The sequence below is a fragment of the Streptopelia decaocto genome, assembly GCF_964273445.1.
Source record: "Streptopelia decaocto genome assembly, chromosome: 2".
Lineage (NCBI taxonomy): Eukaryota > Metazoa > Chordata > Aves > Columbiformes > Columbidae > Streptopelia > Streptopelia decaocto.
This window is the reverse complement of record NC_138655.1, coordinates 136,263,470-136,407,648: the sequence shown is the minus strand read 5'-3', so window position 1 is coordinate 136,407,648 and position 144,179 is coordinate 136,263,470. Positions and strand designations below refer to the sequence as shown.

Here is a 144,179-nt window from a genome sequence, read left to right as displayed (position 1 = left end):
CTGTTGTTTTCCTCACCAGTGCAGATCTGTTTGTTTTTGGCTCAGCAGCCTGACTTGGATTGTTCTGTGAATATGCTCATGATGGAGACTGCTTATGATTCTGATAGATGTTTTTCTCTTCTTGAGACACCTGCCCTTTCCCTACCTCCTTTCAACCTTTTCCAGTTTAGGTTTCTTGAACTGACTATCCTACTAAGCTGTTTTGTTGTGGGCATTTTAGTGATTTGCCAGAGGTTCTTTTTATAAAGGAGGTTTCTGTGAAAACAGGAATCGGCTTTGAGCCTCTACAGGTCAGAGCAACTACCATTGCAGACATTGACATCACTGCTACATGAATAAAAGCAGCATGCTCTGTTTCTTCTTCCGTCATCATCTTTTCGTTCCCTTCCTTCTAGGGCGCTGTAAATGTTTGTTCTGCAGCAAACCGCTGTGTGTTTAGAACTGAAACTTTAAGAATTTGATGATATTTAAGCAAATTTGGGGCTTTGTAGTTCTTAAGAAAGCATCAATGCCTGTACTCGTATTTGATTCCTACTGATACTGAATGGATGGGAAGTCATGAATGCTATGTACTAATTTCAAGGTACTAAAAAAAGGGGAAAAAACTTCTGATATTGTAGGATAAACCTGCAATGTGTGGGTCTTCTGTTGTTTTTTCTTAAGCATGTTTATTGCTTACTAGTAGATACGTTTTCATAGCCTCTTATTCATGTTTTGGAGAGTTGTCAATGCAAAAAGTGTCTGGCTGAATGTAACAACACATGGTTTTCTTAGAGGGAATATATCTGATACATCTCTGGTTGCGTAAGTGTAACGCCAACAGAATGTGAAGCTGCCAGGTTTATGACAAAGAACATTTCAATAATAATGAAAAAAATCCCTTGAACTGGTCAAGCAAAACACATTGCTTGCTTGTGAGCACTTATGTTTTACAGAAAAAAAGCAGGTTGTTTTCTTTCTTACCTGGATAAAATCAGTAGTTTCTGTTATTATGTAAAGTAGCTTGTATAAATATAAGAGTGGGTTTCCTGTTAGTTTGTTTCTTCACTTGGTATTTGATGTTTTGTATGCAAGGAGGGCGTAAATGAGTTCTGTATGATTCAGGCCCACTATTTCTTTCATCACATGCTTTGTTTACTGTTAACTCTGGTGGTACTGTAATATTATGCTTCATATTTTTCTAACTTTCACTTAACATTGTTGATAATATGAACCTTTTTCCATATCAAATTTTGGAGGCAAAGGTTAGTTTTAAAGACATCTGACAAATATTATAATCAATTTGGCTGTAAAGGGTTCCCAATATCTTTTGCTTCCCAAAATAACTCCTGAAGCAGTGCCAACATTAGTAGGAGAAAGGAATTTAAAAATACGCAAAACAACTGCGTAGCCTGAATCTGAGTAATAAGTGTGTATATCTGTTACACGAGTGGAGTGAGGAGTGGAGTAAGACAGACAATATTGCTGATCTCTAGACTTGTAAGGGATATCAGCATTTTAAAAAAAATCAGACTTCAAAAGGCAGGACTATTTTAATATCCTGGATTCAAGCCATCCAGTATTTTGGCATCATAAGCGTTTATACTAGAGATCAAGAAGATCTTTCATTTATTTCTAACAAATGTAGGTAAGGAAGTAATTTTTGTGACGCTTCCTATTTCCTGATGCCTGAATAATAGCAGTATTCCCATAATTGTATGGCAAAACCAGTTTTGCTCCAGCTTTGTCCCTCTCTCTTCCCAAAATAGCTTTCATTGAAATATAAGATGGTGAAATAAAAGACACTGGCTAAATCTGAACCAGTTGTTTTGAACTCAAAGGCTTTTTAGTAAAATATTGTAACATAACTTATATGAGAATAGTGTATTATATGTCCTTAATAAATGTGTTTCATAAGACAAACTAATTGAGATTCTTTCAGGTGTGAAAACAATGCAGGAGAGAAAAACAGAATGGTGTTTTCTCTATTGAACTTGAATGATATCATAGCAAGGCATTAGCTATTAAAGAAGCACTTCCCTGTCCCATAGAGAAATAACTTGTATATGTATGTATATATATACATACACATGCACACATATATATAAAATCACTGCCTGACCTTTAGTTCCTATTCTTTGGATATAAGCAAGTATTAGCATGTTACATTTGGCCAAACTGAAGTTACTTGCCAATATTAATGCATAGCAAAACAGTGGCTAATAATAGTGAAATTTGCTTTCTGAAATTCATCGTTCCTGTGTTTTGTCCTTCTCTTTCGCATGATGATGGGGTGAATGGAGGTTCTTGAAATCTGTCTTAAAATGCGGGCAGGGTAGATCAAATGAATGTATTGCAGAATCTTACGAAAAAGTCAATGTTTGCCAAGTATAGGCTGGCACATAATGAGTTGTTGAGCTTGGCCATATTGCTAAAATTCACAGTGGTAAGTTAGTTATTTTTAAAATGGAGTTTATGCTACTACTATAGATACTATCATAAAAAATAGCTGATGCATTAATTCTGAAGTTTCAATTCAAACTGGACTTGAAAACTGCAGTTGTAACAATGCAAAACTTCTTGGAAATAAAGTATATGGTCCTCAGTGTTTCAGTTCAAGTGAATATTTGAAGTACTTTTTTAGTGAGACTTCATCAGTTGAGTAATCATCTGAATAAGGTAATAGTTGAGGTTTGTTGTTTCCATAGTGAAAAGTGAAAGTTCCTGTATAAATAGGTTGGCAATATCTTCAGTAGAGAAAAGCATTGCCAACATGTGACACAATAGTTAGTTCTTCATGGTTTTAGCATACGTTCAGGCAAAGTTGTTAATATTAACGAGCTTAAACATTGACTTGCATTTTTTGATAAGTATCTTGTATTGAGAAAAAAAAAGAGACCTTGTAGTAAAGATACTTAACTGGAAAATTTTGCTCAGGTCTTGAGGTAGTTAACTGTGTTAATGACTATAATCTTGTTTTAATGTTAATATTTAAATGCATTGAGTTCTCTCAGTGCCACTTCCTTTGTAAACTGTAATGCCTAAACAATGGCTTAGGGCATTTTCAGCCAAGTAAAATAATATTTACATCCCATCATTAGAATGGATGCATCCTCAGGAGCTTTTCAGCCTCAGATTATCCCCTTTTCCTTCATGTCACCATTTTTAAGGTGTGGGCAATTACAAAATGAAGAGAATCAGAGAATAGATTGAAGGAAAATAGGTGGTTGTACTTAATAATTTAATTCTTACATTTTGAGTGTGTATTTACTTCTCCCAAATTAGATTGTTCTTCAGTTATCCTTTAATTTTTTCCCTCCTGATTTGACCCTGAAGTTCACCACCATTAATTTGTATTATTACTATTTTTGAATCAGAAATTAGATCCTAAAGCAAAGCTTGAAAATAGCTGATGGGTACTGAAAGGGAGACTTGTGTAGTATGGCTACCGCACAAAGCATCGTGATAGAGTGTGTAATCAGTCCTTTTGAATGGCCAGTCAGTCTCTCCAACTCCTGTTTTTCTGAAGCTGGGATCTCGCCCATGGTTGAAACTGAAATACACGTTCTCTAGGGAACCCTTTTCTGCTTTCCCAGCTGTGTGAATATGAACTTTGGACCAGAGCTGTTCCCTGATGTGGTCCACTTGGACCATCTAGTGATGACTCTGTTCAGACTATGTCTTTGTTGCTAGTAGGACAGAAGAGGGCATGTAGCTCCTGAGAGCTTATGTTGGAGCAGGCAGCCCAGCTGAGCCAAGTGGTGCCCGCTGGCCTTGTCACACTGCCTCTGGCCTTGTCACACTGCCTCTGCCCAGGTCCTGTTGTGTCTCCTCTGCACCTTCCCTGCTCTTTGGTATCTGCACAACTTCTTATTAGCTGCTGCTGCTGTATCCTACCGAACTATTGACTATCACCCTGTTAAAAACAGATTGGATTTGTCTAATGGGGGGGGGAAACCCAGAAGGTGTGGGTGTCTTCACTCAAGCAATACGTTTTCTGCACAAACAATTTGTAAAGAGGGATTAACCTAACCAGTTGGTGTTGAGTCAGTGGAAGATGGTTTTGCTGGAAAGTTTTCATTTTTTGTAGTGGTAGCTCTCGTAATTAGTTTTCTACAATACATACTTCAAAACCTGCCTGGGCGCTTCAAAACCCGCCTGGACGCCTTCCTGTGTAACCTCATCTAGGTGCTCCTGCTCTAGCGGGGGGACTGGACTAGATGATCTTTTGAGGTCCCTTCCAATCCCTAACATTCTGTGATTCCGTCATATTGATGCTTTGGAAACAGTATATACTTCCCACTAGGTTATAAAATGTTATGAGCTTGAGTTTTGAAACCTTAATGCAAGATACTGTATTGGTTAGACCTTTTTATTTAGTGTTGTATGAGCCCTAACAATAAATCATGACAGACACTGGTGTTTATAAGGATTTAACTTTCACTGTTGCTAATGTCAAATTTGCAATGGTTGTTATTCTCTGAATCAAATACAAATGAGTGATTAACAACACTGGTTCTTATATGCAGTTGTTTTGCACAACCTGAAACTAGTTTTACCCAAACTACACTGTTTGTTTCCTCTTTAGGAAGAATGTGTCTTGTGTTTTGCTTGTAGGAGTGGTGACTAAGAAGGGTATGATAGTAGTTCTGTCATGGTTTTTGAATAATTTAAAATCTACTATAGCATATTTTCTTCTCACTGTGTCTCGAAATATAGTCTAAACTGGAATAATAATTCAAGTGTCCTGTTTCTTGAACAGTGCAAGTCGCCTGTTTGAACAAGGTTAGCTTCATCTGTCTTTCTCATATTCTCACCACCAGTCATTAAGCAATGACACTTCTGAATTTCGGGAATTAACACTAATATCCAGTTGGCTTGACTGATCATTCCAAGATCACTGGTGTTCATACTGCAAACTTGAAACTCATTTTTGTAGCTAAATGAATTCTAATATTGTTTTAGTAAGTATAAATCTGTCTTTTAGAAATATTTTCTGTAACAGTAACTATTTGATTGTGAACCAATTAAATGTATGGCAAAATGGGTATTGCTATATCCTGTAATTTCTAATCTGTGATGTTTCAGTGTACAGTGCCTACTGGAGTTCTGATAGAAATGCTTTGTGAAGGTTGGCTAGCTGGGTTACCTGTATATCTACATCTTTTTTAAAGGCATCATGGTTAGAAAAAAAACACTAAACAGTATAGGTGCTTAGGCTGCAGTACTAAAAAAATTAAAAATGTTAATAATTTGTTGACATCTGTCAGCATTTGGAAGCCAAACCGTGACTTGGAAATAATGTGTTCTTACCAGAAAACAACAAATTCTGGTTATTCAGTGCTCCATTACTATCTAATTCTATTAATCCTAGTTTGCAGAGATTACACCATAAATACAAAGCCCACTTCTTCAAAGTATGGCATGCAGTTGACCATTGACTATTTGGGAGCGTGTCACCTAAGTACAGATATAAATGCCTGGGTTTGTGAACGTACAGTTTCCAAGGCTAACAGTACAGGTGCTTTCATTAGATGGAGCACTCTATGCGTGCCAGATCAGAAATGTTAGTGGATAAACCTTGGAAAATTTTGCACTGTGTTACCAGAACTTGGGCCACTGAGACACAGCATGGAGGGACCAGTGAGTGGCTCTACAAGACCTATGGGTCTCTGTAAGAAATTACTATGGTCTCAGTACCACTCCTTCTGCACATCACGGCAGAGCTCATTGGCCTGGTAGGACTAGAAGAGGCTGATGATATAGCAGGTATAACTGTGGTGCCATTGTGCTCTGGAAGGGTTTGGTGGGTACAGGTCTCGCACATGGAGTCAGCTTAAATTCAGCGCCACGTGTCAGTTTATCAGTCTTACGGGAGTCTGGAACCCTGGAAAGTACATTGCAAAACCCAAGTGGCTTTGCAGTGTTGACTCTCTGCAGCTAGGTGTTGCACCTCCATATCCAGTATGCCTTATGTTATGTAAAGTCTTCCTGTTATATGTGATACCTTTATTTTCTGTTTTCAAAGTAATGGAGAGTTGGCTTGCACACTAAAAATTAAACCCAGATTTATGCCAAGGGTCCCAGAACAGACTTTGAACAGTGTGACTCTAAAAATATCAGTTAAATGCTGAAGAATGCAGAGTAAGACTTAGGTTTACACATTAGTTGGGACATTTCCAGGTTACAGGAGAAGCTGTATTCACAGAAGTAGGTTTCAGTTCAAGGTCTTAAAATTTTAATTCTTAACTGATCACTGTGTTTGCTTAATTGTGGCAATTGATAGTGGAATACCCTTACACATACTTTCTCTCACACTCTGATTTCTCTGGTATTTTACCTTCAGTGGCTCCTTTGTTGTATCTGATACCCTGCCCTGAGTAATGACCTTTGTAGTGTTTTCTTCCCCCACAAAGAAACCATAAAATACATTTCAAATACTTCATGTTCTTTTCAAGGGGAACAAGAGAGAATTCTAATCTGGAAGAGAAAAATATCTCATGGGCAAAAATGTAATTAAGTCATGCATGTTCTAAAAGTAATGCGTATTTGAGAAGTGTTCATTCAAAGAAGTGTCAGTAGTCTTCATACGTGATATGACACAAGATGCATATCCAACAAGTTGTCTGCACAGAAGATCCAGATGACCTTTGGGCATTACTGTAGGAACAGAGCTAGTCATACATTCAAACAGAGTTTTGTATTGAAGTGTGCAGTCTGTATATTGTTTAAAATACCAATTTTGTGAAATTGTTGTATGCATTTGCCTTATTTTTTTCCAAAGAAGGATCTAGCCTGTTAAGGTGATTGGAGTCTCTCAATTTTATTTAGTGGTGCATGTAGCCTTTAATATGAAGTTGGAGTATGTGGGGCAATCTTTTGATTGTGAAAATTGTAGTAGAATCTCATTTTGACCACATTGAAGATAGGGGGTCTGACAAGATCTGGGAGAAGCAGGGTGTGCTGGCACTGTATATACAGTGAATGTTTGGAGATGTTTTCTACAGCAAGGCCTTTTTACATGCAAATGCAGCAAAACAAACAAAAAAAATCTTACACAGAAGTAAATTCTAAATAATTTGTTCAGTCTGGAGTAAATTTTCAGATAGGAAATAGTTGAAAATCTGAAGAGAATCTGTTTTGATAAAAAATGTTAAAAGTATTGGAATCTTTAAAACATTGGAAAAACTCAAGCATCTGATTGCATGGTCACTTATCTCCTAAAGGCTGCTAGGAAAAAGTGGAGATCCTGCAAGAAACAGCAGGAAGAACTGAGAAAACAATGTCATGTTATTAATCAAGAAGTGTATCTTAGCTGAGAATTGTTAAAAATCAGTCTTGGTCTTTGCACACTTTAAGACCAACAGTATAAACACACAAATAGAAAAATAAGGAAAAAGGAGTTGCAGCCATTCTGTACCAAGAAAAAAGAGATTAGGATGACCTGAGATTGATTTGGTGGAATATCTGGCTTCAAAATCAGCTCCAAGGAACAGTAGTGAAAATCTCAAAGGAAATAGCACAGGTATTTATTCAATGATTTGTCCTTACCAGAGCAAAGTGTAAGTAATCAGTTTTCAATAGGGACAGTGATTTTTAACTCAGGAAGGTACAAAGAAAATAAAAACCCAAGGGAGAGAGTAATCTGGAATCAGAAATTTCCATGACTTTGATAAATACGTATCCTAGATTTGAATAAAGTCAATTAAGTGATCTCCATTTCAGGGTCCTAGAAAAGCTCACTCAGAAGTTCACACTTGCCTTCAACTTTCTAAGGCAATCTCCTGAATAGGAAGTGACACCGTTTGAGAATTGATACTCAAGTATAGCAGATACCATACTGATGTTTTTAAAACGTGAAAAATTTTGAGTCCAGTTCTAAAGTATAGAAATCCTTGGTCTCTCTTCAGCCATAGGTGAAACTTCAGAATAAATTCTAGAGGATGGTGGAAAGCAGGGAGAAATATTAAAGTGCAAGATGAACTTTCCAAATTGTGTCATGCTAACATGGTGGTTTTGATAAGAGAACTGATTTTCTAGACAGGAAGTAGATCTTATCTGCTTAGGCAAATTTTAAAATTAGGATGATGAAACCGTTGATTAATTTTGGGAGGTTTAATTAGAATGCTGGAAGATTATGCACTGAGATTTGAAGGACCTTGGGAATTGAAACAATAATTTTTGAAAGTGGGATTTAAAAACAAAAAACGGAGGTTCATGTGTATGAGGTTGTACTTGAGCAGCACACCTTTTCCTCTAGGTGGGTACATGCAATTTGAAAAATGCTGGAGAGTGGAGTTGTGTGGTGGTGGGATGTCTAAACTGCCAGCATGAAGAGAGTGAAGTAGTACTGGGCACAGGTCAGGTCTTCCAGAAATGAGCAACCTGCTGCTCAGGGGCCTGCTGAGGCATCATCTGCGATCCTGCCCACAGCTTTGGTGCTCCCCAGTTTAAGAAAGGTAAAATTAAACCACAGCAGACTCAGAGAAGGACTCTAGGTTCTGAGTTTCAACCACGGGATGATAAAAAAAAATAATCTGATTAAAAAAAATAATCTGATTAAAAAAATACAATTGCTTTTTCTTGAGTCCATGTGAGCAGTGAAGGGGACAGAGGTGAGAAGGAAGAACAGCAAGTCAGTGATAGGACATGAATGGGTGGATTGGTTTGACAATGTCCGTGTTTATGTGGAAAGCTATAAGCAGGCCCAAAACCATCCGAAAAATAATCTTGCTGCAGCTTTTTCCCAGTAGGAATTGTGGGGGCAAAATACCCAGGTGCTGTAAGGCTGAGTTGGTAATCTGGTTTTAAGTTTGTGTGTTTTGTCAGTGATAGTTGAGAACTGGGCTCCTTATTTGTGTCTAGTCACTTGTTTCTATGACTTAACTGGTAATGAAAAGATGATTATTTAATTAGCGAAGTTGGGCAGCCTTATTTAAGCAATCAGTTTTAACCTGGGTTTATATTTCTGTTTTTCAGTATTTTTTTCAGAAAAAAAAAGTATTAATCTTGTTTAGTATATTTAGCTCTGGCTGGGGGAATGCTTCCTATCTCTGATCACTGGTGATCATTACAATGGCATTGTATAACCTACCATGCATTGATTAAAGTTCTTTGTGGATTTTTTTTTTTAATTCAGATTATGTCTAGCTGCATTTTGATGGAAAGTAGAATTAAAGGTATACAAACCCCTCACTTTTCTACCATATTTTGTTAAATTGTATTATCATTATAATGAAAAAAAAAAAACCCTTCAGAGTCAAAAAGTCTGTTCAACAAAGGTGGTATTATCTTTAGTTAGTGAATTAATTGCATGCGATTGTAATTTCATTCAATATTTTAATTATTAATACACTGGAAGAAAAGAAACAACATTAGTGCCCTTTTTGGTTCCCAGTTCATTTTTCAATATTGGATAAATTTATCATTCGACAGATCTACATTAATGAACTAAAATGAAGAAACTTCTCTGTAGCTGCAGAAGTGCACAACAGTTTATGGCTGGTTGTGTGTTTCAATGTGCTCTTTTTCCCAAGTACTTTGCTGCTGAGCTCTAAATCAATTTTGTTTTAACTTTTAAAAGTAGGAACATTTTTGAGGTACTTTATTAAATGATACTAAACTTTAGGCATTTGCATAGCATGTAAGTTTGAGGTGATAGCCTTACACAGAAAAATATATTGTAAAAATGTGGAAAATTTAAAAACCTGATGGGTTTGAAATGAGTGTTTTACCTACCCGATGCCCTATTGGAGTGTGAATGTGTAGGTTACATCTGTTGAACAAAGCAGGCTTTTGTGATACTTAAGTGATTAGTCTTCCGTATACAGGTTCTATATATGCCAGCAGTAATCTTTGTTACAAGAATAACTTAGCTTTAGAGGGCCAAAACTTTCTTCCTTATAGTTTATTTACTTTTCTTACTGAGATTAGAGCATTCTTTCTATGCTTGATCTCCAAGGATAACGGAGAGCTTTGCTGTGACCAAAATCTTACTTCTGAAAGATACGTGTAGTCACACTTTACTTGACCTGTAGTTGGGTGGAATAGGGACATGAGGCAGAGACCATGTTTCAACGTAAATGCATAGACAACCACGATTTTGAGTCAGCTGTAGGTCAAATGAAATTCATATGCCTACAGATTGATCCATCTGTTCCTCTTCCTCAAGGTATCTGTATTTTGGCTCTGAGCATTGTTCAGTGAGGGGAGTAGAGCTCTGTGTCTTGAAGAATTGTGCATGAAAACCTCCTTGGTGGAAGAAAATGCCTTGATCTACCTGTTGGATTCAGTGACTAATCAGAAGACCTCTTCCCTTTGTAGGTGGCTTAGTCATGGCTATAAAAGATAACTCAATATGTTTGATTTCCAAAACCCTTGTGTGGGTCTTTGTCTACAACTTTCCTATGAAAGAGCAAGCTGGGGTTTTGTTTGTTTTGTTTTGTTTTTGTCACCCCCCGTAGTATAAGCTACCTCTTGTATTGATAGACTTGCTGTTTGAATTCTTGTAAGACTCATCAAGTACAAAACTGAATTTGCCCTAAGTACCAAACTGTAAAATGGCCTATGTTTCCCCCCCTTCCCCCCCCCCCTTTTTTTTTTGTTTTGTTTTGTGGGGTTTTTTTTGGTTGGTTGGTTTTGTTTGTTTGTTTTGTGGGTTTTGTGTGTGTGTGGTTTTTTGTTTATTTGTTTTTTTCCCCTCCTCTGTAGAAAAGCACGTAATTCATGTACCTGGATCTCTGAAAAGATCTCACATCTCATAAAGTGGACTTTCTGCTTGTTCAGTTTGGTTGTTGTAACCTTGGTTAGATTATGGTGCTGTTCCGTGCCTTTTTTTTATTATTATTGGTTTGATGTTATGGATAATGAGAAGAAATTAGCATGGAGTATATCAGTGTGTTTAGTTACTTCAGAATGTCATCCCCCTTCATTTTTAGTCATCCTCTGTCTCAGTTTCTGAAAATAAAAACTTGGGAATAATTTCTGAAGTTGTTACAGCTGAATCAAAACCAATGTGGTGTGCACAATGAAGGTAAACTTTTTTGGAGCTGAATGTATGGTATTTTTAGAGATATATCAAAAGATAACTTAAAATGCTGCTCTCATTGTATCTTCTAAATATCCATTTGGTAGCAAAACAGTGTACTGCATTTTAAATGTTTGAAGCTAGTGTTTTGCTTTGTTTTAAGCTATTAAAGAGATTAAACTCTTTAATTTGAAATTATAGAAGGAAGACTGCAATGATTTATTATTTTTTCTGTTCAATTACATATTAGGGTGTTGTATTTTCTTAAGTTGCTGTTTAAAATCCTAATTTTTGTTATTTTGCATGAACAGTACATGGCAAACAGTATCCTCTTTGTTCTGTTCCACTCTGAACTGTTAATGCAGTCGTTCAGCCAGTTCGCGGATTGGGTCAGAAACAAGTCTGTCAGTCACTGGCAACTTGGAAATGTCTTTTTAGCTAATACATCTGTCCTGTGGAGTAAAACTTCTAGGGACCCCAAATCCCTTGTTAATCCTTTTCTTGAGAGATTCTGGCTCCAGTTACAAGAGAAAAGCCTTCTTGAGAATGAAGATTGAAATGCCTTTTTTTTTTTTTTTTTGAGTGGTCTCTAAATCCCCATTATTCAATCTTTTTCCTCGCAATATCATAGAGAGAAATCCTGCAAATGTGCACCAGTTTGTCCTTCTACCTACATAATTGTAACAGGAGAAGCCAATCAAATAGACATTCAGGAATGAGTACAGTATCACTATATACTTGCTTAAAACATAAAAAGGCAAAAAGACCCCTTGACTAGACTCTTCAGACTGTTCCTCCTCTTGTAGCTGTAAGTCTACTGTTGTAGTACTCAAGAATCATTGTCCAAAGCAAGCAAGAGCAGCATTATCCCTTTTCATGCTTGTAGAAGGTGTAACAGGAGAGAGGACTTTTGACTAGACACGTGGCGCAGTCATCGGCAGCCGCTGCTGTGGTCACCGTGACTGAAGCTTTGGGTCATCACTCTTCGTAGCCTCTGTGAGTCACAATTCCTTAACATTCACGTTTCTGTTTCTACTTTGATTTCCCATGCTGTGTTCCCATGTACTTCATTATTTAAGAGGCATTCACACAGACATTTCTGAATTACTGGTTCTGTAGATTGTTGTAAAATTATCAGATACTCCTTTGTAATGCGAGGTCTAGTTTCTGTATCTCCTTCAGACTAGACTACTTGAACCCTGACTTTGGGGCTCTTGAAGGGAGTCCTAGGCAGAGTAGGATATTAATCAATGTGAGTCCTTTCAAGAGTCTTTAGTATATCTGGACAAAATTGTTTTGATGTTAGTGTTAATTTCCTAGGAAAAATCTGAAGTTCTTCAGGATCAGATAAGACCTAAGCTTGGGACTCGTTTTACTAGTAGCTCTGAAGGTGAATCAGAGGGTCTTGTTGTTTCTCCTCAGTTCAGTTGCTAATACTCCACATCTCATGAAACTGTTGTGGAATTCAGTACCGACATTTCACGATGTCATGACTTTGCTGTCTTAGGTAAGCAGTTTAAGTTATAGATGAACTTTCAAGAAAAGATAAGAGATACTACTGCAAGAATGTTATCTAACCTTTAGGCATGAGTGTGTCGGAGTTAGCTGACATTGGTAATGAGATGACAATAGTAATAGTCCTAGTTTTAGGGAAGAATGAATCTTATTTTCATTTCATGTTTTTTACTTGAGAGGAATCTGTGTCATCTGAGAAGTTCTTAGGATAATTCTAGTCTTTTTAAGCTGGATATATCCATGCGAGGATATGAGTGGAAAAGTTTTGGCCAAATTTGAACTGCATCTGCCAACTGCTGAGAGATGGGGAGAAAAGATGCTGACAGATGAACTCTGCTGGATTTAGCTGAAGCAGATTTTATAATGGTACCAATACTAGCTGTCAATCTTGCTCTTCTGCTGCAGGTGATTTTCCTCATTGCACGCATGGCAGAAGGCATTATTTAAGCTAAAATGGACTGTGAATATGGCTTTGAGATTACATGCAGGTTAGCTGCCTCTATGTTGGATGGGAAGGAAATCTCTTCATTTTAGAGCTGTAGCAGATGGTTTTATTTGAGCCCTATGTCCTTTTCAGAAGAGCTGTCATGTGTTAGTCTCTTACTAAATTGCATTTTGCTGGCAGAGAAATGGAAACTTCTTTTCAGTCAGTCTAGGTGGTATAACTAGAATTCTTTTGGCTTTCAATGCAGCACGCAGAACCATCATTCCGTGATTTCATGCGGGTTTTTTTAGTTGATTCCTGCTCGGAGGTAGGATCCCACTGAATTTCACAAGCTATAGTATTCAGGTGGCCCCTTGTGTCATTTTGTGTAACATAATTTAGAAATAGAAATGTGTAGTAAAAGCCCCATAATACATACCATTAAAATTCATGGCGTATTTTAAGTAACACATGAGGTATTTTGCCTTCCTATGAGCATACATCCCACTTCTGTAATGTCTAGCTAACTTTTCAAGGTAACATGATGCTTCTTAAGTGCTGTGTTCCTTAGGTTCACTTGTTCTGGAAGTAGAGCTGAGTTCCTTGTGAGGTGTCACTCACATCACTGAGGAAGACAATTGTTCTGACTTTCTGCAGTAAAATTTGTTCATATACTTGGATGTTGTCAGATGAGGTATAGTCTGAAACTTGGGTAAAATCAGTCTGTAATTTTAGACATATCTGAATATTGATGAAGCCTTTCTGAATACTGAAGTCTGTTGGGTGACTTCAGGAGCTGTGAAGTGCTTCAGATAGTGGATGGTACTTGCTGCTGCCTTTTTTTTTTTGTTATTTCGACTGGAGAAGGCTATTTGTAATAGTAGCATCAAAATCCCATTGGTAATCAAAGTCTGGGGAGAATTGAAAGTTCTCTAGTAGCTCCCTAGAGTAGTGAGAACCTAGACTTACAGTGAGGTGAGAAAAAAGCAAAAACAAGAAATAAATCCTGAGAGCAGTTTTAATATTTAGAAAACAATTTAAGCTGATCTGAGCCACCACTATTGTAGCTCTGTTCAACTTTGCTCTCCGTGGCATCCAGTCATGTTTAGGTACATTAATGTACAAGACAGTTTGTCAACTGCTAATTTATAGAAGTTCCTTCAAATTTCATGCTTAATGATCTAAGGATTTATGTCATAAAAGGATCAGAGCCAACACTGTTGTTGAGTAGACCAGTGCTGCTGCAGACCCATTGTTCCTCCTGGCTCTCCTGTGGTTGTTTCTGCCTATTATGTTATGCCAACTCTGCCTGTAATGGGGGAGACCAGTTTTTATTACTTTTTTGGGGTGTGTTTCAGTTTTCTGTATGTTTAACTCGGTGAATCACTTCACTGGATGGGTTAACACATCTGTGCATGCCATCTCAAAGTAGATGGAAGGAGTGCGGACAGCAGTGGAATAGAGCTGGTAATAAATCAGTGTTAACTTGGATTGGTTTATGCAGTTGAGCAGTAGTGTTCTCAGTTTCCTGTAATTCAAAGAAATACTGAGGAGTAGCGGGGACTTAGAAGACTGCATCTTGAACTTTCCTCTTCCTGGCTTTACGTTTGGTGGTGTCCTGCAGTTGACTTCCCAGATTATAATGGAAAAATATACATGTAGTAACTTTTGGTGGTGTTTCCATTCAGTTATAGTGGAATTATGTGAGTTTTTAATGTTGGGATTGCTGTTGCATTTCCCCTGAGTGTAGAACAACACAAAGGCTTTAGTTCATTCTCTGGTTGTATATGTATTATTTGTGTGTTTTAGGCTTGTGTTTTCTTGTTTATTTTGCAGCAAGACTTTTCAAATGTAAAGTTTACAAAAAACACAGCTCTTATTCCCCACCTTCAGACATTGTCTTGCCAGTTTATGTGAACACACTTAACTATTTACATATTTAACTAATTCCTGGTAGTTTTTTGCATGTAACAAGTATCTAACGAGGAGAAATTTTCAAAACTCAGGCTACCTGAGAGAGTAGCATAGTGCCCTAGCATGACAGTGAAGGCTGGGCGAATGCTTTGTTAGGTATGCACCTTTGAGGTGCACACGTGCATACTGGTTTCACGTTTAGAATTTGTCACCCTTTTTTTGGATTTCAGGCCTCTTCTAATAGTTCAAAAACATTTCTTAAAATGCTAATTTGTCACAATTGTAATCATATGAGGACTGTTTGTAGGGATTTGATTTACAGATAAGGCAGTCAAAGCAATTACATAATATAGAGGCAGCATAATACACTGTCCTGCTTCCAATTCACAACGTTATTTAGAACTCTTCACCAAAAATGAGTTGCTCATGAAGTGTTTCAGGAATTCTACGTTTCTCTAGAATGGTCTGTTTTAACATTACCATGTACATACATTGTACTATAAGCATGCTGTACTAGCGCAAGCTGTACCCTAATCATTGTGCTTAATACTATATAAAGCATCAGTGGTGGAGTCTGCATTTTGAGATCCAGCAATTCTAGATGATACGCAAAGAGAAAATGTGTGTGGAGGCTGATGGCCACATTTGGGCTCAGAAATGTGGTAGAAGGTCCACTCTCATGTTTTGAGTGGCGAGCGAGAATTTTGGTGGGCTGCATCAGTGCATAACATGCACTTGCATTGAAATTAATCTTGCTCGGAAACTTCTAATGGTTGAGATGAGCAAGGTAGAGAGCAGCTGTAATATGGGGTGCTGGTTGGCTTATGTAGAGTCTAGAAAACGAGTATATGAAGTAATTTTGCCTAAAGGACAAAGCAAGATGATCCAACACACTGTAAAGCTCTACAGTCTTGTGAATCACCGTAGTCTCTGCTTTCCAAATGAAATGCAAGTGTATGGGGAGAGAAGCGCAGGGGGGAGTCAGAGCTGGCAGGCCTTGTGATGGGTGACGGCAACCACGGCAGCTTTCAGCTTGCCTAAGGCCTGTATTGGGGTCTTGCAAATAATATGGAATGGCATACATGAGAGCAAGAAGTCAGATGTGCATCTTACCAAGAATCATAATTTTTGTCATGGTTTGTGTTTTAGAATTTAGAAAGCTAAGCAAGCTGAGTTAAAGGGGGGAGGTCGGGCAGGTGAAAAACCAAAACAACAACAACAACAAAACAAACAACAAACTATACTGATACTACATTATATTTTCTGTTTCTGTATGTCTGACTTTCCTGAGTTGCATCATCACTGGATTTAAATTTGCTTGATGTTTTTGGTTGATGAAAACATATCACATAAGTAGCCTGGTTCTTTGTAGATCTGAACACTTGTGTTCAGTGCTGTTTTTTGTAACTGTTAAGTTTTCCCTTTTGTATTTTTTCTCCCTTGTCTAATGTTACTTGCTTTCATGTGATAGCACTCTTTTCAGCTTGGCATTTAGACAAAGGTTTCTGACATGTTCTTGCCATTGTGTGTCATAGCTAGCTTTTAACACTTCACATCAAATTTAGCCTGACTTTTTTGTTGATTTTGTTCTGATTTTCTACAGTGGACAGGCCAAAATCCCAGCAAATCAGAACTTCTGGTACCATAAGGCGAACTTCTTCTTTGGACACAATTACAGGACCTTACCTCACAGGACAGTGGCCACGTGATCCCCACGTACACTACCCTTCATGTATGAAAGATAAATCTACTCAGGTAAAAGCTGTAAAACAAGACAACAGAGATATTTCGTATAATTGATGTCTTCCTGATAAATACTGTTATCACCTGTGCTGGAATCTTAGCTCAACTTAATTCCAAAGAAATGTGGATTCACTTAATTTTTTAATAAATATAAAGCCCTAAAAATAGGGTACAGTAGTGCTTTTTAATCAGTGTCAATTCAGTAACATATGTGACAGAGAATATTTTTACGCTTTTAGAAAACAGTCGGTAAAAATAATTTTCTGTATGTGGGCAGTTCTGTTGAGGCTAAATATGTAGATTTCAATCTCAGGCTTGTATCTGGTATATTTTGAAGCTGCTATATGCAAAATTATCCTGTTATTTAAAAAACCCAGAGATTCCATAATAGTAGTGGCTGACAAACTAAAGATTTTACTAAATTGTAGTAATAAATCTGTATGTCTTTAAAAGTGTGTTTGTGGGGGAGGAGAAGGAGAGAGGCTGCTGTTAAGAAGAATTGATCTGTTTGTCACTAGAAGGGAAATCCAGAAGCAGCAGCCGGGAGTAAGTAATGTGGGCTTGAGATGTTCCCTCTGCTGCTTGGTAGCAAGAAAGACAAACAAAACTGCTCTGTGGAAGAGATGCCTCTTGAAGCCAGGCATCAGAATGAGAGCCTCACCACCAGCTACAAAGGGAAGGCTCCTGAGGTTATTACCCCTGGCTCCTCCACAGGGCTCTGTCCTGAGCAGGAACCCCTGGCAGGGGGGGCTACTGTGGCGTTCATAGGGCTCTTGTGCTCTTTGGCTACAAAGCTGAATGGTTTTTCTTGCCTGATTCCTCCTCATGCTGGAGCTTGTTGCCTACAAGGTTGATCCCTACCCAACAGGTATAAAATACATAATTCTAAAAAAACCCAAATTATTAGCAAGGGAGTGCGTTCTGGATTTTTCAGTAGTGTTATTTGGATATAGAGTAAGTCATCTGAGCTTGTGTTCTAAACTAAATTGGAAATGTGAAGAAACTGTCTGTCTTTGGTTGTATTTTCAATCTACAGGGCAGGTAGGGATGGCTTTTAAATTGGTTTTCCATGTCTGGTACCATGATTCTATCCGTTGCTGTCATGGGTGTCCTGTGAAGAAAAATGGTACTTCTGTCATCCTACCTTTTGCTTATAACTCTCTTTTGCCATTAAGAACCATTCTAATGGAAGTTTATGTTGTTACAATGTATATGATACCATTAAAATATCAAGGATTTTCTGTCATAGCTCCACTTGTAGGTGTAAGTTTTGTTTGTTTTCCACTGACTTGCAATATACTTGTCTCCCATTCTGCCATCATTGGACAGAGCAAATGCAGCAGCTCTTTACATTGATTCTAGGTTTTAGTCTTCTATGTAATACTGAATTTCTCAGGACAAGTTAGAATGTATAAATAATTTTCCACATCTCTAAAATATACTGTAATGCCACACAGGAGGTCCTGTGATGGGGAAAGAATAAGCATAGAATGCTTAGAAAAGAAAGAAGATCTGTCTGTATGTTCTAGAAATCCCGTTTAATGAATTTGGGAATGCGATGATTTAAATTGTTCTTGGAGACATTTAAAAATTGTGGTGGGAACCTTTAAGAAAATGCTGTCTTCATATCCTACTCATTCATTTTGAAACCAGCCAGCCAGTTTTAGCAAAAAGTAAGAGCAAGCAGTTGTCTTTACTCTCATGAAAGTTCTACCTAAAAAGATCTTAATCCCGGATTTACTTCCAAGGTAACTTCCTTTTCATAGTTTTATGCCTTGAAGGTCATCTGTTTTGAAGCTATAATTTCAAGAGATGTTCAGTAGCATGCTTTGTAGTTACTGTATTTCTTAACCCCTCTCTCTTAAAACATACATCCGTATCAAACTTTGCAAATACCCTTATGAATAGAAAATTTAGAATATTTAAACATTCACAAACAAGCCTTTTCACCAGTTACAGAAAAGAGAAACAAACTTGTTCTATAAATATTTGAGCTCCAAGCATTTGGCAGTAAAATTGCTTTCCTAGTGAGCTCAAGTAAGTGTTTAGGTTATTTGACCTGTTGGCTGCCGTCCTTCGCCTCATTCAGAAACAAAGCTCAGGGAGGAAAGAAAAAGTCGTACCTTTTCAGCATAATCCAGTTTAATGGGGGGGAAAGGAAGTACTGTTGTCAGTACAAGATGAAGTATTTTTTTCGAAGGGGAAGGGCAGGCAAGTTTCATGGTGTGGATTTGTGGGGATATCTTAGCTGTCTTTTAATTTATGCAAAAATCAAGCATTTAGCAATGCTTAGTTTGAGTTGAAAAAATGTCTTGACTACTTGGAACTATATGAATATGTAAAATGCGATCGGCACAGTGAATTCCATTTTTTTGACATAAAATATTCACTAGGGACGCTTGTAGGTTAACTTGATCATAAAATATTGACTTATGCTTTGGTTGTGTGGGTTTTTGTTGTTTGAGTTGTATGTAGTTTGAAGTATAGCTGATTCCAAGAACTAAAGATGAGATCCAGGTTGTTGATAGGATGCATGACTGGCAAGTTATTAAATTAAAACTTTCCTCTTTACCTGAGTACCAGCACAAATACTTCCACTACTTCATGTTTGGCTATGTAACAGTTTAGTTCATGGGAGTTCATATAGATTATAGTAGCTAAAAATAATACCACTTGGTAGTTTAGCAGAGTGGGAGATGGTAACAAAGAAAATAAATAAAACCAAGATAATGAAAATCAATAAAGTGTTTTTTTTTGTATGAGCATGTTGCATTGGAGAATTAATTGTTTTACTTCTAAAGTCAAGAACAATACTGTCAGTATAACTTAGGTTGTAGGTGGAATAGTTATTTCTCTTTCAAGGGTACTTGTTGTCCCTAATTAAACATTAATTTAAAATCCTCATTTTTTGCAGTTTCATGTAGGTGGTGATTATGGCTGTTCCAAGTTTCTTAGAATTCTTGGATTTAAAAAAAAACAACCAAAAGTCAGATTCTGATCTTTGCTGTGATCAGATGAACCTTTAATGAGTTTTATTACAACTTCTTGTTTCTCAGTTAAGTTCTTTGAACCTGTGTAGTGCTTATGAACAAAATATTTCTTCCTTGTCTAAAATTAAACCAGGATTAAAAAAAAAGAAGGGTATTATAATTTAAATAGAGGAAACAATTTTTTGTGTGTGTGTTTTAGTTCCTGTTGCATCTTGGAGGGTAATAACTGTAGTTCATATATGTGTGTCTCAAGTGTTTTGACTGAAAACACTGAAGAGGAGTGAGGTTGTTATGTTTGCTTTTGGAAAAATGTGCTATGGCACTGTGCATTGTGATATTTCTACAATTCCAGATCTCAGAATTCTGCATGCATTTATACATGTGTGTGTATGTGTGCATATGCATGCAACTAGTTGACCTTTGAGAACCAGCAAGTTTCGAATAATCAAAGGTATGCCATTTTATTTAGTAGTGTTTTAAGTATTTTGGAAATGTAGGGAAACTTACTATTCTAGGAAGTTATATATGTTGATATACTTTGTGATCCCCTTCCCAATTTCCTCCACTGTCCTACTTCCCTCTCCTTTTCAGTAAAATCTGAACTCTCCTTAAGGCCATTTAAAACTCAGTATAGCTTCCTTCCCCATTTTTTCCCTCTCTGTTGGAAGCACTGAGCAATTTTGTATACTTCTCCTTCATGCTATACATGTAAGAATTTATGCCTTTCTAGCTTGAGGAATAATACAATGTTGAAATGGATATGCCTGACCTCAGGATCTTCAGAAACATTTGGATAATCACTATAATTTATTTATATAATTATTTGGCAGTAGCTAAATAACTTTAAAGATTTTTATAAAATTAAAAATGAGAGATTAGGGCTAAACATATGGTATTGGTGTCATAACAAAGATATTGCGAGTTAAAGAATCTGTGGAATCTTTCTCAATCTGAACAATACAAAGAAAAGAACAAATGACCAAAAATAACCAAGTGGAATATGATTCAGTGATTTCCCGCTCCCCCCGCCCTGAATTCTTAAGCTGGACTCCAATATGACTGGATATGCCTTTTTCATTGTATATGGCACAAATAGATTGCACAAATAGACATGAAGAAAGTGTGCAAAATGCCTGTCAGAATTTTTGCTTCTCTAATCTTAAAAATAATGTGGAGTTATTAAACTGGAATGCTTGGGTAAAATACGTTTTTGTTCTGTGTGTAGGTCAAGGCTTTAGTGTAGCCATCTCTCATTAGTTGTCTGAATAATGTTTTGTTTCCTTTTGGGTAGAGATTTTGTTGCTTAAAAATTAACATAATAAACCAGGAGGCTCAATTACCTGAAGCTTTTTTACTGGTGTATTAGTTGGCCATTGTTGTCATGGGATATTTTAATGGCGTATGTTAGGGGAAAGGACAAGGAGGGAGAGATGTCATGTAACTATGAATTTGTCATTCTGACTTCTCTTAACCTGTCTGATGTTTAAGAGGAGTTGTCACCTGTAGTCAAATTAACTTTCTAGATCTTTAGGCTGTTTTTATAAAATTTCTAGAGGGCCTTTGAATGCTTTAGAAAACATCTGAAGACTCATCAGGCTTTGTCTGCTAGTGGTGGTGTTGCATTTCTTTTGAATGTGAAAGTTTTTCAAAAACATTATTGCTTCCCCTGTAAAAGTAAGACTTATGTTCTTAATCTTTGCACCCATCCCCCAATGTAGTTAATGTGGAATGCAGGCTAGGTATAGCAATTAGAGTGAAGGGCTGGCAATAAAATGTGAGATATTTAGAGTAATTCAGTCTTATTTTAGGTTTAGGTGGGTTGGTACTCCATGCAGTCATTTTGATCTAAATGAAGTGGAAAGAATGTAGGTGTATATCCCTGACATAGCTGGAAAAGCAAGGCAGAATTGCTAAACACGTTGGAAGAAATGCTAATCTCTACAAGGCTGGGTGAGTTAGAACAATGGTGGTTGTGATTTACATGAAGACTGAGGAGAACAGCCCGATGTGGTGTTCTCAGCATGTCCTATCCCGTGTGCATGCTTTAAGCATTGTGTCAACTGGGTCTGGGACCATGAACCTTCATGTTTTGGAATATCAGTGATTCTCCTTCTGAAGCCACATTATGTGTTATTTAGTGTTTTCAAGGTTCTCCTCTTAAAATGTTTTAAATCTTAGTTGCTGAATGTAGACTTGCAGGAATAGTCTTTCCATTTCATGGAGTTCGGTTCATACTTAAGTGATGCTGTAAATTTGTTTCAGCTCTGAAATATTACCAGCTTCACAGATAGTGCCTGTGACCTCTCCTACTGTGTTTCTGACTTGAGGTACATCAACTTTGGTTTTGTTTGTTATGACTGAGAAATTTTTCTTCAAATACATTTTGAGTTACTTTTTTACTTTCATTATTTTTTTAGTATGTTTAACACATGGGAGATACACTCACAGCTTGAGATGGAGGCTTCCATGGATAATCTTGTTTTGTGAAAGTTGTAAATAAAGATGGGAAAACTATTTTCATGAAATGTGGTGTATCAAGGGTGCTGTACACCCCCATCTTATTTGTGATGTAAGTTACAACATTCAAGTGAGATAACCATGTGCCCATACATGAGCTAAACTTAAAAAAAGCAGAATTTCTATTTGAATGTAACAAGTGTGGGGTTTGTTTGAGTTTTTTTTTTGTGTGTTTTTTTTTTGGTTTCTCCTCCCCGCCCCCGCTTTCTTTAAGCTTTTGCTTGAATGTGAGAATTTGGGGTTACAAATCCAAAACTTGTCTTCATATAATGTGGGTTACAATGTATTATAAGCAGCAATTTCTAGGGTTTGAAGAAGGCTGGCTTGCTATAATATTATAGTAACTTAACCTTTCTCTTTTTTTTTCCATCTGAGTAAAAATAGCACATTAATATAACATTGCCTGACTTGAGTACTGTGCTAGGAACATCATATAGTATTTGTAGTCTAATAACTGCAAATAAAATTGAGGGACACAGTCTGGCCCCTGTATACTGATACTTGTATGTATATTTTTAAAGTTTGTGACCTGACTCAATTTACCAGAGTAATCTTTGTCTCAAGGGAGGTAGTATTTGAATGGAAGAGAGTGTCAAAACATATTTGAGAAAGGAAAAAATTTAGTATTAGGTGAATGGATGGTTTATATTCTTAATTTCTGATTAAGTCAACTGCAATATAGGGATTCCCACCTCTCTCTACTAATAGTCAACAGTGTTGATTAAGTTGTTTGGCTTTGTTCTTATTGTCTGGATCAATATCTGTGCTTATTAAAAAATACAAGCAAGCTCTTGCTTTCTACATTTTTTTAACAGTGTACTTCTCTTTATTGAGAAACTCACTTAGGCTTTTTAGGTGCTTGATGTCTTTTCTGTTCTGTTTATTAAGCTGTAGTTGAAAGCCTATAAGTTTGTAGTGATCCCTGGTACACTCTCCTGCACTACAGGTAAATATTTAAGTACCTGAAATGCCTGTTTCTATTATAGTTCATCCTGGAGTTGTTTCCCAAACTATGGAGCAGTGTTGTGTTCAGAATACCCTCTTTGGAAGATAAATTTTCAAATAATTCCCTTTGCATTGATTTCGTATGAGAGTATGGTTCCAGCTGTACTTAGAATATAGTAAAATAACAGAAGAACAATTTAAATTGGAAAATAAATTGAAATAGAGGATGAAAGCCTATGATTTTGAAAAAGGAACAAATTTCCCTTGTTTTCTCCAGTTCTTTAGAAATCTGTAAGCCACCTCAGCATTTAAAAAAAAAATTAAAAGCAATACAGTGTCTTTCACACGAATTTCAGGGAGGTGGTAAGTACCCATTCTACAAGAACAAGTAATTACTTAGAATGTGGCTCTGCTAAAATGCAGAGAGAGAGGATGCACACACAGGTAGCGTGTGGCAGGGGCTCCGATTTGGGTGACGAGAGTCACAGGTTGCCTGGCTGAGGGACTCCCATGTTTTCCTCATAGTTTTAAGTAGCTATGTTAACTCTTTACTCTTTTTACTGATTTTATTTCATAACCACATTATCTTCCGGCTTATTCCCCAGACCCTACACAAAGAGAGTCATATAATAAATACACAGAACTCTTAACTTTTATAAAAACTTGTTTTTTCTTTCCTGGGAACATGCAGCAAAAACCTTGTTACTGTTTTCCATTTTGCTTTCTAATTGCCCACACAGCTTGCTGGGTCTTTGGTGGAAGTGTTCCTGATGGTGTAAAAATAATGGAGAAGAAGCCCCACCAGAACCATGGGAAGTGCAGGGCTGGCAGAAGACACAAAATGACTTAGCATATTAAATATTGGCACTTAGAAGTGCCAGGCTGTGGGCCATACAATACTATAGGTATGAAGGTATAGCCTGTGGCCTGAAGCTGCATGTCAGTGCCTTATGGTTCCAGGCCTGGCCTAGTGGGCTTGGCTTGAGTGGCCTGGCCACAGAGGGGGCTTCCACCTCCCTTCACAGGGCAGCAAGGGTGAGGAGCTATAGATAGTGGTTTTGTGGTGTTCTCCAAGGTGATGCTCGGCCTCCTCCCAGAGCACAACAGTGTCTGCCATGTGTGTGCGTGTTACAGAAGTTTCTAGACCCTAGAGAGGAAGCAAGAGTTAGGAAAGCTGTGGAGAAGCAGGGTTTCCATGCATGAGAAGGAAGTTCTGCAGGGAGGTGGATCCCAGATCCTACCTGTCCTGCTGGGCTGGGGTCTTGTCTCCTTGGAGAAGTATCAGCAGTGGTCCCCTCCTTGAAAAACCTCACTGCTAAATTCTAATCGCTTTTAGTGGTATTGGTTTATTTCTTGATGCCTTATTGTGAAATACTGAGCTAATACTAGTAGGAATTGCTGAAAGAAACCCCTTTGTTTTTTTTCTTTTCATTAATTTATATAGGTGCTTGTAGCCCTGAGTCTTACATGGTTCATACCTTGAAGTCTCCTTGGATTTAGATGTTCCTATTGCTCCTCTGACAGCTGGTGACTCTTATTCAGAAATGCTGGTGGATACCCTCAATTTTCGTAATAGTTTTTTGGTGAATAAAGAATTGGGAGATCTGGCTTCCAGACCCTTCTCAGTCTTTGGCATTTAACTTCATAGCTCCTACATCCAAGGACAGTCCCTGAACTTACGGGCTTGCAGACGAGGCTAGAAAAGGCCCAGTCTCTGCTGTTATGCTCGTGTAGGTTGGTGCCAAAAGTAATAAGAGGTGTATCAAACTCTGTATCAAGTCAGAGTTACCAAGAAGGAATTGAATATATGGCCCAGGGATTAAAGAAAACAAGTGGGAGAAGTGAATCCTGGCTTTTGGTCTCTGAGTCTATTTTTTTTAATCTCATAGTTTTCTAAACTGTCAACTGGGTGAAAACTAGAAATGGATGCCAAAGCGCACATGGGAGTAGCCAGGTAAGGGTTTTTTTATGATTGTCAGGCCTCTTTCCTTGTAAATACACATTTGCAAAGCCTTGGTTTTCTAAATAGTTTTTATGTATTGAGACTATTACTGCTGCATATCAGATTCTGAAATTTATTCCTCATGTATAATGCCTGAACTCTGACACTGCAGAAAGAGTAAATCAGTTATTTGTGCCGAAAGTTTTTCTTACCTGGAGAATTCAGTACAGTATATTTTCTTTTTATTTTTTTCCCTCTAGACGCCTAGCTGTTGGGCTGAAGAAGGAGCAGAAAAGAGATCACATCAGCGCTCAGCATCATGGGGAAGTGCTGATCAACTAAAAGAGGTGAGAAGTTTTGCACAGTGGAGACTTTTAAGTTTTGAGTATGCCCAAGACATTTTTTTAATCCTTATCTGAAGTCCAGGAAACTACACCCTTTCCCTCCCCTCTGTTGCTTTTGAAACAAGTTCTACTTAAACCTAAGAGTTGTTTCAAGACTGGTTGTTATTTTATGCCTGTTGGATTTCCTTGCTTCCTACTACAGTGTTGGCTGTGACCAAGTGGCCAGAGTGTGTGCTGGGGAACCAGCTTGTTGCTTCCTAATTTTCTGCTCAGAGTTACCTTAGCTACCTTTCTGTTCTTAATCGCTGCTCTCCTGAAAGAGGCAAAGTTTAAGTTGCTATGTTAGCATATTCTTGTTTGGAAATTTCATTCAAGTTTAAGGGTGGAGATAGAGAGGACATCACTTTCAGAAATTAAAAAGGAGGGTAAATGTTGATACAGTGATGGTATGATTACTTGCAAAGCTCTTTTAATCATACATATTCTGCTGCAGACTACAGTTGCAACTAGAAGGAACCCACCACAAGTGAAGTGGATTTGCATCATGAGAAAATAGATACAGTAAAATGGTCTCCATTTCAGCCAAAATGACAATATTTCAGTTTTTGTCCCAGTAAACTCTGTTCTCTTCAGAGTTCATGTAACTCTGGCTCTGTCTGCTACCTAATAACTGCAGTCAGCCTCATGCCGCTGTCAGGAAGGATGCAACTTCTCTTCAAGACCTACACCTTTCTTTTTAATAAATGAATCTTGCAGCATATTCTCATGGGATGGGACTTTCCCCTGACGCTCTGGGCGTTTTGCATCCCCTCTTCTCATTCCCTGTTTAATAGGACATGTCCTATTAAAAAACGAGGTGAAATGTGTAGGTTGTCTGAGGAGATAATGTTACTGGCAACCTGTAGTCTTCTTCCAGACCATCATTGATAGGAGGAATAGTTGTCAAAAGCAGTAATGTAACCTGAATTTTAAAATCAGGCGTGACAAATACAGAATAATCTTGTATTCCAGTGGTGGCAGTAGCCTTATGTTTAAAGCTGAGGACCTGGGCCAAAGAGAGGTCAATCCAGAAAGGGTTGTCTATTCCCGTCTTGTTGAGTACCTCTTATGAAAGCCATCAAAGCTGATTTGTTAGTACAGAGGTCTTCAGTTGTCTGGGTGCTTTCGTCTGCAGCTGTGAGCAAGCACTTAGAATCACAGATTAAATTCCCAGAAATTAGTGCAGGAGTTTTGTCTTAAAAGTTTTGGCTTAAACATTACCTACCAGCACAAAGGAATTGTAGCAGGGGAAGGAATAGCATCTGTATTTCCAGGATAATGCTTGCTTGCTCTTACTGAGAGACCATCCTTCATCTTCTGGCAGTTCCTGATCAAGTTCTGCAACAAGCAGCTTTTCTTCACCACAGGGCTGTGACTGTCAGTGATAGTGAAACCTTCAGCATGTAAGCGAGTCTCTGCCGTTTGATAACAGTGATCCATTGTGCTAGGCTGCCATCCTCGTTATGGACTAAACCACAAGAGAAATACAAGGAATGTGTGGCCGATGGATTTCACGGTTCCTTTCTGATAGAACACAGTAATGGAAAAATGGGGTGTGTGGAAGGGAATTATTTCTATACAAATTTTACAATGGTTGTTCATCCCCAAACCTGTCCTTGTCTTCTGCAACTTATAGTTCTTCCCCTTCCTCTGTTTTTCTTTCTCCAGCTTCCCAAGCCAGTTTTCTTGCCCTTTGTAGCTCCCTGGGTTCATAGTTCCCATGTCGTTCTGCATGCTTTATCCAGCCAGTTCTCGTCTGTCTTCCTTTACTTGAGCTCTTACTCAGTTACTTTCCATCTCCTTGTCTGTTCTGTCTCTCCATTGTTTGGCTTCTATTTTATCCCTTTTTCTCTCACCTGTAAGTCCTGGTTGCAGCTTCTCTGGCTGGCTACTTAATGCCTCTGTGGTGGGTGTTGAGTTTGTTCAATACCAAGAGTATCTGCACTCAGTTTCTTTGTGCCACAGTAACTGGCAGTTTCGGGAAGGAAAAACTCTCTGGGGCAATTCTATTCAAACTGTAAAGCCCCACTAGAGACAGAATTGCTAGCAAATGCTGCTGCCAGTTCCAAACATCTTCCTTGAACACGTCCAAACTGAAATTTTTGCTAAAACTTTGCCAAATGTAAAGACTTTTCCAAGGGAATAGAGGGTCATGTTCCCACCACAAAGGATCCTCAGACACATGTTTGGCTTTTTCTTCCAAAGCTTTGAACAACAGTTTCCCAGGTAAAAAGCTACAATAATGTGTATTAGCACATAAAATGGGAAAATTATTTCCATCCCTCTTCCATTTTAATCTCATTTTTAAAACCACTCTAATACCTGTGCTGAAATCTCTGATGAGAAGGGGATAGGAGAGATGAATGTTGCATGGTGGACTTTAGAGAAAATTTGACAAAGGTATAGGCAACTGAAAGCAAGAGCTGAAGTAATGGAAATAAAAGAATCACCTCTCCTGGGCAACTGCATTTGTTATGAGTAACACAGGTAACAGTAGTTCTGCTCAGCATTTTCAATTGTTTCCCATATCATTTGACAGTAAACAAGTAGGTAGCTGTTTACAGTTTCCTTGGCTTGTCTTGGCAGTTTGGGTTCATGTTTTCTTGCTCCAACAATGGAATGATTTCTAGCATGTATTTTTTGTTATGTTGATACTGTAAACCAGCCAAATACTTGTATGCATAGTTTTAATTGGTTTTGATAGAATATTCAATGTGCTTTTAAGTTTAAAAAAATATTTTTTCCTCGCTTAGTTTGAATACTATTACAATTAAATGCATTTATTTAACACAACTGGGAACTCTTTTTAAAAGACTTGCATTTAAAAAAACCTAAAAATGAATGTATAGACTTAAGATCCCAAGCAAGCAAATGAATTTTGTATTACCACATAAAAAAACTTTGGGCAGCTGAAAATTTTGTCCTTGAACTGAAACAGTTGGGTGTCAGGACTGAATCTGTCTAGGAGTGAAATAGGCAATGCTTGCTTTCTTGTAGTGGATCTGTTAAAAAAGTTTAAAACTCCTCAGCTCTCAATATGAACTTTGTAATGATAAAGTGTACCTTTTTTACCACCTTGAAAATTTCTTTTTTTATTCTGAAGGGTTCTACTGCTTGTTTTTATGAAGTCTTGAATATAACTTGTAAGATAATGCCAGGGTGCTTTAACATTATTTTAATAGATACACGTCTAGATGGGAGATAAAGATTGCTATCAGAGTCTTTGTATTGGACACAAACCAAGTAGTGGTTTGAACCACTGGTGTTTTTTCCCCTTTCAACTGGAATAGTTACTTTGAAATTCTGTTGAAGTTGAATAGGGACAATTTAGGTTATAGCTTACCATGAACTGGAATTTATCCAGAGCTGGAAGAACCCAGAATTTAAAAGAAGTAGTTTTCAGTTCATGTGGGTTTTTAAAGACATCAGAATTTCAGACAACTGATTTTTCTCTTCCCTTAAGCACTTCTGTATGCTGCATCTGTTACACTGACGCCAGAAAACTCCTGTTGCAAGGTCCCTTTTGCTCTCACAGAGACTTGAAAAGGACTTTGGAATAAAAGAGAATCAAATATGAGAGCCTGCACTTTTTATGTGCACTTTCATATACCAATAGAAAGATTGTGTTCAAAGGTTTAGGGTGAATTTCTAATGCTTGTTTTACTCTTTGACCTACTGATTAACTTGTTTGTTAGCAAATGGTTCATGAATGAGTTAGAGCTCACTCTCATTAATAAGGAGTTTGTGACTTGTTCAGCAGTAGAAGTTACTATGTTGTGCAGCCTGAATTGTAGAAATGCAACCTGTTGGCTGGTAAATATTAATGAGCACTTGGACAGGAATGGTGAGATGTGATCTGTTTCTGGGCACATGAGGAAAATAATGTCCCAAACCCTTTCTGTTTTTTAGCAGCCCCATTAAAATTGAGTGTTTTGTTACTGCACTTTTGTTTTTTCCTGCTGCATAGCACATTATTCTTTTCCTGCCTTATATTCCAAACCGAAATACCTATATTGCTGCCCAGAATGGTCCAGTGTCAGAGAGTATTTACGCCATTGTAATGGTTGGATCTTCAAGTACATGTTTTCCTGATACCAGTCACTTGGCCCCATTTTCTTTGCAGACCAAATTCCCTAGCTGATATTACTTGCATTTGTCAAGTGCCCAAGAGACAGGATCTGCTGCTTCTTTGACGTACTTGGTAAAACAGGTGCCGTGAAGGCATATGTTTCATACTCCTTCCTCACTGCACAAGTTATGTCTGCTTTCCTGGGAGTAGTGTACCTCATACCTGTCTGCAGCTCATTTTGGTTATGTTTGGTGCTCTGATTGTGCTTCTCTGCCGCTTAGGGAGAAGGTGAAGGTAAACTTCCAGGAAGCTAGCACAGCTCCCTGTTCCTCTTAGTAGTTGTGACCTTGAGTTTGAGATGGAAAATAATTGGCAATAAAAAGATAGTCTTGTCGAACAAAAAGAAAATTATTGAGATTTCAAGATCAGCTTTAGTATATGGTAGACTCACTGGACTCCCATTGGTGGAAATATGGAGCATCATTTGGTTTTGAGGATTCTTCTGTCCATGGACTGGGTGCCACTGCCTCCTTAGTGTGGCTGCTCTGAAGCTGGGTTATCTGTGCTGTAAACTCTCTCTCTCCCATGTCTGGAGGATGAATAAGAAATGGTAGATTCCTATTTGTGTCCATCATTACTTTCTTTTTTGTGTGTGTGATGATATCTACCACATCATGGAAAGCTACGGTACTTCAAATTCAGGGCTAAAGACAAATTATGAGAAGATGTATCTATTATATTTTTTCACTGCGTTGCATGTTTAGTGATCCTGTCAGCTCCAGATACACAGTCAGATTTTTCAAAAAGTTTTAATCTTTCTTTTTCCACCCAAGAAGCCTTTTCTTTCTGTAACTGTCAAGAACCTACTGCCTGCCAAATTATACATACATACTTGTGAAGTGACAGAACCTCAGATTCTAGGGCACCATGATTCCTTTCAGGATATCAGAGCTTCAAGGTTTTGGTTGGCCTATGGAGACATACCAGCCTATCAGCACTCTCCCATTTAATGTTTTCACTGTCTAAATTTTACACTGAGAGGCTATATTCTTGAAGATTTGCAAGCTGTTTGTGACAGAAATCAGTCAGCCTGATCTCTGAGGTGGAATTGTATGTATCTTTTTTTTTAATAGCATGCTCCCAAGGAAAGGTCAGAAAGCTAGATTTCATTTAAATAAAAAAAATAGGGTATTTTAACTTTTGAACCAGGAGGAAATGCACAGCATTGACAGGCAGCAGAAATGAAAGATTTATATACAACACTCTCCCTGCTTTTTTATTATTTTTGTAGACATTGTTTTTCTCTTCTGTTCTTAAATCTTCATCTTCCCCTTTAAAAACTTATCCCTGTTCTCCCCATTCTCCCACATTCTAATGCAAGACATAGATCTTTGTATACTTACCTGCTTGCTTATTCATCTTTCTGTGTAGCTAGGTTTCCTAATTGCTACTATTGCTACAGGGAGAATGGGGAAATTCTGGACAATTTTTTTGCTTTGTTTTGTGAGTGTTTTGTTTGTTTGTTTTTTGTAGAGATGAAGTATCTCTTCAGACTCCTTCAAAGTTTCTTCCAGCATGATGCCTGAGTTACACCTTTCATCAAGAGATTAGTCTCCCAGTTCTATAAATCTAGCTTGTCTGTGTTAGAAAATCAGTTGTATTCAGGCTCTGTGTTGATGTACTATACACACAGACCCTTTCGGAAATCTGAACTGTTTGTCTGTTGTTGAAAGATCAAAGTGTTCAGCCATTTCTGAGTAGTGGTTCTCTGAATATGGGTAACAAGCTGTGGCAAGACTTGATATAAAACCTTAAAGTAGATCCTTCTTTTGTGAGTGGTACCAGAAAAATCACAAAGAAAACTCCACAGCAAAACTCCATCCAAACCTCTTCGCCAAGCACTGTCATCTCTGGCACTGTGAAGAGTGACATGAAGTGATTCTCTACCACAGAGTTGCTTTGCAAGAGCACTAGTGATATATTTAACTACTTGGAGTTAACCTCAGAGTGCATGTACTTGTAAGCTGTCACTCAGAAAGAAAGGTTACGTTCCAGCTGATGAAGTTCTTTGAAATATGAATTTCGTGTGCATTCAGTTCTCCTTACTTACCCTTCGGGTTTTTAAAAATTGTATCTCCTAGCTGAGTTAAAAATGAAATGGGGCAGTGCTGTGTGTGCTGAGCGTGCAGGAGAATGGGCCTTGAGCACAGAGGAAAAAATTAACCGATCTTAAGGCAGTATCTGTACATGTTGAGTGAATTTGCACATAGTGTAAACTTCTCAGACAATGCTTATTGAGATAAATACTCTCTTTTATGTAGAAATTATCCAGGAGGAATAAATAAGTAGAAGAATTCCCAGATGAAATTCTTTAGTTTCTGTTAAGGAGCAGGTCAAATGGATAATGGCTTTAGTTGCATTTGACCTTTAAAATATGTAACTTTTGATTAGACATCTTTGCAGCAGACCGCAGAAAAGATAATTCCATCTGCCTGAAGGAATCTCTGATAATTTAGCCTGCAGGGAAATGCTATTAAATGTATTAAATAAGTTCTCCAAGATGAGTAATGCATATTGATTGCCAGTTGTTTGTGAAGGCTCTTTGGTATTATGCAGAATTATCACTGGAAAACTTTGGTTTGGTTTAAGGTCAAATGAATTAAACTGTAGGCTTTATAGTCCCTAGTTTAAACCAGTTATAGGCCAGAAACTGCTGTATATTGTCATTATGACTACTTCTGTTCACATTAGTTATTATGGTGCTTGTTTGTAAATGGGGAAGTTTAGTACTTAAACTAAGCCTGCTGTTATATTCAGGTTGGCAATTAGGGCAGATACTTTGGAGAAAGTATCTCATAAGCAGGAAGAAGCTTTAATGCTCATGCTTCAAGGGAAGACAATCCCGTATGCTTGTAAAATCCTCCAAAGAGGACTTAGAATGTCTGTGATTCACTTTATACGGGAAGATTTGGGCAGGTATCCATTTGGTAACTCATTATCACTTCACCTGAACTTCTTTCCAGCAGATTGCCAAACTGAGGCAGCAGCTTCAGCGCAGTAAGCAGAGTAGTCGTCACAGTAAAGAGAAAGAACGTCAGTCACCTCTCCATGGCAACCACATAGCAATCAGTCAGACTCAGGTAAGTAGATAGTTGCTTGTATCAACAGCCTCCTACCTTATCAGGGTGGGGTGAATAACCTGCTGTTTATTCCTGTATTTCTTCTGTTTGTTTTCTTACGTGGTACACTGAAATGCTTAACAACCTGATACCATTGCATCTTCACTGAAATTTATCTCATAGTCGTCATATAATGAAAAAAGAATTGCAGCAGGATAGCAACTAAAATATATTAAAATGCTGTAAAAATTCTGAGCATGGCCAGATAAGATGCCATTTCCAGGAATACATAGTTGCTTCCAAGACTAATTTTTGTGGTGCACTTATCAAAAGTCCCTGCTTGCCTGGAAGGTATTTGCTTATCAGTTTCACAACCCAATTTCATCTGAGCTGGTTAAAAAAAGAAAAAAAGTACCAAGGGTGTAAACAGTCTGGATTGGCAGCCCAACAATTGATCAGTCTTTGAGCAGCAAGCAGAACACTAACTGGCTTGTTACAAACAGTCCTGTAATTCACCTTACCGTGTATTCATCAGTAAAAGACAGCAATACTGTATCACCAGAGATTTGAGGGAAACTATCATTCCCTTGTCCCATCTTAGGAACCTTCCTGATACTGCACTTATTGGTCCGTTTGCCAGAGAGGCAATTTCCACATGATGTCAAGAAAAACAATATTGTGGTGTTTACTTTCTAAGAAGAAAGTTATAATTCACCTTGAATTTAAATTCAGCTGAAATCAAAGATGTTTCTTTTCACAGTACGCCATCCTTAGTGACTAGGGGATCTGTTACACTGCAGGATAAAAGTCGTTTTCTTCATGGTTTTGTCTGGGTCATACCTGTTGGTGGTTATGGTAGTCCAGAATCATTGTCAATATAGGATCCTGTCTTGTAGCATGAGAGTTTTTGGTTGCAGTGCTGTGTTACAGTACAGTTGTGACAGCATATTTTGAGAGTTTCCATCATACTAAATGGAAAAAAATGCTATCATCACGAGCCTGTGCTTGTTCTAGACACTGTGACTTACTGTAAAACCTCAATCAGACATCATCTTTAGGATGCTGAATCCTAGATCCGTATTACGTTGATGACTGTGCTCATGTTCTGTACCAATGGGCATTGTGATGACAGGGCTTCTCTCCAGCCATCAGTCTATGGATTTGATATCCTCTGCTCTGAGAGGTTAAGCTCAGGCTCCCAGTCTGACGCCTTCTGTTTTCTGTTGTCTTGTTACGTAACCTACTTTTCAAAGTGATGTGTGAGTTTAGGCAAATTTTAATATAGCTAATCATTTTAACACTAGCCTGGCTAAGACAGTTTTTCACTTCAGGTCATTTACATGTTTTACCAGCTTAGAAAAATTTCCCTTTGCTCAGAGTATATTGATATTCCTTCTGTTATAAAAATGCTGATGTATATCAAGAATAGCTTTGGACGAATTACCTGACCAAATTACTTGGCCGTGAAACAGATTCTCGGCAGGATGCAATTGAGGATGCCTAATACAGTGTCTGTTCTAGCCACTGCAGACTACCAGTCAAATTGAAACCGAAGGATGAGTTTTAAAGCTCAGGTGAGGTTCAGTCAATGACTTTGTGAGCCTTAAGCCACTTGCAGAAAACAGTTAATCTTGTAGCATTTGACAGTGCAGACATTGGAGTCCTGATTAAATGTAGCCTACAGTGGATCCTTAACTTGGACCCCATGTTACAGGCAACTACTTGAACTCCTGAAATATTGGTTCTGTCATCCTATTTCCTGACTGCTTTTCAAAATAGCTAGTGTTTTAGAAAGAACAGGTTGACCGTGATGGCTGATCCTTTATGGTCCTTCTTCTGTTTGGTTAAAACCTAATCTTGTGATGAAGATGTATGAGAAATTGATATTCTTACTGAAACTCTTATGCCTCTATAACAAAGGATCCCACTACACCAGGTATAGAAAAGGGTTTTGCTTTCCCTCTTAAAGGAAGCTGTTGCAGGTACCTGTGCCACTCTTCATAGTCACAGTAAAACCCGTCTTTGGCACAGACTGAAATGCACCTGGGACATATGCTTTGAAGGAACGTTCTTTAGTACTTGGGGCTCACTTTGTCATGGCTCATGCAACATTTTGATTTCTTTAGAGGGTGTTCTCTGATGAGGCCGGTGAAGTCCTCAGTTCTTCTCACCATTGTGGGAAGCTGTCCTGCAGGTAGCGTGTCAGAGTCAGAGAATGCCTCAACACAAGTGACATGCACCTTTGGAGCTGCATGTTGTGCAAGGTTCATTTGTCAAGAACATTTTGTCTTAAGCATCCTGTGATTCTGTGAACAAGAGGAAAACACTGCTCATGGCTGGCATGGTAGGTGCATCTGTGCTTTGTAGCTGCTGCCAAGGTAAAGCTTCTGAGCTTGACTGTGCAAGATGTGTGTGCACTCTTGTGAATGGTTCCTGTTGGTAACAGAGCTTCACCCCAACAGTTTCTTTCTGAAAACCATACCTGTATTTATTTCCATGCTTGATTCTTAAGCTCCAAATTATTTCTTTTAAGACCTTTGATACAAAGTTCTGAAAAGCTATGTACTAATGAAAGTAAAGGTTCAGAATGGATGCCTTGTTTATTGTTCACTAAAGCCAACCAAAATAGAATAAAAGTGCATTAAGCAGATATTTCAGTTGAGTGGTTAAGCTGTAGGAATGTTGGGAAATGCCTTTTGGATCCCAGTTAAACCATCAGCATCAGCACCCTGTGTACTCCCCCTGCCCCACTGGGTGTGCTGTAGGAAAGTACATATACCTGCCTACTTACTGATAAGTGAAGTAGTAGAATGCTTTATTATAGAAAACTTTGAGTTAAGTAGAGGTGATTTTAGTGGCTTTTGATTTATGCAAGCATTTATTTTTATTTATGTTTGCCATCTAGAAGATGATCTTTATTTGGCAAAATTAATACATATCTTCTTACTTTTCAGGTTTTTTAGTACTGATCTCAGACTCCTGTCTTTATTCTGTTTTCCAACTTCAAATCATGTTGTTCTCTATTTTCTAGGCTTCTATTTCCAGATCAGTCCCTATGCCGTTGTCAAACATTTCAGTGCCAAAATCAACTGTTTCACGTGTGCCGTGTAATGTAGAAGGAATAAGCCCCGAACTGGAAAAAGTATTCATTAAGGAAAACAGTGGAAAAGAAGAAGTATCCAAGGTAAACTTATATTAACATGTTTATGGTTGTTTTTCCTTTGTAATCTGTAAACACATGGGAAACCTTCCCTGTGAAAAACCCTCCTTGTGGCTGAAATTGCAAGTAATTTTCTTCAAAGAACTGTTTATTTGAAAATTTTGCATCAGTGGTTTAGGGTGGGTGGTTTTTATTTCTTAAGGGCTTCTGGCCAAACATGTTTAGAATGCACTTTCTGTAGAGAACTTGAAATTTTTTGTGCAAAATTCAAGTGCTTGAAAATTTAGATACTTCAGGCTACAGTAGTAAGTAATTGGAGATCAGGAGAGTAGTTTATTTGCTCCATTTTGCATCCTTTTTCTTAGGCAAGACTTAAGTTTTCTGTGCTATGCTCTGCTTTTTCGTTTTAATGCTTTTCTTCCATAAACTGAATGTGAATGGTTTTACTTCCATGAAACCACTGTGATCTGTCTTGGGAGATCTCTGTATGGGAAATACTGACAAACAGCTTTCCTTATGTGGGAGAACTGGAGCAGTGGAATTGTCATTGGGGAGCACTGGAGTACTTAGATGACATTTAAAATGGGAAATCTTTGGTTTACAGCCACTAAATAGTCAATGAAAATTTTCTGTTGTGGGATAAACTACTCTGTTTTTTCTAATCTTCTCAAAGATGTAGGCTTTGTTTTGTATGGGTTTGTTTGTTGGTTTTTTTTTTTGTGAATGGTCATGTAAAAGCAATTCAATGCACAAGTCAAGCTATAAAACTTGAATCAGAGGTTTAAGATTTCAAAACCTGATATTTTTAGTTCTTCATTTGGGCAGTAAACTTCAAAAGCTTTTGAATAGTCTTGCCTTCTCCAGAGACTTAGTTGTGTGGACAAAGCAGCCTTAAGAATGAAATACTGTAGTTGTAGATGTTTTATGCTAACTTTGCTTTCCTGGGCTATCTCATCCCGTTAGAAGGGGGGTGTGTTGTAACAGGGAAATAAAGAAAATAACATGCAAACTGAAATAGACAGCCCAAGTCAATAAACCTTATTGCACCATCTCCAAAGAGATTATAAAAACGTATGTATTACAGTGCCACCACTAGTGCTGCTATGGCTGGAGTTGTAATCTCCGATGGTTAGAGGACATTTCATTTGTTTATCAGACAAATCATCTTCATAAATGTTGTCCTTGGGCTTTAACAGCTTCTTACTTGGGATGCAGAACTCGGTCTCGTAAGTTACTCAATGTACTGGCTCTGGTCCAGCCAAACAGTTAAGCACATACTTAAGTGCATTGTTGGACTGGGGCCAGAGGTGCTCAGCAGTTTACGCAACCAAGGCAATAGCGAACCCTTCCTCCAAACATGTAGCTGCGGAGAGTCTTCAGACACAAAAGAAAGTCATAAATTAGACGTTGCCCTCGAAGTCACGTCGGTCTTTGTGGGCAGAGGATTGTTTCCTGCTATGTAACTGTTTGTTGCTGTGAAGTCTGGTCTAATGGGACCTAAAGCGGGACTCCTAGCGCTCTCCTTGAGCTTGCTGGATCTCCTGGCTCACTTATGGAAGATAACAGGACTAATTTACTCCATCTTACTGCTGGTGAACTTTCTCCTAATACAACAATTTTGCATATTTTTAGCTTGGGGGAGTTGGGGCAGCTAGGGTAAAGGTTAGGAATTACTGAACGAAAAGATAAACCATAGGAAAGAAAACTTCATTAGATTCACTGCTTGCGAAACAATTTCTTTTTCTTTCAGTTTTCTGCCATTCATTCATGCTGTAACATTCTGTGTTTTTAGAAAGTATTTTAAAATAGCTATTTTAGTTGGTTGCGTTGGGTGATGTGTGAAGGCTGCATTATTCTATAGACTCGCTTGTAAGTTTGGTGTGCTTCTGGGTTTTCAGCGGGTTTCTTTTAACCTGTTGCCATGTTTACTTCACAGTTTTAACAGTGTATGTTCAAATCTTAATTTTCATATGAATAGATCTGTCCAGCTGCATGAAACACTTTGTGCCCTATTGTGAAGCTGTATTCATTTGGCAGGAAAGAATTGGGGAATAGCATACAACCTGCTAAAAACACTGAGAAGGAATATTACCTTTATTATAGGTGCTGCTCACTATTATTATTATCCCAGAATTTAGGTGCTACATTAATAGCTTTCTGATTTCTTCCATGTCAGTTTGATAACCACATTTGGACTGTTGCAAGTAAAATAAAATGCATTTTAGTTCTCTTAACTTCTAGAATTTTAGTATAGTGTTCTCGAATGTTTTTCTATTAGTCTCTCATCTCTTCAGTATAAACTTGGCTTTGTTTTTTTTATTTTTGGTTTTAACAAACTGTTTCTTAGTTCATATATTGAAATCAGACTAGGTCATCCGTACCATAAAAATATGGTTAAACAGTTTTATGGATATTACTTGAATTACTTTTTTAATTTAGCTCACAGTTAAAATTGTTACCCAATGAAACTTTGCTCCCAGTTTTATGCTTCCCTGCTTACTCTTCAGATACACAGATTGATTTATTTTTTTAGACTTGTTATTTGGTTTTGTAGTGTCTGATGTTACATACTCTGTTTTCCCTTTTGCTGATTTCAGTTTTTGTAATCCTACTTCTTGAATTGTTTGGAATATGTCTTTTGTCTTCTCTCTTCTTGGAAACATTCTGCCTTTTTTAACATAGTATTGTAATCATAATAGAAGTTGTACTTCTAAAAGTACAGTTAATTAGTAAAAATTATTGTAGACATTAGTCTTGTTATTCTTGTGTTTCACAAAGCTAGTTGATGATACAGTAATGTTGTGTCATTACCTTTTAATAATAAGACAATAAACTTTAGAGGGATTACATTGTAAGCAGTCAGAACATTCTGAATATTTCATTCCTTTCACTTTAGCCATCAATGTTTATATTTTTTTCTTGCTTAGGTGGCTGACGGTGTTTTTTCTTTCATAAAACTAAGTTAAAGTTGGCTTTTTGAGTCAATTTTTAATCACCTCTTTCTCCTCAGATTTATTAATAAACTTTAATTTATTTTCCAATGCATTTATTCAAAGATCCTGGATACATTTTCCTTCCTGTTGTATAACTTGTTGAGTAGCCTTCCAGGCAATCATGATTTTTGCCTCTGCTCCCACCATAACTTGTAAGAGGGAATCAGCTTTTTGTGAGGTTGTGATGGGCTTTTTTTCTTTCTCCCGTTGTGACTCCACAACACAAACATTGGAGAGTTTGGGACAGTAAGATGATGGACTCGTTGTAGGGAGTGGGTGGTAAGAAGTTCCCTCGTACAGAATGCATTGCAAAAATAATGAAAAGTGCCCTGTTGCAGGACACAGACACATTCATAGGCCTCCTATTAGGGAAAAAATATTACTGGAGCTATCTTTCAAGTATACAGAAGTAATTAGAAATTAAGCAATTCTGATGGACTATAACACAATATAAGAAAAATTATGAATGTGTCTCTTAATTTATTCATAATGCTTCTGGAAATAGATAGCAAGATGGTTTTATGTACCTATTGGAAAACTTAATCCTGTAATAAAAGGACTCTTATTTCTAATATGTACAGATGCAGAGGATCCTTACTTAAATCTTCATATTCTTCATCTGAAAAGTCTGGTTTCTTACAAGTGCTCCTTCCCAGGATACATTATTTTTTTTGCATTTGCATCTTATCTAATGCATTGGTGACTTAATTACGCTAGAAGGAAGCTCTTTCCTGTGCCTGCCTTTGTGTTACAGTCTAGAGAACAGTGTTCAAATCAAAAGCATCAAATGGTTTGATCTCAAGAAGTTGCTTTCCAAATAGATGTAAAGCTTATAAAGAACAGATTATGTTTAAGGCTCCCATTGGTATATTACGTCACAGTAGCATTCCTAATGCTACTGAATAGGGTGTTCTTGGCTTTATCCAGTGAAAAGATCGATACTGAAAACAATGTGGTCAGTTTTAAGTGTCTTGAGAAATGCATGCTGTTGTCAAATGGAGCATATCCATACCTTTGTAGGGAGTGAAGGGCAGTGTGTGACCGTGTCCGAAAACACACTGCCCTGTAGGGGTTGGTGGGTGTCCTGTCAGAATGCATTTGCCATAAGGTTAGTACATGACTGGACACTCTAGGAAAAAAAAAAACCAAACCAAAACCCCAAAACAACCACAGTACATAAATGACTAGAAATTACTGCACTTTTCCATACATTGAGTGTTACGAAAACTAATAGCAGCTGTACCAAATTAGTTACACTATTTCTTGTATTCTAAGTTTTTTAGAATAGTTTAGGCATGACTCATAGAAGTAACTTCTAAAGCATTTTTTATGTTAATCAAGTTTAATACATAAGGTTTTTAAAAAGTGGAATACTTTTAGTTGATATTTTCATCAAGTTTTTTGCACTTGTCAAAACTTGGCTAGAATATTCAGGGAAAGATAAATACAGAAGCACAGAATCTGAAATATTTGCAGGCATTTTCTATGCCTTAAAAGTTATTTTACTTGGAAAGAGTAATAAATATTTAGCTTTCTCTGCTTGTGTGTATATTTAGAGGCATGTCTAAAAATATGGATAACTTTTTGTACCTCAAATTTTAATTCACTGCAGGCTAAAATATGTGATTTGGGATATACTTCCTGACTACATCAGACTGTGTTGTTCCTCCAGGTGTGGAAGAACATGTGTGTTATCCTAAAGTCTTTGATTATGTGATCACTTAGTGGCTTTCCCCCCCGCTCCCTGGAATCCTTGCATTTCCTGTTATATAGAGCATAGTGTGTGCACTTAATGAGCACCAGTTTGGTTTTATTTCCTCCTCATAAGATAGGTGTTCTAATGCTCACTATTAAAACTTGCTTTGAAGTCAGAAATCTGAATTTCTTCCTTGGGTTTTTGCTTCTATGTAATAGGAGAGTGTCTAAAATTTTGTTCTCTTTTTATCACACCTCTGTGTGAGAGGAAAGATCACAGAATCACAGAATCGACTGGGTTGGAAAAGACCTCAGAGATCATCGAGTCCAACCCTTGGTCCAACTCTAGTCCGTTTATTAGATCATGGCACTAAGTGCCATGTCCAATCTCAGTTTAAAAACCTCCAGGGACGGCGAGTCCACCACCTCCCTGGGCAGGCCATTCCAATGCCTGACCACTCTCTCTGTAAAGAATTTCTTTCTAATATCCAGCCTAAATTTCCCCTGGCAGAGTTTAAGCCCATGCCCCCTTGTCCTATTGCTAACTGCCTGGGAGAAGAGACCAATCCCCACCTGGCTATAACTTCCCTTCAGGTAGTTATAGAGAGTGATGAGGTCACCTCTAAGCCTCCTCTTCTCTAGACTAAACAACCCCAGCTCCCTCAGCCTCTCCCCATAGGTCTTATGCTCAAGTCCCTTCACCAGTCTTGTTGCTCTTCTCTGGACTCGCTCCAGCACTTCAATGTCTTTCCTGAACTGAGGGGCCCAGAACTGAACACAATACTCCAGGTGTGGCCTCACCAATGCAGAGTACAGGGGAAGGATCACTTCCCTTGTCCTGCTGACCACGCTATTTTTGATACAGGACAGGATACCATTGGCCTTCTTGGCCACCTGGGCACACTGATGGCTCATGTTGAGCTTCCTGTCAATTAGTACCCCCAGGTCCCTTTCTGTCTGACTGCTCTCCAGCCACTCTGCGCCCAGCCTGTAGCGCTGCAGGGGGTTGTTGTGACCAAAGTGCAGCACCCGGCACTTGGCCTTATTGAACTTCATCCCATTGGAATCAGCCCATTTTTCCAGTCTGTCCAGATCCCTCTGCAGAGCCCTCCTGCCTTCCAGCAGGTCGACACTCCCTCCCAACTTGGTGTCATCAGCAAATTTGCTGATGATGGTCTCAATCCCTTCATCTAAATCATCAATAAAGATGTTAAATAGGACTGGACCCAACACCGACCCCTGGGGAACACCACTAGTGACTGGCCGCCAGCTAGATGCAGCCCCATTCACCAGCACTCTCTGGGCCCGGCCCTCCAGCCAGTTCTTAACCCAGCGTAGAGTACACTTGTCCAAGCCATGGGCTACCAGCTTTTGCAGGAGTATATTATGGGAGACAGTGTCAAAGGCCTTGCTGAAGTCCAGATAGACCACATCCACAGCTTTCCCCTCATCCACCAGGTGAGTTACCTGATCATAAAAGGAGATCAGGTTGGTCAGACAGGACCTGCCCCTCCTAAACCCATGCTGGCTGGGTCTGATCCCTTGTCCATCCTGAAGGTGCTGTGTGATTCCATTCAGGATGATCTGCTCCATAACCCTGCCAGGCACTGAGGTCAGGCTGACAGGCCTGTAGTTGCCAGGGTCAGCTTTGCAGCCCTTTTTGTGGACTGGGGTAACATTGGCCAATTTCCAATCATATGGGACCTCCCCAGTGAGCCAGGACTGTTGGAAGATGATGGAGAGCAGCTTGGCAAGTTCTTCTGCTAGCTCCCTCATCACCCTAGGATGGATCCCATCTGGTCCCATTGACTTGTGAGGATCCAGATGGCTCAGTAAATCACCAACTATTTCCTCCTGGAATACAAGGGGCCTATTTGGGTTCCTATCTCTGTCAACCACCTCCAGACATGAGTTGTCCTGAGGGCCACCTGTCTTACTGGTAAAAACTGAGGCAAAGTAGGTATTAAGTACCTCAGCTTTCTCCTCATCTTTGTTAACTATATTTCCCTCAGAGTCCAACAGAGAATGGAGATTTTCCTTGCCCCTCCTTTTGTTGTTAACATATTTGAAGAAGGACTTTTTATTATCCCTGACAGAATTGGCCAAATTAACTTCAAATTGCACTTTTGTTTCCCTGATTTTTTTTCTGCATGATCTAGCTATTTCCATAAATTCTTCATAAGTAGCCAGCCCTTTTTTCCACAGTCGGTAAAGTCTCTTTTTATTTCTGATTTCATTCAGAATCTCCCTGTTTAGCCAAGCCGGTTGTCTTCCCCGCCGGCTAGCCTTTCGGCACACTGGTATAGCCTGTTCCTGCGCACTCAAAACCTCCTGCTTGAAGCATGTCCAACCCTCCTGGGCCCCCTTGTTTTTAAGCATTGTTTCCCAGGGTATGCTCTGAACTAGACTTCTGAATAGGCAAAAATCTGCCCTCCGGAAGTCCAGCATAGAGGTTTTGTTAATGGTTTTCCTTGCATCTCTGAGTATTGAGAATTCTATTATTTCATGGTCACTATGCCCCAGGTGGCCTCCAACCACTACATCTCCCACCAGCCCTTCTCTGTTTGTAAACAGTAGGTCTAGCGGGGTCTTGCCTCTGGTAGGCTCATTTACCAGCTGATGAAGGAAATTGTCCTCTATACACTCTAGGAACTTCCTAGACTGCCTCTTCTGTGCAGTATTGAGCTCCCAGCAGATATCCGGCAGGTTAAAGTCCCCCACAAGAACAAGGGCCGTCGATTTTGAGACATCTGCCAGCTGCTTGTAGAATAATTCATCTCCTTCATCATCCTGGTTGGGTGGTCTATAACAGACACCCACGAGGATGTCAGCCTTGTTGGACTTCCCTCTGATTCTGGTCCACAGGCACTCAACCTTGTCACTGCTGACCTCAAGTTTAACAGAGTCAAGTGACTCTCTAACATACAAAGCCACCCCTCCACCTCTCCTACCCTGCCTATCTTTTCTGAAGAGCTTGTAGCCACACATAGCAGCACTCCAGTCATGAGAGTCATCCCACCATGTTTCTGTGATGGCAATCATGTCATAGCTTTCCTGCTGCACGATGGCTTCCAGCTCCTCTTGTTTGTTGCCCATACTCCGTGCATTAGTGTACATGCACTTCAAGTGGGCTGCTGGTTTCACTCTTAATTCGGGCTTTCCATCTTTCATCTCGTCTTTGGAGAGCCCAGTTTCGATCCCTTCCCCCTTCAAACCTAGTTTAAAGCCCTCCTGATCAGCCCTGCCAACTTATGGGCTATAGTCCTCTTGCTCTCCCTAGAAGGATGAAGCCCATCTGATTTGAGGAGAGTAGGTACCATGGAGCTTGCCCCATGGTCAAAAAACCCAAAATTTTGACGGCGACACCAATCCTTAAGCCATCTGTTGATGAGATGAGCTTTTCTACTCCTCTCTCTATTTAGTTCCTCATCCATCCCAGCTAACACAGGAACTGAGGCGAATATCACTTGTGCTCCCGTCCCATGAACTGATCGACCCAGTGCTTTAAAGTCTTTTTTAATTATCTTGGTACCTCTTCTGTTGATGTCTTTGCTGCCAACTTGGACTACTAACAGGGGATAGTAGTCTGAGGGCTGAATTAGCTCTGGAAGTCTTCTATTAACGTCCCTCACCCTGGCCCCAGGAAGGCAGCAGACCTCCCTGTGGGATGGGTCTGGGCGACATATAGGGCCCTCTGTTCCCCTCAGAAGGGAGTCACCAACTACTACCACTCTTCTTTTGTTTTTTCTTCTTACAGCTGCAGTTGTGATCCTTTTTGCAGGTGAGGTCGATCCAGGGGGCTCTCCAGGTGGATCCTCTTGTCTATCCTCTGCCTGATTTTCAGGGTCCAGGGCCTCATATCTATTTGTTTGATACTATCTATACTTCATGATGGAGAAACATAAATCCATCAGGCTTCTATTATGTAATGTGATTCTTCAGCTAACTCAGGATACTGCATGCTACGTTAGGAGTTTAAAGTGTAGCTCCCATAGTCGCTTTCTGCATCTGTGAATGTTGAAGAGTTGTGCAAATCAGTCCTGTACAGACTGGCCATCCGGAAGAGAGAGCATAAGAGAGGTTGGTTCAGATGACTTCCTGGCATCACATAGAATTTTTCTGGCAGAGACAGAAATAAAAATGCTGTTCTGCATTGTAGTTATGTTAATTATGAGACTGTTTTCTTTCTACAGCTTCAGTCTTGTTTTCTACCTCTCTTTTGCCCGTGTAACAGATGATATAATGCTTCAGGTCTGTCTTGGGCAGGGGATGAGTCATGGCCTGTTGGGGTGATGGGAATAGCAGCACGTAGTCATGTTGTAACGCATACACAGTGTGAACTGAGCTGTTGAACAGACCACACAATGATGTCCAAACATCAGCATTTGATGTAACAGCTCTACTGTTCTCTTTATAGTGTGTTTCTTTGCTCTTAATTGAAATGTGAAATCGTATTAACTGGACAGCTCATAAGAAGAAAAAGATCATCTTGCTTTGCTGTGTCTGCCTCTTTGTATAGTATGAGGTGATTTTCTGGATACACTACTGGTGAAAAGGGGAGAATGCGATATTCAGCCAATAGGTTTCATGCCCTCATTGCTAGCGAGAGAGTGTTGGGTTGCATTTTAGGCTCTGGAACAGGCTGTTATAATTTTGGAATGTATGAAGAAGAGGAAAGCAATAAAATAAGAAAAAAATGTTCACTTGAAGTCAGAAGGGAAAATACATTTGTTTTTTTGTAACTAGGACATTTAAGCTTGAATACAATCCTCACTGAAGTGAGGATAAAAATGATATGTAAGTTATGCAGGCATTTCTTGCCCTTCACTTTTAAGCAGAACTGTAATTCTCATTACATTTCTTACATTGAAAGCAGCACTGTCTTTATGATAAAACTAATTTTCCACTGGGAAAGACAAGTAGAGTGTGCCAGTGTACTACTGTGAACATGTCTGTGCAGTGTATTGTAGAATTGGTCGCAGCATCACCCAGGTCAGTGCCAACTGGGCTGATAGGAGCAGGCAGTGCATCCTAGCTTTGGTTCAAGACAAGGCTTGTAAACCTAGGATAAGCCTGTGCATCATCTGTGAAGTTGCCATTTTGTCAGAGGTCATCTATAGAAGTAAAGGATGGAATGTGGAGGTGTGCTAGAGCATTATGACTTGCTAGCAAAACTTGGATGGTTTCATTTGTAATTGTAATTCAGGTGGTGGTTGTGGCACTGGTATGCCATTGCATTTGACATTTTCTACTTTCCTTTTTATCCAAATGTGATTTCTGTCAGGATACTTGTTTTTCCCTCATAACAACAGTGACCTTTATTGAAAATGGTGTTACTAAGTATAATTAGAGATCTATTTGTTGGGGAGGTTTTTTTTAAGCTATCATAAAACATATAAAACCGTAATACTAGCATGTGTCGAATTGTGTTCTGGTGTTAACTTTGCGTTAAGAGGATGCAGTTGTCTTGGAATATCTGCATGTTGTCTCAGGCCTCAGAATAATTAAATGTATGTTGTGTCCGTTGTACATTGCATTATTTGCTTGTGTAAAAGCTGTTCTTTCAAAAACTGCTTGCTTCACTACTTCTGTTAGGAGTGCTACAGGCTACCATTGCCTAGGAGTTTGATCTTTTCTCTGTAACCTGACTTGCTTGTTTTTCTTGCAGCCTCTAGATATCCCTGATGGTCGAAGGGCCCCATTACCTGCTCACTATCGTAGCAGTAGCACACGGAGCATTGACACACAGACTCCATCTGTCCAGGAGCGCAGCAGCAGCTGCAGCAGTCATTCACCATGTGTTTCTCCCTTTTGCCCTCCTGAGTCTCAGGATGGGAGTCCTTGCTCTACAGAAGATTTGCTCTATGACCGTGATAAAGGTGAGAGTAGAATGGCCCGCATTTACCTATGGGAGGCATGTGATGTCCTGCTTTTACAACTACCTTCATTTTACTCATTGCATCAGTTTTTGTTTTTGTTTGATTGTTGTGGAGGGCTTGAGGATTTATCTTAAAATTGGTTTTTTTTGTTTACATATCTTTTTCCCTCTTGTTTGTGAAACTTCACAAACATCTTCCATAAATACGTCAGAGGAGCACAGCAAACAGTCTTCACTATTTATCAAGATTCTAATGTGAAATATTCAGACTGTATCATGTTTATGTTTAAAAAAGGTTTCAAGAAGGTTTCTGGTAGACAATGTATTCATCATGGGTGAGTTACTTGCTGGTCAGAATGGTGATGATGAAGTTTTGGCTGCTTTTAAAAGTACTCTGCTTCAGAACTCTTACATTCCACTTGAAGCTGTTTGGTGAGGAGCTCAGAGTTTGAACAATCTGATGGAAAGTAATTGCTCGTCTGTGTATATTTTATAACAACCCAAAATTTCGGAATAATTTATGTGTTTATATGTCAATATCCTGCTTTTTTTTTTTTTTTTTTTTCATTTGTAAAATGTCACTTGGTTTTGTAGAAGGAGTAATCTGGAGTTTCAGTGATTAGGAATTACTGACAGTACATGTAGTGTGAAAATATAGGCACCAGTGTGAAAAGACTTATTTTTTTGGACAGCTGTTTACTAATGAAATTATTCTTGGGCTTCTGGTCAGCTGGCTGGAAAGACAGACTTTAGTTTGGAGGGATACAGGGTTTGGGTAAAACGTGCAAGCTAAGACTAGTAAGTTTCACAGAGGAAATGAAAAAAGATTTTGTTTAGATTTACTAATGAGCTGAAGACAGCAGTATTTTGAGGTTATAAGTGAGCTTAAGCTTTTTCTGTAAATAGTCTGTTTAATAATTCGTAAAATAATTTGGGAATAAGTTTGGGGAAGGCAGCGGGAGAAGTACTAGCTTTCCTTGGTTTCTGAAAAGTATTGCTTTCCCATCTTGGATTCAAAAGGAAGTAGCGGAAAACAAATCCACCTGCCCAAATTCTGAACTAGAGGTGGATGTGGCCATGTGTGTGAGTTAACCACATCAAAGTAAAAGACTTAGCCCAATGTGATGGTTAGTCATGCTCCAAAAATAACAGATATATTAGCTCCCTCCACCCTGCATTTCTTGTATTAAAAGTGTGCGTATGAACTGTAATGTTTTGTCAATGCTCAGTCACTATAGAGACATACAGTAAAGTTCTAGCACACAGGGAAGCATCTTGATGGGTAAATTTCTTCACATGTGTCCTGGTAACAAATATCAGTTTAAAAATGAGGAAATTAAAAGAATACTTCCTTCTGCAAATAGTACTCAATTTTCAGTTGTATTTTATTTGCAGTATCGAGTGAAGACAGTTTGAAATAGTGCATCTAACCTTAATGCTTTTCAAAGATTTCATCTTGTCTTGGGTTTTGTTAAGCAGCTAATTGGAGTAAAATTTTTTGCTGAACTTCCCAACGAGTAGCTACTTATTTGTGGATTTTGGTTTTAAGACTGGCTTTAATGCTAAGTTTGTATCAAAAGTCTGCTTTAGTAGTAGTGTCTAGGTGATAGTGATTAACAGCCAGCTTTGTGAAGTTAATATAATTGCATTTTTAAATTACTTTACGTTAGATACTTAATACTGTGCTTATGAAAGAGAAGAGCTTGAACTCCTCATTACAACTTTGTTGTTTAAGGACAAGATACAAACTAGAAAAATGTATAGCAGTTTTTTGGCAGAAAGTAATTTCTTCAGAGGTTTTAAAAGTATAGTCAAAAAGGGACCTTTTATGCTCCGAGCATTAAGATCCCATAGGCCAGTTGTTCTGAATAAGAATGTTATCTTCAGATAGTTTAATTACAGATAAAAGAGGGATATAGGTAGAAATTATAAGGGAATAGCAAGTTTTGAGAGACAGTTTATTAACATCTGTTGGGGATGTTAACTACTTTATAAAACAAACTCACCAAGATTTTTGCACCTTAATTTTAAAGGTTTTTGTGATGCCGGAATAAAACCATCATGAGTTTGCGATGAGGCCTGTTAAGTTTTGAAAAATGCATTTATGTGTAACCGAAACAGAGACATTTTAAAGCCAAGCTATTTTTCTGTTACTTTCCTCAAGTTGAGGTTGTAGTTTCCCCTCTACAGGAATAACTTGATTTTACCATTACAAAAATATAATTGTCAGCTTTATGAATGCTCCTGAGTGTGTTGCTGAATAGGAAAGGAAGGTTAGTAGTTTGACTGAGAGACATGAGCAGTGAGAGGAGCCAGCGCTCTGTACAGACACAGCACTGCTTTACATTTCTAAAGCATCTTTTATTTCTTGTGCAAAGCTCTGCTTTGGCCTGAGGCCCTCACAGCTGCTCTTTGGACTCAATCAGCTGTTTGGTTTACATTTCTGCAAGAAGCTGCTAAATCTATTGAACTTTTCAAAAGAAAGTGGAAGCTAAGTTTCAGAAAAGGCCCACAATAGTGCTCTGAACGGAATGGGGATACTAAATGGCGTAGATTGGAACAGTGAGGGAAGGGTGAGGCAGAAGGTATTTTAATGGCACCTGGCTTTATGATTTTGTTTTCAAATATCAGCCTATTGCAAAGTAAGTTACTGCCTTGCTGCATTACAGCTACCAGTTTCACTACATCTGTTTTATGATACTCTGGTCCATGAAACTATAAATCAGAGTGCTGTGTAACATACTTAGCAGCAGTGACAGAAGTAAAGTTCAAAAGCATCCTAAGGTATGAACAGATTAAATTTGTTGGGTTTTTTTCTTACAAAAACAGAGAGCATAACCTGTTTTTCAGGGATTTAGATTTGGGTGCTTTTGTGTAGCTTTGTATATTCCTGCTGTTGATAGCAGGCTGTTACAAGCAACCTGTTCATGAAGATGAACTGAAGATACTTTTTAACTTCTGGGCATCTGATTAATAGGTTTTAAAATGAAAATAGTATATGAACTCTTTGGATAGTTGTAAGAAACAAAGGCATTTTTGAACCCATCAAAACAAATCCCAAGGTTCACTGGCAAAATTTCCTGTTTTCCTTTAAGTTTTGTCACGCAAAACATTTCTTTACAGATTCTTTCTTAGTTTGCCTCTTTGCTTGCTGTAATATATGCAAACTAAAACTTGTGGTATTAGGTCTTCTGGTTAAAATAGTACTTTTAGTGTTCAGTTACAGCCTTACTCCAGATAACAGAATATATCCATTTTGAATATTTATGTTTAGAAATTATGTGTAATAAGGCTCCATATTATCTGCTATGCGCTTATGGTAACAAAACTCACTTTAAAGGTTGCATCTGTTAATCTTCAGTCGTTGTCATCTTAATGAAATTGAGTGAGTTGGTCGGGACGTGCCAGCGGAGCACACCCTGCTGGTGGAAGCCTGGGAGATGCAGACGTGTCCTCCAATGGGAAGGCTCACGCATCGCAGCCTCCAAGAAAGTAAAATAAAAAACAAGTGTAAATGCTTGGCTTGAGAATACACACTTGCAGCATCATTAAGGATTAATAGTGTGACAGTTTATCACTTAAAGAGTTTACAGGATACACAAGCGGAGACTGGCTTAAGCTGTAAATTCCACCTCTCACCACTTCAGCTGGTGGCCTGTTTTCCCAGTGCCCTTCCGCTCTCTCGCCGCTGCCGTACGCGTAGGGCTGACACTGAGCTCGGATGTGGGAGCCTCCTAATAACCACATGTATTTTCAAATAGTAGTGTGGGGTGTGCTTGGTCAAAGTGAAAAGCTAGCAACTTAGTAAGCTTTAAAAGCAGAGAGGGTAAAGAGAGAAACAGAATGGTTGAATTATACAATATATATATATATATATTTATTTTTTTACTTGTTTAACAGCTGTCTCATATAGAAAGTTTCAGCCAGACAGTGCTAAATAAACTGAAAACTTGATTGAAAATTGAACTGGCTGGACAAGGCTCTCAATCTTCCAAGAACTGACTGAACTTTGAATTTGGTTCGATTCTTTCCTTGGATGTACTTCTGCAGTTTTCCACTATTTGGTGGAATGAACAGTAGCACATTTTATTTCTCTGGGTTTTTAAATAGAAACTTGGATCTTCTATTTTAAATATTAGAAGGAGGAAACAAACTGTCTGGGTTCTGTTAATGATTTCTGTGTTTGGAATGAGCTGTGTGGGCCAACAGTGGAAAGATGCCAATAGGACCATCATGCTCCCAGCTTGGCAAATATCCGTATTGTCTCTAAGCTTTTCCAGCCTTCATACAGTTAACACCTAAAATTCTGTAAATAGAAGTTCTGTGTTCACTCTACAGGAGGAGCTGAATAATCAATACACTATTGAGGTTCACTTCAACTGTTTTTTTTCTCATCTTTTTCATAGTAAATCTCTGAAGGGAAGTGTGACATTTGAGTTGATTTGTGTCTTGTTGCAAGAGGAAGCAGAGATGTTTCAAAACCTCTAATGATTAGCCTTTGTATTTGAGTCATGGTTATACAAATGTTTATGTAGTTACTGTTTGCAAGCTGTTAAAGACAACCTTATGTGCTTCAGTGCATCTAGACCACAGTGCTTGAAGCTTTGGTTGGTTTTCCACTGTTGCTGAGAAGGCAGACATGAACAACAGCAGAATAAACAAAGGTATCTGAGTTTAAAATGGTGGAGTACCCCACATCAGTGGAAAGATTTGAGGGGAGCTTAAGCAAGAGCAGTTATTTCTCTTCAAATTAGGTGTGTTTGTAAGTTGGGGAATCCTCTTTAACCTTGCCACTTTATTTATTTAATTATTTATTTTTAAATTGTAAGCCCAAGCAGAGAATAGGAAGCCACTAATACAGGCCTGAGATAGGTGTTGGTCTTTGAACAGGTAGAAACCACTGCAGAAAGCTAGTTTTCTGTAATTATTTTTGTACCTATGTTGTTTCCTTAATCCATTAAATATCATGTTGTCAAGATGAGTGCTTAAAGTCCTTTCGTAGTGTTAATTTTTCAAGCTGTTGTGCTTCTGTCATTACTGGAGTGCAGTCTCATCTCTTGCATTTTCCAAGAAGTACAAAGAAATCTGCCTTTTGTTCTTGATCTTCACACCTTCAGTTCTAAGCATGTCTGGCAGTAACTTGTAAAACACATGCAAACAGATACAGCTGTGAAGAATACTTGTAGCATATAGTCAGTCGTGAAGAGAGAATTGACTTGTGGAAATTTTATTTTGGTTGCAAAAATGACTTCACAATTGTGAAGCAAATAATGTAGCGCATTGTAATGATGAGGTGTCAGTACCTGTATTAGAAGTGTGCTTTGTTTCTTTACAACTTTTGAGCTATTCCTGAGACTAAGGTCAATATTCCAGTGAATAACTACGTTTTAAAATAAGATACATGCTGTATACACACATTTTCAGTAACTGTGTTTATACAGTGAAAAGGCGTATTATCATTACCACTCATAATTATTCTGCATGTGTTATGCATATTACCTTGTTCATTTGTGGGTTTTGAAATACATAATAAAGAATTTGTTTCCAGGATCACAGCTCTGCTTTGTTCTGATTACAGTGTTCTGGATAAAAATATCTTCCTGTTATGTTTTGTTATATGATAGATTACTGCTGCACTGAAGCTTTTATTCAGAAGAAATGTGCTATACAAGGGTGTTAGAAATAGCCTGCGATAAAGGAAGCATTGTGGTAGAAGCAAACCAGCATGGTGGCTAAATTGTGAAAAAAGGCATCTTGTTTGGAAATCGAATTTAATTAAAAAGCACTCTCAATCTCTAGTAATATAACTGCTTTAAATTTTCAGACAGTGGGAGTAGCTCACCGTTGCCCAAGTATGCCTCATCTCCCAAACCAAACAACAGCTACATGTTCAAACGAGAGCCCCCAGAGGGATGTGAGCGAGTGAAGGTCTTTGAGGAAATGTCGTAAGTAATGCCTTTTATATCAGCTGGTATCTGCAAAGCAGTAAACCTGTTTACTGAAGCCTATTCAACTGCAGATGAATAAACTATTCCAGCTGATGAGTTTTTCAGGAGCAAACTATTCTTAGAGTTTGTACAGAAGAGAAGTTGAAGTGTTCATGTTGGTTTGAAGAGGAAATGGAGTCTTTTATGCTTGAACTCTTTTTGTGCATTTATAAAAGGCAACAAAAATCCAAGCAGAAAAGATAAGGTACATTTAATTTCCTAAGCATTTGTAAAACTCTTTCCATACATTTTTTTTGTTACCTTGAAATGTTCATGGCTTAAAACAAAATCTCTCCTTGTCATAATAATTTGTCAGTTTTGAGTATAGGTTATGTTTTGATACGTATAAAACACATGGAATGGTGTGAAACCCATGTGAAGTGTTTTCAGACAGTAGTACACTTATGGCATAGACTTTGCTCAATATTTTTGCTGAGCAATAAGTTGGAAATTAAACTTTTGGACATCGTGTCTTTTTCCCAGAGACCCAGCAGCATTGGAGCACATGCTGTCAAGGTTACATGCTTAGCTCCTGTGGATGAGAGACTTAAGGAGGGCACATTTCTTGTGCTACCAGCATTTATTGCCTGCTAGATGGTGAAGGAGCAATGTTGGGTTGTGGAGGAAGCCTCCAGACAAATTACATATGGGAAAGTAGAAGTCTGTTTCATGGAGGTTCTCAAAGGGATTTAATATAACTAAATGTGGTGTTGCTGCGTTGTTTTTATTGAAGAAGAGTTTGTGCCATTCTAAATTCCCGTGGCATTTTTTCCATGTGCATTTGTACTGCAGACTTTTCTTGCTGGAAGTTGCATGTTTATCCAGTAACTATCAAGTCATTTTTCTGACGGCACTGTTTTTGATGCTGTGGATCAGTTAGCTGACTGCCAATATGGAAGATGTTTGCCCCTCCGTCCAGTTAATCCCATTCCTTGCCATTCACATTTTAGCAATGTGTAGAACCACAAAGTTCATGATGTATAAAACATCTTGGTTGCCCGGGTATATAATCTTTTTTCTTGTCTGTAGGTCTCGTCAGCCTGTCTCAGCCCCTCTCTTTTCATGTCCTGACAAAAACAAGGTTAATTTCATCCCAACCGGATCAGCTTTCTGTCCTGTAAAACTTCTGGGCCCCCTCCTTCCCGCTTCAGACCTGACGCTGAAGAGCTCTCCAAACTCTGGTCAAAGCACAGCTTTGAGCACCCTGACTGTTGAGCAGCTTTCGTCTCGGGTCTCTATCTCCTCTCTGTCAGATGACACCAGCACAATGGACTCCACGGAGGTCCTGGTACAGCAACCGTCCCAACAGCAGCAGCTGCTTCTGCAAGAAATTCAGACTGAAGACAATTCCTCTCCTCAGAGCTACGTGTTAATCTAGACCAAGGTGGAGCAGGCCTCTGCCCTGAAATAAGGATTGAGGAGGTGACAGTCCAGATACATCTGCATGAGGTGGCAGCCTTTCAGAACAACATGGAATACTTAGCAGCGTTCAGAAAAATATCTCAGCACTGTTCTTGGCAGGGACAGAATTCATATTCAGCATTTTTTGTGAGGAAGCAGTAATGCCTGCAGAATCCATATATCATTAAGCATTTTAAGTGGAGACTATGCATTTCATAGTGCGTTTGACCAGATTAGTACTGTGTCCTGTGTTCTGTTTCAAATTCTACAGTATAAATAAGCTCTCTCTCTCTATATATATATATAAAAAAAAAAAAGTTGCCTGTCTGAATAGAAGATGTCTTGCTGTGTTGTGTCCTATGGAAAATACTGTACTTCAGGATTATGTTTACAATTGATCCAGGTGTTTCTGTTTCTAACTTCTGTAATACACACAATGCAAAAAAGAAAAAAAAAAAGGCCACAACAGTTGCACAGTGCCCACCCTATGGCCTAGCTTCAGGTACTTCTCTCGAAGTGTAAACTCAGGTAACTTGGAATGTATATCATATTGGGATTATAAAATATTTTACAGCTACAAAGCTAAAGAGGGAACATCACTCTTTTGCCTTTCCTTATTTTATGCATTAATATTTCCTCATTACATTCCACTTTCTTGGAATAAGTGCATTCAGATCCAGGTGAGCGATGACCCTGGGCATGGGTGAACATGAGGAGAACCAGCAAATCTGTGATGTATATCACTTTGTCATGTGCTTACAAGTAAAACAACTGTTGCATTTACTGTCATTTCTATATATGTAAAAATGTGGCATTTAAGGGTTTCAGGTGTTGCTCAGTTGATGACTGTTAAACTGTTGCAAATAAAGTGTTCAGTACTAGGCTGTACATGAGAAACATTCCACGTTGTGTGTGAGAGGATTTTGAAAGACAAGAATGTTTTTGTTCAAGGACAGAAATTCTTTCAGGTTTCACAGGGGGGTGTTGGGGATTTCCTCTCATGTTTTTGTTGGCAGTTAAGAATGTGAAATGCTACTGTTACCGTCTAAAAGTCAAATTAATGTTTAGTTTCTCTTTTGGAAATGTTAATTCGTTTGCTGGTTGGAAATAGGTTTTCAGATTTTGTCAAGCAGTGTTAGAGGAGCAGCATTTTATTTATGTAGTAAGTAATTGTGTTTGGATTAAAGTCCAAAAGTAGCAAGTAGGTGTTCTAAAAAAAAAGGGGTAGGGAAAACAATAGTTTTAAGTTCGTGTTACTTAAAGCTTCTCCCATAACTTTCAGTTACTTAAGTTGTGTGTGTAAAAGTGTGTTTTCCCCCCTCCTTATGTGTGAATAAAAAACAATCCTTGTAAAATAATCCTGGTTTTGCAGGCTGGACACTTTCTCAAAATAGTACACGGCAAGAACGCGTCAGTGGTGCTCTTCTATTGTACTGGAACAAGAGGAGCGTTGCTTTCAGAGATAATTTCCTGTGATACAAAGAGGACCCCAAAGGCAAAATAAACTTGATGTTCTTGCTCCATTGCTTTCAGCTCAGTGGAACTACATTTTTGCTGTCTGTTCCTGAGAGAATAAGGTTCACCTTTTCCAGGAATTGAAGAGATTAGTAGCCTGCAGCTACTGAGCATTTAAACTTGCTCCATTATGTTTTTTTTTTCTCTTTGGAAGGTGAGATTGGAGGGGGGTGAGAGTCAGCCACCAGTAACTACTCACTGAGTACGTGCTTTCTTTGGAGATAAAGCATTGTTTCCTTTTGGTTACTGAGGTTTTGTTAATAATGTCTTACAAGGTGGAATTTGCAGCCTATAAATGACATTCACAGGTTTTGACTCCCCTAGCAGAAAACACAGGAGAGAGAGGTCTGTCTCTAGCCATTTGCATGTGAAAAACCTTCTTGAAACACAACAGCCATCTTTTACCCTACTAATCTCAGGCCTAGGTGAAAACACTATGTATTTTGTAGACTGAAGATAAAGGGGAGAAAATACTCATGATATAAGTATCGATTCCTTTTAATATTTTTCTTTCTAGGTTAACATTGCAGTTTGACCTTTTTATGCTCTGGTTATGTCCAGATAAGAAATCGTAGTCTCGATTATTGGTGTTAGGTTACCGGGGGATATGATGAGTGGGTTTTAGATCGGTGATGAACTCTCTGCAATATTTGCAATTCCATTATGTGTTCTCTCAATTTTTTTTTTCCATGAGAAACTAAATATTAATTAAATTGCACATATGTTCTTAGCAGATTTGAAGGTTTTGAACCAAATGTGTTGAAGCTAATGCTTTGCCATGTAAATTTCCCAGCAGTTGTTTATCTCAATTGTATTCTACATCCAGCTGTAGAAAATTGTCAAATATTGTTTAAAGTTTTGTACATAGTTGTACTGTTATTTCTAGCCGCTGTGCTGAACAGTATTCAAGTTATCACGCCATATATTGCTTTACACAAGAAAATGTGTGGCTTTTGTTTTGCATTTTTTTCAGTATAGAAGTTACTGTGTCTTATTTAAATAAAAATTATAGTTAAAAAAAAAAAAAGTGGTGAGGAAAACACACAAAAGCAGTGGTTCATTTATTTGTTTTGGAAACTGCGCATGAAGCACCATAGAATGAGATTAAAATTTCATATTGTTCCAAATTTACATCTAGAATAATGTCAACCATGTATCTTTATGACTAGTGGGCTATGTAATCTAGAATAAGATAATCTCTTGTCTATTGATTTTTGCATAACACTGGAAGGGGAAAAAAATCTAAAAATAGCTGAATGCTTAAATATGCTTAAAAATAGCATATTTTATTTCTGCATATAATGAGGTTTTTCTTTCTTCAGAGCATAGAAAAAAAATCAGTTAAGTATTGTTGGAAACTCTATCAGCTGCTGTGTTTGTGGTATGGCTAATTTCAAGTTCTCTGTTGAAAATTATGAAAGCCATTAGATGTTTCACTATGTGAAACTAAACTAAACCCCCAAAGGATGTGGTATAAATCTACTGACAGTCTTGGTTTCATGTTTTGTATGAGTCAAGTGATTGTCATTTGACTTGCAGAATAATTCTTTCCAGATGGGGGTGAGGAGGAGGGAGGAAGGAAGAAGAATAATATTTAAATACATGTAAATCCTCCAAAATCAGTGTTTACTGAAGATCACTATGGCAATAACCAGCAAGTATAGTTTAATGCTTATTATCAGTAAGTGGAAATTTAAGCTTTCAGTATCCCAAAGATGACAATATTTTGCTATGACTGTGTTCAAAATGTTAACTGAAAGTTAAGCTGGAAGTCTGGAGCCTCAGAGGGTGTAGATCCCACCCTATTATCAAGATGCCCGATGTCCTTCAGTCAGAAAGGTCTTGGTTTCAGCATTTCATCATGGGTTTGTAGGGCTTGCGAGGAGCAGCTTTGTGACCACCTTGTCCTCTGCGTGGACTTGGCTGCAGCAGCTCTGGGCTGTCCTTGCATGGGAGGGCAGCCTCCTCAAAAATTACTTCAACAAAAGCATGTAGCTTCCCCCGAGAGGACGTGATGCAACATGTACCACAGGGAACGTTTTCACTGTCCCTGTGAGCAGAGTCCCTGCCTGGTTAGTTACGGCTGTGGTAACGTGCCGCTTCCACCCAAGTCACGCTTTGAAGTTGTGTGCGCGGTGTCATTCACCACGTGTTTCTTCCTCAACACCAAAACGAGCCATCCAGAAAGTGCCAAGAGTAGAGAGCTAGTGAAATAATTTTGCCTTATGTCCTTGCTTTGTGACTAAAAGATATTGAGTCCAGCGCCACATTTTGTAGCAATTTGTGGCTCGGGAAGGTGGGCTCTTCAGAGCTGGGAAGGCTGTGTAAGGGGAGCCCTTGTCTACCTGCGCTGCGGGGAGCGGCAGCAGACAGTGACCTGCTGCTTTTAGGAAGCAGGGTGCTGTCAGGGAAATGATTTATGGCTTCCTGACAAAGCAGCTCTTGGGAAGGGCCAGATATCGGCCCAAGGGTTGAGACTCCATATCTTCACAGCATTTAAACATAAGCCTGGAGTAATACAAAATAAACACAAGAAATGGAATGGGCTAGAGATGTTGGCTGACATTGCAGTTGCAAGCAAAGACCACTGAGGCTTTGCAAACCAGCTCCTGGCCTTACTCCATGGTATGGATTGACACCTTCATCTGTTACTTGAGGTAAAATCCAAGCAGCTTGAAGATGACAGATGACTAGTAGAAATCCATTTCTGTTGTAAAACAGGCTGGCTTGCTTTGCAAGATATAACCATGCTAACACAAATTTGAAGCTACACAAATGAGAGGAAATAACCATAGTTCCTGCGGTGTGTTTCCAAAACCTAAATGCAAGGAAAAAGTGAGTGAAAGCTGGGAAAGTACATCCATTTCTGGGATGTGCACGTACAGGCATTCATAGTTTGTGCTTGGCTAAAGGAAGTTGTTTGATCGAAGACTGTCATGCAGTTAAAATATGTGTATCTTGTCTCTGTTTGCATTAGTGTAACCGGTCCTGGAAAACGATCTAGTTCAGGAGAAACTGAAAGGCTGGAGAAGGCTCAAGGCAGAGCTATAGGAGTGAGTGAGGTACTGGAAAAAACACACAGCAATGTTTTGTAGGAGCTCAACATGTTTAACTTAACAGTTGAGAGTGACTTAATTCCAGCTAGTAAATACCTACGTAGGAAATACTTTGTAATGAGCTACTTAAATTTAACAGACATGGAATACTAAACTCAAGCAATAAGAAAATGAAGCTAGATAAATTCACACTAGGAATGTGGACTTATTGTAGCCCTAAAGATAATCAGATACCGGGCCAACTTGTGAAGGTGGGCTTTTTTCAGGTATTGGTGTGTTGAAAATGAGATTAGTTTACAAAAGATGTGCTCAAATAAGATCTTTTTATAAGCCTTACTAGCTCATCATTACCTTTGGCTGTTTAGATTTCAGTTGACTTTCAAGAGATAGGGTTTTTTAAGTACCTTAACTGTTGTCGCCTCACTAAAAAAATAGCATGCTGCAATAGTTTTAACTAGGGAATTAACACTTTTTTTTAAACTGTCTGGAACAGGTCTTTGAAGTTAATTTCTGACTTCTGAAAATTTTAGGTTTGTGTTGCGCATGAATGAATTCTGCAGTGAAGCAGAGATGCTCAAATAGCTTTATAGTCATTTTGATTTCTGACACCTTCTCAGTAACACCATAATTCTGGAGAGAGGGTAAGAAAACGGAGAGTAGATGGTGACTTTTTGTAGTGCAAGAGGTCACAGAAATAATTTGTCACTCAAGTGGGGCTGATAGGAAAACATTGATTGAGGAGGTAGAGCGTTTCCTTGGTAAAGACCATGTTGAAGTGAGTGAACATGCAAATTAAATGGCTAATTCAATTGACAACAAGAATAGCAGTCAGATGAAGCTGGATAGAAAGATGAGCGCCTTTGTTAAGAAGAACGTGAAATTTTATTTCAGGTTGTAACAAGTTCTCATGTTAAATTGGCTGCCTTGAGCTGTAGCCTGGAAGTTCAGATGCAGAGGAGCTGGAAACCTGGGACAAGAGGAAGTTGTGTCATTTTTTTTTTCCCCCTTGAATTAGAGACTTAAGCTTGTTAATGAAGCACAATTAGACTAATAATTATGCCTCTAGAAAAATAATTCCTGGGGTTTTAAAATTTTTTGTGTGCGTATGTGCATAGTGAAATGACTGGTTAAACTCTGCACTGATTTGTACAGCTGTTGGTTGAGCAACAGGGTTTGCTCAGGGCAACGTATGTTCAGTAATACCCATGATAATCTATTTCTCGTACCCTTGTTTTTATTTCTCCAAATAAGCTGTAAGTAAATAGAATTATCTAAATCCAGACTGCCAGGCATAGCAGTCGTGTTAACTAATTCTGGGTGTCTTAACTGCTTCCTACAGGAGATGAGATCTGAGAGCTCTTGAGATTTTTGTGGAAGGAGATTCTTCCTCCAAGGAGGAGAAAGCTAAGAGAAACTAGACTCCCTGTTAAGCTTTGGTGCCAAAACGCTGGGTGATGTCCTTTCTGATTTTTGTTTGGATAAGAATTTCTATCTCAACGATACAGAGTTTTCTCAGGGAGTAACATCCTCCCTTTTCATAAGATTGGTGGTATCTCTGGGCTTATTACATCGGGAAGAACTCATTTTTGTAAAAAATCAAAGTAGTAAGGGTTCTGCCTTTGAAAACTAAACATTGTTCTTAGGAAATAATAATTAAAACAAAAAAGCAGCTTGATTCTGCTTTTGTGATTCCTTTGGATTCTAATTCCTTGTACCTCCTGAGAATGCTGAAAAACATTCAGTGTTTCAGTCATTGAAAAAAACAAAGAGTTTCAGGTGTAGCTGTGTGACACTGCAGAGGTGGTACCATACCGTAGCCTTTCACTGCATGGTTTCATTTTGGGTGGGGTATGTTAGGGATTGCCACCTCAGTCAGGGGCTCTTGTTCACAAAATGAAGTTGGGTGCAATGGTGGATGGTAATAGGGCTTTTACCCTCTAAGCAGGAGGAAAGCAAAGGCAGCCTAGACCTTACCGTACCTGATTTGGAAGGCAATCTTATATGTGGATATTTGTACAGAGAGGATGCTCTTTGGGTTGGGAAGACACTGGTTGCCTTAATACTCCAGAGAAGCATAAACCTAGATAAATGTCATTCGTTCTCCAAATCAGGCCATCTACAGATTGCAATCTGACCCTCTTTGGTGTCATCCTAAGTAACCGAAAGGCTGTTGAATGCAGCACCTGTAGCATGATTTGGTTTTGTATCATTGAGAAGATGTACCTACTAGACTGGACAACAAACTAGACACTCAGGAAAATAAAACTTGTTTGGGGATGCTGTGAGTACTTCAGTGTGGGGCATCCCAGCAGCCTGGGGTCTTTGGGACTTGCATAGCTGTGCTGTGGTACCCGTGGCAATGCATTGAGGGAAACTAAATGTCGGAAGATCTATGTGCCTTCGGGATTAGGGACTGTTGAATACAGTTGTAAGAATATTGTGGATGTGGAAAGTCAGTTTGTTGATATAACACTTTTGATCAAAAATGTTGTATTTGTCAGCTGGGGCAGGTTGCTCAGGCAATGTCCAGTTGGGTTTGGAGTCTCTCCAGGGTCAGAGACTACACAGCCTCCCTGGGCAACCAGTTTTACTGCTTGAGCACACTCACAGGTAAAAACAAACAAAAAGTGACTTGGTACATTTAAATGGAATTTTCTGTATTGCAGTTCCCTGAGAAAAGTCTGGCTCCATCTTTTTTGACACCAATCCCCCTCCTCTCATTTCAGGTTTTGATCAACATAGACAAGATTCCCCCCTGAGCCTTTTACAGTGCTCAGTAGAGAGGAAGAATTGAGCTTGGAGCAGGTGATCCTTAAAAATCAACCAGGATTCCTTTTCAGAGCTGTATCCCATGGAATTCTTCCAAGCAGGTCCCTGAAGGGGACAAAGTCCATGCTCCTAAAGTCCATGGTTGTGATCCTGCTATTTGATTTTCCCTCTTCCTCTCAGCATCCTAAACTTTACTGTCTTGTGGTATCTTCAGCCAAGGTTGTGTCCAGCCTTCATCTTCCTGACCAGTTCTTTGTAAGTAAGAGATCTAGCTGAGTATCTCCCCTCACCAGCTCTTTGGCTGACTGTGTCAGGAAGTTATTAGGTTCCTACAGAAACCCCCTGTAGTGCTTGTCTCCTGCTCTGTTGTCCTTCCAGCAGACCTCAGGGTTGTTCAAGGCCCCCAGGGAACAGGGCCTGTGCATGTGAGGCTTTTTCCAGTTGTCTGAAGAAGGGCTCATCTACTACCTTGTGACTGGGAGGTCTGTAGTAGACATTCACTGCAATGTTGCCCATGTTGGTCTGCCCTGTAATCCTGACCTGTGAGCTCTCAGCTAGGTCACCGTGGATCCCAGTGTCATCCCAAGGCATCCATGCCTTTCCCAGTACTCCCACAAAAAGCGACCCATCCTCACTATCCTGGCCAGCCCTATCTAAAGATCCCTTATCCAGCCATGGCAGTGCTCCAGCTGAATGAGCTGTCCCACCACAACTCTGATCCCAGTGAGATGGTAGCCCTGCAAGTGCTTGCAGGTCCCTAGTCCTCCTGCTCGCTCCCCAGGCTGTGTGCGTTCCTGTGCAGCCCCTTCAGCATGCCACCCTGATCTCCCAGAACTGCTGTGAGAGCTCCCCACAGTGCTCTTGTGTCAACACTTTGCTCATCTGGGGTGACCCCTATTTTTGCATCTCCAAGGTCAATGTGCAATCGTCCTGCATCCTTTGTTTGCCAAACCTGGATAGCCAAACGGTGGGGTTGGCAGCAAGGAGTTGTCCACTGCTGGCAGTTGCTGCTCGCTCCTGGTGCCGCTGCTTGCCCCAGGCTGGACAGGTGCAGGGGCGTCGTGGGACACATCTCCCAGCCCCCCCACCTGCTACCAGGGCACTGTCCCTGCTCTGTAGAAGCAGATCTGCAGGTGGAGCAGGAGTCATCTTCCTAGTGCCAGAAGTCACCACCTCCCAACCTTCACCATTGTGGGAGTCTCTATTTCCCAGCCTGATAAGCACAGACTCTGCCTGCCCCTCCTGGGTAGGAGTCTCCTTTCCACCAGCACTGATGACCTGGAGAGTTTTCCTCCTCCTTGTTGCAAGCAAGGAGGATGTGAACTGGTCTCCTGCAGCCATGAGGATTAAAGGCAGGCCCCTCCACAGTGTTGTTTCAAGGGACAGGAACCATCATGCACCCGTGAATCACGGTAAGGCTGGCCCCAAGCTACTTGATGCTGCTGTGGGTCAGGTGCTATTTCTTTTTTGCGTGTGTGTTGTTTGTTTGTTTGTTGTGGTTTTGTGTTTTGGTGTGGTTTTTGTTTGTTTGTTCATTTTTTTAAATCCATGTGCCCTGGTGCAGAAACTCCAGCAACATGATAGAGATTTTTGTGGATGCTGACATTGGATTAAGTCTTCCCCGCAGAGAGGCACTTGCTTCATTTTGGCAGTTCTCCCTGTGGAAAGGAGCTTGTTTTGTTGTGGTGATGCTACACTACAGGAGGACTTTTTTGAGGCCAAAAAACCATTTTCCTGTATCTTAAAACACTTTGCTTTTTTCCCTTGGATAACAACCATCAAATAAAGCAGCATTACGTACCTCAACCTCAGGCCGCTGCATTAAATACTTCATGTATTTATGGGGAACAGAGAAGGAACCCAAACCACTTACAGGCAAGCTGTGCTGTCCTTTAAAAACCACCCTAGGACAGGCAGTTCAGTCTGCTCCTGCAGATCTCAAGTAGGAAAATGATCCATTATGGCTTTTCAGTGATTGCATGCATTGTGTGCTGACAGGACGGGCTGTTGAACTGGGTGGGGGCAAGAGGAGGGGCATGAAGCAGTGTCAGTGCCGGCTTTATTCCTGAATGCCTCTGTTTGCTTTGGCAATGTTCCCACAGCTTCAACGGGGAGCTGTGCGGTGGACCTGCGCTCTCTGAGGTCTATCCAGCCTTTGAAGTGCAGCAATAATAACTGGTGTGTGTGGCAAAGGCTGGTGAAGCCAAGAGCTCTCCTACCTCTGAGGAGACCCAGATCACTTCTCTTAAAAATGAAAGCATAAGCTGCAAAGACCTTAGTGTGGGAGGGGTGGCTAAGGGTGGAGAAAAGGAAGATTTCATTTGATGAAGGCTTTTTCTATTTGTTGTTTCCCTACATGAAGAGCATCAACAGCGGTGTGTGGCTTGACTGTGGTTTGGTGACAAGTAGGGGTGACCCCAGGACTGGCCCAAGGGCTCTGGTAGCATTGCTGCCATTGCTGGTGTTTTGTGGGTTTTTTTTCTGTCAGGTTTTCAGCCAGCTCAGTGCCATCACAGGCTCTTCCTTCCGTTGGAAAGAGCCAGCTAGGACACCGTGGGGTGTTGGCCTATGTCTAGATGGATTTGGGATGCTCACAGACCCGAGCCCTAGGCAGGCTTCTGTGACTTACCAGTGTAGGCTGGGATTTTAGGGGAAAAAACCTTGGATTGTGTCATTGCCTCCTTTAGAGCGCTGGCTGCTGTCACCAAATCCAAGGAGAACCTTGCAGAAATGTCAGATCAGCCCAAGACCCAGCTGAACCGCAGATCAGAAAAATCTCTCCAGGGCTTGTCTCATTCTTCAAAATCTCTGTTGTCTTCTAAAAATCAAATCAAACTCCTGCTCTGCCGTGGTGAGGGTTGCTCTCTGTTGTCAGACTTTGGTGTTCTGAACCTCTGGTATTCAAGTTCAAGGCAGAGATAAGAGATGGTTGTGGGGGCCCACACAGGCTGCTCGAGCAGTCTGGGAAAATAAGCAGCTGTAACAGCAAAGCAGTTACTTCAGTGGCCCATTATTTTAATTTCTGTATTTTATGTGTCAAGGGTTTATTCTGAGGATTACACTTAGAATAATAGTAGGGGTTTGGGTTTTTCCCCGGGTCAGATCCTGCTCCTGTTACATTTAGCATGCTTGTTTCCTGCAGCCAGCTGTTATCCACCCACCTAGGTACAGACAGGGTGGATAATTTCATTGTGTAGCTCTTTTAAATTTTCTTTCCTTCTCTCCAGGCTCCTGCTGAAGCATATGGCTTCCAGCACCTGTCCCGGGGCCTCTTCTGCTGCCATAGTAACTATGGGAGCCCAAAATAAAAGAAACACCCTATGGAGTAGGTTTTTGGGCTAGATAAAATACTTTTGTTTAAGAGAATGCTGGCTATAACTTCTTTAACAGCTTAGGTAGGTCTGAAGTAACTTCTAAAATCCCTTATCTACTTTTTTCCTTCCCCTTTTTTAAAAAAAATGGTTGGTTTGTTTGTTTGTTTTTTGATAGCAGCCAAAACTTCACAACCTTTCACTATGGATTAATTACAAAGTAGGGCACATCAAGCTTTTGCTATGGTAGAACAGGGTTAAAAGTTGATGAGAGGTGTACACTGCTCCCTGGTAAATGGCAGCCATCTCACTTCATCAAAGACTCACAGAATGATTTGGGTCAGAAGGGACCTTAAAGATCACCTAATTCCAACCCCCCTGCCACAGACAGGGACACCTTCCAGTGGATCAGGCTGCTCAAAGCCCTGTCCAGTCTGTCCTTCAACACTTCCAGGGATGGGGCATCCACAACTTCCCTCAGCTGCCTGTTCTAGTGTCTCAGCACCCTCATCATAAAATATTTATTTTTTATATCCAGTCTAAATCCTACCCTCTTTCAGTTCAAACTGTTGCCCCTTTCCCTCAGGCCCTGGTAAAAAGTCTTTCTCTGTTCTTTCTTATACACTCTCTTTGTACACCGAAAAGCTACAATAAGGTCCCTCTGGAGCCTTCTCTTCTCCAGGGTGAACAAGCCCTGTCCTCACAGCAGAGGTGTTCCAGCCCTCTGACCATTTTCATGTCCCTCCCCTGGACCTGCTCCAGCAGGACTAACATGGTGGGCTCCCATGCAGGCAAATAACTTGTGTTACTTAAAGGGAAGATTATACTGGTTTCAGTCAGTCAATGAAGGGAAAAGTCCATTTTATGCTTAGGAGAGCACTGTTAATGAGCACCTGGGTAATGGGCTGATTGACTGCACAGCCAGGCTGCCTGGGAGCTGGAGGCCTGATGGTTGTTCAGGGCCAAACTTGCTGAACCTGTGGGGCCTGTTTGGCCACCATGCCCTTGTTGACTGTCACGGGACAGCGTTCGCGTGGCACGGGTCTCACTTGCTGTGTGGCATCGCAGCCGGGCTCGGTGCACCGAGCAGATGCCGAGGGAGGACGGCAGCCCCAGCAGTGGGAAGCAGCTCTTTTGTAGAGTGTTTGCCAATGCGGCGCTAGACTGTCCCAGCATTTCTGCTTCTCGGCTGGTGGCAAGCTGAGCTGTTGCTCTGCTTCCTGCCTGCCCATATGGTGGCTTGTTTAAAAATAAGACATTTACAAGGAGCAGAAATTGTAAAAGTAGGCTAACCAGAGGGGGATTTACAGAAAATGCTAGATGAGGTAGTGTGATGGGGTTGCAATGAGGGCTGAGCTGAGGTAACTTACACATCTATAGTGCTAAAAACCTGCACATAGTCCTTGCCATGGAGGTGAGGAAGCGTGGCCGCAGGCTGCCCAGCCCACAGCATGGTGGGGCCGCCCCCCATGCTGCCCAGCTCATCCCTGCCCCGGTGCCTACCTGACAGGGAGGAGAAAGCAGGTGGGTGCTGGACACAGGCGGTGGAAGCAGTAACTGCGTGTTGGGCAGAGCTTGAATATGTGAGGAGAGACCCAACACAGACAGCTGCACCTTTGCCATGTCAATGTTTTGCTGCTACTCTGAGTAATCGTCTTCAGGACCTGCACTGAGAGAAGATACAACCTTCCAGCTCCGTCTTCCTTTGCCCTGGGGCTATTTCACCCCACGCAGTCTCAGCAGTGAGCATGGACAGTACAACCAGCATTCACTCTTCAGTGGTGCTCTTCCAGTGTTCCCAGCACCATAATGGGACATGGTGGCAGATGATAGTAGTGGCAAAGGCTTCAGGAAAACCCAGCGCAATGCACAGCACCTGGGAACCCTTCCAGGCTCAGATCCTGGAGCTGTCAGGGCTCATAGGCCGGCTGCTAGTCCCACTTGGAGCAAAGCTGGTGCTGCTTCTCCACTCACAGTCACCTTGTTGATCAGTTCCTGCTGTTTTTTCTAGGACATGCAGCCCCTAAACTTTGAAAGGCACCCGTTTATAAAAGGGTGCTGGGGGAATGCAGGTGGCTGCTGTGGCCAAGTGGTCCTGCTTCAAAGTACATCAACGTCATGCCCATGCAATGCTGGATATGGAAACAGCAGAAGAGAATCAGGTAAGTCATATTTTACTATGTTGGAAGTAAATTCTGATGACTTAAGGCAGCCAGAAAAGTTACTTGTTAGTTTTCTCCATGAGCTGTTCAGATCCCAAGGCGCACCCTCCAACTCCCCTGAAGCAGCTGTTCTTTGATTTGTAGAAACCTCAACTCATCAAAATCAATTATGTAAACTTTTAATAAACTTCCAGATAAAGACAGTTAATTACCACCGTTTTCATCAGCCACAGGGGTTCTGCAGCTGTTTTTATTTTAAGACAATCCACTACTAAACCAGAATATGCAACCAGAATGAAGCCTGTTAAATCAATATGAACACTATGTCTATAGAAAAATCAGTTGGTAATTTCTACTACCTACCCTGTTGTCCCAACTACTGCTGAGCCTGTGTACAGACCACAGAAAATCCTCTCACAATGGCACTGGGGTGTGGAGTGACTCTGCAGCCCAGGCTGCCGAGAAGCACATGCCATACACTTCGTTAGGAGTAGGGAAATATTGTTTGCAACTCTGTAATTAAGTTTTTTACCTGAAAAAAAAAAGCCTATTTGCAGGTTAGCTTTCTTGCTCTAGTTTTCAACTTCAATAAACATTCATGATAATAATGCATTGTATATAAAGATTTCAATTGCTTTTCTTGAAGCAAAATTAATTACATTTTAAATACCTCTGGCTCCTTTTTTAATTTGAAAGAGTGAAAAAATTGCATAGGCTAAAGACTGAGAATTCAAAACTAATGTTAATTTCAAAAATTACATATTACAATAAGTCAATGCTTAATATGAACTGATTTGTAGTGCAGTTGGGTGGGGAGGGAACCCTGCAGCTGTGATTTGCCTTGTATAAAAGGGATGATCATTCAGGTGGTTTTCTACCTAAAAACATGATGAGGATTCAGGACAGCTTTAGCTGAGCTTTTACAATGCCTTTAAGTGTCCCAACCAAGACAGGAGTTGTTTGTTTTGTTTTTTTTTTTAAATATTCTGGAAGTCTAGAATCTGTGACTAAAAGACAAACATTTTTTTTTTGAGTCTTAAAGAACACTTATTTAGCTGTTTTGAATTTAATACAACCTCATCTTTGCTTTTAGCCTAATTGCTTTAGCTACTAAAAATGTTAGAGTCGATTATCCACAAGTGTTTTAGCAGCTATCAAGACAAACGTAATCCAGAGCAAGTTTAGCAACCACAGACTTGCTTAAAGTTGCAAGAATCTGCAAAATTATTTCAGTGGTAACCAAGTTGGGCTGGAAAGCAGCTTGTCCATCCCTTGAGCTCCTAAAATTTTTGGCACTGCAGGTCATTACAGTGTGAGGTGAAGAGGATTTGGGGCAAACATTCTGTGTTATCAATGCAAACTAGCACTCATAAGTTTAAGTCCACCCCTGTGCAAACCTTAGGTATTTCCCAGTTAATCCACTTTGTAGATATCTTATTTACTGCCAGAGACTGCAGCCCAAAGTCAGGAGTTCAGGCTCCCCCCCTAATGCTCAAGAAGGTTACACATCTCACAAAAGACGGATTATTGAGCAAGGAGCTGCCAGTACCAAACTGTACGAAATACTGCGGAAGGAATCAAGTTTTATCTTCAGGAGCAACTGGGCACCTACATCAGCTTCTGTGTTGTGGTTACCAGCCTCAGTGCTGGGGACCTGGGTACTGCACAAGGAGAAGACCAGACTGTCCTTTCCAGTTACACGTGAAAATATACTGCTAAACATCTGAAGAGCTTCTATGGCAAAAATTGAGGTACCTTGACGCTTGCTGAGGGTTCAGCCAGATGCACTCCATTCAGTCCAACAACCCATTCACTGGTAGCACATAGCTTTTTAGCCAGGAACTACCAAATGCTCATTAATGCTGCTCAGTGTGGCCATCAAATGATGTTCTGCTACATTCAAGGAGGAGGAGATTAATTCAGTTAACTTTATATTTATGCAGTTATTTCCAGGTTTCCAATGCAGGTATTTTGTTATCTAATAGAGCATGAAGCAATGATTAACTGAGTGTACAGTTAACTGATATTAAACAGCTTTACCAACGTAACAGGAAAATCAACTGAATTTTAAAAAGGGCAAATATAATAAATTTCAAAACAGGTCCTATCCAGTACATAAAACTTGTGATTTTACATAGCTCCTGACACATCCTTTTTCCCTTCCACTGCTGTAAAAAGAGAGCGAGGCAAAGGGACACTGAGTGAGTTTGAGTTTTATTACTGTCCTACTAGATTACTGTTCAGAAACAGTGTGAATTATTAGGTCCTGCCTAAAAACTGGTCATATGTTTTATCTTCAGATGCTTGTTACATACCAATTCAACAGCACAACAGCATTCTCCTGGGAATAAAAGGTCTTTTTTTGTCAAAATCATTTTATTAAAGAGTTAATGTCACAACAAGCTCAAAATAACACATGCTTCAGAAATAAACTGGAAGAAAAATACTCTAAACAGAAATACGAATATTTTGAAGGCATGGTAAAGCATCAGTTGCAGGAAACTTCTGCAAACAGGTGCAAATTCTGTTGGTGCAATGGAAAAAAACCTTAGAAAAGAAGCCTGCTGGGCATGACTTCTGTTTATGTAGCACAGTTAGTCTAATAAGTTAAATCAGAAAGGGCACAATTTCCATGGCTGCACAGACCCAAACGTATTTCTTCAATAATTAACCCCAGCACAGCTTTTTCACTGTGAGTACTAATAAAACAAATCTAGTTGACATCTTAACATAGCAGTAATATATATATATATATCCATGATAGATGTTTGACTCATGCAGCCTCCTCAGTTACATGATTTTTTTTTAATTTACTCAAGAAACATTATAAAAAAATAGGTTTGCAATTTGTATTTCACTCCAGTGTTAGCTTCACATCACCTCAGGCAAAGAGAGTGTTTCAGCAGATAATCTAATTTGGCAAGAAATCTGCCCCAATTCTTAACCTAATTTTTGTAAATCCACGTAGAAAATAAATGCGAACTCTTTATACAAAACAAGAGCAAATAACTGTACCTATATAAAAGGGGATTTATTCCCCTTAGTTTTATTATTATGGCACATACTTTATACTTTCACAACAGCATACTCATTTTCATTTAGTTTTTTTTTAAACCCCAAAATAGTGTTGATGAATGGAAGAATGTGAGTTACCATAGGCAGCTGACTCATGCATTAAGCAATTCATGTTCTTTATCAGTTTTCCCAACAGCATCAGGATTGGATAACGGGTCAAGGTCAGCAAAAAGACTGAACCAGGCAGTCAAGTCTTTTGGATTCTTTGTAGGTTCTTGGAAAAAAAAAAAGAAAGAAAGAAAGAAAGTACAGACTTGTCAGATATTTTAAAACAAACCTGACAATGTTTGAGTGAGGTCAAACAAACTCCATGCTATTGTTTAAATTATTACTAAAGGCACTTCTGACAAGAAAATCAGAATGAGTAATGGCGTTTTAAAACACCACCTTTAACAGAATATGGAACTTTAGTAAGAATGAATGTTTTACATCTGTCTGCCTGTGTATTTTATATGGCTCCTGCCATGATAAGTACAGGAACACTTTAATTAAAAATAGAAACAATCTCGCTCTGTTTAGCTTTGTTTCGTGAAAGGTATTTTACTTGTGTGTGTGTGTGTGTCTGCATGCCTACAAAAAGGTAAAAGGAAAGCAAAGGCAAATTTTACTTTCAACATCTCTTACAAGACTGAATTCCTTTGCCTAAATCCAGTTCATATGACTGTCCTGTCCCTCTTGTATTTCACTACACAAGGTCATTAGTCATCTGGAATGAAGTTTTAATGGGAAGTATAGGCTGGAGAGAGGGGCGGTACATTTGATAGCCAGTCCCAAGTATAGCTTCTAGTATTAGTATATATTTTTTGATGGATATAAAAAAGTGTGAACCAAGAATATGTTCCAACAGCAGCTGGACTATTACATCTATGAGTCTATATTGACATACAGATGTTGTGGAGGTCTCCTACCTTATTATTCCAAAACCGCACATGTTTAAGTTAAAGAGGAGGTGACTTTGGGTGCTATGAAGAAGGGACATCACCACTTGCGGTTGGTTTTTTTTGTGACCCTATTTTTAACGTGTATTATATTGATACTGAAATAAGATATGCTCCTCCACTCAGAGAGAAAACGTCGCATGAAAGCATTCTTTGTGAAGCAAGGAATTTATGGACAAAATAGGCTCCGCCTGGCATGACCTTCATCTTGGTGTCTGCAAGGCTGGGGTACCTACCACTTTCAGAAACACAGATTTTAAAGTACCTGAAGGCTGTTCCTTTTTCTGGTGAAGGTATTGTAGCTGTGGCATCACATTCATTTCTAAAACAGTTCCCAAAACATCTTAACACTCCTTTTCTGCTGGGCTGAAACATGTCAGCCTTTTTATCCTACAAAGCAGGGGAAGGAATGCACATCGCTCCTTTCTTCTGCACTGAACACCTTTGATGTAGCTTCTGTTTGAGTACGAATGCACAGAATAGGCTACAAACTGGCAATAAGGATTCAAGACATTTCTGGTTCACTTATCCAGAAAACCCCAGTTAAAATCAGCAGGGCTTTGCCTCAGTAGATGGTAGGACTACACACCCTTGGCTCAGTTGCAAGAAGCGAATTAAGTTTCAAGCCGATGATTCCTGATATCATGTATATTATCAACATTATTTGCAGCTAGGGCTCTTCTGCCTTACCAGTAGCCTGTATTTTAGCCACAATGTCCTTGTAGAGCTCCAAAACACTGTTTAGCTTAGAAAAAAGTGGATGCAGTTGCTATTTTGTGTGATTCAAAATTAAAGTAGTAAAAGAAAGTGTAGTTTCAAATCCCTCATTATATAGTAAATTACTCTTTTGACATAGTACTAGTACTGAAGCCTACCGAAAACACACATGCACACACGCACATCATACACATAATGCTGAAACAGAGTAATTCATTAGTGAGCACGTGATTCTTGAGATGTGACTACTACAAAAATAGGTTATATTATGATACAGAAACTACAAAGAGTCACAGCTAAAAAGGAAAAGCAAAGTAAATGAAAAAATACATGACTGTATTACCTTTCACAGGCGTCTTGTTAGTGTTCACATTTGGGCTGTTTGGTTTCTGTGCTGGTTGTGGTATAGATGGGGGGCTCACACCATTAGCTGCCCATCCTAAAATTCAATGATACAGCAGCATTAGTCTGAAGAATTACTTTGTTAACTCCAACATCCCACTGTCTGGCAGAATGATGCTCACACCAGGTGATGGAGCAGAACATTATGTTTATCGTTATAGCCATTTGTATCTTTCCTCATACACAAGAAATCCACAGTCAAATGCTGCAGACAAGCAACACCCTCAAGAAGACAATATCTGTGAGAATATCAGCTTCATCATCTCTGGATTCAGGCGACTGTACCCTTTTCAAACCTTTAACCTAGCTAAAGAAGATTTTTCTTGTTTCTTTCGTCCAATCACAGTTAATACTTGTTCATAGAAAGGCCAGTACAGTAATCAAGTCAAGCATAGCTGTAGGGAGTATCAGTTACATTTGGGCAAAAATATCATACAGACTAAACATTTTTTCCACCTTTCTTTACTTTTACTGTTCCAAAGACTCTCATTACATCAGCTGTTCTGGAAAAAATATATTTAGAGACTCTTATTTTTTAATTAATTTTGAAATGATTAATTCTGAAAAAAATAATTTATTGCAAAACACTTTGAAGAATTAAACTCAAAATGTGTTACTTTGAGTTAACTTAAAACTAGTTTTTAATGGAGTATGTTTTTGTTCTTCACTTGAAAGGATCTTCTCAGTAGGGAGAGAGTAAGGATGCAGGAAAAAGTAAAACTGGTTATTCACAATTTTTTTGTTTTTTACATGCATATTCCATAGCCACAAAACTGTAATCACAAATACAGTTAATGAGGACAGATGAGCTAGGCTGGCAAAATGAACTAGGGGTGGTGTACCACGGAAACATATTAGAAAAAATGGAGCATTTTTGTTCCTGGCTTAAGATACTTAAAAATATTCTTATGCTTTATCACATTTAGAGGGCTGGAGATCATATTTCTCATTTCAATAGTATCTCCTTTAATTGTGGCCTGAAGAATTATCCATCACCTCTGGGATCTTGTACATCTAATTCTGCAGCATCACAAACAGGATATTCATCTGTGCACAGGGTGAGCATTTCCTTATTCTTTCTCTTTTTTCTACAAGTTTGTGCTCTCACATCCCTTTCTACTCTCTTTGTACTTCTCCCCTTACTTTCTCCTCTTCTGAGACCTCTCTCAGACACTGGTACCCAGTGTCCTGACAGCTACAGCAACAGCCACGTAAGTCACACAAACCTTTCCCCTCTCTAACAGATTATTCTCATCACTCTTTGATCTTACCTTGACTAGAAAAGCTCTGAAGCCCAAGCTGTGTTATTAAAAGGAGGCAAGAAAAGTGTTTATCTATAAAGTCACATGAATTAGGAAGGAAATTTAAAGCCACAAACATCCTCTGTATCTCTAAGGAAACAAACCAAAAACTTCTTCAAAATCTGGATGCAGAGGGCTCACATATGTTTGTTATAGGTGATGGTGATAAAAGCTTATGAGCTAGCCTGTGCCCCTTGAAAATGAGATTTTAGAGTTTAATCTTTCAAAGAAGCAAATTTGAATCATAAATAATACAAAGCATGGCATCACCACTTCAGAATGACATATTTTTCCAGGTGTTTTCTCTGCTTGTGTTACAAAAGAGAAGAATGGCAGAGGACATAACACACAACTACAGAAAACTGCAATACTTTTGTCTGTTTGGAGATGTATTGCGAGAAAGTGTTTTAATATGTCAACGGACGGCAATGGATAAATTGAGCAGCTTAAGTAAACAGGGCCAAATCCTAATTTCATGGAAATGAATGGGAGTGCTGCCTGGAAACTTTCTGTGCAAGTCCCACTGACTTCAGTGAGATCAGGAGTTGGCTGCCCGAGACCTCACTGAGGTTCATTTACACTGATGTGACTGGCAGACCACAAACCGAAACACCGCAGACCAGTTAACTCCTTTGGAGCTCTCCTTCTGAGCCCTGGGCCGTGAGAGATGCTGTGGTCTGGTTTTCTGTTCCTTAAACCGCAGGTAGCTCAAATACCACTTAGAAAATCCAAAGAATCTAACAACAACAAAAACATCCAACCAAAAATGCATCACAAAATGTGTAATGCTTTCATCATGAATTTACACACCTACGAAGGTACTGGGAAAGACTGACACAGAATTTGTATGAAATACTTTCATGAATTACATTTTTAGTGTCCGCTCACAGTGAGCTACGGAGAAAAACTTTGCCTTTCAACAACAAACTGCAGTCCAGCAATTTGAAAGCAGTTGTTGGCCCTAAGCCTGTTCTGGTTCACCTGCTCACAGGATGGTTTTGTTATGTGAATCAACAAAAGATTATAGTCGAGACAGCAAGGAAAACTAAACAGCTCACTTTTCAGCTACCTTCTTCACAAATGTCACCACAATTAAATTTAGAAATGGAAACGGTAAACTGTACATTTCCTTGCCAACTAGAATAGATGCACATGAAGGTTAAGATAAAGAGAAGCCCTTACTGGTACAAATAAGTAATTAAATGAGACCAGAAACATCATTAAAGAGAAATCCAACACTCTCTGTGAAAAAGTAGAAAGGGAACCAAACTACAAAACTGTATCTGGAGGGGAATCTAAAGGATTTGTTGGGCGCATGCTTTTTTTCTAATATATATATATATATATATATATATATATATATATATATCTGTACATTTATATCTATGTTAAACCAGTACCTGGTAGTCCTATAGCAATTAAAAGTCCCATTGTGCTAGATCCTGCCCATAAATACAGCCAGGGAAAACTCCGAGCTGGGAATTCCTGACCGTAACAGTTTATAACCTGCATAGCATTGTGCCTGTTTTACAGATTAAGATCTGAGGCAGAGAGAAAACAAAGCCCCAAAGATTTATGAGTGTGCTTAACATAAAATAAGTAAGTAATCCCACTGAAGTTAATAGAAAAGTTAATGTGCTTAAAGTTAAGCATGTGAGTTTTAAGAATCTTTATGGTCTTAAGGCCAAATTCACACAGGAAGTATGCAGCATCGAGGCTCCAGTGTAGCACCTCACACTGTATAATTATTAAGCAATCCTACCAATTAGGGGAAAAAATGTGTAGGATATGTATCACAAGTCCTCAGTAAAAATATCAATAATTCATATATTCTGATGTTGTCAATTTGCATGTTTAGATTTGTTTGCACTGCAGTTAGAATTTTTTTGGAGTCTGTTTCCAAATTCAGTGACAAGGTCAAATCATGAAAGAAGGGCTGTGAAATGAAATGCAGTTTAAGATTAAATTTGAGATTTCACAAGATATGGATGGAATTTCACATTCTGTTAAAAAAAAAACAAAACCAAAAAACTTAATAGCCTATGAAAAGTAATTTAAATAATGTATTTAACTTGGGAACTAGAGTGAACTGGGAATGTGCTGATTATCAGATACTATCATTCAGCTGATTACCTCTAACTTTTCAAATCCCAGTAGATCAATTATTGTGATCTTCTGTCAAAACCCTGGACATGCATTTGAAAACAACAACATATTTTATTCTTCCAATGTATATTTATTCTTTTTCTTATTAAAAAAGATTTTGGGTTACCATGTTGACTGGAACAGATTTTACATTTCTGGTGTTCCTTGAATGCAATGTACCCAAGTTCTCATTTTTCTCACAGCCAATGCCAATGTCTTGTGCAAATGAGAGCAATAGCAGCAGCCTCAGAAAGGATACCCAGCCCTGTTTGCCATTTACACCTCAAAAATATTTTTCCTTCAAAAACATTTTTACATTTAAAAACATGTAAAAACTCTGAAAAAAAAAAATCAATCCCATAATATTTCTGTTGATATTTTCAGTAATTTGCTTAAAATCTGTTTATGCCTCTGTATCAAGGAGGTTGTTTTCCATTGTTCCTTTTTCCCCTTTCAATAGATACCATGTCCACTTCTGGTCACAAACTTTAATTTGACTATGCAATGACTAAACAGCATCATTTTTTAGCTCATATTTTATGAGGTCAAATCCTACACTCTTCCAAGTCCCTCTTGACTCTATCAATCATATTCATATATGCATGTACCTCATCATAAAAGTACATCTAGAACTGTGCATAATTGCAAATGTCCCTCCCCCAGTTTCCATCTAAGCATCAAAGTCAGCGAACCCAAATATCCTGCTTTCAGCGTGGTGCTGGTAACTGTACTCATTATAAATTTGACTTTCTTATTCTTGCCTAAATGTCACAGGTCATTTTGTATCATGCATGATTGTACCAGCTGCATGGGTTCCAAGAAGTAGTCTTTGTGAGGGAATCAGTCTGCTAGTCTTTCCTACATCACTCTTCCCCAAGTGAGATTTAAATGATGTGGGACAGAGTCCAAAAAGAAAAACTCCTCCTTCAGCTTGCAAAGCCCTAAGAGATATCTAGCCAGACTGTGGAGAGGAGGAAGGTATTTTCTGTTGGCTTCTTAGCACCAGCCTGCCTTCCTCCTTCCCTTCCTCAAGGCCAATGCAGTGGCAGGAAAGCTCTACTCCAGTTCCCCTCTTTCCCTTCCTCTCCTCCCTTGGAAAACCCAAGGAAATGAACTGCATAGAAGAAATGGGAGAGAAAGAGTTGTTATCTGCATCAGTAAATAACCAGCCTGCAAGAGCAATACACCTGTATGGTTGCTAGGATGAGACAACCCATTCTATAATGCCTTATCCAAATTCCTACACTCAACAGTATGGGAAGGAAAAAAAAAAAAAAAAAAAAGAAAAAAAGAATGAATGTGACTGATTTTCTCCAAGTTGTTTAAAAATAGTATTCCCAGACAAAACACAGTAAGTATTTTTAGTTCTTTGAACCCTTAATAGAGACAACAGTTGTGATTTAAACAGTGAAACCCACTCAGACTCTGTTACAGAAAAAAAAAAAAGTCTCAAAGGCCTACAGGACGTTTCAGGAAGCTCAATGAAAATATTCAAGACAGTAATTTTGACTACAGGTTTTAAGGTACTTAATTCACAAACACTGAATGGGCAGGGCTAGAAAAACAGATATGCTACTCACAGGTTTTTCTCCAGGCCACACTCTGCTCAGGGTTTCTGTAGCTATGGCACAACATGAGCACCACACCTCCATGTAGCAGAAAGCCATACTCTAATGCCTAAAACTAAAACACTAACAAAACAAGATGAGCTCTCACCATGTAAAGATGACTGCAAGTCATTCATGTTTTGGTCTAACAGCTGTGAGGGCAAGTAGCCTGATGGTGTCAGTGCCACAGATGATGCCGTGTTCTCCACATCTCCAGCTGAAGAGTTCGTGCTAAGATCAGCAAGTGCAACCTGGCCAAAAACAGCTGTCCACTCTTTGCTGAATTCCCCCTCGTCCAGGGAGGAGGCGTTGAGGATCTCATTCAGCAATACCATGTCATCCTTATCACCAGATTCTGACTCCAAGGACCTCACAAACTGATCCTTTGAAGCTGTCTCAGAACAAGAGAGGCAAGATAAATCATGTTTAGACAAACAAAGAAGGAACCTTTTTAAGACATCCAAACTATGTTTTGTATGTTAAGTGAGATGGAATATTTTTGTGTGAATGTTTGTTGTTTTCTCTTTTAGCCCCAATCCTCTTGGACATCTGGGCTTGTAGCTTATGCAACAAATAATTCCTTGGTTATTTTAGATAACCTCATGGCTGTTAAGACTAATTTATCATTAAAAAACAATAAGTATGCTTAAAAATATATATATATTAAACACCACACCACAATGAATACATAGTCTAAAATTTAAAATATTGGACAAGACTACTTTTATGTTGCTTTTTGAAACATTATATAAAACTGTCAAAAACAATCAGAATGGTATAAATTGAAAATAAATAAGAGTTGGGGATTATTGTAGAATGTTCATGAGAACATACTTAAGATGACCTTTATGACCACTGCTTGAATTACTGGAGTATTTCCCCATGAGAACAGGTTACTCTACACAGAGTGAAATTTCTGTACTGCCATTAATCCTGTAGTAACCCTTTTTCCTCTCTTATGCTGCTGAGAAATGACTGAGGCCACTTTATTTCTGATTCCCCTTGCTAGTTTTTCTGGCACCAGAACTGCAGCTGAAGAAGCTCTTAGATGACTCGAGCCATTACTCCTTAAAACCATTTTTTCCTATTTTTAGAAATGTAACCAGGATAGTAATCCTTTTCTCTAGCTTACAAAATATTTGGAGAGTGAAAGAACTGTAGAAAGAACCCCAAGTGTTATCTTACTTGGAAACATTTAGAGCTCCACTGTGGGAGTATGCTGAGGACAAAAATGGTGGCTAACAACATTGATAATGTTACGTTACCGAAACCCAGATCAGTTTATCTTAATTATGCTTGTTTCAGACTTGTGGTAAGGCACAGAAGCAACTTCAGTTTTCCAAAGTTCATACAGATCAGCTGAGCAGAGCTGCATAGAACTTGCAAAGATGTTTTTAACCCTTTTGTGTTGGGATAAAAGATTGATAGTAGCAAAGCGTTTGCAACAAGCCATTTTGTTTAAATGCAACAGCCTTTTCCGGGAAGTTCCTTTTTCAATAGCTGTAATAATTTATAATGAAATGGCTGAAGTTGAGTCAGAGAAGAAAAAAAAGCACAAACCTGTGTTTTAAAATAGGCCGATGACTCAACATACACACCTACGTGCTAAGAAACAAATAAACCAACACATAATTTAAGGATTTTATTCATTACTGAAGTCAGCTCTGAGATTCAGCTCCTTTCTAATTCACATTTTTATATACCTCTGTACTCTGCGACAGGACCCAAAAATTAGAAATAGAAACATCACAAACAAGTCAATTCTCCTGATGTTCCCACTAGACTACAACTAAAATACCACAGAGAACAATTTGTTCTCATGAATTTTCAGGCTTCTTTCCCATCTTCAGATAAACAGCAAAGAATGTTAAGGTTGTCCAAGCACCTAATTCCGCCAGGTCTCTACTATTCAGCAGGTGAGGCAGACAGGTAAATCCTTCTGTAAGGGACAGACACCTGCTATTTCAAAGGCACTTGAGAACTCTGATCTCTATGGGGCATCACCATCTCAAAGTTGCTTTCAGGAGGCCCCTTCATGAACTGGGAAGGCTTACAGGGCGAGATGCAGAGAGCATCAGCAGCAACAGCTCTGCTCAGGCACGCCGCCACCACTGCACCTAACCACAAGTGACATTTACTCTAATGGAACAAAGGCTTTGCAGCAGCACAGCTCAGAGCAAAGCTCTGCTTCATCTGGGTGTCCCACTGCAGTCGTCCCATTAGTACTGGGCGAGAAAGTACAATGTATAGCTTTACATCTGAAGGGCAGGTTAAGTCTTGCTGTAGTGTGTCTGACCACCACACATCAGAGGAGTGACACATTTCTAGTCTCATCAGTCTTTCTGATCTTCCTGTGGGGACAATGCATCCCAGGCAGGGGATGACAGGGTGGTGCAGCAGTAAGTTGTACTCTTGTTTGCATTAAAGTTTACCTCGAAACCAGTCTTGCTTATCAAGATGTTACTCATGTGGTATCTCTGCTAGATTACTAGAATGATATGGACTTTCTCACTTCACCCATACATCTTCTATTGCATCTTTTCCTGTTCCTCTGTTTCCACTGCCTATTTTCACAATCAAAATTATTTTTTGTCTGTACATACTGCCCCTAACCTTTCAAATGTCCATGACAAAAACCCCCAAACCAAACTCCCAATAAAACACTGAAAAAACAATGTCAGTATCCTCTTTTTTGTAGTTGTGTGAACAAGTCCCTAGCAATGCTCATATTCCTTTGCAAACATGCCTAATTTTTCTAGTATTTAAAAAAAAATGGAAACACAGGATAAAGACTTCCTTCCGGAACATACATAAAAGTGTACCTCTAACTGTACTGCTGAACTTAAAATAATATAACATTCATTAGCCTAAAGCTAGCTAGTCTATAAAATTAGGGTAAATGGCTGATACTGTAACATTAACATCACCATCTTTATCTGACGTAACCACCCCACAACTGCTTTCATATTGATTTAACTATTTGACTAAAGGAAAAAAAAAATAGGTTTCTGACATAGCTAAACCTGTATGACCAATAATTGTATGCATTCTCTGTATCTGCACTAAGAAGGTCCAACAAGGATTGAACCTGTGTAAGGGGAAAACCAAAAAAGAAATGTCCATTATCAGACATGCACTGACTGCTTTTATTAACCACAGAAAAGAAGTCATCACTACCTTATCTATCCACAGATTAGGGCTGCTTCTGCACAGGCAGCTGAGGAACTTTCCCTGTTTCTGCCTTAATGAGCGATTCCCCCACAGAGCAAGAGATGGCCTGTGGCAAATCTAAAGTCGAGGTGTTTGCAAACACTCCCTTCCTTACCCACCACGAAGGCAGTGCCTTAAATACCCCAAATTACACTCTCAGTCTGACCGAGTAAACCGCACAAAGGGATTTTTTTTCTTTGCTGCTTTGCTACTGGCTTTTTGAGTTGCCACAGTTGTTTTTGTTGTTGTTGAGGTTGTTTAACTAGTTCTCCATAAATGAGTGAAGAGCAAATGACAAACTATTACTACTGCCTATGAAAACTTAATATAAAACTTTTGGCCCAACCTTTAGTATGTTATGTGCTAAAACAGAACCCTTTAGAAAAACACAGCATGTCCCTTTGAGTTGCAACTGGTCTAACAAAAGCATAAGAGCAGAGCCTGAAATGAAAGATTGCTTTCTCATGCGTATATGAGAACAGCACAGCAGATTTAATTAATTCTCTGGCTGAAAGAAGACACCAGTTCTTCTATTTTTTTTAAGATGACTAAATCATTTGTTTCTGCTGCATACATTTTTGATATAAAACCTTGTGGCTACTAGCATATTGCTAAGGGTTGATACGACAAGTGAAGAACTAAAAGAAAAGTTTGTGAACTGTCATAGGAAGGGTAAGGTTTACAGTGGGACTTACCTCAGTGGGGCAAATGCAATATAGTCTAGTATAGCTAACCTTGAATCACCTGTTACAAAGTGTCTTATCCCCATAAAATTTACTTCATAACATGAGGAATAGTGCCTCTGCATATGGATGAAGTTGAGTTTCCTTTAACACTGTTTAAATACTGCACATGAATAATTTCATTCAGAAATAGATCAAACTTTCAGATTCTGAAAACAATTAACATCTACGATGAAAATTATACTTGGTGCTTGTAATTGAAAAGCACATGAAACAGACATGCACAAACGTTTCATACCACTTCCTGCAGGTTGCAGGTCTAATAAGTCATCTATGGCACCTAAAAGAAAAAAAAAGAAAGAAGAAAAGCAATGAAGGAAGATCTGCAGTATTGTACTTCAGTCAGCACGAACACATCTAAAGGTAGTTTTCTTAAGTTTCTTCACCTGAGTTCTGCTTGTGGTTACAATTTCCTTGTAACGTGGATACGACATCCTTGCCATCATCAGCTGTAATCAAGATTCATAAACATGTCAAATTGCGCTTGGCACAAGACCATGCTTATAAACAATGTCACTGTAAGATCAACATGCAAGGGTTGTTGGTATTCATGTTTCTAATGAACCTGGCCACAATGGAGGAAAGACCCCAGATTCAAGCATTTCTAAGAAGTGAAGCAAATTTCTGAATAATAACCTGGGGCGGAGTGGGGACCACCTGCCACACTAGCCCTTCCTCAGGCTGAGTGCACCCAACTGAGGCAACTGCAGGAATGAGGCAGGTGTCTGCCATCCTCCAGAGGCAGAGACACTTCCTTTAGGAGCTTGTGTTTACACAGGCCAGGAGAGAGCACAAAAGTGCTCTCATCACTCTTAAAAGGATCTCATCACTTCCTAAATCACCTTTCTTGACAATGTTCTTCCTCATGACACCAACTCTGTGAATGGGGAAAAGAAACTGCCTTCCCTCAAAGCAGCCCAGGTTAGGATGTAAGTAACAGCACCACCTCTCCTGCAGGGAAATACATGGGCTAGGACCAGTAGGAGGGAAAATCTATAGCTGAGCATTATAGGTAAGGTGCCCCAACTATAACTACCTGAACAAGTTTCTTAGGTTGGACAGGGAGTCAAACAATCATCTAGATTCCATCTATCAGTGAAGAGAAAGACACCTCCCTCAGGTGATTAATCACATTTAAGATACGTAGTAAAACAGGAGGGATGAGTTATCTCCTGAACATGCCTTTCGTTCCCCATTAAATCTTGAAGAAATCTAGCTCCTATACAGCTAAGTCAGTAGCTCTAGGGGTGAATGAAGGAGTTGGTCATAGTATTGCCAGAATTGGAAAGTAGATCTGCTGGAAGCCTCAAGGTTGAGGCTGCAATAGAGACAAAAGAATCTCTATAGAGGAATAAAACTTGACAGCCAAACCCTTTCAGGCAAAACTTCAAGGTGTGTTCAGAACTAAATGAAGCAGAACAGTTGCTTACTGTTTTAATCATATTATTTTAACAAGGCTTTGCCTAGCACAATGGCATGGAAATGTGCCACCAGCAATATAAACAGCTGGACATCTAAGGACCTAAGATCACTTCTGATTACACTCTACATAGATGTACACAGGAGAGGCATAGACATGCATGGACAAATATACACGAATGCTTCCTTACTAGGACAATGCACAAAGCTGGAGGGGAAAAACCCAACCCTAAACTGATTGTCAAGAGAAAAAAAATAAGAAAGAGAAGTTTATAAAAGATGGGATATGGACGGCCACAATTCCATAATGAATAAAGCACAACTGTTGCTGATAGCCTGCCTTGGTTCAGTGGTAAACATGATGGAGCTAATCTTAAAAACACCCATAGTACTTTAAAGGAAAACACAGAGCAAATGATAAAAAGCTGTAAGCTATGAAGTAGTAGTTGTTGAAGAGGAAAGCTAAGAAGAAACACAGTTCCATCACTAGTAGTGCTACATCTGTATTAACTTTAGTCTGTACAGAGTACTTAAAAAAAACCAACCTGAGCAATGGCACAGACTCCCTAGTGTATGGAAATGGAAAAATCTAGCATAGTAGGTAGAGTATTCTAAAATACTTCAGTTCCTCTTAGGGGCGATGGAGAAAGAGACAGAACAAGGTTTTTATGTTATGGACAATGGAGAAATATTTTACAGCCCATAAGTAACTGAGATTCTAGAAAACATCTGCTAAGAAAATATAAGTCATATTTTGTATCCAAGAACTGTAAAATATCTCATCAAAAAGTTGATTGATCTAATTAATTGCAAAATGGGTGAAACTTCAAAACACTGGAAAAGTCCTAACATCTTGTCATTATTACAAAAACCACCCAAACAAAACCAATAATTAACAGGATGACTCAAGTAATTGTAGTTAACTATGGGCTGGTAGCTTAACATTACTTGTAGGCAAAACATTAACTGAATCCTACTCAATATGGGATTTAGCAAAAGAAAACATGCATAATAAACACTCCTGTAATAAAAGGTGTTTTCATGGAAAGCAGACCAAGTTTAAAAAATCCAACTAATTTCGTTCTTCAATAAAACTATGAGCTTTCTTTGGTAAAGATATCTGTTTGGAAACAACCTGACTTTGCATAGCCTTCCAGCTAAAAAGTTACCACTGCATAATATCTGTAATGAACATATAGAATGTATTAGGAGCATGACAACTAACAGATGTCAAAACCCAGTTGTTAGGAGAAATAATTGCAAAGCAGAAGTGTTTCTAGTTTAGATCTAAAAGGTTTTGTGTTATATCCATTGCTATTCAATGGCTTTAGCAGTCATCTGGAAGTAAACACAAAATCACTCTAGAAAAAATGTGCAAACAACTAACAGACTATTAGAGGTGGTTGTTCAGGCCAGTCATTCAGTTTCTGTAGTCAGAGCTGGGAGAATTTAACACAACTAAGTCATATCTCTTGGAATAAGAACTATAAGCCATGCTGCAGAAAGGAAGAATGAGTCCTGGAAAGCTGTGACCAAAAGGAACTGACTCTTTATAAACAAAAAAATCAAATATGAGCTTTTAACTTGATGTTGCAGCAAAATGAGACATCCTTCTTGGATATAGAAACAGGAATGTGATTTTACCTTCTAGAAACATGACGGGTGAGACCAACATCAGAAACATCTTGTACAGTCATATATTCACATTTTAAAAGGGGTGTTGGAAAGCAGAATGGAAGCAAAAACTTAAAAACCACAGGACTAGAGAAGATGTCTTCAAGACATAAATATGGTTAGTCTATTGAAATGAAGATGTGAGAGGTATCTTGATTTTAATGCACCTTCATGGAGGATAAAAGACTAGCTATTAAAGGGATTCTCCATTGATTCAGCAGAAAAAGGTATATTTATAAGTCAAGGCATTATTTAGGCTGGAAGGACCTCTGGGGGTTATCTTGGCCAAGCCCCTTGTCAGAGGAGAGCGAGCTATAAAGTCAGATCAGGTTTCCCAGGGATGTGTCCTGTCAAGTCTTGAAGATCTCCGAGGATGAAGATTCCACAGCCCCTCTGGGCACTTTTTTTAGCACTTTGCTACCCTCACCATAAACACTTTCTTTCCTAGTATGTAATCAGAATTTCCCTTCCTGTCACTTGTGTCCATTGCTTCCCATCCTTGCACTGTGAACCTCTACTTGGAGCTTGACTTTGGCTAGCTTTTAGGCAGAAGTTCCACTAAATTCATCAGGTTTTCAACAGAGTACACATTTAACCACTGGAATGAACTAGCCAGCTGAGTGCCATACTTTCCTTGTCTCGACACCTACTAATCTGTTGATCCTTTCCTTGAGGACATGCCCAATGTCAGAACTGCGCTCTGGAAGACAAGCTATTAGACCTGAGAGTAACTGAATGAAATACAGTGGGATACAATATATAAGAGATTAGGTTTAACAGATCTTCCTGGCCTTAAATTTTATGCATTTGTAGGGATTTGCTGGGTGAAGGTGAACATATATGAAATAAACAAAAACGAAAGCCCCCATGCATTACAGCACTTATGAAGTTACGATAACATGAAATAAAATACCTGAATAGTTTGATTCCTTGGAATGACTCTCCTCATCTAATGAAATCAACCTTAATTTGAAAGAATAAGAAAAAATTGAGAAAATAATTCCAAGGCTGTAGAATAAGAATTCATTTTTATGTTTTTGGTCACATCATTACAGAATCATATCAATAACAAATAAACAGTAATTCATATGGACTCTTGTGTTTGCTATATATGCTGGTTTGTTGTTAACTTTCATAGTTTCACTGGCAGAAGTCTGTTGAACACCAAAATTAGATTGAACATCAGCTATCAAAACCCACTACTCTTCTTTTTAATCTAATGAAAAGTATAGTGTATTTCGCTTTTCCAGATTTGCTTTTTCATAACTATCCTGAAGGAGGTACACGTGTTCAAAAAAAAACCCAAACCAAACAAACAAAACCACCAAACCACTTTGCATTTCTCTTTCTAACAGCAATGAATTAAAAATCAACAGTCAGGTGAGTTTTGTCCCACATCAGCAGATTAAAACAAACAAACAAAAAAATCTCCAACAAATCAGCAGTGTTGATGAAAAAGCTGTGATTTACATGCAATTCTTATACAAAGGCAATCTCTTCAATGAAGAATATACAGTAAGTGCTATTATTTTGTGTGTAGTCATTCAAACAGTAGGGAATGAAGCAGCCAAGGCTGATGTGGTGGTGCAAAGGACTGTGTAGGCACATCCCTCCTCTCCTCTAGTGACAGGATAGGAGGAGCCACCTCCCCTGCTCTTGAGGATATCTTATGGGGAGCAGAGGAAAATTAGATGTAGGCCAAACTCAAGTATAATGAATGTTTATTGTGAATGGAAAGTTCATGAGGTTTTTAAAGGCTTTGTTTTGTGTTTTCTTCTAGAATCTTAGATGTTTGTTTATGGTTTGTTTTAGGCAGCAAAATGGTAACATATTTTTACCCCTCAGTTTTATGACATCAAGGGAAAAGATGATCCCTAAATAAAAACAAGTACAACCATGATATGGCATCTGATGCATTTGCTGGTGTGTGCCAATGCACACATCTTGCATGAATCATGCATTCATTCTAGAATTCTATATTCAACATTGAGGAAAACAATTGTTTATGAAATTCTTTATTATTGTCACATGGGAAGCAGCAGATTCAAAGAACTGCTGTGGAAAGAACAACCTGGCAAATGGCACTTGGCCGCATCTTTTCTAATCTGAACAACACCAAACCTGACCAATTTATAAACTGATCTTGGTTAGTAGTTCTGAATCTAGACAAGTAAAAGGACTGGAAAACTGAACTCTCTGAAAACCCATTATTATAAATGGCTGAGCAAAATCCACTGATTATCAGTCAAGCTGTTCTCTGCTTTTTGACAACTGATCCTTTGCTGGGTGCTTCATTTAACCAGGGGTAGCCAAAACAACAGGTGGCAGCAGGATTATATCAACATTGCATCTCCTCGCAACTGAATCCTGATGGTCCCGTTGCGGGGGGATCACATCTCATTCTCCTCTTCGTCTCTCCCCATAGCAGCCCATTCATAAGTCTCTCTCACCTCAGAGCTACAGGTAACTCAAACCTTGATAGCATCAGCTCACTTTGATGTACTTTTTGCTAAGTACCTCCTGCTTCATTGGATTACTAACCAATGCTGGATACATTACAAAAACTAATCGCTGCTCAAAGCAATCAGGAATCCATATCCTATTCCCAGGTGAAAGGAGATGCTGCTGAAGGGAGAAATACAATGCTCGTACATCTTCTCCCATGTGTAGTTGCTTACCATTTCTTTTACTAAAGAAAAAATGAACCAAAAGCTGAAAAATAAAGAGAAGGCTAGGAAAGATGAAAAACATATAAAGGTTTAATGGGTCTTATTAAAGCCCTTAATTTCACCATAAAGTTTATTAGTTTTCATGTACACATTACAGAATTTCAGGAATTCTTGTATTAAGCTTAATATTAGCTAGTGTGATCAGAATAGCTGTGTCTATATTTCCATTTATAAATGTTTGGTGACTTTAGCAACCAGAAAGCAGATTATAGCCCAAAATACTTCTTATTTTAATATATAAGCCATGTGACTTACTGACTCTCTTGATCTTGTATTGTTTTGGTGCTCTCAATCTGCATGTCCTCCTTTCCTGCTTTTTCTGTTAGCTTATTCACAGGATCTTGTAAGCTCTAGATCATAACGATAATACAAACAAAGAGAAAAGCCAAAATAGATTCAGGGAAGAAAAAATTGTGTCATTTAAAGCCAAACCAGACTATAGAACCAACATAAATCAAGCAAGAATGTTTCTGAACCGTATGAAAACTATACTTGACTCAAATGAGCACAATAAAAGATGTTAGAAGTTACTCATTCAAATTAAGTCACAAAAACACACTTTACAAGATGGTGACTCTTGGCTACTCATATTCTGTTTCCAGTATTTCTAAGTAAAACCATCTATACCATGTGCAAAGCAGGCACTAAAAGTATGTTTCTTTGCTATTTTGGGGGTTTGCTTTTTTTTTTTTTTTCCTAAAAAAAAAAAAAAAAGCTGAGAAAATTCATTCTTTACATCTGTTCCTCATATACTACTTCTTTACTTCTTCATTCTATTTTTTTTTTTTCATGAGACAAGTATTCATACAACCTTGGCAACTGCCATGTAGTGGGAAGGTACTACTTGTATCTTGAATTTGAAAATGAGGCTTACAAAACCCAACTCTCCCTTTACAATTTGAATGACCATGGTGTAAAAGAACAATGTACAGTTTCATGGTCAGCATTTTTATAACCAAAATTTGGACGTGTGAACAAGACAACACATAAAGCATTATATAATGACTCTTTGAGATTACAGAAGTGAAAAATATGCTACTGGTTGTCCCTGTTATGCATTAATTACGGTTTCTGTATGAAAAGTTAAATAACTGAAGATAGTAATTAAATAATCACAGATGTTAGCAATGTGAATATTTGGCTCTATCAAATGGCTTTGCTAGTTAGGTGAAATCATGTTCCTATTCCCAAAGTCCAACCCCGTTTCTGAAAAGTAAAACCATGTTTCATGTGAGTAGTCCTGACCACTTCTAAATAAGTTTATTTATGTCCCACTGATATTCATAGTGGTGCATCTCATCCACCTTTTCCCTCATCCCCTAGAAAGCTGATGTTAAAATGAATAAGCCACTTTTTGCACAAAACATAAGTTTTAACAAAATGGTAGTATGTTTCATCAGAAAGTAAAACAAAGAAAAAAAACATGGCAGCTAAGTCCACCTCATCTATTGAATAAAAGTTAAGAGTCCTCCCCCATCTGTTACATGAAAAGCATTCCCAGGTGTGTCACAGGCCTTGTTTGCACTGCCCTGTTATCCAGGACAGATGAGTCCCCAGAAGGGGCATTCCAGTTTGTGCTTGCCTCAGTACTTGTCTGAATGAGCAAATGCACACTTTAGTGCAGGGATGTCCAACTCATTTTCACCAGGGGCCACATCGGCCTTCAAAGGGCCAAATATAATTTTAGGACTGTATAAATGTAGCTAAAATTACCTTTGGCCCTTTGAAGGCAACCGCGAGGCTGATGTGGCCCCTGGTGAAAAGGAGTTGAACACACCTGCAATAGGGTTTTAGAAACCCAACTAACGGTTGCATTTTTTTCCCTCTCACTAAATTAATTCTTCTATTGAATTCAACAGATTAATTTGTCATAAGCACCTAGGGCATTGCAGACATTATGTGTCAAAAGATGAGGGATCACAAAAGCCTCAATAATAAACAGAGGAATTACAGAAGTTTATCCTATTCTGTGGTTGCCACTTTTTTGGAAACTGCAACAGCACTCCCTAGAACCATTTGTAAGTCTAGCTCTTGGATGCTGAGTAATGGACACTAGCCATCTCAGCTAGATCACCTCTGAATTAACGTTACTCTTTAACTGCATTTGTACCAGGCATTGATTTGATTGCACTCCTTGTATGATTAAAATTAATGGGAATTATTCTATTGACTCCAAGAAGACCGGGAGGAGAGTTCAAAAACATAAGAATATGCAATATACTTGCAGAAAAGTGCAGTGCAGAAAAAGACAGCAGAGCTTTGCCTTACAGGGACTGTTACTGCTCCGGTACTTGAACCATCTTGGTCACCTTCACAGCAGGGCACACAGCCCACCGTAATCAGGAGGCGATGGTGCCATAGTTGTGGTGTCCTGCCTACCACTAAGTAAAGCAGCAGAGAGCCTGCCCCAAGGAGGATGCAGCCATTTTGGACAATAAATAGAACTACTTTAAGTACTGCCTAATCACACAGGTTAAACAAAATTATCAGAAGTAAAATCTTCTGCATCTTCACCAAGAAAAATACAAAGAAATCAGCATCCTTCTTTAAGGAACTACATTTTATGATGCTTCCTCCATGAATTTTTCAGAAAATCTGTATTTAAAAGACTGCGATCAAACTATGAAAACAGCATATAGAAATGGAGTTCACAAGTCCCTCGGGAAGGAGAAAGCATAATAATAATGGCAGTTACTATTTCCAGTATTAGAAAAATAAGTATTGTTCGAAATACAGTTTCAGTTTCAATGGACATGTTGATAAAAATTATTAAAATTCACCAGCTACATTTTAATGCAATAATTCAATTTAGCAATTTTATTTAGACAATATCCCTCCAATTCAGATAACAAAGAATTAAAATATGTTCTTGTCTCCTGCCTCTCTCTCCTGCACATTCCAATGTGCATTATGAACTATCTGTCTAAAAAGATTTTAAAAATATCTATAGAACAGGTATGAAGTAAAACTGAAGGTTAAAAAGCCATTGTAAACTGTTTTCTAAACAAGAACCCATGGTAACGTTATCACTATTGTCAGCATGTGTAGAAATGAAACTCTGATATTCTGTTAATTGTTCCAGGTTACATCACAAGCCCGGAAGAAGTCCCATCATCTAGAAAGCGTAGTGATTAAACCAGGTTACAAAGACACAGATTGAGATCAGACAAAAGCAAGCACACTCCAGCTGGGTGTATGAAGCATCCCTGACCTTGTTCACTCAGAGCAGACAAATGTGTAACTTCACAGCACTTGTCTGGTTGATCGTGTGGACTCACAAGGACTTTGTTGCGAGCTACACCAGCATGTGACTGCAGGCAGGATCCTCTCACATTTAGAAAGCTTTCTTCCTAGCTTCATTATTTCTCTTTCAGTAAATAAATCAGGGTAAGACCATCAACACTAGTAGAGCAAGTTTGCCATCATTCACTCGCCCTATCTTGTCTGTCTCTACAACCAAAAGTCACCCTGTGATATTTTGATTGCTCCCAGTACTCAGACTAAATACCCGAGGCTGACAAGGGGTTCCTCCACCACGGAGCTAATCCTGGCTCAAGCTCAGGCACCGTTCCTAGGCTGACTGCTACTCACTCACAAAATTCCTTCACCCACACCTGGGCTGCTTTCAAGTCAAGCCAAGGTCATCTGGACTGCATACAAAACCTGTCCTCTGCAGTTAAATCACTGGAGCGTTGACAATGCGCTCTGCTCGCCCAAAGTTCCCCTCAGGTGCCTTGAACAACTTATACGCTTCCTTTCGACTAAGAACGGATAGAAGCAACAGAGCCAAGGGCAGCTCCAGCAGCCAGCGGTACATCCCAGCACATCATGACACATATGGACAAGTAAGTTTCATTTTGGGGGGAGAGCTGAAAGTGAAGAGGAAAAGCAGGTAGTCTCATTATTTGCTCATGGAGATTCATTAAAAAAAAAAAATCAAACCAACAAAGTCCCCAAAACCCCCTGTAGACAGAAATGTATACACAGTCTTGCCTATGAGTGAAGTCATACTGCAACAAACAGGAGCAAGAAAGGATAACAGACTACAACAGAGGTCAGCAGAAGGCAAAAGTGTTTGGACAGAGTTCTCAAACCACGTAAGCAGAACAGGCAGCAACATTTCACTTTGCAAAGAAATAAAGAGATGCACTGAGATTTATGCCTTTTGACTCTCCTGTGAGGGCTATTATTATTTCTAGGCTCATGTGAAGTCTTCAGGACAGCATTAAATGTAAAAAATACAACAAAATATTCATTAACTAAGGCAAATAAATGGTGACAGAAATTTGAAAGAGGTATAATTCATGAAAAGTAGTCCCTGTAATAAATTTTAATTCATTTGATATATGGTAGTTTCAAGACAATGAAATCTTAAAGGCTTTACCAAAACAGCAGCCCATCATCTTTAATATTACAGCAATGGATACAGTAACAAATACTTTTACATCATGATACATAGAGTTGTTAGCACATTAATAATCATCTTTCATCAAGCATAAAACTCACAGTTAGGAAATACAGCTGAAATAGCACAATTGTACTACTCTCAGCATATACCCTGAAGCAAAGAAAACAAATGGGCTGCTTTTCATTAAGGGAGTTTGGCAAACATCTCTAAAGACAATGTTTTCCTTCCAGAAACAATCCCGAGAGGCGTTTAAGAGTCTCTTTCCTGAGGTAAACCTGTTATATTAATATATTCATACTACAAAATACAAATAGTAATTTTCCAGTACATAGCACCTAATTTTTCAGTAAAACAATCTACATCTAAGTCCAATACTAACAGTTTTTTTTTTTAAACCTTGTTTTAAAATAAAATGCTAATCCTACACACATATATGCTTAGCTTAATTCCAAAGGATCACTTGTATGAGCAAAATTAAGCTGCTAGTATCAGAACTGGAATCATAAGAAACAAAAATTATTTGCAAGCATCAAATTCAAAATTGTCTTTGAGAAAAGATCCCTTTTAAGATACAAGACAGAAAAAAATATTCTAAAAGAGGTAATGGCGGATTAAGTGTAGAAATGAGCAACATTGAAATATGTTATGTACGTTTTAAGCAGTTATATATTCTGATGGTATATTTTTAATGCATAAAGTCAACAGCAGGCACGACATCCTCATTGGGTACATTTTACATCAGAAATTTCTCCATCAGAAACTACACTTACCCCACAGCAGGTATAACCATTTATTATACTTCATAAAAAATAATACCATGTAATTTCAATGTAGAATTAGTTTGTAGCTCCTTCTTAATATATAGTTACTCTGGCGCGAACGCATGATATGACTGGTAGGGATCAGTTCCCTAACTGTGAACATCTATTGTTATTCCACATCCCAGTCTAGCAGAGGAGACAGGGGCTCAGGGGAGTCCCACACCCTTCAGAAATGACAGAAGTGAGGTGATGTACGTGGCAGCAGACACCTCTTCTCTTAGGCAACAGAATCTCACCTGATGCAATCACCAGATTGTGCTTTAATCTCTTTAGCAATCATTTAATGTAAACAAACAGAAACTACTGATTGGGGGGAAGAGAGATCATGGAGGAGCTTGAGCTTCAGTATAGAAAATAATCCCACACTCTGTCAAGACCAAAAGTAAAAGGCAGCAATATAGTCTTATCCCCAAGCAGCTGTTTTCTGAAAGCACAGACTTCCATGAAATTCTGTAGTATAAAACTGCCTCCTGGTTAGCATCATTTCTCAGCACACATATCACTGCAGGAACAGGAAGTTGCATCTTTTCAGCACAGGAGGCCAGCAACAGAAATGGTTGAGATTCTCATAACAAAGTTAGGCTGCATCCTAAATGCACTACAATATTCACAACCACTTTTACAGTTACTTTATGCTTCAAGGGAGAGCTTTTTACACATGTGAACTCAATACAGATTGCATTTCTTCATCATAGATACCCAACCTAACTTCAAATTTAGATCATACTGAAAGGACAAAGTGGAAAAGACAAGCATCCCCAAATCTCTGTCATCCTCCAGAAGTACCTCCAAAGTTTGTTCACACTCCAGAACAGGTGCATTTTCTGTACAAATTTCTCTCCAAGGTGTCTAAATGTTACTCTGCATTTTTAAACAACATGTCTTGTTCAAATAATAACATTTTTAGATATAAAAGAGAATGAAAAATAAATACTCAACAACAACATTGCCTACCTACACAAATTAGACTGAAATTGGTTTGTATCAAAGCAGAGAGAAAAGTTATGGGAAATTATGAGGAAAACAGCTCACCAGAATGGTAGCCAGGCTCCTGAGCAGGACGCTGGCCGTGTTAACCCTGAGCTGCGAACTAGACAGTGCTGCAACAGGAGGCAATGCTGGGGAAATATAAGGGATTTTCTTTTCTGATTTGGAGTTTAATGCGTGAGTCTGTAGGCAGTTACTAGCAATGTCGAGATAACTATGCCCATTTGCCTCTTGCTGAAATCAAATCTGGCCATAAACTCTGGCTAAATCCCATCTTCCATGATGTGAGCTATGCAATAAAAAGGCTTAGAGTAATGTTAACGTCACAGCAGATGAGAACTTTGGCAAGACAGGATTCTGCAGAGACTGGGTGAGATGAAACAGTTTATGAGCTTTCTTTTTCTCCCCTGGTAAGGAGAGACTGAGCTTGAAATTTGCTTGTTTGGTCTATTGTGATGTTTCAAGCTGCAGGAGTAACAGTCTACACAAGCTCATTGTGTACTTCCAAGTTCAGAAACTCCTCTGTCCCAATCCACATTTTAAAAAACAACTTTAAATATATATAGCATAGTCATGTATGGAAAAGTTTGGTAGTCTAGGCTGAGTTAAACCTTATGCCTTCAGGTGCTGCTTTTCCAGGAGTTCTGGGGTAGCCACAGGCTATATAGCACAGCACAGCACAGCTTCCACTTCTATATGTCACAGGCACAAGTGTTTCATGGATTCAGGCTATGGCTTGTAACTGTTCTCAAACTGGGTTGTCTCCCCAAGAAAACAGTGGCTTTGCCACAAGCTGTTGGTTCCTCCCTTTCCTCCTGCTGGTAACCCTTCCACCAGACCTCCTCCAGACAAATGTCATTTTTCTCCCATGCAAACAGGATCACATAGTTATTACATTGTAGAATATAACTACAGGACAAAATATCTGTGGGCATAACTGGAAAGTTAATTATTTTTCCACTGTTTCTCATTCCTCTCCTGGACCTCAAATTGCAATGGGCAAAGCAACTTCTTATGCAGTGAAAGGCAGGACCAGGAAAATACACAATGCTGAGTGCTTATTTTTATGTACCTGGCTAAACTTCGAACTTTATCAGTTTTTTACAGTATATTATTATAACATAATATATTAATTATATAACATATTATTTATTTATTTACAATTATTTAATATTTTAATTACTAAAATAAATATAAATATTAATATTTATAATTAATAATAATTATTAATAAAATATATAATATAATAATTATTATATTGATAGTATAATATAATAATCAGTATATTACACATAATCCATATTCAAAGATGACAAAGGATAAGCAAATACCACTAGTCAAGCAAAATAGTGCTTCCCACAGCAGTTAAGGGGTCTTAAGTCTCGAGTACTTCAAAAGAGGTGTGGGAGCCCTGAGCATCCATGTACTCATATCCAGTCCTATAAGTTCTTCTTGAAGAATGTGAGTTTTTAAAAACAGATGCAACAGCAAAGTAGTATTAATTCACTTATGGGATTTTGGAGGGCAACATAAATCCCTAATTCTGCTGGGTTTCATGATTCTCCAGGAACAAACACAATCCCAGTCAGCACTTAAACACATACTTAAGCGCAGCCCTGAATAATGTCTTTGTTTGAAAAAGGTCCCTTAGCCACTGTGCTCTACATGCGGTGTTTGATCCTACAAGCCTGAAGTGCATTTAACAGAAAACCAGTATTTAAATGAAAAGACAGTACAGGGATAAAACTGTCAGACAATATACAGACAAAATACGAATGCATGCTTTCTACATCCTTGCATGGTCTTTTATTTTTTATCACTGGGCAAATGATCATATCTGTGTGTTCCTTACCTTTAACATAGTGAATTCATATGGCTGATAACCTTTGAAACTTTCATGGATGGCTGCCATCGTGTGCGAAGTTTTTTCCCAAAAATGAAGAAGTGTTGTCTGTAAGGCAGAATAAAATTTCAGTGCAATGTTAGCTTTAACACCAATCTGCTGTGTTCACATCTCCCCTCCAAACTAGTTATATATTCTGACAATTGAATACCATGATGGTAGCCTTGTGGAAAAAAAAACATACATTAACAGGAAATCTTTCTTGTGGAGGTCAACTTTTTCTTTAGATACCTGATATGTTGTTAACACATTGGAAAGGAGGTTGCATCTGCTCGCTCCCAAAAGGTCCACTTTTTGGCAGACATCAGTCTTCAGTTTGTCAAAGTTGAGTTTTGCATGTCGCACTTGAGCTTGAACCTTCAAACAAAGGGATAACGGTTCATGTAGAGATTATTTTTCCTCCATTTTTCTACCCCGGCTTCACGAAAGAGCAAACTAATACATTTTTTTAGGGAAATCTGGCAACGAAACAGATTCAATTACATTTTATACAAAACTTCATTATAGCATCAAACCCACTGAAATTAAAATACGGCAGGCTGATATATGCTAAAATATGGTTCTTACTACCTTCTATGTTACTATTTTTCTAAAATATTCAGTGAAGAAATTTTGTTTTCTAACTCTTGTTTATAAGATGGATATTAGTACTAAAGAGAAGATAATAATTGGAAAACATTCTCAGAGAATCCTAGAATGTCCTGAGTTGGAAGGGATCCACAAAGATCATCAAGTCCAACTCCTGTCCCTGCATAGGACATCCCCACCGTTCACACCATGTGTCTGAGGGCGTTGTCCAGTCTCTTCTTGAACACTGTCAGGCTTGGGGCTGTGATACCTCCCTGGGGAGCCTGTTCCAGTGCTCCACCACCCTCTGGGTGAAGACCCTTTTCCCAATATTCAACCTAAATCTCCTCTGGCACATCTTCCTGCCATTCTCTCAGGTTCTATTGTTGGTTGCCTGCCCCTCCTCCTCCCCTTGTGAGGAAGCTGTAGATCATGATGAGGTCTCCCCTCAGTCTCCTCCAGGCTGGACAAACACAATGACTTTAGCTGCTCCTCATATGGTTTCCCGTCCAAACCCTTCACCAACTTCATGGCCCTCTTCTGGACACTTTCCAGTAGCTTTATATCCTTTTTTATACAAATACCAGTCCAAAGACTGACCAAACAATTTGGAATTAAAAGTTTACTACAAAATACACAGGCGCACAGGCAAAGACATCTCCATGTACCTATAGTAGGAAACAAATTATACTAACTTTAAAGTCAATCTGCAAGTCTTTTTGACACTATAGTACTTCAATAACTTTGCTATAAAAATTTCCTCGCTAAAGTTTTCCTACTAAAATGGAGTGTTTTTCCTCTTTATTGCTGTAAGAAAAATATCAAGGGCTCCTTTTCTTAGGAGCAAATAATTTCAGTTTCAAAGGGTTGTACTTTTTCAAATTATTCTTCTATCATCTGTCAAGTATTTACAAGACACTGCCTGTTACACAGGCCGCACGTGTTTGACAACAATACTGGTGTTGTCGTAATCAGCTATCAGGGGGGAAAGTTGACGTAGGCATTTTCTACCCAGGATCTCCCACCTTTATGACAGCTTTGTACACTACCCTAATACTGTATGAAAAAACCAAATTTGTTTATAACAAAATTTGTATACAAAATTTAGATTTCTCCAAGAAAATGGGAAACAATCAAACCACAAAACATGATTATTTTCCTATAACTCTTTCACAGTTACAAATAAAATATTTACCCAAAAAAACCCTTCATAGTGGAAAAACCACACTGAATGCAAATTAAATAAACTTCCTTTCCTTTACTTGCCTAACTCAGAGAGTAAACTGATTTTGTTCAGAATACGTAGACTCAATCAAACAAGATCTGACAAACTTGTATGCTTCTGATTTTCAGAAGTGAATCCAGAACCTTGCAGCAAGTGCCTGTGCTCCTTGTGTGGTAAGGACAGATACATACCCCATAATGCAAATGAAAACGTTAGCATTACCACATTTCTATCTGATTTTCCGAAACTCAGAATATGAGACTTCCAACTAGGTAGAAAACCAGCAAAAATTCTGCATCACAAATTTACCAGATGACTTATTTGCACAAATTGTGAGACTCTTGGGTTGCTGGATGTGTGGCAACTTTTTTTTTCACTGATCAGATCGGCTCTGCATAAGTAATATAATAGGGTGCCACATATCATAGGCTTGATATGTTTATAATGAAGAAACTACCATAATTCAAAATTCCTGATAAGTGCAGTGTCTCACAGTTGAGATTTTAATTGTAGAGAAAATGATGCGTAGAAAAAAATTACTTTTTTTTCTTTTAAAATAAAGAAACAGCTTTGTGGTTAGTGTTTTCATTTAAAGGGAAACTCTTCCAGGATAACTCCACATATTACACCCAGCAATACATGAACAAATCCTGAGTTCTGGTAATAGCAGGTAGATCTCAAACTACTAACCTGATCCAGTGCTCTAACCACAAGACTACAACATCTTACTGATGACTTGCATTGTTGTTGCATACTGAAGAATCTCAGACCAAAGAGGGGTGTCCAGAGCTGGAAGAGTTCTTGGGTAGTTAGGAGTTATTTTCTTGAGGTGGAGACAAATATGAACTCTCTGAGAAAGGAGGAAATTTCTGCCGTGGCTTCCATTCCTTCGGCAAACAAGACAAACGCTAAGCCATGATATAAAAAGCAAGGATCAGCTACTGCCAAGTACGGTAATTTTTGAAAAGCCTATGCAGTCGAAAGTTCACTGGCATGAGCTGAGGCTGCCTCTTGGTTTGGGATCCTCGAGGGACTCTTACTTCTTTTAGCTTGTGCCTGGCAGAAGCCTGAGCGAAGCATCACGCCATCCATCCCAGCAGTCCCATCCCACACACAACTGTCCAGATCAAACAGCGGGTGGGTAAAGAGCCTATAGGCCTCCAAAATTTAGCATCAACAGAAGAGGATGGGAGCAGTGGCAGAAGCAGTGGGGAAGCTTTATCCCATGCTGGATAACACACCTTTGTCCTGCGTTAGCTCCTCAAATCCTTTATTTGCTTTAGCTGTGAGTGACTGAGAGCACAGATTTACAACTTCAGTCTAAAAAGAAGACTTGTGAAGAAAATCATGGGTCTGTGCAAAAAGGAACTTGTAACTGAAATCCAAACATGAGATTACCTACACTCTTCAACAGCAAGAATTGCTACAACAGAAAGGTATTTAAGCAAGAGATGTTGTAGGACTTAGGAAAACCTAGTGAGACTTGAGACTAAATTCTGATCTCAGTTACAACCACGAAAATCCAGAGAAATTCAACTGATGTCAGTAGAAATGTGTTAAATATAAAGCTATATTTTACAATGGTTCATCTGAGATCAGAATGCCTTTCCTATTCAGTATATCATAGTACTGGTGAAAGCACAAGAAAAACAGCTGTGGCTTTGTAGACTGATAGTCCAAGTGAGAAAAGAATGTTAGTTCTGGGTAATATAAATACTCTGTCAGAGATGGTCAGCCACAAGAAAAAAGTACTACCAAATGTAATTATTAATTTCTACAACTGCAAGTCTGCACAAGGACTTTATAGAACAGACTGGGATTTGGGTCTACTTCATGTCTCCAAGTCCTTGAAAGAAAAAATCCAGAAACCAAAAAATCTGTAAAGTTTGAATTGTAATCTTCCTGCATACAGTCTCTGGGGATATTCAGTAAGAAACAATGTCAGCATTTATTTTAACTGAACATGTAACTAGCATCCCTTTTAAAAGCTAAAGGATTCATGAGGAAAAAGAGGTGATCAACAACACGATGTGGAATAAAAACCCATATGTTTGACACAATCATACAGATGATTCAAAATGCTTAATGCTGTGTTACCAAATGCCGCACATTTCTCTTGCCAACCAGGGAAGATACAATACTATGAGAACTATTAAATTAAGGATGCTTTTAGGTTTTTTGATATACTGAATGTTTATTGAGCAGCTGTACTCTCCATTTTGCAGCAGCAGTGCGGGACATCTGAGAAAGAACACCGCAGACTACATCAGCATGACCTTTTGCATTTTGTGTGTGTCAATAAATACATTTTCAATTCAAATTATTGTTAGACATCTTTTAAGGTTACTTGTGGCTTCAGGAATTAGGTATAAAACCTTAGTGCTTACAAAGCATAATCTGCTTAATACTACACAAGTTATCAGAATGAACTTTGGTTTTCTACTCAAGGGAAAGCTGATGTAATACATACTAATCTTCTCCTTTCTCTGCAATTACTCTCTAAGACATGAGAAACAGGACCTCATTGTGGTCTCAGTCCTGCAAATTTTTATTCATGTATTTAACTTAATTAAAGCTGAACACATAAAATTTCTTCAAAATCCCCATCTGGAATGTGTCAGGATTTTACTGACTGTAAAAGAACTGCACCGATCCAAGCACAACTTGGACATTTTACAATGAAAGAGCTCCTAAGCATCTGAAGCAGTAGGTGCTGGCCATGAGGTTTATGCTGTACAAGAAAATCTTATGGTACTACTGACATAAAAAACCTCAACATTATTACTCTCCATCATTTTCTTTTTCTAAGCAGCAACCTGGAGCAAACTCCTTTTAATTCCTCAATGCAAATATCTAAGTACAACACATAAAGAAGAGAGTGTTTTAAAGACAGCACATAAGGAAAACAAATTTGTAAAGCAATATCTTATTAAATCAATCACTTGTTAAGGTATAAGATGCCACATAAAACTGAAATAATTTTAAAATACTAAAATAAATAAGTAAATAAATAGTTAAATTGTAAACCCTGGGGACTTGAAAGTTAGACTCTCGTATGCTTGATGGCAAGGGCAAATATTTGCTAACACAGGTTCCTAAACCTATATTCAAAAAGAGAAGTCTCACTCTTCAGGAGTGCTAACATTAAAAAAAAGTTCAGACCCAGTTAAAAAACCCCTGTTTGGTGTGTTCAGTTACTAAGGTACGGATTTGTCGTGTACTTTCAAGGAATCTTTATGTCCTCTACAGTACTACCGTGTTATTTCTTTCTTTTAGTCTATAGTAACATGCAAAATTTATTCTCAGTAGTAGCCCAGTTTCAGGGACAATTCAGCTAGTGAAGCATCATCTCCAAAATGAACCTATGTCAGATAAATGCATTAACTCATTTTACATATAGTATATTTTTGTCTCAGCATTTCCAGCATAAAAGCAGAAACAGATGCTTTCAGTCTAATTTGTCACCCAACCTCTCACTTACTCGATCTGAAAAGCATGCACAGCGTGTGTATGGGCTGGAAGGAGGGAGGTAAGTAAATCAAGAGAGAAAAAAGCCTGGAATATAGGAAACCTTCATGTTGGGGGCTCTGGGTAAGCTCTACCAGTAGATGGAATCAGCACAAATCTCTCCATTAAATAAGTGTAGCACCTTCTGGCATACCTGATTATTGTAAAGACTGCATGAAAATTAAATGCAAACTGAAATGGGCTATAGTTTGAGGACAAAGTATTTGGTGTATAGTGTATCTCACAACATTTCTGCATGTAGCACAGAAAGCATAAGGAACTAGATTCTCAGCTCCCACAAAATTACAGTAACTTCATAGCTTGAGTGGTGTTATGACAAGTAACAGCCATTACACGAGTGTATATAAGCACTTACTGTTTTTTTTCCTTTCCTTTTTTTTTATTTTTTTTTTTAAATTTCAATATTGATGCTGGGTAGTCTGAGAACAGAAAAAGTTATGTTTTATACAAAATAATGCCTGTAATGAAACTATCCCATGTGCCACATAAGGACTTCCAAAGCCTTGCACAGTACGAAACCTGATTTCAGTGCGCCTTAGTATGTTCTACATTTTGCAGACTCTGCTTTGACTCAACTGTTCCCTTGAGTTGGAATAATATTTATTGCATGCATTAATATCCACTCCATCAACTTGAAGGAATGACACATAAAAGCAAGGGTTGAAGAAGAGGTAGCATACTTCTGATCATCTGCTTCAGCCCTGGTTACTAACATCTTCATTTATGATATGATGAGAAACACTGATAAAAATTAGTTTTAGGAGATGAAATGTATAAAGTGAGAAATGCCTAGCTAAAAAGGAAAACTACTTGGACAGAATAAAAGATCCAAATAATATCTCTTAGTTCTGAAGCTGAGCAGATGCACATCAGATTCGTTCAAGAAATGAACTGTTCTTGAAAGAGATATGAATTTAGATAACCTAAAGCACATAATGAGTTCCAATTATACATTACTTAAATTTGCAATTTTGGACTCAATTATGATCATCTGGGCTTGTGCACGTATCCCCATGCACCTCATCCTATTAAGCTCAACTAAGCATATTTGCAGTCATGCTGCCATTCATATAAAGGACTTAACTGCTATTGTATGTCTACTTGTTTCGCTCTTGAAAGCAACACAAGTATCATCTGCCTTCCTGCCACAAAACAACAACCCATGTGCCAGCTTTGAAAGTGAAGTTCTTTCTGTGTAAGGGGGGAAAAAACGACAGGTTTTCCATTTCTCTAGTGGCTGAAACATTCATGTAGAGGAAGAAACTAAATATGCAACTGAAACAAAGTGATAACCAAGATAATCTAATGAAATCAATACCTATTCCAATATTTGCAAATATCTACTAGCAAATTGCCTGCCATAATTACCCAGGGATTTTAGATTTAATTGAAACATCTAATTTACCTATTCAGATTTCCTTACTGGAGGCTGCAGCACATTCATGACAGTCCTGGGACTGAGCATAAGCAATAGAGCAAGAGTGCTAGACGTACAGCAAAGGAAAAAAGAGGAAAAAAAAGAAAGAAAAAAACAATGAAAGAACCACTGCAGAAGCAATGCTATACTGTTCCATAACAGAATGTAGAGAAATGCAGCTTAATATGGATTTGTCTAGCAGTAGCGGTATTTCACTGTATTTACTGGGACCAAGAATTATCATGTTTCTTGGCTAAACAACTCCATCTGAAATGTTAATTTTCTACAAACAGAATGATCATAAAGCCATAATACATTAGTATGTTTTTATTGTTTAGTCGCAGTATTTTTTGTTTCTAGTCAGAACAATCAAATCTCCCCATATTTAAAACATGTCCTGCTCTCCTTATACTATGATGAAGCTGTCTAGAGGAAAGCACTAGTAGAAAGTCACATTATAACTGAAATGTTATTCCCCCAAATGTGGCAATTTTTATACAAACTTCATCATTTACACTGGCTACACTTTAGCTGTTTTCACAATCCTACCCTATTTGAATTTGCATGATAGAATCATTCTTATGCTTAGTTTTCCTACTCAAAAAATAAGATTATTTAGTTAAAACCAGGATTTTTCATTCACCTCTGCAATCCGAACGGGAGACAAAATAACAGCTGTAATAGTTTTAATTCATACACAACAATAATAGCCTCTGATGATAATTCATATTTTTGTTTGAATATGTGATTATTCCCTTTTATTTCAACAGTATTGCTCATTATTATTTAGCATTAGTATTACCGCAGCCCCTGAAGGTTTTCATGAGACTGGGTCTCATTGTCCTCGACACCAAAAAGTGGTGAATACATTACAGGTCTGCCCTAGAGTGATGGAATAGTTGAGCACAAGCCCAAGTGTTTGAAAGACAGGGGTCTAAATTAGGACTCCACTAGGAAAACAAGCCCCTACCGGGTAACTACAGGGGTGAGCAACTCCTGGCCCCGGGATAGTGGAGTCTATCCCACCAGAACATTGACATTAGAGCAGCCCGTTGTTTTGTTTGCAAAATAAAACAACTAAAGATCACTGTCTTGTAAACATGACCTTGAACAGCCTGCACCATCCTCTCATCTGTGTGGCACAGCTCTCCTAAACCTCCACTGCACTACACACACACATAGGTCTGCTACAACCTTCTTTACTGCAACATCTACCAGCTAAAAAGAGCTGCCACTGGCTGTCTGGAAATAACACATTGAAGCAAACTTCAGCCTTCAGCTGCGCTCCTGAACTGAGAATTTGGAGAGTTTGAAGGTTTTTTTCCTCCTTATACTGATTTATAATAAAAATATAAACTTATCCTGACTGCTAGGATGACAAAATTGAATTTTTCTACATAAAATTCCAAGTTTTGTGGGGGGCTTCTTTTGTGATTTCTCATGAGTAAGACTGTAGGATTTTAAACTGCTATCTCCCTTTTCCTTCTGTCTTCCTCAGGAAGGGCTAATAAAGATGCCATAGACAGGAGAATATTTGTGTACCAGGCAAGGGAAGGATTATATGACAGAACTACATTTCACGTGGACACTTCACACTGATATATGATAGCTTTGACACAGCACACAGCTCTAAAATAGTGTGTAGCATGCAACTGATAATACAACAGAATTTCTCAAGTCCATGAAATTAATAGTAGAATGGTTTTTATGTTCTATTCCCATCTGTGCCTGTAATGGTGTATTATGCTATAGAATAACTGGGGGCTTAATTATTTTTTCATCAGGAGACTGATCATACTCTGAGAGCTCTTAATTCTGCCTCTAACATGCCCTGCTGCCCTGAGGCACTGAATAAATTATAATTTCAAAAATAAAAATTAGCAGCTTTTTAAGAAGCTGTCTTGAAGGAACTTTGCACAGTTGCATTACTTAGAGCCAAAACTCTATGTATATACATTGAAATATATATATGTATATTTATCTTTAGAGTATCATCTCAGAGAATGGAAAAGAACAACCTGAAAATGTTTTAAGGTTAGATGATAATGTTCTGTTCTTTAAATCTATTAGTAATTACAACTTTTAAAACCTTATCCACCTAGAAAACAATGTAAACAGTTAATAGGGAAACCTTAGTATATTTGTGTTGGATTAAGTTTTCACAATTTTAAAAACATATCAGATGACATCAGATTTAGTTGAACTACTACTACTACTTTTTAAAAGTATTGAAATTTGTTATACTCTTTAAAATAAAACCATTCTGTGATTCTGTGATATTTTCTCTGATTCTGTGATTTGCCACATGTACTAATACAGCATGGCCCACTTCAGCTGTTTTTTGAGGAGACCTATTATTATTCTTATAGTCATCTTCAAAATTGTGGTCACTGTTTTGGCTCAGTTTTTGCCAGTTATTTGTCCCTGTGCACAGCAGGATTCCTGACCTCTTGGTCATTCATACCTGATCCAGCTTCAGGAAGCTCTGCAGGTTTTCTAGACAAGCGTTCCTAGACAGTTGACACGTATCTGGCTAGAGAGTTTAAGGCTAGAACAAATCAGCAGATTAACATCACAAAATATTGCCTCTGTCTTCCAGAGAGACACACTAGGTGTGCCTAGTTCAGGTGTTGACATCTACATTGTTACTCTGTGATCTGTTTTAGTGGGTGGAGATGAGGCCAACACAAAAAACTGAGACCAGAGTTTGGACCCTAAAAGAGTCCATTTCTCTCCACTGGACTATAAAGGGAACTGTTGTTGCTTAGTTTAAGTGGAGACATCTACACAGCAGATGTGTGAAGTTAGGTTTGATAATTCCTAACCTAAGTGACATCCAGGAAAAAAAACCAAAACACTTTTATTGCTAATAATAACTGCAAGTATTTAAATATGTGCCTTATTTACAATTTGAATTAATCTAGCATAAACTTCCAAGCCCTGATTCTTGATAAACTCCTGATGAGTAGATTAAGGAGCCTCACCAACTTACATACAATGGTCAAGCCAACTCTTGATCTTCTCTTTTTAAATGAGAGAGATTGACTTAGAAACAGCTCATCTTAAGTAATTTCCTCTAGTCCTCAAATTACATCTTACACTTTTTGGTACTCTGCCACTCAATTTTTTCAAGCCAGAGGTGTGGACTGTGATCTGTGCTCACCAAACTGTATTGAGAGACTCCTGCCACTGGCTGGCAGCTCAGCTACATCTTTACAGATGGTCCTCACAAAAACTGTTGCAGAAACCTTCCAAAAGTTGCAGAGCTGCAGTTAGCAATTTGCTGTCCAGGGGGGAAAAAGAATTAAATATACAAAAGAGATAAAATTGTGATTAAATATACAAATGACCTCCTTAATCTAGAACTCCAGATATACACTGTCATGTTGTTTGTTATCTCCAGTGACTGGAGATGTGGCCATTGTGCTCAGGACACAAACATATCCCAGATGAACTACTGCTTCCATACTCTGTTCTCTTCTTTGACCACAGAGCCTCATGCTTTTCTTTTCTCCTGCCTGTGTCACTTTGTCCTAATTTCCAGCCCTGTCCTTATCCTCTCAGTACTTTGAGTCAGATGCCTTTTTCATCCTAGTGTGAAATCCATGTCTGTGGTCCTGCGACAAGCAGAATGTCATGATAAAGAGTGAAGTGTGTAATGAGCATTGCTGTATTTTTTTTTCTTTAACAGCAATATAAAAACATAAGGTTAGAAAATATGTTATTAGGTATACTGAGTTAACTACTGCTATTTTTAAATCCCAATGGAGGATTGTTTTCTAAAAGATATTATACAAATATCATATTTACCAAACAGCCAGGTCATGGACATGCACCATGACTCCTTTGTGGATTTTATTATGAAATTTGTTCTTTGTATCACATTTATGCCACATTTCCCTCTTAAGTTTTCCAGTATTTGGCCTGTAAAAATTTTACTGCCTTGAGCCTGTTGGCTCACACGCCCCGTAACTCCAACCTGGCAGTAATGAGTAAGCCATGGTCAAAACTGATTACTTCATAACCACTGACAGTCAGCAGATGTGAGCAATTCACTGACCTCTGTGAGGATATAAGGTTATGGCTGGCTTGAATATTCTTCCTTTTTTTCCCCTCCAAAAAACAAAGGTTGGTTGTACAATCTTCTGATACATTCAGTGATGGCTATCACAGAAATGGAATATTCCATCTCTCCTTTATGCAAACACATACACATTTATTGTACTCCTTTCTCTCTTTCTTTTTCTCCTACTGCCTCACTTCCTCCCAGCCCTATGTTTATTCCTGCTGTTTTATAATGTACCTTTTCCAACTCTCCTGTGTCTCCTTAGGGATGGGGAAAAATGAGAACCTCCTCGCACATTATGCATGTGATTCCATAAATATTATACAGTGACATGAAGATTTTTTTTTTCCCCCGCTCTGTATTTTTCGTCTACCGAAAGCCAAGTTATATCAGTTCAGGCTTAGCAATGTTCAGATTAGCAGTTCAGATCAGTTCGGGCTTAGCAATAGGGACAAAAAAGCAGGAGAGACTTAAATGTCTGATCAAAGGTGCAAATTAGTTTATGTGAAAAGAATGATAGATTAGGACGTTCCAGAGGAGAAAAAAAAAAGAAATTACTAAGGAGTATGGTTGGAAGTCCATCATACCACACATACAAAATCTGTAAAAGACCAGACTTCGGCCAACACAGGAACTAGAGGGCATTATACCAAATTAGTTGTTCAAACTCACCACAAGGACAGCAAATCGTTGTACAACATCTGTGACAGCAGGACACCTCTCGGACCACTGCGATTTGCTGTGATGGCCAGAATTTACATTGGTTCAAAAAGCAACTGGACAATTTTATAGAAAAAACCCCAAGCAGATGTCTCCACTGGTCGCAGTACTACAAGAAAATACCACTGTCTATTCGCTCTATGCGGCTCCCCGGTTGCGAGCACTAGTCACCAACGAAGACAGATGATGGAAAGACAGTGGATTTTTGTTTGAACTAATATATCTGTCCTCAAGAATAAGGTAACCCTGAGGCAAGCTTGTAGGTCAAGGTGGGTTTGTGAGCTTGTTATGCTGGATTCAGACGGGCTCAGTGACTTCTCATGGTGGGAGAACTCTCTGTTCTGCGGTCTAAGGCAACACAGACACTTCAAATGAATTTTTCCAACAAGGTAGTAATCTCTTTAATATCTGTGTAACAGCAGATTTTCCATTAACAAAATTCAAACGCACATCAAGTTATATAATTTTATAACTCTAAGAGTGCTCAGTTTCAATGGCCAGGGTGTATTCAAACACTGCTTACACCCAAACATGTTTAAATAACAGAAAGTACGTACAAAGGCTTCAGGTATTGTAATCGTGTGACAGCATGTAAGATTTGCTTTCACACAGGCTCATTTGGAGAGGGGGCAAGGGGCAATTTTGAGATGCTCCAACATTTCCACAGTTATAACTGCAGTGCAGAGAAACACTCAGTTCTCCGTACTTTATTTTCATAAAACTTTGTACCCCCTTGTAGAGAAGTCTACATATATATTAAGACCTGGGGTTTGAATTTTGGAAATGGATTGCCAAAACCTACAGAATCTGCCTGGACAGGCCTAGTTTATCTTCCAGCATCCACTGCCCAAGCACACAGGTAACACTCCTCTCATTCAAGTCCTAAAGGGTTGTCTGCTGAGTGAAACTTACTTGTGATATTTAGGAGGGGAGTGGTTCACTGAACAGTGTTATTATCTACTTGAATCGTTTAGGAAGAAGTATATATAACTATTTTTTTCTCCTCTATTTTATTTTTAAGAGGGTAGTTTGCTAAAAATAACTATTGTTGGAGCAGCTCTACTACTGGGTTAGATAATCAGAATAAGTCCATCAATTAAAGATACTCTAAATTTATATGCCAAAAGTCTTCCTGCCATTCAATCAACAAGATATTCTAACTGAAGATGTCTCAAGAGAATGTGGGTTTTTTCCTTGTCTGTTCAACTTTTTTTTTTGCCTTGTATTTGACATATTTTCCTCCCTACTACCACTACTATGGTAATGCAAGGACCCAGATCCAAACGTGTCTTCACAGCAGCAAAAGTTTGTTACATCCAAATCAAATTTCTTTGAGACATGAAAACAATCTGTGGCAAGCAGTATTGCTCTTTGTGTTAAATAATACCTTTCTCAACAGCTGCCCTGCAGCAATAGGAGTTGACTTCCTCCTCCATTATTAAAAAATAATTTAGTTCCTTCAAAGGAGGAAAAAAAAAGGGGGGGGGGGGGTGTGAAAGGTGCAGCCCAATAGCAACAGAAGATCTCTGAAGTTTTTTTTAAGGAATTACTAGGAATTAAGGAGATATTTTCCTCCTCCTTCCTGATTTCTGCCCAGCTAGCATGGCCCAGTGCAGGCAGACACAGCACATCATTTGGTGAGAGCACAGCCTCTGTGGAATCCTTTCCACTTTCCCAGCAGCTGGACACAGCCCTGATCAAAGTTACATTTCTCAGCACAATCCAGCAAGTTCATCCAGCCAAAAAACAGACAACAAAATCTTTAGCTTTAAGCCTCACAACAGCTTTCACAAACAGAGCAGCACAGTGCAGTTCCAGAATATGAATCCAATTGTTCTAACAGCAATGAGTTCATTGCAATAAAACATAAAATGGAATATAGACAGAAAATACACCAGCTTTTAAAAACATTCTATCAAATACAGGATGCAACCAACTCTCAAATGTGTGAATTGCTTTCATAACTCCAACCACTATTTACTGTAAAATGAAGGGAAGTCTGTTAAGAAGCTAATAGCAGCAGTCTCAAAGTCATCACTGAAATTAAGATCACAGCATAACATAAATATCAGGCAAAGCAAAAAAAATTACCAAGTTGTCCCTTCTTAAAGGATTCAAGAGCCTCTGAGTCCACAGCTCTAGCAATGGAGAAGATACGTTACTTTTCTGCAGCTTAACTAAGCTGTTTTAAAAATGATTTTGAATTAAACAGATGGTGAGCATGTTTACACACGACTTATTTCAAATTAAGATTAATTTACTTGAGTTTAATCTGGGTGAAATACATTTCTAAGCTAAACTGACAGATGCTATTCTCAAAACGCAGTAAGTGTTTACACAGAGTTCTGCACCAGTTCACTTAGGCACCACTTTTCAGAAAAGCAGCCTCTCTGCATAGCTGTGCACCTTCCCCAGGTAAAGGGCTGTGTGTACTCCTGGCTCTTCCTTTCCAAAAATCTTCTTCCCCTTCTCTTCAAATAGATAGCGTCATGCTCCTTTCATGTTACCTACCAACCTCCCTACCTCCTGCCCACGCAGAAATCAAACAGACCCAAATGAATGCATCCACACTGCAGGCAGGGCAGGGCAGGGCAGGACCCAACCTTTGCAGCTATGACCCAGCTGACACCACTGCTGGCCACATGAGGCTTCTCCTCTACTTTTCTCCAGCATAAAGACAAACTACTTATGGTTAATATGTTTACCTTCAAGTGGTGTCAAAGGAGACAGTTGTCATGCAGGCAGATATGACAGCCGAGAGCGCACAGCCTCTTCTACCTCATCCACGTTGGGTCTTCACAGGAATAAACTGTGTATGAGAGCAGCTCTACTCCTCAGAGATTACACCTTCTGGCTACTCCCTTATTATCAGCCAGCACAGAACATAACATGCTCCTCAAGCTACTGAGATGGAAAGGTTTCTCACAGGAATTAAATTCATTTTTACAGCTTGGATCAATATGCAAATTATTTTTGAAAGGGAACAAATGTGAAATGAAAATCTAAGTGATGAGAAGGCAATAAATACATAGCTTCTAGCCTTGCTAGGACTGCTTTTTTCTGCTTCAAGAAGCCTAGATACACACCTCACCTTTCTGTTGGTAACAAGTTTCAGTATTAGTCAGACCCAGGATGTGTGCTTTACTAGGCCAAAAGGGAAAAAAACCCCATGTTGACACTAATACAGACCTTGGTGCAAGGACATACAAAGAAAATAACTACCAATGATTTTTCTGTTCTTGTGACCAGGAGACTCAACGTGCAACCAGGACAACATTCACCTAAGTAGCATTACTACAGAGTTTTGGGATAGACTTCTACATTACAAGCCCCAAAGGTAGTTCTAGTCACGAACATACATATGTCAGTCTGCAGTTGTAATTACCACAACACACTTGGCCCTACACTATGCTCAACTGCAAATGGGCACACATTTTTGTGCATGAACTTATACCCTCTTTAGGACAGAGTTTGGTCCTGATAACCTAATATGTCTCCCCTCCTTAAATGACTATGAGGAAGTTGATAAAAACCAACAGTTCTTTGCACAGATGCAAATAACTGTATGTAGTCTAAAAACAGAGTCGCATTTTGTTAACATGATGAAAGGCTGCAAGTTGCCAAAACTAGTTGCAAAGATTTGTTAGCAAGAAGCAGGCTGACCAAAATAAATGGCAAAAGCAAAGATATGAGCTTTCAGGTCTGAAAGATCATGTTCAGCTCTGAATCAGAAGTAACCTGGACTTAAGAGAGAAAAATGCTGAGAATTGCTCTCAGTTTATCATAATTCAATTGTGTTAATCATATTAGACAACCTGAGAGCAAAAAGATGGTTGGCACACATGGTGCAGGGAGGGATGCTGGCAAGTGGAGAGCAATTAGACAGCGAGCCCCTGCAGGAAATGGAGACAGGTAATTACTACCTTTGAACACTGAAAGACCAGAGGGGCGATGTAAAGAAACCAGTAATATAGCACAAACCTAATCTCTCTACCATGTCCATGATTTTATTCATCTAGTAATTACACAGTTCATTTTATCTCATTTACTGAAGATATTTTGCAGGTCTTCTTGAATCCCTTATGTGGAATGTCCTTGTAGTTAGAAAATGTCATTTATATTTTTCATTTCTGTCATCCATATTGAATTCTTCAGGGCCCGAGCAAGATTGTTACTTGACCCGGGGTTCCTCCTGAGTAGGCAGATTTGGGGACTCAATAAACTGGAATTAGGTAAAGGGATGTGAAAATCTCAAGTTCAGGTGCAGTAACATTTTCCCCAGTGAACGCACCATAAAACAGTAAACTGGCCTGCAAGATTCTCTGGCCATTGTGAAAGGTGGTGGGATGGGTGGATGTACCAAGTGCCAGGGAATGCCACTGACATATATGCTGCAAATCATATCTGGATGTGACACAAACACTCCAAGAAAGATACCTGTAACAAGGTCACCATGATGACCTATATTTAGTCCCCAGATGCTCTCACTGTCCTGAGTGCAAAGCCACTCTGCCTACTGTGCTAACTCACAAATCCTATAATTGAGGTTTTAGATTTTGTTTTCTATTTAACCTCTTCTGGCACAGAATATGAAGTGGCCTCCACTAATCATTGTCATTCATTTGTAACACAATGTCTTTTGTACATAATCCTGTGGGTTTTTATTGCTCCAGTTTGCCAGTGATTAACACAATTAAGTTACATGATATTACCTGAACTGAACATGCTGTTAAATAGAAAAATAAATACACGATGATTAGTAAGTTTCCTGTTTGGCATTTAATACATCAATAAGTATGTCTTATTTCCCTCAAAACAATTTTATTATATTTTGTCCAGATACAAACTCAGAAAGATTGTACTTATGAAAAAAAACCCACATCTTTCTGTAGTGCTCTTCAGACTTCATGGTTTGCTATCACAGAAGAAATAATATTTTAAATCTAAGCACAGTTCAGGTAGAATATCCCAGAGATGAAATGGGGCATATTAGCCATTTTTCTGGTTAGAACAGTACCTTTTTTTTTTTTTTTTTAAATCCTATCCTCAATTTGCTTTCAGTAAGTGAAGGAGAAAAATCAAACATAGCATCTTTGTAATCATTCAGAGCCTATGTAGTACTGAACAGCAAAGGCCTTATGAAGTAAAAGCAGATGGACTACATTATGTACATGCCCAGGCATTTTAGGAAAGTATAAGAAGAATTCCTGGGCAATGGCGACCATAGAAAAACTTGGTTTTCTTGTGTAAACAATGTTTTCCCCAACAGCTGTATTCCCCTTCCTGTTTATTCTTCTCTCCTGCAGAATTCTCTCAGTTTGGTCACATCTGTATTTCATTTATTTTTAAAAAATATTTCTTTAGCTATCCTCCTAGCCTTTTCAGATTATTAAGGCTGTGGGAATTTTCCAAATCTCAAATCTCTTTTCACAACCTATTCTGTTTACATTTTTACACTTCATTTAGGTTCTGAATACACATAATGATCCACATGGGTTAGGGGCTTTGCCCACACAGACCAGTTTGCAGTGTTAGAGTCTTCATACGAGCAACAGAAATTGTCTAGGCAATCATCTTTATCATATTTTCTTTCTGATTTTAAGACCAAAACACAGCAGAATTATTAAGTGAAAACAGTGGTCAGTTGTTCCTTTTTTTTTTTTTTTTTTTACATTTCAATACTACATTTAATGCTTACACATTTTTATAATTATTAGACATGAGAAAAATTCTTGGAGTTTAATATTTGTCACGTGAAATTTGAGAGTCCCTTTTTAATATTGGGGTAATAACAATTATTACATTAAACTCGGACTTAACATTACTACTGATTTAAATCACTGATTTTTAAAAATAAATTTGTTTATTCTATTGAAACATTACAATTTCTGCTAATTATGTGAACACAATTTTTTTGGATGTGTCTGCCTGCCTTTTCTTGAAATAAATAGAAGTCTGAAACTACATGGCAATTAAACTAATTCTACCTTATTTTGATTTCAGCTAGGTTACACAAAACAAATTTATTAAAAAATATATTGTATTTGTAGTCTAGGACTTCATTTTACTCTATTTTTCAGCCACTTTGCCGAATCTCACCTCAGACCCTTCTTTCTTAAAAATAACTGAACAGACGATGAACCATATCTCAAGGGCAAGCATCAGTCTCTGGGAGCAACTATATCCTACATGCAATACCTCTCAAGATGATGTAATCTGTTCCAAGAAGCCTGCTTCTATTTTTAAATGGCACAGGCTTATTATGCTTTTAAAAGGACATCTCTATCACAAATTGTTACTTTGCTTTTAACCCAGTAACAATCATCAGTGACAATATACATGAAATGGCTTCAGAAAATCATTAATTTTATCTAATTGTCTACCCTGATTCTTACAAATGGTACTTGAAATGGTAATTTAAACTTTTAAGACTATAAAATGTTTACACTGTGAAAAACATCTCTGCTCACGGTCACGTTTTCAGAAAAGGTGCATCTTTCACAACTGCCTTAAAATGCTTGAGTATTTTGTATGTAAAGTATCTTGGAATGTTTCGGATTCTCCACTCAATGTCACTGAATTTGACATTGGAGAACCTCGAAAAAACATTACGGCAGAAACTGCACAGAGAAAACAGGCTCAGCACTGAAACTCCATGTGCTTTTACAAGGAGAGACAGTAATGACAAAGGAAAACCTACAATTTTGTATAATGAGCACTTTTTTGTGCGTTTTGTTTTTCAGTACCATAATTTCCAGGTAAACAATTAAATTTAACATTTCCAAGACCATATGCTTTCATATTAAAACAGAAACGCATAAACATTTTCTTACTGCTATTCCCTACCAGAATGAAACCAAACATACTCTTGGCACAGGCATGTCACAAAGATGATATGTGTAGGTGTTGCTTATCACCACATTGTAGGAGCATGCTGTTATCTCTTTGTCTCTGCCATCACGCTGCTACACTAAGATGCGGATCTCAGAGCACAGTGTAACACTGTCTTTCTAATTTTAGAGTACACAGCTTTCTGGCAGTGAGTATTATTGGATCTCCTGGAATCTCACCTCTTCATCTAATGAGCAGCAGCAATCCAAATCAGCAAACAGATTTGGGGGAGCTTTTTTTATTGAAGGAAGATTTTGAATGAAGAGTGATAAAGACGGACTATCAAATTGATAAATTTTTACCACCTCACATTCCTTACAGGTATTGTGAAAGCCAGCATTATTTTTGGCATTGTAGTGCCACACACCTCATATCTAATGTGTAGTCTACTAAAGCTACACAGATCTTTCTGACATTTCCAGAGCACAACAATCATCTGCTCTCTCACAAGCAAAGACCTGTGTTACGTCACCTAAAGGCAAATGCACTTTAAGTTTTCCAGACAAAGTTTACCTTGGAATTTAATGTGGAAGTATCACTTAAAGAGACAACTGCTGTCTACAACTTTTTGTTTTCCTTTTTATTTTATTTTTTTTTAAACAAAGTTGGTAAACAGTGCCTGCCATGGCTGGCTCTGAACATCAATCACTTAATCCACTATTTGTAACTGTGGCAGCTGAGAGTCTATTGATTGCACCGCTGTGACTGCAAGCGCCAAAGACATTTTATTTTGAGATGTTGGTATACTTTGCTGCTTGGAAGACCAAAAGACTTTCCAGCTCAATATCATCTGCAGATGTAATTACCATTAGAACATTTCCTTTTGGTTGACTTTTTAATAACTGAACTAGAACATCACCAATAACCACAAGACTTCTAACAGTGTCACCCTCAACTGAATTATATTTATTGGATGTAAAAAAACCACTTGGAAAACATATTACAAAAGTGCAATTGTGTCCTGGCAGGAAAGAGAGTTTAGTTGATCTTTAAGGTATTTTTCATCTTTATATTTTATGATCCTTTGAAACTTTGTTTACTGTCCCTCAGCCAATGTTCTCAGCTCTCAGTTTCTGAGAGTTCTTATTTTTCTAGCAAAGTTAAGTTCATTTTTTCCAGTAGTCACTCATAAGGAACTGGCACAATCTAGATCTGCAAGTTTTTTGTGCTAATCTAATAACTTGATTATAAATGTAAAATAACAAAAAGAAAATCTGTAATATTATTTATAAACCTGGGTCGTTTACTTACTCTTCAGTCTGTTATAGCCTCTTAAATGCCTATACATTTCCTTTTTTTTTTTTTTTTAAACCAGGAACTGAAATTAAGTTTACAAGGATGACAACTGGCAAGTCTGCTCTTCAAAGACCACAGCTCAGCATGATACTTGTTTTTTTTCTCTTTTCCCAGGTTTTTGCATTTTCTCAGCTCTCCAAGATTTTTCAAATAAAACAGAAGATTAAAAAAGATAAAAAATCCTCAGCACATTGTTATAGCGCCTCCAGGTTTGCAGGGCTGTTTTCAGATGATGTTAATGGATGTGGGTACAAGGAGAGTAGCAGATGACATGGTAACACCCTACAGCCCCTTCACCATCACACAAGCCAAAATGCAGTCACACCAGGTAGTGCCTGTAGGCAAGGGGACAGCAGGGGAACAGAGATGTAGGTCCCAAGCCTTCCCCATAAGTCTGCAGCAGGTGTATCTTATCCACACTTGCAGAGTACTATCTTTACAATAAATACATCTACCTCAGTGTTTCCCTTCTGACCTTTTAATCAATGCATTTATTTAGACCTTAATTACTCCCCAGCTGTCCACACAAGCTTTACCTTTAATTTCTTAGAAGATATTTAACAGGCCACTTCCATAGATCAGCCACTCCCCACATTAATACATTTATAAAAATAACAGTTTATTGTTATATCATTACGAGTTCTTGTTGAACCTTCCTTTTTCTCACTGCCTTTCCTCTTGCCAGATTTATCTTTAAAATGCCATTTAAGGGCATTAATTTTGTTTCAGGCATACAGAGTGTGCTACAGCCAGGAAGAACTCGAGATAAACTGCCCAAACAACTCAGCTACAAGCTGGCAAGTTTCTCACCAGCTGCATGCAAAGTAACAGCTAAAGGTCAAGGGGCCTACAATCATTTAGGATCTTTTGGGGAATATTCCAACAATTCTCTCCTGTAGTAGGATCTATTCCACTCCCTTAGCACCACTGAAGTAGTTCAGCACTCTGTACTTTGGGTAGGGCCTTTCTAACCTTCCAGAAGAAGGAGGACCAACACAAACCATGCTACTCTTCCTCCTCCCAGATCCCATGCAAATACATTGATCAAAACCCAACTCTTTTTCCAGACAGTACCCCATCTAATACATACTGTTTTACAAACTCAGATATTTATTGCTGTAATAGCCATGTTTCATAGGGACAGATACGGGACTTGCACTGTTTTCCAAGCAGATGAATCTCATAGCATTTACAAAGTTCTGCTGCAATCAGCCCATACATCACTTCTCACCCTTACACAGCTTCAACCTCCTCTTTCTCCCATCTGAGCCTTGTTTGGTTCATACAGAAGCAGAGACCCTAGGAAAGCAGCTTTGGCAAAGCAGAGCGAGCCAGACATCAGGGAATAACAGAGCCCAGCCCTCCATGGACCCAGTTCTCAGTACAGAGCTGCAACGCAGCTTGTCTTAGGGATCCCAACACAGCCCCTGGGTATTCACAAAGATGATCCGGCTTTGGTTCAAGCCCCAGAATAAAGGGGAAGCAGAGGACTGGAAGAATGATAGAAGGGAGAAACAAACATAGAAGGGATTCATTTCCTCTGTCAATGAAGCATGATATACGTTCTGCCATGTCACAGATGTAACTTTGCTTATAGTTTGCTTAAAGTTCAGCATGATAATTTTTCTGGCTATCACTTTTTACCTATTATGGGTGGCACTGTAATGTCTAGGCTTGATGAGAAAGTCTACATTGCACTGTACAAGCATCTGAGACAGCTTAGCTAAGTAAAATGGAACAGCAGAGCCTCTTGAGTGTTCTTCAGGCTGCACACAGAGGCTGCTGCCTGGTGGCACAGCCTGTCTGCACATCAGCATTTCCTTCTCAGGAAATACATGGAAAAGTGCAACTTTTTCAGAGTTGGAAGAAGGACACCGGGAGACTATCAGCACTCAAGCAATTTCTTCTATATTTTTACAACATCACGGCAGAGCTCATGCTACAGGGTACAGTCACCAGACAGACAAAACTGTCTGGATTTAAGAACCTTAAAAACTTGATCGGTGCTGGAGAATTTGGTAAAGGGCTATTAACTCATTCAAATTATTTTAAATATCACAGCATTGCCAAGATGCTGTTCAGATTCTCTCAAGCAACACTTCAAACTTGGAACTTCGGATGGAAGACCTCTATAGGTGGAGCAGCACTGGAGCGTTCATAAAAACTGGTCATTAAAAAAAAAAAAAAAAAAAGAACAAATGAAGGTATATAGCATTTATAGAAATCTGCAGGGAAAAGCAAATACTTCACCTGTTTCCTTGTTTTTACTCCAGTAGCTACAATCACATTGATATTGTCAAACAACGACGTCAAAAGCTTGTTCTGCAGTATTCTGGGACACTTTGAAAGTGGTAGTATTGCTGGGTCTTGCATATTTAGACTGATGCCTTGAGAACAGCATTAGAAAATTATTTCAAGTACCTCATTGTTTTGAAAGAGAGCTACAAAAATGCCAATGTTTTAACTCAGATTTTATCAGCTCTGAAAATACTCAACTATTGATCTTTTAGCCTGAGCTATTCTGACGGAATGAAAAACCCATCTGGATTGATTTAGCTTTGGTCTCCAAAACCAAGTACCACATCTGTATACATAATGATACACTTAGGATTACATTATAAAAGGCTACACACTTGAAAAACAGTCCTACAACCAAGTGATATAAATACTGCTAATGCACTAGGTGCATTAGAGATCACTAAACCAGCACTGTTTACTTGAAATAAAAAAGATGTTTACTGAAGTAATACTTAGGATTTTTATAACCACAATTCTGAAGAAAACTTTCTTTCAAGTGCTCTGATGCGATCAGCTTCATTAACTACTTGTTGATGTATCACTAGATACGCAGCTCCAGATCAAATACTTCCTCTGGCGATGGTATGTTTTAGAACCAAAAACCTTACATCAGTAATTATGATAGCTTTCGCAACACAAAACTAGCATGACTTCTTAAACTGCTGTTACGGATCCAAAAGTAAGTCCTAAAAGCCCAGCATTACACTGCCACACTATGGCAAAATTAAGATCTGCAAGCAAGAATGGAACAAAAAGACAACTCCTCTACTTTAATTACTTTAATTGTTTACGACTACGATATCCACCATTACTTTTGTTTGCCTACTACATTTGTAGAGCACTAAGAACAAGCTGTTGGTCTTGTTCAGCAACAGCTATTTAAGCTTGAAGATTTTATTTTTGTAATGCTTTGTTTTTCCAAAATAAAAAAGAAAAAGTTTACTTCCTACAAGTGTTAAAATCTTCAAAAGACCAGTTTGATATGGCTGTTGCACAGATCACATATGTAGGGAAGCGGATACCAAGGGTATTTCTTTACTTTGTTGGCTACAAAATATAGAGCTTTTTGTTCTTTGCATTACAATGTGATCTGAAAGGTTTTTAGCAGACAGTCAGAGGAAAGAAAGGTTCAAAAGACCTTCTCCAAGCTTTTTTTTTTTTAACTATTTGAGGTAACACTTCAGGACTTTAGAATCTACACTCATTATTTCTTTACGTCAGAATATAACTCCTTTCAGACCTAGAAATATTTCACAATACTTAGTATTTCCACATTTTTACTAAGTTTTGTGAGAGTTGTTTTTTTTTTTTTTTAATCTTATTTTTGCTGACCTTGAAGCACAGCAACCCAAAATGGCTGAAATTTCACAGCAGCTCACTGTACAACGCATACATTTTAATTACTTTCCATTTATATAATTTATACCTTCTATACAATTTGTTTTGCAAGAAAGCTATAAATCAATTTTGTATCACCATTACCAGTACTGGTTTATTCATTTTGACATTCAATTTTTTAAGTGTTTTTTCTAATAAATCAAACGCTTTATATAAGCAATTGGCTGAGGCCAAGATTTTACCAATTATTTTACCTGCAAGAACTTGCCATTATAAACATTTCCCACAAGGCATAATAAAATACACGTCTGGTGCCACAAGACTTACAGGAATATCCTGTACTGACACATTAAATAAAGATTAGATGACTAGCTGGGGTTTCATTTATTCTGCCCCTTGCTTAATTGCTATTGTCACCACTTCAGTTTACAAAAAATGGCATAGCCTCAATGCATGCCAGTCCTTTCCTGCTAGGACGGTTTATTCAGACTTTTAAAATCCTGAACTAAGTAGCACTTCCAGTCACAGAATTCTTAAGCCATCAATGAACAGGGATCCTCTTTTGTACATTACCTATCTCTAAGTTACACGCACACACATATATGCGTGTACACTTGAGTATAATTTCTGTTATAAGGCCTCTGCTTTCAATTATCACACAATTTTTGTAAATTCTTTTACTGCCTTTAGTCAAAGCACAAGCCATTGCTTTATACCTAAGGTCCTAATGTCTCCTAAGAGTCAAGATTTTTAAACAGTGAACTGTGAACATTATAGACTTTCACAAAATCGGCTCTAGAGCCTCACTAGCAAATGTGAATTTCTCATGAGCATTCCTGAACTGAACGGGTCAGAATCAGTCCAAATAAATTCTATACTCGCACCTGGTAGCAAGTCTGCAGACTGCCACCTCGGACTTGTGATTTTTGGAAGCTCTTTGGGAAAGGAGCGTTATAGAAAATTTGAGTGACAGTGAATGAAGACAATTAATGGAGGGTGCATTCCTCAACAAATTTAGCATTTAGCAGTTGCCCAAGAGTCATGAAAAAGGAACTTAAAAATCAATTCCAAATTTGCAACTCCTCTCCAAAATCCAACAATAGCCCATTTTGAAAATGTTCGTCTTTAAGTGCACCCAAAAACTTAGCAGCAGAGACTACAGCATTTCTGTTATTCTGCTCTTTTTAGTTGCAAAAATCCATTTTCTCTTCCCTGTCTGACAGCAGACATGTTTTCTTCCATGATCATTTAAGTATCACAGCTAAGTATTTAAAAGTAGATAACCTTCTTCAAAAATATATATTATTTAAATGATAAAGATTTAGGCTGAAGTTGAGTAGACTACTGAAAAAATCTTGTTGTTTACGATGGTATATTTCCTTATAGCCCACTCTATGAAGGATAGGTATTTCCACATCAGATTAATTGGAGTTCTGTCACATGGAAAAGATTTGTTATGATAAATGGCATCCTTAGTGCTGCTGAATTATGTCTTCCTCAGAAGAATCAAAACCACACTTCACCGTCATTCATAAGGCATCCCCTTTTAGGAACTACAGGAAACTTCATACCTTCCTGAACTTTTCCATCTGCTTATAAAGATCTGGATCCAGCTCCTGAGACACATCTTTCATCCAGAGTAGAGCTCCTCTGTATTCAGTCCGATACTGTTCCATTCGGTTCACTGTCAGCCATGTGTCTGAGATGGCCTGGTATCTGAAAGTCTCTACTTCTTGATGTAATCGACTCAACGGAGCACGCAGTGCTAGTCTGGGGAAAGGCACAAAGGAAAGAATGGAAGGAGAGGAACACGTTAAAGAAGTTGTTCCACAAACACAGACATTAATACAAATACAGACACTTTACTAGCAACCAAAAAAACATACACAGCCAAAACAGTTCACTTAAGTGCTACTGTGTGTTCAGACAGTTCTGCAGTTGCTTTGGGGTACACATGAATACCATAATTTCGCATGAATATTGTGTTTGCAACTTTCCTATTCAAGACCTTTCATTTACACGAGTGGAAAAGAAGCCTTTTCTAATGTGAATATGTATTTTAGTCAGCCAAGCTGCTTGTACATACGGTATTAACATGCCTCTTTGCAAGCTGCATTTAACAACTCTAAAAATCTACCTGAGGCACCTTATTACTGGATACATACCATGGATGTATCAGGATTATCATGTTAAACCCCAGAAAAGCATTTCCATTAGCTTTTTAATCTTCAAATGTACATGTAAATAAAGATATCATCTGTCAAGCAGATAATGATCTGATTTTTTTCCTCCTTTTTTTTTTTTTTTTTTCTTTTTTCTTAAGGAATCTGAACAATTCCTTAGAAAGATATTTATTTTTTGGAAGGATTTAGGCATTTTCTTAAATATTTCTTCCAGCAACTACACTTCAGAAAGGCAGCAGGGGACACTGTTGTCCTCCCTGTGGCAACACTTCGGTTCCTAATGGGACCTCAGAACTAGAGAGCATTACTCCAACTTTACTTTGCTTCTTCCTGCTGCTTCTGCTTTCCTCTTGGTTGCCAGAAGCCACCTCACTGGAATGGGTTCAATCAGTTTTACACCAGCATAGAGTTAGTTTAATGTGCTACTTAGCATCTTCCTAATCATAAGAGAATTTCTAATTTCAGGTCCAGTAACCAGCAAATTGTGCCTTCTTGATCTCCAGCTACTGAGCCAGCTTTTGGCATGCAATATAAATAAGAGCAGTCTCAACTTCAGTGTGAGCTTGAGGATGGCTCAAGAGAAGGACAAACAACTGGTATTATTTTTATGTGTATTTATTTAAAAAGATACCTTAGAAATGCACTGAGTAAGAGATAAATGTGAACTTGTTATTGTGGCTTTTTTTCCCCACTTTTTTTCTCATTCTACAAATATTTACCCAGCCATTCACAGGAAAATGCAGTTTATGTAGCCATATCATACAGTGATATTCTATAAACAGTTAAGCTTTATAAAGAAGCAAATCATCAGAGCTTTTTCTCAAAGGTGCCTTACATGTGTTTTAAAGATCCCACTCATAGCTGTTACTGGATGTGCTAATGACCAAACCCTAGCCCAAGATAAACATATAAAATTCTCGGTGCTCTGTATGCAATGTTTTATTTTGAGCCAAACAGCTGCACTGTTAAGCTAAAGCTGGAAAGTATCACAGTAATTAAAAGCCCCAAAAAATCCTGCAGAATATAACGGAACAGCATTTTCCCTTGCAAATGAGGGTGACTTTCAAACTTTCATAGCCCCAATACAGTTTAAAAAAACGTCATAATACCCATAATGCTTTCAAGTACTGTTACTTTTAAACACCTAAAGCAAACACACAGTCAGTGAGACATCCAAGGCTCTGGGTAACAACATGTGTTTGTGTGTATATGTGTCCCTCTGTATTCCTTAGCTTTTACTGATTTGCTCCTTCCCAACCTACATAAGGTCGGTGGGGATCTAGGATCTTCTGGGGACTTCATGGTGTAAGGTTAAAGGAGAAAATGGCATTCAGACTCCTCCCTTCTCCTCTGTCTGCTTGAGGCATGAGACTCCACAGATCAGAAAATGGTATTCCCTTACCCATTTCCCTGCCTTCCCAGGGCCCAGCACCTCCACAATGGGCCTGATGTAGCATTTCTCTGCAGAGTGAGAAGTGCCACCAAGCAGGAGAAGGACCTGACATCAGCTCCTTTACATCAGGCCACGCGGATGTGCCTGTGCAGCTTTAGAACTGCTGAGCTGAACAAGCAACAAGTGAGGAGCTGGAGATACACACACCTAGCAGGTCCCTAAGACAAAAAACAGGATCAGGAAAAACTACACAGAACAAGCCAGTAATATTGCCAATACTACAGCAGGTTTGGTCAGTAATAACTTCCATATCACTTGGTTCCTCACACTTTTCAAATGACGAAATGACCTATGCCAATGGTGAATCATTATCATGTACTTTGTAAATCAGACAGTAATTCTGACGCATGTACCTTTGCTGAGAAGAAAAGCGGAGGGCCTTTCCTGTGGCTTTCATCATTTTTCCTGCTCTCGTTTTATCCTGAGAACCCTGTGATCGAAGAAATTTCCCCAATTCACTTTCTTCCTGAGACAGAACTAGCGAAAAATAAATGAGTGGTCAAACACGTTATTTAATAGGTTTCTAACAGCTTTAAAACTCACCTAATATCAAACAGGCTAAGTTGCTCTAAAGCCAAGCAGCACAGAAAAAAAAACATGGAATTCCTGCTTTTATCAAACAGAAGATCTGATCCACTGGAGACATTTTTTTGATGGGTTTGCTCTACTCAACAAGAATCACAAAATTTCATTGTTGCTGAAAGACATCAGGATAAACATGCTATTTCTTTCTTGAACAAAATAATTAGATTGCTTAGATTACATAAAGGGCCCAATCTTGCTTATAGTAACTTTTAGTTATGTTTTGCTTTTTCAATAATTTTTTACCACCAGGACTGCCTCAGCTAATTTTGGCAGAATAATACTTTAACTAAAGCAGTTCTGAGTTACACTACCCAAAGCTTGTTCACTTTCTTTTCTCTTGCTCTCTATTTTTCATGCTTGGCTAGAGAACTGAATTTTTTGTAAGAAAAGATATAGTACTTAAATTTAGAGAACATTCAGTTTGAAATTACTTGCATGATTACTTCGCAACTTCGACACTCTACACAATTCAAACACTATTTTTAATTTGTATTTAAAATATCTGAATATTCTTAATATTTCTATTTGAAATTAACTGATTGTTTTTTAAACAAGAAGGTGAAGAAAAATAGAAGTGTTTTTACACTGACTTGTTGACTACTTCCAAACAGGGACCATGAGTCTTCATGACCTCACATCCTTACAGAAACATCTCATCTTGGCCTCATCTATTAGTCTTCCAAAGCGGCTGTCTCCTACAGTACCAATTTCTTCCCACTATTTCTAACTCTCTTTAGACAGGCAAAAGAAAAAGGAAAGACTGAAGAAAATATGGATAACATTACACAAAAGAAAGTAAATTGAAATATGTCTCCAAAGGTGGATTATCTTTTCCAGGCCAGAAGTCACAGCAGCAGGGAATCAAACAACACTGATAACAGAGAACATTTAAGGGTCCTTTAATGCAACCTGCTGCTTGAAACTTCCCAGATGAGGTCCCTGTCTCTTACTGCCACTAATTACTGTTGACCTGTTAAAGCCAAGTCAGCATTATCAAATTCATTGTAATAGCATGCATTACTTAATTCTAAAACTAGTAACAAGCCCAATATTCTTCATAGTCAAGACTGACTTAAAAGAAAAAATAAACTAGTTCGGAACAGAGGATTTTTAAGACAAGACACTTATGAATTTACACAAGCTAAGCAAGTAATAGGAAAAAACCAAACCAAAACAAAAAGCATACTTTCTCCTCTGATTATTGCTACCTATCACTGCATAATTTCAAACGTAAAACTTAAGAACTAGGAGATCTTCAAGCAAATAAGCAAGTCTGCCTTTAGCTGTCTGCAAGGAATGTTATCTTTATTAATATTATGATGAAACTAGTAGCTCCCCATTTTCATTTTTACTTTTTCACTTGTTCAATGATTCCGTAACGCAGACCTCTTTATCATTTTAACTACTGTATTTGATCATACTTACAACAAATCCTTTTTTGATATAGTTCAATTGCTTTCAGCAACTCCATACATGTTCTCTGAATCGAATGGAACAGCTGATATTGAAACAAAATAAAGAAAAAAGCACTCCATGAGCGTATGCAAGAAACATGATTAAAATACAAGAGCTTTTTTTTTTTTAGAAATTATTAGGAATGCCTATTTTCTTATTGAACAATGAGTAATCTTTCCAGCTTGAAAGTAATTTTTCCTTACCAGTTGTGCTTTACTTTCAATTGAGTTGTTCACTGAAACTACAGACCGATCATAACTTACAAAAGGAAAATAAAAACAAAAAAAATTTTGGAAACAGATCTATTCTAAGCAGCTGACAGTTAACCAAACTACTCGTGTTGTTTTTTTTTTTTAATTGATATCTTCGGATACATGTGAAGATGTACAAATCCTTGTTTCTAAAAAATTCACAGCAGAGCATGAAGTTACCAAAATGTCTATCACTTTTATCATGTGTGGCAATATGCATACTGAATTTTTAATACTGCAAAGTCCAGTGGAACATACTTGCATGGGTACGCCAACATAGAAAGTTATGGATTTAAACTGAATTTTTTACTGTCATAGTTCTATTTTTTTTCTAACCAACTTTATAAAGCAGCAGTTTCCAAAGGAATTAGAGGGAAAAAAAAACAGTCAGTCTTGACTAAGTTTGGAGGTTGTTTCTAGAAAACAAAAAAATTACTACTCCTTCTGCCTGTCTATCTAAAACCTCCAACATGTAACTCCAACATAAACTCCACTATATCAAGCATTACATAAATATAAGCAAAATGGACTACTGGCACAGTAACACTGCATCTACTTGACTTCCTGGACATTTACAGGGGTCTTGTTTTTTAAACTGAGAGCATGACTTGTGGTTGAGAAGCTGTTCAAGTAAAAACATGCTTATAGCATTTTATCTGGTAAACAGAAGTTTCCCTATTTCTAATCCCATCTAAGCTAAGAAAGCAACCTTCCTGATGAACCTGCAATACAGTAAGCCTGGAAGAACTCAGGTATATATTTATAAAATATTGTTCCATCCTTCCAGCTTGTTTTGCATCTTGATTTATAACCCTTCATGAAGATCCCATAGCTAGACTCATCATGTTATAAATTATCAATTGTTATAGCGAGAACTACAGAGGTTGGTTTGTTGTCAAACTGCCTCTTGTTATATCAGCTAAAACTCAAACTGAAAATCCTAAATCAACAATTTTCTAAGAAACTGCAAGAAAAGCAGTAAGGTAAAACCTTTACCCTTATATAACAAAATAATACTGACAGAACTCAGCTGTACACTTAACTCGGTTATTACACTTCATAAGTCCATTCTCTATCTTTTGCTTTGTGTCAAAGTCTTTCAAGCTCTTCAATTTGTAGAACCTAAATTTTTTTTTTCCAGTGTATAGGTATAGGATAATGACAGTGGGACTGTATTTGTCCCACAGCAGGATTCCTTCTCTTGGTTACTTTACAGACTTTCAGAAGCTCCTTTGGTCATGACAAAACTCACTTATCTGCACAAAAGCTCCAGAGAGCAGATCACACTATGCACCTTGGTCCTTCTTGGTATATTGCATGTTTTTCTGGTATATGTGATATTTTCTAACTGTATAAAGAATGTCATTTGTGTAAACCACAAAATGCTATTTTAAAACATCTTAAACTGATATAAGCAAAGGATAAGAACGACTGACATAAGCACAAAGGACAATCTCCTGCTCCCCCTTGCCAAGTAATAAAAAACAAAACAAACCTGCCCCAAAACCTGAAAATAAATACAAGAGATGTTAGGTTCCAAATAAATTTTGAGGGACATGAATCCTTGTGTTACAAAATGTCACTATAATCCTCATTTTTACACAGGCACTTTTAGCAAAAATTGGAAAATATATTACAAGAAAATAACGATAAAAATGTATATGCATTATTACACACTGCGTGTACACATATTAGAGGCTTGATTGAAATGAAAACATTTCCAAAATTAACAAGCAGAGAATACACATTATGTAGACATTACAAACCTCTAGTTTTGCATCCAGATCTGCATCTGAAGCCACAACATGTTCATCTTCCTTTTTTCCTGTAACTTTTATAAGTGTCTGTTTTGTTTTCCAGTATTTCTGTTGCATTTTATTGACCACAGATTTTTCTTGACTTTGAGCATATTGGTCATAAAATTCCCTTGGATAATTGCTAGAATATTAAGAAACAAAATTACAAAACTTCAATAGGATGCTTAAAAAATATGTCTAACATTCTAGATTAATATATTTTCATTAAGAATATTGGATTTGCACACAGACACATACCTTCTAACATGCATTTCCTTATTATGCATTAATAACAAAGCAATTAAATTAGTACTATACTTCCCATCCTACTTCAGAAAATAATACACTGCTTTCTTTATCATGTAGTGCTGCTAAATAATCAGCTGTGAAGAATTCTTCCCAATGCACAATGGAATTATTTATAGCCTATGAAGGAACTTTTTATTTTTATATAACTAATAGGAGAGTTTCAAGTGAACCAGCAGAGCTGCTTATCCTGGAAGCAATTCTCATGCAATTTCAGCAGTGTCAGGATTTCACCAAGTTCATTTTATGAAGGGAATTTAACTACTTCTTGCCCTCCCTTTTTAACAATTGAATAGCAAAGAATCCAAAGAACATTAATTTCTTTTGAGCATGCTATGTGCAAGATATGATAGATAGCTCACATTTTTCTTTATGCAGTGACTACATGACAACTGTGGGTGCGTTAACAGGTAATCTTTTCTTCAAGGATTATTTTCCACTGACAGATGCTTCTGCATTCCTCTAGCAGACCAAATAAAAAGTGCAATCTAAAGACAAACTCCATATTCCACAATATTTAAACCATATGAAGATGGTTTAATAGAAAATGTAGCCTTACAATGAAATCTTGATCTCATTCAGGGTTATTCCATTATTATTTCTGCAAAAATACATGCCCTTTCCTCATGTGCATATACAGAAAGCTAAAGTGATTTTGCAGATTTTTAGAAATAAAAGGTTGGTAAAACTTGCTATATTAAATGCTGCAGGAAAATTAAAGAAGCTGAGTTTATTTTGAAAAAAAAACAACTGACACTCTCCACTTGTGGAGTGTCAAACTGGGGTACATTACTGAGATACTGCCCAGGGGGGTCAGTTCACACAACACACAGAGCTCAGGGATGCTGCCCCAAGAGGTCCTCAGACCCAACACACACACCTTTTGAGACACACAGATACATACATACACGTGCGATGAAATGCTAAGGCCATTCTGAAACAACAAGGCATTGTTACACATGTTCCCCAAAAGGGTGGCACATCTGCCCTACATAGTTACTAGTGACACAGTTTCACCTGATAAGGAAGTTTGTTTCCCTGGTATTTGTTACTTGCTTTAGTTGTTTTTAATCAGTGAGTTAGGAGACAGCACATTAATCGCCAAAGAGATGGTAAGAAATTAAACTGGAAGTGAGCAAGGACAGAGTTCAAAATGCACTTAATACAGCACTTCTTGGCTTCTTCCCCAAATGTTAAAAGCAAAAATATTTGCCCATTTAATTCTACCCAGACATTAGTTCCAAAACTTTCATTTATGGATTTTGTTAAAAATCAAGGCCTTTTTGATCCTACAGCATGAAATAAATAACACATGCAAAACATACCACATTTCACGTGGAATTCTGCACAAACAAACCATTAGGCACTCAGCCTATCAAATTAAGTGAAGCCTATATTGACCTGGTATATGCTGCACCTTTAAAAGACAAAAATCTACAACCTCAGAAAAACAACAAGAAGATCCTCCGCATTATGACAAAGTATGAGAGTTCAATAAAACCAGCATTACCTTAAAAATAATAATAATACTACTACTACTACAAAAAAAAAAAAATCTAACCACTCACAAGGCAGTATAGAGACCTGAACTATGTGGCTAGTTGTGTGCTTTATCCTGTGCTACAGCTGTACAAATAGCTGATCTTTGAGTTCAGCAGTCAAGTGCAGACAACACCGTAATTCATCTGATGTCAGCCAGCCTTGATATGTACCTCACTTAAGGTCACTAGAAATTCTGGGGGCATAGTGGAAGGAATAAAAAAAATGAGTTATTTATATGAGTTCACACACACAAAAAAAGCTGGGATTAATACAGATTCCTGAATTAGAGGCTGACAAACCAATTGAACACATAAGAGGAATATAATCTTTTACCACTACAGAAAAATTCAGCTTTTAATGTCATTTGAAGAATTTACTGGCTCCTGTTTATGCTTAAGATAACAAAACATTTATAATCGCATTATCAAAATATTCAGTGGACAATTTTTACTGGTAGACACTTCTCAATAAATTTTAAAAAGTATTTTGTGTCAAGCAATCATGGACATATTTGGGTTTGTTAAACAATCAGGAAACATAGCTAAAAGGAGGATGTACTTTATTCTGAAGTTGACGACCACCTATAAACTTCTTTCCTTTAAGCAGGAAATTGATAACATATGAGATTTTTCCATCTAGTCAATTCACTTGTTTTTTCATTCTTTGGCAGTTTTTCATTTTTTAATTTTTATTTTTTTTAAACAGAATGTCTACCAGTGACTTCATAAAATACTAGATATCAGAACATAATGTGTGATAGACTTAGGCAGTGACAAATCAACATGCCAAACACCATTAGCTCTTTAGAATAAGAAGAAATTATCAAGGTACTTACTACTTATGACCTTCCATGTTTCCTGTTTTCTTCAGACACTTAAATAAAATAAGAAATTATCAGTTAATACAAACACATTTAAAATATAATTTTCAAGTTAGACACTAGAAAACACCTACCTTTTCACACAGAAAATTACTATATTGTAGCATCTTGTTTATCATGTTACAAGAGAAAACTTTTCAATCTGTGGACCAAATGCTTTCCCCATGTTACACACAATTCTCACTTAAATCCACGACAAACATGTTTAAGTGGTGTTGCTGATGTTGCCAATTTTATGTTAGCAAGTTTTCCAGGCAAAAGCAAATTTACTTGGCATAAATTCAGTGACTTTTGACAAGGCACGCCAAAATTGTCCATGCTAGGCATCTTCCTCAGTCAAGTTTTTTCCCCAAAGTTTTAGCTACAACACAGTTCAGCTACTTTTTTCATGCATGTCCCATTGATCTATTTTATAAAAACACCAGCTACGTCACTTCTTAAGCCATGGATTTCAAATTTAACCACCAGATGTTTTTTCTATGAGGGAAATCACAGTTCCTGAGGATAGAATATGATTTGTATGCTTTTGGACTTCAGATTTTTAATGTCTGCAGTTTGGACACTCAGGTCTCACACTATACATTGAGCTGACCAGATGGCACACGCATCACTTCCCACCAGTAACTGAGCACACATTTTCCAGGCCAAATTTGCAAGCAAAGCCAAACATTTTTATAAACAATGAGCACCTGGCTTCTGCTCTGCTGCTTTCAGAGAGGACTCTGTTCTCCAGTACACAGCCAGCATGCAAACGGAGACACTGCAGCGTGATCATAGACAAGACCAAAAAGAAGCTCATCAGATGGTGCTGCCAGGAAATGGCCTTTGATGAGACCAGGCACAGAAAGAACACACTGACAGGCTGCACCAAGATATGAAGCTGATTGAGGAAACAGTAATGGAAAAAGCAGCTCAGCAGCTAATGGTGTTGAAACTGAACTTTGGCACTAAGCTGGGTGAGAGAGAAAAGGGGCTGCAAAGGGTGGATGTGACACTAGAAAAATATCTAGCACAGTGCTGTGTACAGACAGCACGGTTAGCGCTGGAGCAGCAAAGGGGCTGAACAGATTGCAGGAACCCGAACAAGGGAATGCAAACAACCTGAGTGCTTCCTCCAGCCGTGAAGCACATGCACTTCCATTTGGAGGCAAATGGAGCTAAAAGCCAGGTTTCCAATTCTAACCTCTCTGCTGTCAGTACCTGTGAAACTTCCTGGCAAAGTTCCATGAGATGCTGCAAGATTATATCAGAGCAGGAAATTTTCCCATATTGGACTTTTTGTGAAATGCTCATAAGGAGAGACCATGAGAAAATTCATAACTCTGTCTGCAGAGCAGAGTTTAAATGTAAAGGCCAACAGCTAAACACCACAGAGGAAGAAAGAACTGTTTCAGGTTGTTTGTGTTACAGCACCATTGGGTCAAACAATAAACAGAATGGACAGCAACAGTCATGGCTTTGCTATGGTTTCCAGAGCCATAAGGCACAGGCAATATTAACTCCATTTTTCTAATACCTTTATGCTTGACTTCACTGTTTTAATAGTGGTCCTCCTTAAGTCAACTGTGGGTGTATGCAAGTGAGATAAGAACACAGGATTTAGCTCGTATGCACATCCATGACTCAGTTATTCAGCAGCACACTTGGTTTGACAGGAAGCAAACAGTCTATCTAGATGGAATAACATGCATATTATGTGGAACAAAGTGTAAATGACCCACATGGGGAACAAGTCTAAGGCACTGACCTTACACACTGCACACATCCACCCGACTCTCCTGGAAACCAATGTCCTTAAAAACATTATATATACATATATATATATACACACACACATATACACACACAAATATATATATATATGTATGTATGTATGCATGCATGTATGTATGTATGTATGTATTTGGGCCATGGTGAAACAGTTCTCATTTGCAAACATAGCTCATGCTCTTTCTTCCTAAACATCTGACCTTATATTTTGACTTTGGGATCTTCTTAGTTATGCTCCTCCAAGTCCTACCCCTATGCCCTTAAGATACTATTTGTAGGGAGTTTTTAATTCAAAGGGAGGACTATATCACAGCTGTTAGGACAGTGTTTTCACAATATGAAAATGAGGGCATGTATTCCCTGTCCTGCTGTATGACATGATGGTATTTGAGGCTACAAGACCTGCTGGGATAGTGTTGCATGGTCGATTAGCGTGGAAGGAAACCGAAGTGGAGTCTTACCTACACTGTCTACTGGAAACGGCTTCTGGCATGTGGTAGCACCCAAAACATGCCAAGAAAGAGAAAGGTCCCAATGTTCTAGGTGGTGCAGATAAAAACCATGCCAGGGAGACTGCATGGCTTCACCATGGCTTCACCAAGGGAAAGTCGTGCTTGACCAACCTCATTGACTTGCATGAGGACATAACAGGTGGATGGATGATGGCAGGGCAGTGGATGTGGTCTACCTTGACTTCAGTAAGGCATTTGACACAATCTCCCACAGCATCCTTACAGCTAAACTGAGGGAGTGCGGTCTGGATGATCGGATAGGGAGGTGGACTGTGAACTGCCTGAAGGGAAGAAGCCAGAGAGTCGTGGTCAATGAGGCGGAGTCTAGTTGGAGGCCCGTATCTAGTGGAGTGCCTCAAGGGCCAGTACTGGGGCCTATATTATTCAATATATTCATCAACAATTTGGACAAGGGAATAGAGTGTACTATCAGCAAGTTTGCTGATGACACCAAGCTGGGAGGAGTGGCTGACACACCAGAAGGCTGTGCTGCCATCCAGTGAGACCTGGACAGGCTGGAGAGTTGGGCGGGGAAAAATTTAATGAAATATAACAAGGGAAAGTGTAGAGTATTGCATCTGGGTAGGAACAACCCCACGTTCCAGTATAACTTGGGGAATGACCTATTAGAGAGCAGAGTAAGGGAAAGAGACCTGGGGGTCCTGGTGGACAGCAGGATGACCATGAGCCAGCACTGTGCCCTTGTGGCCAGGAAGGCCAATGGCATCCTGGGGTATATTAGAAGAGAGGTGGTTAGTAGGTCGAGAGAGGTTCTCCTTCCCCTCTTCTCTGCCCTGGTGAGACCACATCTGGAATATTGTGTCCAGTTCTGGGCCCCTCAGTTCAAGAAGGACAGGGAACTGCTGGAGAAAGTCCAGTGCAGGGAAACAAAGATGATTAAAGGAGTGGAGCACCTCCCTTATGAGGAAAGGCTGAGGGAGCTGGGTCTCTTTAGCTTGGAGAAGAGGAGACTGAGGGGTGACCTCATTAATGTTTATAAATATATAAAGGGTGAGTGTCACGAGGATGGAGCCAGGCTCTTCCCAGTGACAATCAATGGTAGGACAAGGTGTAATGGGTTCAAACTGGAACACAAGAGGTTCCACTTAAATTTGAGAAGAAACAACTTCTCAGTGAGGGTGACAGACACTGGAACAGGCTGCCCAGGGGGATTGTGGAGTCTCCTACTCTGAAGACATTCAAATCCCACCTGGACACATTCCTGTGTAGCCTCATCTAGGTGTTCCTGCTCCAGCAGGGAGATTGGGCTAGATGATCTTTTGAGGTCCCTTCCAATCCCTAACATTCTGTGATTCTGTAGCAATTAAACAGTAGGAACAAGAAGCACTGTAAACTAATTCATATTTTATATTTCAGCATCACAGTTAAGCTCTACTGAAATGGAAAGAGTATACATTAACATAGATATTAAAACCAGAAACAAAGGTAGAGGAACTTAATAAAGGAATATTTACTTGAGCTAGATGTAGTTTATGTGCTATTACAGGAATTATCACAGCTGTATCTGAGTTCTATTGCAAACATTTTTTTTTTAGCTTGTAATGTTAGGATTTTATTTTCAAGAAACATCCAGTCTTACTAGATAGGTCATATCCTTAACTGGGTTTTCAGGAGATGCTCAGGACAACTGTGTGATCTTTGAGGCCAACTTCATCAAAGCACAGGAAAAGCCCATTCCTATGGGCAGAAAGCTGAGCATCTGTGGCAGAAGGCCAGGACAGATTAATTTTAATGAACTCAAATGCAAAACTAATGCATGTAGTAGATGGAAGCAGGCACAAGATACTCAGGAGAATGCAAAAGCATTGCCTGAGTATGCAGGGATGGAGTTAGGAAAGCCAAAGGCACACTGGGGTTGAACCTAGCAGGGGATGCAAACTGTAACAAGAAGTGCTCTATAAAAACCAGTGGCAGCAAAAAGTAGGTTAAGGAAGACACAGATCTACAGCATGGGAGAGAATATGGAAATGCAGATGTACATTTTTGCTTTCGTTTTCACTGGAAGGTCTGTCCTGTGGCTCCCTAGTTCTTCAAAACTACTATCAGGGTCTGTGGGTGCAGGCAATTAACCATATTACAGAAAGACTGAGTTAAGAGGTACCATTTGAGGTACCTGCACATTAAGCCACTTGGACATACTCAAATCCATGAGATCAGATGGGATGGATCTTGGAGTGTGCAGGGAGCAGGCTTTTGCCATTGCAACTATGTCTCCTCTGTTCTACTGAAGGTTATGGTGATCAAAAGAGGTGGCTGATGACTGGAGGAAGACAAACACCATATTCACCCTCAAAAAACATCACAAGGAGGATCAGGAAACTTCAAGCCCATCAACTTCACCCTCAGTTACTGGAAGAATCATGGAGAAAACCCTCCTGGAAACCATTCCCAGTCACATGAAAGACAAAAAGGTAAGTGGGAAGAGCCAGTGTGGATTTATTAAGGGCAAATCATGACTAACACAACCACCTTCTATCATACTATTAGATGACTGCCTCTGGTGAATGAAGGGCAAGTAATGGATGTTGTAAGCTGATTTTGGCAATGCCTTTGTCATGGTGTCCCATGGAATACTTACAGCTTCTTGTGGGACACATCTGGAGTAGTGTCCATTTTTGGGCTCTCCATCCAAGAAAAACACTGGCATACTGGGGCGAGTCCTCCAGTCAGGGTCTGGATCCCATAATATATTTGCTCAGCTATAAGACCACCAGGCTAACAGGAGTCCTTATTGCTGTCTGCAACTACCCAGTAAGAGATGCAGAGCAAACAGGGAAACTCTTTTTGCAAAGACACACACTGGAAGGACAAGTGGTCACACACAAGCAGGAACATGTGAAATTCCAATATAGGCAGGAAATTTTTCACCATGATGGGGACAAGCACTGGAACAAGCTGCCCACTGAGGCAAATGCTGGACATGGCCCCAAGCAACCTGCTCTAACTGGGTCTGGTTGAGCAGGAGGCTGGACTAGGTAATCTCCAGCACTCCCTTTCAATCTATGTGATTCTGTGAAAATTTGTACAATGTAAAAGAAGATGAGATTGGAGAGCAGCAAGCTTGCTGCTACCATTGGTTTAATGCAGAAGACTTTCCATAAGAATGGTGTTAATGGACTGCAAAATAACATTGCACCGTGACCACTCTGGCTACACACACACACACAAAAAAAAAATATAGTATGTTTTCTTTCTAAGAGGTATCCACAATATTTTCAGCTTTTAGTCATATTGTTTAGTTTCATTCATAGCTGAAACTTAACGTTAACAGTCTTCATTCTTCAGATATTGCTACATGTACAATGTAAATTGCCCCTGCAGTCACTTAACAGGGTCATAATTTCTTTATTTTTATAATCTCTAACTTCATGTGTTGTTGCTGTCTGTTCAAGTCCAGGAACCAAAGAGGGTAAGATATTGGTTCAGCTGTAACAAAGGACATGAATAAAAACATCTAGGATAGCTGAAAGCAGTGAGGGTTTTTTTAAAGAAATTCCAAAGTCTTAAGTGTAGCCACAAAAAGTGAGAGATGCTAATAAAAGCAGACTGGAAACAGCCCAGGGAAGTATCTAGGATTTAAAAGGAACACTTCATAACAATGTAACGAAGAATCCCCGCAGCCCTAAAACACCGACCCTGAGGCTGCAGAGGGAAACCCAGGACTGAGCACATAACCTTTGACTACTTTAGGTTTTGAACTCTGTTTTGCTTTCAAAGAACAAGATATAAATGTCCTGAACAGAAATAACAAGAGAATTGCTCTTGCCAAAGATGACTACAATGGAAGCAGATGACACTAACTAGACTCTACCAATCCCTTCCCTGAAAACTGCAGTCAAAATTAACCTATGTTATCATACAGTTTTATATACAAAACAAGCTTAATTTGCTAGATGTAAGGGACTTTTTGATCTTTTTTTCTTCCTGGTGTGTTAAGACAAAAAAAAAAAATTATATATATATATATTTTCAATAAAGAATATTACACTGACACTGATTAAGAAAAAAAATAGCATTCATCACCCCATTGGAAAGCATTTGTAGCAGAAAGTTTCCATTACCTCTGATGACAAAGCTTTACACAATACTTGTGATCCCTGTGACAGACAGTTTTTATCTTGGCAAACAAAAGGTAGGGATACTCTAGATACGGAGAAATCCAGGTGCTGTATAGCATGCTAGGGAAAGCAGTGCTACAATACAGCTGACTGTACACAAATCCATGTTTATTGCTGCACAGTGCTGGATATGAGGTTTCCTGAAGAAGTCCACACACAGCTCCAGTTATTTTGCAAGTGCTTCCTGGTGTTTTGAGACAGACAGATGCCATCTCAATTTCAGCATTAAACCTGAGCTGGCCCTATTCCTAATGAGACCGCTCAGAACACAGGGGGCCACAGTGCTGAAATACCCATTCCAATACGGAACCAGCTGGGTACACAAGCCCTGCCAAAACCTTGAAAATCCCTAGCAGGACCTCTGAGGAGCCTCCAAGAAGCCTCAGCATGATGTTCCACAAACCCCCCTGTTTGCAGGCTGACAGCAGAGAGGACTGGCACAGCCTGTTGGTCTGGGCGTTGTGAAATACAGCCAAACTGTTCCTAGCTCCAGCTTGGCTGCAGACACAGCTGCGTTCAGGAGACATGCTGGAACCAAGATGGCCCTGAAAACAGCCAACTAAGGCACCTCTGTGCCTGTGGCAGAGCTGACCTGCATTGTAGGCTGTTTACCCACAGATTATTTCCACTGGAGGCCAAAATAGCTGGAACGCACACGGAACTTCAAAATATTTCTGGCATACTGCATCACCCTGTCTACCTACTGAGATATTTCATCAGCCATGATGCTGCAATGCAACTTGATGAAGGGCACTGTCATTAGCAAATGGCATTTCTATTCCTCTGGAGAAATCCTCTAATTCTTTATATTTTCAAAAGGCCATTTGAATACACCATCTACATTTTTCTGTGTGAAAAGGAAAATGCTTTCATGGTGTTTTGAGTGACTTAAACTCCATCATACCCTCGGCTTACCTTCCAGCCCACGCTCTGTACAACATCTGGAGATGCTTGCTTCTCTTTTTTTAGCTTTATTATATTATAATTCTTTGTTTCAGCCTAAGTTGCCTGATTTCCCAAGAGCTGAACAACTTTATATTAATACTATCTGAAGATGATTCATTAGAGAGATGGTATGAGTGCCTTCTCTCCAACAGCTAAATTGATAATAAACAATTCTGTATATTGGTATCACTCAGATAATTTTTCTTTTCCAGTGAGTGTAAATATGAAAAGTGTCATATGGCAAAGTGAAATTCAGATCTTAATGCTCTCCTAGGTTATGAGGAAAGCAATTAAAAAAAAAATTATATATATATATATCTTTTCCCCTGATGCAAATATTTTTCCTTGGCTGAGCATTGGTTATACAGCTCTTGCCATGCTCTTAGCTTAGTGAACTGATCCAGAAGAAATCAGGAAGCAACCAGAGACAGAAAACAAGAATCTTTTCAACTCTGAAGACTGTATCTTAAAACAAATTGTTGATCTAGTCACAACTTCTCAGAACCAGGAGATGAGCTGAAATCCTTGTAAAAATGCTATAAATGTTGATCTACAGATGAAATTTAACATCCAAAGATGACCTAGCATAGTTATATAGGAAGACAGTAGATTGAACAACACATCCTTTTGAGACACATCCAGAAACAACAAAAGGGAGCTGAATGAGAGGCAGAGCAGAGTTCAGGAACCCTTATGTGAATGTTATGCGCTTATCAAAAAAGACACAGAAGAATCTGCACTTTCACTGATAGCACTGTCCTCTCAGTTTACTGGCCTTTCAAAGCAACTAATATGTCTGTGGTTCTTCAAATCCTAACAGACTCTCCGTACCCTAAAAATCCTGCAATTTATATCTTCAAAGATGGCAGAATCATGCATTGCAGTTGATTTACTTAATATAACAGTTTTATATAAAATTAATAATTTTCCAATAAACTTTTAATGCAGTAAAGTGCTACTAAGTAAAATAAGAAGGATTTTAAGGAGTTCTATCTGAAAAAGTTAAGAGTGATAGTTTCATTTATGTAAAACACTCTGAAGGGAAGAAAATGTGCTTAGGTGAGGGAATCAATGCCATCTGTGCCTCCAACAGCTCTTGGCTGACAACCTGTCTCCCCCACTCTGCTCCCTGGAAGCTGTGATCAAACTGAATCAAGTAAATGGGCCTCCAAAGCAAGAAGCCATCACACTGCAAGATGAAGATGAGGCAGGACACAGTTCTGTCTTCTCTGGTGTCTGTCTACAAGCATGCAGACCAGAAGCTTCATGTTTCACTTTGACTTTCTGAAGCAAAAGAGAACAGAGCAGCCAATTGATCTGAATTATGCATATTGATGCAAGAAAAGAGTGAAAAGTCTGGGTCTATATAGGTATTTAGCATCAAGATTACATACAGATTTACAAGTACTCCTACTCTTCACTACATGAATGGCTACCACTGTAATTCAGCTAAAATGAATCTAGAGTTGAAGTTATATTCAAGATGACAAATGACAAGATTTAATTTTTCCTCTAAAGCTCTTATAGCTCATCATTGATGTTCTAATCCTGCAGAATCATCCACACTTAGCTTTAAATCCAGGAGTATTTTCATTCTGCTAGACTACTCACTACTGCAGTTGTTTATTAATTCAAAAAGTTCGCAGGACTGGTCTGCAACTGCTGCATTAGCAGTTCCTTCCATCCACTACGACTTTTTGTCTATTCCTTTGTCTCAGACAAATCCACAGCTTTCCTACTTATCCTGTGAAGCATATATCTTGCAGATTATCCACAGCTTCTCAGCAGAAGAAATACTGTAATCTTATAAGGGACCTGTATCAACAGAATTACTCTTTCAACCTATTTTAGGAGCTGACATTTAGAAAGAAGTTCTTAAAAGAAGCACAGGGTGAAACAACATCTGTTATACAGAGAGACTCCTGCTATATTCATACACCTGGGAGGTGCTGATGGGAAAATAAATTTGTGCTGTTTGACCCCAATTATCTAACTGAGGTGCCTAAATTACCACATAAGCCTCTTGATACTAAGCCCCTGTACAGATAGTGAATAGAACTTCCAAAGACCAAGTCTGAGCACCTGAACCAGAGCCTCACCACAGTGCTCTGAGCACACAGAAACAATGGTTTCTGCAAGAAAAACCTGAACTACACGGCTAAATCATGCAAAAAGAGCACTTTTCTACTCCACTTCTCTTAGAACTTGGATTTCACGGTGGTCTGTGGAACTACTGGGGAAAAAAGATTCAGCAGTGTACTGAGTAACACATTGTGCTTGGAACACAGCCACATCCCATACGATCACTGGAACCAACTTTTTTTCACTGCAAGCACTACTGGAACTAACATTTCTAGATACAATTTCTTCCCATTTTTTCTCCTCTTTATTGAGGTTAATGAGACCGCCCAGCAAAAAGTTCATTTATTCCATTCCATTTATTTATTTGTCTTGATCCTTCAAAGGATTAAAAAAAAATAAAACCAAAATTAAAATGACATGCAGAAAAACCCCAAACGTATTCAAAACAACTGAAATATCAGAGAAATATGAGTCTGTTTTCCAAGAAGTAGTTTGAACCAATGTAACACTCCCTTTCCCTTCTTTACCAAGCCAGTAAATTGTGTGGAGAACAAACCACAGTAGTAAAAGCAGGTATCTTAAATGATTAAGAATGTGTAAATAAGGACTTGCACATTTAGAAACCACGCACAAGGTATGAGGAAATCTGGATGGTTTGGGTCTTCTTTCTGTCATTTGTGCACTACCTAGGCACTTGTTTGCAAACACTACATGCAACAAAATGAGTAGTAGCATTATTGACATCAAGTATATAATGACCTGCCTTTCACTGAATTTTACACTGTTTTTTAATACTCTCTGTGCAGGGTAGATGACCAATAGCTACTGCAGAGAGCTACTATTAAGAGTTATTTTATTCCAAAAACAATTATCATGCTTCTAATGTTTCAGAATACACAATTAACACAGGAAATTATTCTACTTAATTTCCTGGTGTAATCTAAACAGGGAATGATATCCAGGGTCCTGTTATGCTGTCATTTAGTCTTCATATTTTTCTGTTCCCAACTCTGATATGTATAAGTTAAAAGAAGACAGTGGCAGATAAACAGAGCAAATTTGCACACTGGAAATTTATTACTCACATATACCTAGAACTGAAGAGTATCAATCCATTTGGACTGCACTGGTTTTCAGTACTTGAGCGGTTAGAGGTAAGTTTTAGTCAACATGAAGAAGTGGAAATTTGGCATTATATCACCATGTTTTTTAAAACCTGGTTTTGCTCCCACGAAGTGCAAGGACCAAGTCAACTGTTAGTATTCCTCTCTAAAAAGCAACTTAATGTCTATTTGAGATTATGTCTGTCATATTGTTCCAAAGACTATCAAGCCAGACTTACAGGTGAAAGTGATCTCCTTTCTAAATCATAACATGTATTGAAATGACATTTGGAGCTGTTTTTTGTTTTGTTTTGTTTTCCTTTTAAACAGTTGAATGACAAATTCCTAAGAACAGTGCTTTATCTCAAAACCACCAATAAGAATGGCACACGTTGTCACGACATAGTACATGTAGTCTCAGAACAAAGTAGTTCAAATAAATGCTCATAGATTCACCATTGGAAGACTGGATAGCCCTTCCTAGGTATATTAACTTGCATGGGGAACTTCATCCTTTACGTAAATACACAGATATTTAATTACACATAAAATTATTTTTAAATTATTTTTATACTGATTTTTTCAGCTGCTTACTGTGAAATAATATATGAACAGCACACTGTATCAGTTTGCCCTCACATAATGTCTTTTACTTGACTTCTAGTGTTCCACTTACACTTCTGAAGAAGACTGAGCAAGCGTCCTTAGGACAGAACCAGGTAAGTATTGTAACTGCTATGTGTGTTTTATGGAAGAATAATTTGAATATAAATAATTGAGTGACAGGTCTAACCTTACTCTGCAAATGAGCAAAGCTGTGGATATACGCAATCTAGTATTTAATCTCATTCTAAATGCAGACTTGCTTCAGTTCTCTGAAATGACTATCAAATTGTTTTGCAGTACACATTTGTTCTCTTAGTTTAAAAACCAGTATTTTTAAACTTAGTAGCCAAATATTATTGAAGAAGATGCCATATGGAACACCTGCTGTGCATAGATTACAAAAGACAGTATGAAGATGAGTTTTGTGACACATTCTACCCATAAACAGTCTAGAGTCTTAATCTTAGGAAACCTTCCCTTTGTAGAACCTATGAGAATAATCAGTGGAAGTACAAAAAAACCCAAACAATCATGAAACTCTTTTCACATGTATACTATAATAAACATGAACAAATATCTTCTAGAAGTTCAAAGCAATGGCTCTCTTATTTGCACAACCTATTTGCTGACACAGTCACCGCTCTCAAGTTTCTGCCTCCCCCCTCCCTTTTCATCCATGCAGAAGCCAGGAAGCAATGCTGTTATACCTGAGGGAAACAATACGAGGGGAGGGAACAGAGGAAAATAATTTCCTCTAGATTCCCTCAGGAGATCATTTCACATCCACGGATAAGAGATTTGATTAACAAAAGATTTTTACCATGCACAGCAACAACAAAACAGGGTGATCTTCGTTCACCACCCTTTGAGTAAACAGCACAATCAATACAGGCTGTATATTCTTGATGGATGCACAGTCCACTCAGCTCTTATATTGCTGTTCTCAGATCCTGGCACCCCAGCCGACTGTTCCTAGAGCAGCAGTGATCCCTACGAAGCTACTTGCAAGATGGACCCGAGTACTGTTTCAGTGACTTGGAACAGACAGTTCCCAAGGTTGATGCAAGTGATTGCATAACCAGTCAAAATGTCCCTTGGTTTGCCATGGCTAACAATAGCCACAGGAAAAACTGCTGTGAGACTATTGTTACCAGCAACAAGTAAAAGATCAAAATGTTTCCGCTGTTCTTGACTGCTTGGTTCTTTGTTTAACATTCTTCACTCTCCGGGCTTTTGTATTTTTAATGCTTCTCCATCACATGGCATAATTTTGTCTTTAGAGTGATTTTATGGTTGAGAAGGGGCAAAATATCTTGAAGAATCAACTACTTCAGAGCAACACTGTTGAAAGAGATTCTGAAATAAGTATTAAAAAGAGTCTCTGAGGACATCGCTTGCCTTTTAGTTTAGCTGAGATATTAGCACTTTTTTTTCTTCCAACTTGTACCAACAGCTTTCAACACCAGTTTAAGAGTGAAAAGAGCTGTTATTATTCTTTTCTTCCAGAAAAGGTTACTTGGGAATTCATCAGTGCAATTTACCAGCCCTGTAGAGTATGGATAACAGAAAAGAACAGGCAAGCTGGGTGGGCTTGAAATTCTGCTAATGGGAAAAAAACCCCAGCCCTGTAGTAGGGTCCAACAGGAATTTTATTTTGTGCTTTGTTATTCCTTCCACATCACAATAATAAGATCTGTGAAAGAAAAATATTCAAGAAACCTTCCCCCTTCCATACAGTCATAACTGATCTTCTTGAACCTGCAAACCTTCAGTAACATGGATATTTGAATCTCAGCTCCCACAAACACAATTGAAGAAATCACCATTACCTAAAAAGCACTTAATTCTTTCTCCATTGAGAAGGCAGCAAATTCCAGTTACAAGCATCTAACTCTTGAGTATACTGCTGTTCGAACCTTTTTGGAAATAACAATGTTTCATCCATGACGTTTTGATAGTAAAGAAACTTCAGAAACTCATTTAGACCAAGGTCTGGTAGCATTTAGCTGCCACATCACCTTCTAGTAGAGCTTGCCATGGGAAGAAATGTGACTGGTTATACCAGTTATGGCAGTTTGCTACACAAAAGACCTCTGTGGCTTTATACTAAATTCCTTCTTCAGTGGTATTACCACAAATCTTAAATCATAAAGGTACTCAGTTTAAACCAATAGGCTACCCTACGCAAAGAGCAGTATAAAACATTGCTCAGGTCTAAAAGAGATGCTCCTGGACATCAAGCTACATACTGCTAAGAAATGCAACTCCTATATCAGTGCCAAGCAGAGAGCACTGTCAAGTGGTACTTCCACTCCCTCCTTGGGAACCCTTGATGGACAAAGTGGAAAAAGAGAAGAATACCAAGAAAATCAGATGAAAGACCATAACAAAACACAGTCTGCACTGAAGACTCCAAAACCCACCCTGCCTTTTTTTTTTTTTTTTCTGGCCAACTTTGGAAAAGTGATTGAACACGTTTTTTTTTCTTTGCAACAACAGCCTTGCTAGACCAAAACATGAGAACAGTTTACTTCCAAGAAGTCTGATCTGGAATAAGAGCCACAGCTGCTTTTTGAGACCCAAATTAAATAAAACCCATCCAAAAACTGAAAGAAAGACAATAAAATAATGAAACATGAGAGGGGAAAAAAAAACCTAATAAAGTGGTACTTCCGGGAAATAAATTAATAAATGGTCACACTGCTTTAAAGCAAGGCTTACAGACAGGGGCAAAATATCATAAACAAACGAACAACTCCAATACCAAGCTTCTAAAACAGCCACACAACGTAACCTGAGGGTGGGAGGTTAAAGGATGTACCCCTGAGATTACCCAATTCAGTTTTGCATTTATAAATTATAACCGATGCAAAAGCGAATTACTGTTTTAATGGAGTCCATGCAGGACCTTGAGGCTATCAGCACTACACAAACCAGTGTGGAACAGGAGACTTATTTACATTTGGTGCTGAACATGCACACAATGAATACGAGAGCACGGTGCCCTTCACCCCTTCTGCTCACTAGAAATTGACCTGACGTTTGAAGTACTTTTTTCCCTTCTTCTTTAAACGACTAGAACAGGTAAACAACATTCATGAGCCAGGTGGATGGATGCAGATAAAATCTGATTATCAAGATCAACCTTTCACAAAATTTAAGTTTAAATTAGAAGTTTTTGGTCTTTTATTTGTTTTTTAATTCCAATTTCACTAGCTGTTAACGCCTCGCTGCCTGCTTTGATGACTGACATTGTCTCACCACCAGCAGCCCTACCCCGCCTGTAACGCGGCCGGCCCCGAGCCCTCAGGTAAAACCAGGGCCGCTGCCGACACACACACACACACACACGGCAGCCGGACACCCCGCACCTCAGCCCGGAGCCGGAACCGCTGAGGACAAGCGGCCGTTTCCCGCCCCATCCTCCCCGCTTCCAGCGGGCAGAGCGCCAGGGAGGATGTGCGGGAGGAAGGGAGGCAGAAACGGATAAATGCAATAATCATGGCGAGATAACCGCACGGTGGGAGGGGGAACACCAGGCAAAAAGGAGGAGCAGATGCCATCTTGTGCCTCGGAAATTTTACTCCCGGACAGGTCCGACCCCGGCGGCACCCGCCGCCAAGCCCTAAGGGGCACCAGCGCCTCAGGCCCGGCCGCCGCGCCGCCTCCTTCCCCCCAAGAGGCAGGCGGGCAGCCGGCGGGGGAGGCGGCGCCCACCCAGGGCTGCCCGACACCGGCCGCAGCAGCTGCTGGCAGAGCCCGTTTTCCCCGGCAGGCTCCGGCACTGAGCCCAGCAGGTCCCCCCATCCCGCACTCACCTTGCCCGCGGCGGAGGGGAGGGCTGAGCCGGAGGCGCCGCCACCACCCCGCCAGGTGTTCCAGCGCCGCCGGCGTCACAGCAGCGAACGGAGCCGCCTCTGCCGGCGCGGGCGGCCCCCGCAGCGGGGCGGAGCCGCCGCCGCCCGCCCAGCCCCCGAGGCGGGAGGGCGGTGGCTGTCAGGTCCGAGCCGACCGGAGCCGCCGGCTTCCTGGCGTTGGCCTCGGCCGGGACCGCGTTTCCTTCTCCTTCCCGGCCGCGCTTGGAGAGACGCCTGAGGGGAAGGCGGCAGGAAGGTCTCCCCGGCTTCTGCCCCTTCTGGGGCTCCCCTCACCGCTTCGATCAGAACCCCAGGCTCTTCTGCTCAGCCCCAGCCTGCTGGGAACTGCAGGTGTCCCACGAGGAGCATCAAGGAAATATTAAAACGTTTTGGCTGCCTTAACAAGGAAGTGGAAACTTAGAGAAAAAGGCCCTGTAACATAGCAGGCAGGTGTCAATATTGAAGGGGATCAGGAGAGTCTTGCTTTTGAGCTCAAGTCAGAAATGGGTCATTTGGGATTTTGTGAGAGCTGTTTTAAGTACTCGAGGTGGATTTTAAGCTGATTTCAGAGCTTGAAATGAGGGGAAAAGTTCACAGGTGGCATTTGAAAACTATCTAGGGGGGAGGTAAAAGGAGAAATGGGGGAGCAGCAAGATGGGGTGAAAAAGTTATCCCAGTTAAACAGGGAAGCATTGGCTTCCTTCTATTGTGCACAACAAGAGAAGCAGGTTAAGCACAATGTGGAGAATGACAGCGGGAATGGAGGAGATGAGGTGGATTTGGTAGGGCCCAAGGA

The 144,179-nt window shown here is 38.8% G+C and overlaps 2 protein-coding genes across 7 annotated transcripts in view; one reads left to right on the top strand and one right to left on the bottom strand.

Moving 5' to 3' along the window:
• The window catches only part of GLCCI1 (glucocorticoid induced 1), a 59,685-nt gene extending 3,803 nt beyond the window's left edge, over positions 1-55,882 (top strand). The window contains exons 2-8 of one of the 4 annotated variants that reach the window (XM_082044122.1): positions 16,462-16,613; positions 25,256-25,342; positions 32,474-32,587; positions 35,598-35,750; positions 46,083-46,293; positions 52,117-52,237; positions 53,309-55,882. In XM_082044122.1, coding sequence (XP_081900248.1) covers positions 16,462-16,613; positions 25,256-25,342; positions 32,474-32,587; positions 35,598-35,750; positions 46,083-46,293; positions 52,117-52,237; positions 53,309-53,657 — 1,187 coding nt within the window. In that variant the 3' untranslated portion in view covers positions 53,658-55,882. Of the gene's footprint in view, positions 1-16,461; positions 16,614-25,255; positions 25,343-32,470; positions 32,588-35,597; positions 35,751-46,082; positions 46,294-52,116; positions 52,238-53,308 lie in introns of all 4 variants that reach the window. The other 3 variants (XM_082044121.1, XM_082044123.1, XM_082044124.1) reach the window with 3 other exon arrangements.
• A 12,695-nt stretch (positions 55,883-68,577) lies between these two features.
• On the bottom strand, positions 68,578-143,477 carry ICA1 (islet cell autoantigen 1). Of its 3 annotated transcripts, XM_082044458.1 has the most exons (15): positions 143,345-143,477; positions 128,325-128,362; positions 125,612-125,783; positions 123,565-123,637; positions 121,908-122,031; positions 119,490-119,688; positions 94,804-94,929; positions 94,522-94,620; positions 86,709-86,803; positions 84,638-84,687; positions 81,018-81,080; positions 80,870-80,911; positions 76,788-77,069; positions 71,567-71,662; positions 68,579-69,782 (listed from the first exon to the last, which is right to left on the bottom strand). In XM_082044458.1, the coding sequence occupies exons 2-15, from the start codon at positions 128,339-128,341 to the stop codon at positions 69,661-69,663; spliced, it is 1,560 nt and encodes a 519-aa protein (XP_081900584.1). In that variant the 5' UTR covers positions 128,342-128,362; positions 143,345-143,477; the 3' UTR covers positions 68,579-69,660. The 3 variants fall into 3 exon arrangements, with proteins under 3 accessions (XP_081900585.1, XP_081900586.1, XP_081900584.1); XM_082044459.1 differs by lacking the exon at positions 81,018-81,080 and having other exon boundaries at positions 68,578-69,782; XM_082044460.1 differs by lacking the exons at positions 80,870-80,911; positions 81,018-81,080 and having other exon boundaries at positions 68,578-69,782.
• Between the last annotated feature and the right edge of the window lie 702 nt (positions 143,478-144,179).

What these genes read in the sequence shown, in the direction of transcription:
- ICA1 (XM_082044458.1), bottom strand. An exon ending in ATATCAAAAAAGGATTTGTT is followed by an intron (nt 122,032 to 123,564) that starts GTAAGTATGATC and finishes ATTTTTCGCTAG; the next exon opens with TTCTGTCTCAGGAAGAAAGT. An exon ending in TAACAAGACGCCTGTGAAAG is followed by an intron (nt 69,783 to 71,566) that starts GTAATACAGTCA and finishes TTTTTTTCCAAG; the next exon opens with AACCTACAAAGAATCCAAAA.